This window comes from Carassius carassius, chromosome 3 (assembly GCF_963082965.1).
Source record: "Carassius carassius chromosome 3, fCarCar2.1, whole genome shotgun sequence".
Lineage (NCBI taxonomy): Eukaryota > Metazoa > Chordata > Actinopteri > Cypriniformes > Cyprinidae > Carassius > Carassius carassius.
This window is the reverse complement of record NC_081757.1, coordinates 13,397,486-13,504,817: the sequence shown is the minus strand read 5'-3', so window position 1 is coordinate 13,504,817 and position 107,332 is coordinate 13,397,486. Positions and strand designations below refer to the sequence as shown.

Below are 107,332 nucleotides of genomic sequence, written 5' to 3'. Positions count from 1 at the left end.
TCTCTTCTCCGTGAAAGGATTTTCCTGTGTGAAGCTCTTGAAATTGTGATTTAAAAAGTGTTTTGCAGTGTTATAATTCTAATTTAGCCCACTGTTGTCAGCTTGGGTGATTGAGAGGCTCTAACCTATTATACGTGGGCAGCAGTTCACCGTGTTGGCGCCAAAGCTCTATAAACACTCAACACGTGCACATATACACACACACAGATGCTATCTGCTCCCCCATCACTGTGACAGTGTGAGAAATGCTGATATGTGAGTGAGACTAGAGGAAGCCCAGCTGTTTGGCACTGTGTGCACTGCTGTGTATAGGCGTTTCTGTGTGTGTGTGTGTGTGTGTGTGTGTGTGTGTGTGTGTGTGTGTGTGTGTGTGTGTGTGTGTGTGTGTGTGTGTGTAGTTGAACTGTTTGGGAGTATCACGGTGTGTTTTCTCTGATGTATATGTTTTTGTTTGATTCCACTAGACTTGCACGTCTGTTTGGATTAGACCTATTCCCTTCCTGTCTCACTTTCTTTGGCTTTCCCTTCCTTTTTCCTTTTTTCCAAAATATATAAAACAAAACAGTAGTATATATGTATGTATGTATAGATAGATAGATAGATCCAAATATTATACAAATAAAACAGCAGTTTTTAGTTCTAGTAAATTCTAGTAAGTATGTGATCTCTGTAGGTAAAGAGGAAAGCTGATTTAAACAGATAGCTTCTCTGTTATTATGATCTCCATTGTGCTGAATCCAGATAGATCAGTCTTTAAGTGATGTGTCTGTGGTGTTTTTGGCAGATACATCAAAGGCAGTTTCCAGGTTGTTTAGAGGACAGATGTGAATGGGCTGAATCCTGAGCAGGCAGGAAATCAGAGACAGGGTAAAATAAACAGACCAACACAGCTTGACCTTTCCTATAACCCACCTGACCTCTCCTGACCCTTCCTCCTCTCTTATCTCTTATCTCCCCCTATTCTGAGACTGAGGGTGGAAGACAAGTCGTCTATCTCCTTTCTTTTCTCTCTGTCCTTCTTTCTCACACACACAGGCAGACACATAGATCAATCACTGCTCTGGCTCTGGCTGATGCAGTTGGTGAGAAGGCTGGAGTCTCGCTATCAGACAGCAAGGAGCATGTTAGTGTGCAGTAATAAGAGGTAAAAGAGAGCAGAAACTTCCTATTGATCAGATCGGATGTGATAAACAGACAGCAATCATCAGATTAATCACAGAAGAAGTGAGAGAAAACGTTTGTAGTGTGTTGATAGATTTGTACAGATGCAGCACAGAAAAAAATGTAAGATGAGAGAGTCTGGAAAAGGAGGAAGGAGAACAAGGGATAAAGGCCAGAGCGTATGGGGTAAGAATGATGGAGATAACAAAAGTGATTTAGGAACATAGAAATTAAATAAAAAGGGGGAGTAGGAGGAATGATTGGAGAGAATGCAACAGAAGGACGTGTATGTAATTGGAGAAGAGAAAAGGGGGATATTGAGGCAGTGCAAGCTGTTATCCAGTTGGAGAGGGTCAAAGGTGAAGAGTATCATATAGGACACATGCATACACACATATATTACCATTCAAAACTTGGGGTTATTTTTTTTTATGTACTTTAAAAAAAAAAGTTTTTTAAAGAAGTCTTTTGTTCATGAAGGCTGCATTTCTTTTTAGCTAAATACAAATACATTACAATTTAAAATAACTTTTTTAATTATTTTAAAATATTTTAAAATGTAATTTATGTATGATGGCAAATCTGAATATTCAGTCATTATTAAGTCTTCAGTGTCACATGATTCTTCATAAACCATTCAAATATACCGATTTGTTTTAAGAAACATTATCAGTGCTTTATATTTCTGTGGAAACATTCTGTATGTGTTTTTCCTGATTCTTTGATGAATAAAAAGTCGAAACATTTATTTGAAATCAAACTGTTTTTGTAACATTATGACTTTACTGTCTCTTTTAATCAATTTACTGCATCCTTGCTGAATAAAATTATTACTTTACTCTTGAACTGTAGGAGTTTTTATTATTTATTATTATTTATTTATCCTAAAAAAAACTCAGTTAATCATTACAGAACTGTTTAAATATAATCATACACTTTTGTATGCATTATTTATCATAACACAAACTTTTGCCTCACAATTTTAAAAACCAAACTATTCTTTATCCATTTTAGGATACTGTTTAAACTATTGTTTATTCATCCCACACGCACTCAAGTTAAAATCTTGCCCACATATGTAACAGTATCTTGTTATTAGTTGAGTAACTTCTGTGCTGTTACAGGATGTGTTTGGGAACTGCAGTCAAAGAGAGTCTTGCCAAGAAGTGACGTAAAGCTGGAATCCACTAGGTGGCAGCGGCTCTGTGAGTCTTGTGTTTATTCTCTCAAGTGGCTGAAGACACTCTGTTTCACAAGTTCAGAGAGTGTTTTTGTAGTGTTTGTTACAGGAATTTGCTTTCACAGAATCAACATTGCACTAAAGTAAGCTGCCAGAACAGCCTGGAGAAAATTCAGTTAAGAAATTTAAGTAAATATTTACAGCCAATCACCGTAAAGGTTCACTCAGTCATTTTTTCCTCATCAAAAAGTTTCATACATAAAGAAATGAATAGTGCTTTTGAAAATGTTTATATTCATGTTCAGTCACATAAGATGAAGACTGCAGACATATCAGTAGCCTAATAAGAGCCATTTTATTAAATTACATTAAATGAGTCAACATGTTGAAATCACACAAACAGTCCAACACTCAGTTTATCTTCATAAGTTTCTTGTGATTGTAACAATTATCTCTCTTATTCCATAAACCAAAAGCCATTTGATTTTTATTGTAGTACACTGTGGTATGTTATTGATTAGTTGTCTGCAATATGATGTCCATTTTTCCTTTCTGCTTTGTGTCAGATTACAGTAAGAGAAGGAGAGAAGGGTGCACACACACACACACACACACACTCCATCATAACTCATTCATGCAGCTATAACTCTGTGGTCTCAGTCTAAAACAATATGTTCAATCCCTAAGACGTCTTGGCAGATACACACACAGACAGACAGACACACAGACAGGGAGTCCTTCACCAAACAAAAGGCATATTTGAGATGTGAGCATCTCCCTATTGACTCAATCGCTTCTAATATTTCGGCACCACCATTCATCTCCTCATGTATCAGTGCTGCTACATGCTTCTTTTGTGCTTCGTAGTTGGACCATCAGGGATCTAGCATGAAATATTTTTCTTAACTGGCCCATAACCAGAGTGTGTTAAACCTCCATCAGACTGCCTGTCAACAAGCATTTCTTTCTTTCTTTCTTTATTTATTTATTTATTTATTTATTTCTATCTTTGCACAATCTTGATTGGTCTTTAAACACTCTTGGGGACACTTTCCAGGATTATTATAAATAACTTCAAAAAGGTTGTAAAGACATTAACTGAACTGAAATGGATTTTAAATGAATTATACAAAATATACTTAATAACCTACACTGTAAAGAAAATGAGCATTACTGTAATTTATCATTAATGATATAATCCGTAAATTAACAGTCAATTAATTAATTTAGAGATATTGTTTGTCAATTTACAAAGTTTTGAATATAATATAAAATAACAAAAAAATAAAATAATAATTAAAAGCTATGATAGTATCTCTATTATGACAGTATCTCTAAAATAACACTGACTCTTCCTTGTAAAGATTGGTTTAACCTTTTATGATGAATGTTGTGTTGCTATTTTTAATGTATATTTCAGACTGTATTGTTCACTGAAATATTGATTGTAGTCTAATGCTCAATGTGTGACTACTCTCATATATTTACTGACGCTGTTTTTATTTTTGTATTTTTTTAAACTGAAAATAGGAAATAGCAAAAACTTGGAAAAGAAGAAATGAGAGGAGAGATGGTAAGAGGGAGACCAAAAAAGTCAGTGATGGAGTGAAAGAGAGATGCCAGGAGTAAATCTCTTCTCTCTGTTGAGGCAATGTGATCCCCTTCTCCGCTTGGCTGCTTCTGACTGGAACTCCTGTTCTTCCCTCCCAGAACAATGCAGGTCAGCTTAACTTTCAGTCGAGGGGGGCACACCGTCTACAGGTAACCCCTTATCCATGCATACACACACAGACACACACACACACACACACACACACACACACACACACACACACTGTGAAATTCTATATCTACTCTAGACTGGACAGTTTAATGAATACACTCACTTTGGTCATCTTCGCATAAAAATACACACTAAAAAATATACATAAAGATACACACTTTCAAAATTATTGTAATGTTTGAGCTCAGCTGACATCACCAATGCATTTTAGATGCATAATCATTGACAACCATTGTGTCACATTAGAAGAAAGAGATTTTTGTCCATCTGTACATTTGTGTGTGTGTGTGTGTGTGTGCTCTTGTTTTGGTATGACACAGGTATTACAAGGAGAGGGTGACTTATGAGGACATAACCCATGTCCCCATTTTTCAAAACACTTATAAATCATACAGAATGAGTTTTTTTTTTTTTTTTAGAAAGTAAAAATGCACAAAGTTTCCTGTGAGGGGTAGGGTTGGTGAAGGGCGATAGAATATACAGTTTGTACAGTATAAAAACCATTACGTCTATGGGATGTCCCCACTTTTCACATAAACAAACATGTGTGTGTGTGTGTGTGTGTGTGTGTGTGTGTGTGTGTGTGTGTGTGTGTGTGTGTGTGTGTGTGTGTGTGTGTGAAATATTTGTAAAAACTCCACAAACTTTTTACCAGCATACTCATGTATTTTTGTGTACACACCAGCTGGAAGCAGCACTGAGCAAGAAAGATCTGCAGACAGGAAGCAGAGTGTTTACTCAACACATTTTGAACAAACACAAATACACTTTTCTGAAGTGACAGGCACAGATAAGAGCCTTCTCAATCCACATTATACAGAAATCACATAAACTCTCAAAGAGATGCAAACTAAATATAAAGAATTTACCTGATGAATTGGAAAACAACATATTGGAGAGTCTAGTACAGCAGCTGGTGGTTTACGTAAAAGTCCTTAAGGGTGTTGATAGTTTGACTTTGGGCCTATTTGTTCTTTGGTTTAATGACATAAAGTTTTTTTTTTAACTAATAAAAAGCAAACTATAAGTTTTACACTTCACAGTAATGAAATTTCATTAGAAAAAAATCTGTGAAGCAGTTTTACAAATATTATACATGTTTAGAAAAACATTTGTCTGCCAAATTAATATATGTATTATTTAATAGAGTTCAGGTTATAAAATGCAATGATATTTGTGAGTTACTAGTTCATGAAATTTGTAAAATACATTTTTTTACTTTAAAAATATATTTCAAGCTTATATATATATGTGTGTGTATAGTAATGAAGATTAAAGTTGTGATGAACAGAATCTATTTTAGATCTTTGATTCTCTATTGTGACGCAATTGAATGTAAAGAATTTGATTGGATTTTGAAATGTAGGTACTTCACTCAAAAACTGAGGCAGATGAATGTGGTTAAGTGGGCTAAATGATTGCAGAAGTTACGAGATTTTATGAGATTTCTTATAATTGTTGTGTTATTATTTATATGGCTGAAATTTGGTAAGGCAGACTTCATTTTGTGTGAAAGGCAAAGCTTCTTTGTATGTGTGCATGAGTAAAGAGGCTTTATTTCCTCATTAGCTGCTGTTGAACCTTGTTTGCTGATGGCTTCCAATCAGCGCTCCACTTTTCACACTTATTAAGCTCATCCATTATCATGTACATATGTACACTGGCTTCCTCTCCGTCTCTCTACCTCTCTTTTTCACACACACACAAGTCCAGCCTCTCAGTGAGAAGCCACTGTGAAACTGAATCCCGCCACTACAAGATAAGGCAGAATTACTGGAAGATGAACAATATGGCCATTGTTAAGTGGCTGCCAGCCATCAGAACTACACCCACTGCGGAGAGAGTCCAAGGTAGAGTCCGCTTGACTGAGCCTAACACTATCGGATGTGAACTCTGACAGCAAGCCTGAAGGAATGCAGCAGTGTGTGTGTTTTTGTGCCTATATATATATGTGTGTGTGTGTGTGTGTGTGTACATGTGTCTTGGAGCTGCACTAAGTCAACTGCACATAGTTGGCCTGTAACTGGAGAAGCAGAAGCCTGTCACTTTCCCAAATTGCTACTCAAAAGCTCTGACATTTCAGGTCAGAAACGGTGTTGAGGTACAGGCTGTGGTTTGATGGGTTTGGCCACGTTACAATCATCAGGCTGTGTTGCCATTCTGCTGCTCAGAACTTGTCTACACTATAGTCATGTTGTCAGAATCTGTACCCTCAGATAACAAGGTAGTGCCCAAAGTTATTTTTAAAGCTGTTTTGTGCCAACATGTAGCTAGAGCTTTGTTGTTAATGATGGAAAAAAAATCTGGATTTAAAAGTAAAATAATGGTAACCACGTAACTAGAACCTCTGAATTAGCTTAACGGATACCAAATAAATAGTTCTGTTTTGGGGGTGTAAATGTTTGTATTTAAAATATGCCTTTTACTGTACATTGTGGTTTATGGTATTAGCCACTGTAGGTGAATAAGTGCAGTCAACTCTGCAAAACTTTTTGCACTACAAACCAGTGCTTTTCAGTTCATTGCATTGTCTGGGCCTAGAAGACACTTAATATTTATCAATATCATCAGTTTGACTGCACTTACACTAATAAATGATTTGAAATTTTTAAGATAATTTGAAAATTGAGCTAAATGTTGATACTGTTGTCCTTATAGCTGAATCAAATTTGTTCTTAACTGAATGGAATCAAGAGTGAACTGACGTGAGCTGAAAAACAACATCACTGTTTTCAGGACTGCTACTTATAGCTTGAATTGAACTTGTTCTATGATGAATAAACGTTAAAGTTATTAAACTGAGATTAACAAACACTGAACTGACTGGAGCTGAATAATGACACTTTTGTCTTTCTACTGCTGCTTTAAAGCAGAATTTGGATTTGCCTCATTTTTAAAGTTTGCATCTTTTGTATCATTGATTCTGTCAATTTCCTAGTTAATACTGTGAAGCTGTTTTGAAACAATCTAGTAAATTAAAATATGACTACAAATACCAGTCTGCAACGTCAAGCAACATTATGGAGTATTTTGTACAGCCACACTCTTAAAAATAAAGGTTCCAAAAGGGGGTTTTCACAGCGATGCCATAGAAGAAGCATGCAGTTTTGGTTCCCCAAAGAATATTTTAGTAAACAGTTCTTAAAAGAACAATTTTTTCTTAGTGTGAAGAACATTTTCTTATACATTTTCTTTTAATAATCTAAAGAACCTTTTTCCACTGTAAAGAACCTTTTGTGAAATGAAAATGTATCATGGATGGTAAAGATACTTTGTGGAACCACTGATGCCAATAAAGAACCTTTATTTTTAAGAGTGTACAATAATTGGAAATCCAGCTAAAACCAAAAGCAAGTTAAAATGTCTGTTCTTACTCTTGTGAATCGTGAAAGTGATTAGTATAGCAAAACATTCATGTGAATTAGCTATGGCATGAGCCTCTTGCGTTTTCTCTTTATACTTTCTTTTGTATTCTGTCTTTTTTCAGTTGGAGTGAATGAACATTCTGATATGTAAAGCAGCACTTCCATCCAGTTGTTGTAGGACCCTGGGAGAGTCCAAGACTTACTAATAACCCAATTAGCTGTGATTTGTCACGACGTGGGTGGAGAGTGAATGAGCTCTCTTGACCTGTCATTCAAAGACAAATTAACCGTTGCTCCCATGATGCACTAGTGCAGTTGGCTTATGCTGAAAAGGAAGCTATCAAATGTCGACTCCTCTATTGTGGCGACAATTCCCATGGATTCCTCTGTAAAGGTTTCGGAGGTCACCTCTTGCCCTGAGAATCTAAACTTTCAAATGTAGTGTAAATTTATAGAGTGACAATGATGGGAAGGAATTTAAACTGTCTCATTGTACACAAGTTGCCTTCTCTGTAATGAAAAGTGTGTGAACACTTCAAATAATGCTTTTATGTAAATGATTTCCCTCATCCAAGTTTGTGATGTGCTGTACAAGTGTGCTGAGTGCTTTCTGAGTATATTGACTACAGCTGGTGTATGTTGTAGTGGTGATGTCATGTAGTCCAGCTGCATCTCATTGGCTGCCCATCCTCCATCAGTGACAAATAAACTGAACTTGTTGTTGACACTTTTATTTGCTTAATCTCTTTTCAAATGTTTTCAACTGCCCTGATAAAAGTAACATGATTTCACCCTACTAATAACTTTTATATTATTTGTCTATACATATAGTTTGTATTGATGTAAGTAGTAAAAGTCTCACAGTCTTTCAACTCAAAAACATATAAAAACATTTAGAAATACAGCCTTTACTTATCTTACATTTTCTTATGCTCAACACACACTACTGTTCAAAACTTTGGGGTCAGTTTTTCAAAAGTCTCTTTTGCTCACCAAAACTGCATTAAATTGATGCAGTAATAAACAGTAATATTTTGAAATATTGTTAAAATTTTGTACAATTTAGCAGCCATACTTCATATGTCTTCAGTCACATGATCAGAAATCATTTTAAAATGCTAATTTGGTACTCAAGTAATATTTCTTCATATCAATGTTGAAAATAATGCTTTAATAAATAGAAGTTCAAAAGAAAAGCCTTTATTTAAAATATAAATCTTTTGTATCATAAATGCCTTGTCGTTTATGAACGTTTTAATACATCCTTGCTGAATAAAAGTATAAATTTCAAAAATACTCACTGACCCTGAACATTTGAACAACAGTGTACCGATTCATTTTATAAAGCTGAGGTTCTTGCTAAAAGTAAAATCTTTATGTTTCTGTTGCAGGAGGCAAGAACTGATGTTCTTAATCTTTGCATAAAGAGCACTCTGTTCGCCGTTAGCCATGCAGTACCGACAGGTACTTGGCAGTGACACGTTATCTAATACCAGTCTCAGTGAGTCCAGCAAAGCGTGAAGTGTGACCAGCAAGCTCTCCCAGCATCCCGTTCGCTCACAGTATCAACACTTAGGTCTTTTCCTCAGGGCACTGCACTCGGCTAGGTAACACATACCTATGGCATTTAGAAGAGGAAGTGGGTATTAGAGGTGGAAGCTTGCTCAACTGAAATCAAAGGTTTTTATAAAATCCATGCATATTGGCCACGATCTTGACTGGCTCCTCTAAACATTGAATAAACACATCTGTGTTTATGTATGCTGAGTGTCTGACTCAAACTCCATTGGCAGTTTTAGGGATTTAATGGTGGAGACTAATTACTTAATGAGTTTATTAGAGCTAATTTGCTGTGCTCTGGGAAGTGAGTTTAGCTTTCATCTGAGAACAAGAAGTGCTCTTATCTAATAGACTTCCACAGTCTGCAGCAAAGAGACGGTCTGTTAAAAAAAAAAAAAAAAAATCCCTCCATGGTTTAGGTCCTGATTAAGATTATGACAGTTTCTACTCAGGATGTAAAGAGCCAATCTTCACAGAATTTCTTATGGCATTCAAGCTCTTTCCTAAACATTTAATAGTATATATAATATTAGTGATTCGGGCTGATTTTCATATTTAATACAAATAGGGAAATTAAATAATCGGGAATTGTACAATGTAAAAAATTATTTTTCAAAGTTGTAAATAAAGATTATTGGAGTATGATGCACACATTTTTTTCAGATTCTTTATTTTAAAATGTAATGTTGCATGTCATGTGTTACTTGCTGTTTGTTTGTAATTGTGAAATTTACTAGTGATTTCTGAGAATACTTTTCACTGTAAATTTTAATACAAATTTAATAAACAATATTTAATTGTTCTTTTAAAACATATTCCGATAATCTTTAATTTATTTACCCTACTACCCTGAAAAACTAAATTTGAGATAAATTATTATGTTCAAATGATATTATTATAAACAGAAGGCAACCTGAATCATTTAAAGGTTTAGAATAATTTAACTAATAAAAAATATTGTTTATATATTATATCTTTAAAACACTTCAGACTGTGTTCATTAAGAAATATCTATAACCTGAGCACCTAAAACACGTTCATCATGTTGGCCACATTGAAATCTTACCTGACGGCAACTGCAGAAGACAGTGTGCTTTTAACAAATGACTCTTTAACAAGGATTCAGATTATTGTGCCATTTTCATTTCAGAGCATTGACTTACTGCTATTCTGTTTTCTTTTATTCAGGCTTTTACGAGTGAGTGCCCATCGCTGGTGTTTGATGTTAAGGGCAGCTTCGGTCGATGTAGGCTCCTGGTATGTGTTGGGTGCAGGCTTGAGACAGGATAAATGTCTGGCAGGGAACATGTTCGGCCTCTTTCTTCCCCTCCAGGATAACATAAACAGTTTTGGCACAAGAAAGCAACAGTGACCCCAAGGCCAGCCTCTGACACAACCCATTCATTCACTGCCTACCCCTTTCTCTTTGTGTGTTGTGTGTAGTATAATGTTAGGACCATGGGACAAAGATGATAGACCATGTGATCTGTAGAAAGGGACATCTTGTACCCTGATAATCCTGTATTAATTGGCTCATCCTCATGTAAAAATGACTTATTTTTTTCTTTTGAACACACACACACACACACACACACACGTTTGTTTTTGTGAAAAGTGGGGACATCCCATAGGCGTAATGGTTTTTATCCTGTACAAACTGTATATTCTATGGCCCTACACAACCATACACCTAACCCTAACCCTCACAGGAAACTTTGTGCATTTTTACTTTCCCAAAAAAACTTATTCTGTATGATTTATAAGTGTTTTGAAAAATGGGGAAATGGGTTATGTCCTCATAAGTCACCCTTTCCTTGTAATACCTTTGTCATACCGATGTCATTACACAGAGTTGTGTCCTGATATGTCACAAAAACAAGAGCATACACCCAAAACCATACAAATGGAAGTCAGCAAGGTCCAGTGTTGTATTCAACCCCACTGATTTTCATTGTATCTACAAGCTTTTGAAACATTCTTCAGAATCTCGTCTTTCGTGTTTCACAGAAGAAATTTGAGCCCTTCTATGATGAACCATTAATCTAACATATTCTATCCCTATAATTATAATGTCCTCAAAATACCCTAGGAAGAATCATTACCTTGTACATCATCAATGTTAGTTTTTAATATTCTGAAAAGACATTAATTTCCTGATGTCCTGATGTACATTTCCTGATCTACAGTATTTATGATTTATTCCACCTCACACTATATACTTTGAGAGCACTTTGGCACAGAACAGAACCCTTGATTCATTCCCAAAACAAATATGTGAACTAAACACAGCCAGAAACGTCATCAGATTCAGATGATTCAACGATGGAGGCTATTCTTTTAACACTCACATGAAATGCTCAGTCACTCAGGCTACACCCAGTGACAACTGTACAATAATGGATTGCTGTTCATTATTACGCTCTTTAAAAAAAACGGATGTGTTGTGTTTGATAAACTACATCTCTATAGGAGTAATTACTCAAGAGAAATTACATATTTAATTTCCTTTCAAGTTTAGATTTTGGATTTCAGGTAAAATCTTTGGCAGAAGACTTCACTGTTATATCCTATATTCAATATCCTCAGACTGTTATAATGTGATATGACTCCACAAAGTGAATATCTATTACAAACATTTACATAAAATTATTAATAATTGGAAGGAGGGGCAGGGGCGCTCCAGTTTGAAGATGGCTTGTTTGCTGTGATGGTAGCCATTAATTTGAAAGCAATATTGTGGTGAACCTTTGAACGCTGCTGTAGGACACATTCTGTGTTCTCCCCATGCTGGAATGATAAAAACAAGAGTTATAGGTCTGTTTATCCCGCTCTTAAAGCCCTGAGTGCATTATCAAACATAGAATGCATTAGGGTCGGTATTGTTAAAAGTGTTTTTAAGATCTAATAAATCCTGGTTATTTATGGAGCCGTGGTCACAGGGCTTCAACCCCACCATCTACTTTAATTTAGCCTGAGATCTGTACCCGTACCTGTGTGTGACCAAAATCCCAGCACTGTCTGATCTGATCCAGCCCACATATGAAGGAAGCTTCCAAACCTTTGGTGACTGTGCAGCTATTTCTGTATCTTGGATTATGCTGAGGCATCCGTTTCCCCCAAATGCCAGATGCATGTATTTCCTTAAGACTGAGTGACAGAGTCTTCTTGCAGAGTGAATGCTGAAGCCATCGTGAACTCTGTTTTATGGTCTTTTATTGTAGAGTGGGTGGCTTTGACCTCCCTCCACGCCTTTAATGTGTGTGTGTGTGTGTGTGTGTGTGTGTGTGTGTGTGTGTGTGTGTGTGTGTGTGTGTGTGTGTGTGTGTGTGTGTGTGTGAATACATGTCCATATTGGCCTGCTAGCAGTGTCCTTGTGTGTGTTTATTCTCCTAATGGGAATTTGTGATTTTTAGCATGTCTCAGATGGGAGGGGTTGCTTGATTTATTGTTCTGTTGCAAGAAATAGGTTAATTTTTTGCTGTAAAGTGTGTGTGTGAACATTAACACACACACTTACTGAAGAAAATAAAATCTGTTGTTAAAAAAATTGATAATATTCAATCAATAAAATTGGCTATACAGCTAAAATCCATTTACAGCTGCTTATTTCTGGTTCGGATGACCTGATGATTAGTGATCAAAGCTAAATGTAAGTGGATATGTATTGCAAAGAGATCAGAGTACCACATTGAGGTTATCTTAAAATCCTACAGGTTCATCCTTGAATGTCTTCCTACCATTGCTTTACTTCCAATCTGTCTCTAAATTATTGATTATCGCTAACTAGATCAAGCAAAAAGTGATATTTTAAATATTTTTTCTCTTTGGATCTGTATCAACAATACCTGAAGATTACTAGGCCTATATAAAAATTGATGTTCTTTAGCAGCATATTTAGTTTAGCCTTCTTTTGTGTCGTGTGCATCCTTTCCTAAGTAAGAAAGGTTTGGACTGTATAGAAGCAAAAACAGAACCATAACTGTTCGAGTCCGTGTTCTTACAGAAAATCTGATTGAGGAATAAGTCTCGCTGACCTTGAAATTTGCAGTATTTTGAAAATGGTAAGCGCTCACATACGCCTACGAAATGAAAAAAGCTAACAGCGTTTTCACGTAAATTTAACTCGTGAATATGTTTTAAGATATCGACTTGTTAACGAATAATGATAGCCTATTTTTATAGCAATTTAATAAGCAGTATAATTCAGCTGAATGTCCTGTGCATTATTTGTGCTTGAGCTTTTTCTTTGTGCCTTGGTGAATCTGCTATAGACCTATCTTCAAATCACACTCCGTTTCTGTTGAATGTATTGTTTGTTGGTGTAATGGCACAAGTAAATAAAAGCTCAAGCGATCCTGAAACATTTGCTTTGACACGTAACTTTGACAAGGAAAAGCGAACTAATCATTTTAAAGATCTAATCTGACAACGAAAAAACTACATAATTTAGTCTATTAATTTTTACAAATAATGATTTACGTTTTAGCCTAATAGTTTGGCATCATTTTGATAAACAAATCAATGTGTAGCCATTTATGTAGACTATATTTTTCCGCTGAATGAAATGGCGTTAGCCTATTAATGTAGCCTAAGAAATGTTTTCTCCGACTTATTATTATTATTTACACACATACACACACACACACACACACACACACACACACACACACACACACACACACACACACACACATATATATATATATATATATATATATATATATATATATATATATATATATATATATATATATATATATATATATATATATATATATATATATATATATATATGATATAGGCTATTATAATGAGTTGGCCTACTAGCCGAGGCCTACTAATAATATTTAATTAGATAAACTACACCTCTTTTCAGTAAAAAAATTTCTGTACAAATTAAACAATTTCATAGCCTATTCACGCATATTACATTCACAAATATAATTAAACATTTTCTGTGCCGATTTATTTTTTGCGAATTGATGTGACAATAAATAACAATAACTTAATTTTGTTCAGAGACAGAAATGGTCCGGCAATAAATTTCACAACGAAAAAAATCCCATCTTCTGAAATCGAGTCTTTTGAAAGAAAAAATTCAAAATATGTCCAAAAACCACAGATACAACAGCCATCATAATGAACAACGAATATCCATTTTGAGTGAACATGGTCCCTCGTCTAGGTCTACTATGTAGAGTTTCACTTTCATCATTTCACTGGATCCCAGTGTCACCACCGACTTGTTCACCGATTTTAGGAAAAACGGTTCCTCTGTTCCCAGTGCAGGTTTTTGCTACACGTCTGATGGCGCTGTCCGGTGATGTAAGGGAATTTCCCGCGTCCGTGATACGACATGTTCTCATGATTTCCCGGGGAACAGAAGAGCAGTCGCTCTCACGTCTCCACCGGGCTCGGTACCATGCTGTTCGGTGTGTCCGGTAACTGTGAAGAAAGAGAGGTCACGTCGCTGCCAGATGAGTTTCCTAAAGAACCGGATTCCGAGAAAGAGACCTAAAAGTGAAAGGCAAAAATAATTATATATAATATATATATATATATATATATATATATATATATATATATATATATATATATATATATATATATATATATATATATATATATATATATATATATATATATATATATATATATATAGGCATAATATCAGTAATAACAACAACAACAATAATCGCCTAATAATAGGCAGATCTTATTCTGACAACGGTAGGCCTACAGTAGCCTAAAGTAGCCTATAAAAATGTCAAAAGCAACTTTATTATTATTATTATTATTATTTTATTTTTATTTTTGTTACACTCACCAACTGTTGAAAGGCAGGTTGTTCTAAGTCACTCTGAAGTGCAAATTCGCTGAGAGCTTTCCAGGGTGGCTGGTAGGTCTGCACTTCCACCGGGTGTCCTGGCACTGAGGGGTTGTGTCGAACTGGGCTGCCTGCAACCAGCGCAGTGCCCGTCATGCCCTGCAGATTCTGGACCAAAAAGTCCAGAGCGTTTCATATCGGCATTTTAATAAGGGACAATGCATCATAAAAAAGAGTTAAATCGTTTTATTCATTTTTTTATAAATAAAGGAAAACTAAAATATATAAGGGCAGTTCTAGATGAAACAGAGTTTAAAACATTCCCCAAACCACCCACAGTAGGTGGAGTCTGTAGCAAAGTTGCTTCAAGCCCAAACTGCAGTCGAATTACAGACCCAATTAAAATCATCTCGGCTCATATCAAGTGTCAGGCATCACTCAGAGCCTTACTAGTTAAAGTCTGTATTTTTTCCCTCCACATGGTAAGCTAAATTTCTCACACTGAAAGTGCATTGGCAAGACACTTACCGTCTTATCGCCGTGTTGCTGTTGTAACTGTTTCATGAGGATAGATCTCTTCTTGTCCTTGCAGCGCTTGTTTTGGAACCAGACTCGAATGACCCGCGGGCTCAGGCCTGTCATCTCCACCAGCTGCTCCTTCATGAGCGCATCTGGTCTCGGGTTTGCGTTGTAGCACGTCCGTAAAGTGTGTAGCTGCTTTTCGTTTAACACCGTCCTCACCCGAGTGGTCTTCTCCGATTGCTTGTGCGTGTGGTTCCGATGAGGAGTTTGCCGGACCGACACAGGATCAGCTGAACAAAAATGTAAAAAAAGAAAAATAATAATAATGATTTAAAATAATAATTAAAATAATGCGTTTGAAAAGAACATAAAATATAATAATGCCGTTGAAAATAATTAACTGCATTTCGAATAAGAATATAAACTGGTATAATAAATGTGGAAATGTAACTGGATAGACAGATAGACAGACAGATAGATAGATAGATAGATAGATAGATAGATAGATAGATAGATAGATAGATAGATAGATAGATAGATAGATAGATAGATAGATAGATAGATAGATAGATAGATAGATAGATAGATAGTTTTATGATGATTTAATAGCCTATAGCCTATAGGCTATGTAATTTAATATCAATATTAGGCTATGTTGATCAATAATATACCTATTGCATTATAGATAATTTATTTAGCAAATATGCACTTGTAACTTCGGAAATTAAAGAGCATGTTGAGTCTTGTAGCTCTCGGTGTTTAAGGCCCTGCCGCTCAGGCTTATCAGTGGTTGACTAAACAAAGTTATCAAGCGGATCAGCCTGTAATTAGCTATTATGTAACAACATTACACGATTCCTCCCACAGTGGCCTATATAATTAGGCATACCTTTCATTTTAGCCCATGCAGTTCCAAAACTGACCTTAGGCTAAATAAGTCCTAGTCGTTCCGAATAAATAGCGCTAACCGTTCCAAATAATTTATTTTTGTTTTCTACTAGGCCTTCTATAATTTCTATATGTCCGTGTCCGATACGACTGTTATAATAGGCCTATGTGACCACAAAACCAGTCATAAAGTTTATTTTAATTTTAAATCTGACAGCTGAATAAATAAGCGGTGCATATAGGACACTATTTGGGATGCAACTATTTAAATATCTGGAATCTGAGGGTGCAAAAAATCAAAACATTGAGAAACTCACCTGTCTAAATTCAGTCTTTAGCAATGCCTATTAGCCTACTCATCAAAAATTAAGTTTTGATATATTTGTGGTAGAAAATTTACAAATCTTCATGGAACATGATTAATATCCAAATGCGTTTTGCCATAATTTTTTCTTTTTTAAAAACTATCATTTTGCCCCATGCATTGTATTGTTGGCTATTGCTAAAGAATACAGGCCTACCCGTGCTACTTAAGACTGGTTTTGTGGTCCAGTGTCACACATAGGCGTAAGTCAGTTGGTTGTTATGTGCTATAGCTACTGACCTGCCATATGCAGTCCTCTGCTGTGGATGTGTCCCGGACTGAGAGGGCTGCTGCCTGGTCCGCGCTCCAGGGCCAGGCCATGATCTGCTCGACACAGCAGTTCCTCGTCCCGGACGGAGAACTCGTCCCCGGGCAAAAGCTGCCGGCTACACACCGAGCAACGGAAACACTCGATGTGATACACACTGTCCCGAGCTCTCATGACCAAATCACTGCTGCTGAAGCCCAAAGTGCATTTTGCGCATTTTATACCAAACAATCTGTTGGATGTAGAATGTATTATTGTAGTTGTATGTATTTATTTATTATTATTTGTGCAGTGACAAAACCAAGCAAGTTCAAGCATGCCTTTTAATTCCACTTTAATTAGTAAATTTTACTGTCTGTTGTCAGATATTTTGATCATTATAAATAGCCTATGAAATACATATGTGACCAGATTTATTAAATAATTCACACTTTTCCCGAAAGAACCCCCCCCCCACTCCAAAAAAAAAAAAAAAGAAAAGAAAAAAAAGAACCTACCTTACATAATCTCTCTTGCAGTATGTTTTCCCGTCCCGTACGAAGCAAGTGCACGTCTCGTCCAGGTATTGGTTGCACTCCACGCATTTCAAACAGGATGCATGCCACTCCAGGTCAGGGGAGACCCGCAGAATATACTGGTCATGGATCTGACTGCCGCAGCCTACACACATCGCAAGTCCGGACTTCTCTGAGCATGAAAAAACATTGTTTGAGCTCTCATACAGGAGTTTGAGAGTCGAGAATTTAGCCTAGGCTATAAGTATTTAATAAAAATCGCAATCATCGAGGTTTGTAGGCTAACTAACACTGAGCTAGTGAAAAAACAGTTTAATGCAGAAGCAGTAGTCCAGAAAAAAACCCCGGCCTAATCAGTAACATAATCTTTTTTTTTTTTCAAATGCAACAACATTGAATCAAATTTTAACCGTTAATTTGAAACTTAAAGTTACTTTTAGTAGGGCCTATAGATTTTATCACAGAAATACATACTTTTGGAATGATCCCCCATATCATCCAAAAAACAAGAGCTGAATATTATATCCACCATACAAGTTGCCTGAAGAGAAGATTGCTTGTAGAAACAGGAGGAGAGAAAGGGTAGTGTCCGCTCCCGGCTGCCCCGCAAACTCAGTCCAGAGTGAGGAGAGATGGAGAGGTGGGTAAACAGGAACAGGGGCTGTGAGAGAGAGAGAGAGAGAGAGAGAGAGAGAGATTGCTGTCTGCCGCACGAGACGTGACATCAGGCGCAAATCCGAACTAAGACGCGTCAGTAGGGGGCAACAAGTCACAGTGCACCCAATATTGACTCGTTTCACTCCCTAGAAATTATCAGGTAACTTTTCTTGTTGCTTCAGAAAAAAAATAAATGAATACAAAATCTTTATTTGATGCAGGAGATTAGTATACGTGAAAAAATATTTTTTTTTTTATTCAGGGTGTTTCGGTGTAGCCTATGGTTCTTGTATTCACACCTTTAGGAAATATGAGATTTGTCTTGTCATCAAAGTATCGAAGTATAGTCTACTTTCAGGGTGACACATTGGTTAAAAAGCTAAACCCACAACCCCAACAAAATCTTATAGGCTATTCATTTAAGAGTAAAAATCTGAAAACAAGACTGTATATGCCTATTTCTAAACAGATATAAGTAGCCTATAATGAATGACAATGATATTTTAATGTCTAAATAGGCTATATAAATCGTGTTCAGCAAACTGGACTGTGCCTATATTCTGGAAGGCTTACTCTTGACGAAATTATGCCTACTGAATTCTGAAATCCAATATCCCAGAGGCCTATTTATTTATTTATTAATATTATTTGTTGTTGTTTTGAATTAAAAATGTTCATTTAACCATTAATAATTTAGACTAAATTCTTAAAATGAGATGGACTTACAGGCTATCTTATTACTCATTTCATTTGCCACAGTAGCCTAAATGAAAAATGTTTAATTTAAGAAATATTTATATGCTTAAATGTGGGAAAATGAATCTCTCAGCCATACTTTGATTAGACACCGAGTTCAGTCACTAGCACAGTGATAAAAGAGTTCATATTATGGCCAATTGGATTTGATTGGAGTACATAGGCATCAGCAGCCTATAGGCTAGAGCTAACTGGAGGAAGAAATAAAACACTTTAGAACATTTTAATATTTTAAAATTATTGTAACCTTAAGCAGTGTTGACATTTCAAACTGTGTCATTCAAAACTATTTTAGTTTTTCAGACTTTAAAAGGAGAAAATGAGAAAAGGACATATTACAACGACGTGATAATTCAGTTCAGTCACATAAGGGATGAACCACATAATTGTTTTGTTATTCATACGAATTAAAAATTGTAATAGGCCTATACTTTAACATATCTGCTTAGTAATGAACCCTGACTCCCATCTATCACAAAAAAATTCGTCACTGCTATATACTTCCATATATGGCTGTATGAAACTGTTTAAAATGTATCGGTCGAATGCGCTTTGAATTCTGATATAAGGGAGATAAATATAAGGGAGAAAGGGGCTATTTCTGCCCTGCATTAAAAACGGGCTACTACTGCACATGCCTTAGCTCATCAAGACAAACTGTCGTGCCATCTTCCTCCATTTGTACAACAACTTCAATCTCTAAAACCCAAGGGAATAGCCGCGGATGTAGCCTACAGTAGCAGCTCTACTGACTCCCAGCGCTCGATCTGAAGGGTGAATTGGTGCTCTACAGAGACCAAGCATGTTCCGTCGTTTTAAAACGACCAGAAAAGAACTGTATTTTGCAATGTGACATTGCTATCACTATAAACACATTAAAGCATTGATGAAAACAGTAAGGGTTTGCGGCAGTTTTAAGTGATCGAGACCTCTCATTGAAAATGAATTGTGCCCTGTGCCACAGGTAACTGTAACTTTCTGACTTACACGAGACAGTCTTCACACTTGCCAGCTGTGATGCTTCCATTAATTTGGGAGCTTAATATAGGCCTATGCGGAAAAAAAAAGAAACATAGCAAAACTATTATAGCTTTTTAATCAGTGCTTGAAGTGCACGGGCCGGTATGCACTTCTATATTTTAGTCTTATATCTTACTGGCACTTTTTCGTTCGTACCGGCACTTATGTTATGCTGCCGGTGTTCTGACGATAGGTAGGCACAAATCGAAAAAAAAAAAAAATGCTACCCATCAGATTGTGCTACCATCATTTTACTCATGTACAGGTGCATCTAAAAAAATTAGAGTATCATGGAAAAGGTCTTTATTTTTTGTAATTTAATAAAAAAATTAAACTTTCTTATATTCTAGATTCATTGCACACAAACTGAAATATTTCAGCAGTTTTTGTTTTAATTCTGATGGTAATGACTTACAGCTTAGGAAAATAAAAAAATCTGTATGTAGAAAAATTTGAATATTTACTCAAAGATCAATTAAAAAAAGATTTACAAAACAGAAATGTTCAAGATCTCCAAAGCAGGTTTAATTATGCACTCAATACTTGGTTGGGGCTCCTTTTGCACAAATGACTGCTTCAATGCTGCATAGCATGAAGGCGATCAGCCTGTGGCACTGCTGAAGCGTTATTGAAGCCCAGGTTGCGGCCTTCATCTCCTCTGTATTGTTTGTAAGATGTTACTTATCTTCATCTTCACAGTGCCCCATAAATTCTATTTGAGGTTCAGGTCAGTTGAGTTGGCTGGTCAATCAAGCACAGTAATATCATGGTCATCAAACCACTTAAATATATGATGAAATGGTTTTGTGCACTGTTGGCAGGTGCTAAAGTCCTGCTGGAAAATGAAATCAGCATCTCCATAAAGCTTGTCAGCAGATGGAAGCATAAAGTTCTCCAAAATCTCCTGGTAGATGGCTGCATTGACTTTGGACTTGATAAAACACAATAGTGCAACACCAGCAGACGTCACGGCACCTAAATCATCTCTGACTTCAGAAACCTCAGACTGGACATCATGCTGTTTGGATTCTGTGGCTCTCCATTCTTCCTCCAGACCTTGATTTCCAAATGAAATGCTAAATTTCATCTGGAAAGAGGACTGTGGGCCACTGAGCAACAGTCCAGTTCTTTTTCTCCTTACCCCAGATGAAATGCTCCTGACATTTTTCTAGGAATGTGACAGCTGTAGCCTTTTTCCTGAAGACGTCTGAGTGACTCTTGATGTGCTGACTCCGGCTTCAGTCCACTCCTTGTGAAGCTCTCCCAAGTTCTTGAATTGGCTTTACCTGACAATCTTCCAAAGGCTGTGGTCATCCCTGTTGCTTGTGCGTCTTTTCCTACCACACTTTATCCTTCCAGTCAACTTTCTATGAATATATTTTGATACAGCAATCTGTGAAGAACCATTCCTTTCAGCAATGACCTTCTATGTCTTTTGTGGAGGATGTTGATGATTGTCTTCTGGACAACTGTCAAGTCAGTAGTCTTTCCCATGATTGTGGTTGCATGTTCTAAACTAACCCAAGTGGAACCCAGTATTTATACTCAAAATTAATCAAACTAATCAAGCTCAAAATGGGATATTCTAATTTTGTTGAGATACTGATTTTTTAATTTTCCAAAGCTGTAAGTCGTAACCATCAGAATAAAAAAAAAAATATTTCAATTGAAATATTTCATTTTGTGTGCAGTGAATCTAGAATATAAGAAACTTAGCTTTTTTATTAAATTACAAATAATAAAGACCTTTTCCATTAAATTAATTTTTTTAGATGCACCTTTAGTTTGAGGCTTTTTTTATGTCCATACCCATACCTACCCTTACCCTAAACTTACCCTTAAAACAATGCAAATATATTTTTGGTAGCACAATCTGATAGAGCTTGTTTCGTCAGTACACCTGTTCTGAGTCAAAGTGTCAGTGTCTGGGTGATTAGAAATACTATAAAGTACACTACGCAGGAGGTAATTTGAAACATGTAAACTTCTGGAAAGTTCAGTGATCCAGTAAGGGAATGCATTAGTAATAAGTTCAAAACAGCACAAATGCAGAGAAAACATGGACAATTTCATCAGAGATGGCGGAGGGAATAGTGACTCGCGTCCAGATGGCAGTAAATTATGATTTCAGTGCACAACTGTTTTATAATGAATGCTGGCTGAAGGTGTTTTAGATTATGCTGGTCAGTGGTTTAGTGATTCTGAATGGATCCAGTAGCATGTACAGTCAGGTTAAGGCAGCAAGTTTAGTGGTCTTTTGGCGTCTCCCTGTGGTCCTGTTTGGTATGCTTATTAATATTAAAAATGCTCTAAACCTCTCTTTCTTTTTCTCTTTCTTTCTTTCTTTCTTTCTTTCTTTCTTTCTTTCTTTCATTCTTTTTTTTCTTTTGGCATTATACATTGGGAATTAATTACTTTGTTTATTTGTGGGTGGGGGGGGGGGGCACTGCTTTTAATCCATAGATTTCTATGTTTCTATCTCATATTTTGAAGAGAACAACAACAACTAAAAATTACTTCAGGGCAAAGTGGCACAAACAACCAGGCTGTGTTCAGCCCCGACAAAATGGTGCAAAATGTATTTCAAACGGAAATGGTGGCACATTGAACACCTTGCACGATGACACAAGAGTTGCAACTATGGAGGCTGAGAAGGCCATTCTATGTGTTCTTTACTTTGCAAAGCTTGATGAAATCAGTATAAATATGTGTTTAATATAAATAAACTTCCCTTGCCGTCCAGAATAAAAGAGAACATCCCAATCAAGTAAAGGGAACTGTGGAAACTGTGGTTCCTAATTATTGTGATCCAACATTTGCCTTGCATTTCAGGATGAAAAGACGATCACTTCAGGTAAAGAATAACCCACTTCTTATCGCTGAGACTGTGTTATGATCTCTATGACCTTATTACTTTTACTGTGAGTATTAGGCTTATCATATTGCTGATCGCTGTTGTTGCGCTATGTTATTGTAATACAAGTGCATCTCACTAAATTAGAATGTCGTGGAAAAGTTCATTTATTTCAGTAATTCAACTCATATTGTGAAACTCGTGCATTAAATAAATTCAGTGCACAAACTTGTGTATTTATTTAATACATAAGTTTCACATTTTGAGTTGAATTACTGAAACTTTTACATGACATTCTAATTTATTGAGATGCACCTGTATTTACCATTATATAACCAGAGGAGTATAGAAAGGTTTGTGAAACAATCACTCCACAATACATACAATAGCAAAATATATAAATATTTATAGCATTTTTATGTTACATTAATCGGTGTCTAGCACACCTTAAGGAAAGAATATGGACCAGAAGACAAGACATTGCAATTGGGCTACTATATGATATTTAGACAGACTTAAAAAAGTTCTCTTATTATTTCAGTTAATTTGCCCTTAATGTAAATAAATGTGTGCAAACAATATAGCTACTTGCTCTTGTGAATTTATTTTGATGTTAATTACATTGTGCTAGCTGTCTCTTTAATAACGCTTGGTTTAAATATTTGTTGCTGCTGATTAGGCTGACATTTTGATTGGGCTGATTGGGCTGACATTTAACACACCCACCAAACAAGAGAAAACTATCTCAAACCCTGCTCAAATCCTGTTTCCAGGAAGCATGTTGATTAAACCGGAAACTGTAGCAAAACGTTGCGTTTGAGCTTGAACTTTCCCCTGGACATAAACCACTGAGCCATGGTGACTCTTGTTAAGTGTAAAATATTATTCAGTCACATGACAAAGTCATACTTTGATGCACGTCTATAATTGTATTCCGTCAGCCTATGTTTCTGTCGTTTTTGACGGAAAAAAAATTGTAGCTAGTTAGATCAAGCGATTTTTTTCCTGTGAAAAAGGTTGTTTTTTTTATATATCCTAAATGTCCCAAAATTCTCATAAAAACATACATAAAACCCGTGCAGTGCAGCGATGTTAATGGTAATAGCTATCATTATATAGCAAGTGAAATGTCCTTGTTCACCTCAACACAGCTCAGTAGCCTATATTTTTTGTGGCTCCTAATTGTCACAGTAAGGATTGAAAATAAACATTCAGAATCATTAGATTTATCACTTATAACTGAAACACTATGGTCAAGAAATAATGTAATATTATCTAAGGCTGCCACAGGGTCACTGTTTCTCATTGTAATATCCTGTAGCTACCTCTACTCAATTCTTAATGTGCAGTGAACATGCATGTAAACATTAAATGGATTTAAAGTCATAAGCCATGTAATCTTCTGTGTAATGGGAATACCACAGTGTAACCAACAAACATGCAGAAGCAAAAACAGCACATGCCTATTGACAGATTTTTTTGTGCTTCAATGTGGCCCATTATTTCGTTCAGAACTGTTTGATCCATGGTCCCATCCAATGGGGATAGGCCAGCTGTCAGGGGTTTGCATTAGCAGAGTTTAAGTGTGGCTAATGGCAACTTTAAGCCCTAAATTATTTACTGTTCTCATCAGAAATGAGACTTAAAGTGCTGTGTGTCCAGCCAGCCCCAAAACCGCTATATGTGCCAAAACCACAGTCAGAATTCAATGTCCACAATTTCAAATGCCAATAAATAAATCATGCCATAACCATAAACAGCAGTGATTATTATTAACGGTCATTCCTGTTCATTTTTTTATTTTAATGTGCATAGAGTTTATCCTGATTTTCTATGATAAGACTCATATAAATGGTTATGGACAAATTTTGCACCAGCTCAGAATAACAGTGGTGAAAAAAAATCAAGTCCTCATGCATGTGCCTCTGAAAGTAGAACCATGTTGCTTATATATAATTCAACATACGTCTGATTTAATGCAGCATTCACATAATAATTAGTATTAATTTTTGATTGCTGCCTTAGGGCATTTCTGCATAGTTGGGAGAGGAAGCAGTCCCATTATTATCATAACAGTGTTCCTGTCAGCCTGGCCTTTTTATTTTACAAATTTTGAGCTTGTTTCTCTGCCTCTGCCAACACAGAACAGCTCTTGAATATTCATTAAGAGTCATTACCAATATGTGTCATTATATATGTGTCAGCTCCTCCGTAGAGCAACACGAGAAACTGCATTCACTCCTTCATAGTTCATTATTTAGTTGTCCACTTGTTTTTTTAAGTACTTTATTTCCCAATGATTTTTAACCAAACTCCTTTTAGATATAGTTGCAGGAATATATTTCTGAACCATTTGGATTTGTCTGCATTTCTGCATAAATTGGTCATGATTTTGGTCATGGTCTTATCTGTCTTCAGTAGAAAAATACACACAAACAATTCTATGGAACACAATGTGAACATTCACAATGCAGGACAGGGAAAGTATGTAAAACCATAGACCTAATGACTGTTTAACCCTCTTTTGGCAGAAAACCTGCAATGCAGATCAGACCTGCACAACTTTCAGTAAAAATTTTGCACCATTTATAGCTATTGTCAGTTCAGCTGTGTAATACAATATAATATATATATATCATTTTTTATTATTATTATTTTGTGTGTGTGTGTGTGTGTATATATATATATATATATATACACACAAACACACACACTCACCGGCCACTTTATTAGGTACTTCTGTTCAATTGCTTGGTAACACAAATTGCTAATCAGCTTATCACATGGAAGCAACTGGATGTGGTGAAGACAACTTGCAGAAGTTCAAACCGAGAATCAGAATGGGGAAGAAAGGGGATTTAAGGATTTAAAAACTGCTGATCTACTGGGATTTACACATACAACCATCTCTAGGGTTTACAGAGAATGGTCAGAAAAAGATAAAATATCCAGTGAGCAGCAGTTGTGTGGACGAATATGCCTTGTTGATGTCATAGGAGAATGGGCGGACTAGTTAGAGATGATAGAAAGGCAACAGTAACTCAAATAACCACTCATTACAACCAAAGTATGCAAAATACAATCTCTGAACACACAACACGTCGAACCCTGAAGCAGATGGGCTACAGCAGCAGACCACACTGGGTGCCGCTCCTGTCAAGAACAGGAAACGGAGGCTACAGTTCGCACAGCCTCACCAAAACTGGACAATAGAAGATTGGAAAAACCTTTTCTGGTCTGATTAGTCTTGATTTCTGCTGCGACACTCAGATGGTGGGGTCAGAATTTGGTGTAAAGAACATGAAAGCATGGATCCATCCTGTCTTGTCTCAATGGTTCAGGCTGCTGGTGGTGGAGTAATGGTGTGGGGGATATTTTCTTGGCACACTTTGAGCCCCTTAGTACCAACTGAGCATTATTTAAACGCCACAGCCTACCTGAGTATTGTTGCTGACCATGTCCATCCCTTTATGACTACAGTGTACCCATCTTCTGATTGCTACTTCCAGCAGGATAATGCACCATGTCACAAAGCTCAAATCATCTCAGACTGGTTTCTTGAACATGACAATGAGTTCACTTTACTCAAGCGGCCTCCACAGTCACCAAAATCTCCATCCAACTGCGTGATGCTATCATGTCAATATGGACCAAAAAAAAAATTTATATATATATATATTTGATTGTTTGTGTGTGTGTGTGTGTGTGTGTGTGTATACACTACCAGTTAAAGGTTTTTGAACAGTAAGATTTTTAATGTTTTTTAAAGAAGTCTCTTCTGCTCACCAAGCCTACATTTATTTGATCCAAACTACAACTAAAACAGTAAAATTTTGAAATATTTTTACTATTTAAAATGTTATTTATTTCAAAGCTGAAGTTTTAACATCATAACTCCAGTCACATCCTTCAGAAATCATTGTAATATTCCGATTTGCTGCTCAAAAACATTTGTTATGATTACTATTATGTTGAAAACCGCTTTCATGTTGTTGACTAGATTTTTTTCAGGTTACTTTGATGAAGTTCAGAAGAACAGTATTTATCTGAAATCTGATATATATATATATATAGGTAGTATATATTTCATGTTTTCACACCTGATGAGCGAACAATGGCATGTATATACAGTAGCTAAATATGGTGATTTCTGCTTCAGGTGCCCATGGGACTGTAGTGGGCAGGCAGGCAGGCGTTGTGACCATGGCTATTTTATCCCTGGTGTCCTTCTCCATGTGAGCATTTTAGCAGGACCATGGGGCCAGAAGATGAACAGACTATCACTGCTCTCTCCACGGCCTAACAGCCAGCAGACTGCACAGCAACAAGCGCCCTGAGAACACTGACCAACCGGGGGCAAACGACCAGACCATCTGTCTGCTGCTTCACTCAGATATACTTATATTTTATGAGCTAACTGAGGTGGGGGAAGTCAGCAGAGTTTGGCAGGGGAAAGTTTCCAAAGCTGTAGCTGGGGACTTAAGGCCTGGTGGGGCGGAGAGCAGCTCTCACTCTGGATTATATGTCCTGGCTTTTAACGGCATGTTCACAAATTGATGCCGGGCTCCTCAGGGGCTGCAGCAGGAGCATTAAATGGCACTGAAATATTCATATGTGAGTGCATTTAGCTGAGCGCAACTGATGGGCAGCTCCCAAGAGGGGCTACAGGGAAGTGCTGCTGGGCTCCGATCCCTTACCCCCACCCACCCGTAGACCCTCATGCCCTGTTTTGTCAGAGCCCTCTAAGAAAGCATCCAGCATGATTGGTGAAGTTCAACTCTTTTAAAGTGTGTCTAGTTGTGAGACCCTTCATTTGCATGTATTTCCAGATGGTTTTTTGTTTGGCCACACAATGATCACAGGGTTAATATAACGAATAAAATCTTTATTTGATAACATTTAGCGGCATAAAATAATTATTCTTGAAAACAACAGGTTATTAAACTAAAGAAGTTTAGTAGAGAGCTTTATATATTTGTTTTATAGTTTTATACTTTGTCTGCAGGCTCATTTGTCCTTTTCTGTTTGACAAATGTAAACAAAATAAAAATGTGGTTTTGAAAACCCCCCAAATAAATGTATTTTATACATTTAATTTATTTATTTTTATTCTATCTATTAATATATCTATATATCTGTCTGTCTGTCTGCCTTATCTATAATAAATATAGATAAAATATACAAATATACAATAAAATATACATTTCATGTAATTTTTAGATCATGGGTATTCAATTTGTTAAATTTAATAAATTAATCATTAAAATAATGCCAATCAAAAACATGTTCATATACAATTTTTACAAATGTAATTTTTTTTTAACTGTCGTTTTGTCAATCACATAGAAAAATAAATGTGCAAAAATTTCACTTTTAGGGATACAACAGCTTGTCATTGGGGAAGTACACTCAAAGAGACATCTACTTCAATGTTAAAAGGTTCATATAGTACATTAAGAGTATATATATTACAAAAATAAATTACTAAATTTTTTGGGTTGTTGTACCCCTAAAAGGTACAGTTTTTGTATTTTTTTCCCCCAGACTTCTCCCATCCCTCTGACCAAATCCAGCTTTCCTAGTCTCCCAGCTTTGCTCTGTGTGTCTGACCCAGTTATTCTACAGAAAGTAGAGGCTAAAATCCATTCAGCTGAAAACTTTTATGTAAATGTGAAGTGTAGAAAACTCTGTAGCCATGGTTACAGTCTCTGGAGTAGATGTCTTCAGCCGAGCAAGTTCACTTCACTGGGGTGCCATGCACTTAAGAAGAATGTTTTCAAAAAGAAACCTGAGAAGCTTTTTAAAATATGATGTATAATTTATTTGCATTTTTTTCGCCTGGCTCATATCTCTTTGAAAGAGGGTTTAGGATTGGATGTAGTGGCTATTTGACTACTGTGTGCAATACTAACATCCAGCAATATTCTTGTTTGGGTTACTTGTGTACTGATTTTTGCTATGAATCCAGACATTCAGTAATATAAAGAATTCAGAAATTCATTGACTACAAAGGAATAAATGTTATCAGCATTTTTAATTACAGTATTTGTTCTCAAAAGGAGCTTTTCAGATGCCAAAAATGCTCCTTTTGGCACTGATTTAAAGCCAGAAACTGTTTAGAGATACGGAAATCTAAAGGAACACACGTCAAACTATTTGATCATGACTGGCTTTATGAACTGTTGTTTTCTGCTCATCTCTAATTATTATCTGAAAACATACTACATTTCTGTAGATAATAACAGATAATAAAGATCCAGAGTGATTTTCTTAGACTATAGCCTACCACGTTCAATGCACAAAAAGGTAGTGAGGACATTGTTAAATATAGTCCATGTGACATCAGTGGTTCAACCATAATTTAAGGATGCTATGAGAATACTTTTTGTGAACGATTTATTCAACAATTCTTCTCTTCCCTGTCTCCCACCACTGATGTCACATGGACTATTATAATGATGTCCTTACTACCTTTCTGGGCCTTTAACATGTCAGGTGTGATGCAGTCTATGCAGGGATTTCGGATTTCTTCAAAAATATCTTAATTAGTGTTCCTAAGATGAACAAAGATTTTACGGGTTTGGAATGACATGAGGGAGAGTAATTAATCACAGAAATGTTTTTTATTTATTTATTTACTGGGTGAACTATCCCATTAAGGGAATTATATTTCAAATTAATGATGCCTAATCCCTCTATTATAAATGATAAATTGTTAGGAATATCTAAGTGTCTGTGCAAAATAAGTTAAAGAAAGTGAAATAATTGATATTTACTATAAAAAAATAAAAATAAAAAAAATTGGGGGGATTGTGGTCATGCAGTTTTAATGGGATTAAAGTCACAGTTCAAGTACATGGGTTATGAAAGATCTGAAAAATAGAGTTCTGTGTCTGATGGTCAGAGCAGGAACTGCTTGTCACATATCTGCATTCAACCCTTTCATTGTTACCCCAACTTACTGTCTCCCTCCATCAGTGTCAAAAGTATCTCAGAGATAGTTTCAGGTCTGGTTTTCTTCACTTAACTACATTCCATCAAACGCAAATGAGAGCTGATATGATATGAGGATTTATAATACCATACCTACTGAGTACTACAAATTTCCTGTGTGCTATAAAGGGCATTTGTAAGGACAGATGAAATTTGTGTTTATAGTTGCAGACAGAGGAGCCTTGGCTACTATTTTTGAGACAAACATGAAAATGAAGTTGAGACAATAACTGCCTGTGGCAGTATGAATAGTGATGTGGTTTTAGGCAGAAGTGGTTAAGCTGCACTTTGTTGAGGAGACTACAAAAGCACGAGGCCACCTAAAGACAAGTTTGGTCAGAAACCACAAACACATGAATGACCCAGAGACAGAGGTAGTCAGACGAAACATGTAGATTGTCTCCCCTGTGAATTCTCAACTGTCCATTATTCCACCCAATGGTAATAGAGCGCTGCTGAATTATTAAGGCTTTGCTTTTATTTGAGAGCCGAATTCAGGATGTAAGCGTGTGTCCATATATGTGGGTTTGATGATTCTTTTTAAACTCTTAACTCTTTTAAAAGGCTATTTAAGGGGACTGACCACCCAACATTGCGCTTAAAATTGCTTCCCTGACTAATTTTTAACGCTATATATATAGAGAGAGAGAGTAGTAATGATATTTAATTATACAAATGTAAATATTACAATTATTTAAAATTGTAATTGTTTCTTTTTAGTCTTGTTTTTAATAAGAACCAAGTAACAGTTTATTGCAATTATATTATTATGTTGATAGTATGTAGAATGAATATGTATGACTGACTTTTCAGTTGTAAATATATGGTTTGGCTAGGGAACAAAATAGCATCAGTTCTCATTTACCGGCTCTGCACAATTAGCAACAGTCTGTCACATTAGCATGGCATGCTTTTAGCTTGTCGTTGTACGTCTGACTTGCATTCAATTAACAACCTTGTGTAAATATTTGAGTACATTTAATTCCCAACAAAATTGTGTTGAATTAATTATAGCTAATTAGCGTGATGCTCATTAAAGAAAATCCAGACTAAGTGGGGTGTCATGCTTATGTTGTGACAGTTCCTTGAATGCTAATGGAACTGAGCTTTTTAAAAATCAGTGAGGTGGATTTGATACTACAGAACAAACACATCATTAACATTACGATTTCCTTTAGAAATATTAAGAAATTAAAGTTATTACACTGTAGAGGTTTTATTATTTATACATGTCATTATTCTTTCATGTTTTTGATACATTGGCTGGTGTGTGACAGACACTACACCATGCAACAGCAACATCAGCATCAACAAGCTGAACACTTGCATTAGACAGTTATAAACATGTGCACTTTTAAAATCTCAAATCTCTGTGAATATTTGTACCAACATAAAAACGTTTCCCCATTCTATTGCATTAATACTGTTTTTATCAGTGTCTCACTACAAAAATCACTTTAAGCTAACCTCCATACTGATAACATAATGAGATTTCATCTCAATATTTGTCATATTTATCCATACAGAAAATTACACACTGTAAAAAATCTTTTGTTGTTGTTTTTGTAAATAAAGATCAGTGGAGTACATTTGACAAGAAAATACAATTTGCGTTTTTCCACTCCAGAATATCACTCTAATTCAGTGTGCTACTTTCTGTTTCTTTGCGTTTGTAAAATACTAGCGATTTCTGAGTGAAATTGTTTCTCCGTTTTTTTTTCTGAGCAGATATTAGATTAATATTATATTGCAGGTGTCTGCTTCATAGTCTGTGACAATCTACCCTAATTTTTTGTTTTTCCTCTGTAAATGCCGACTAAATTTTGCACACTTGGGATGTCTAGCTCTGAGCAAAGTGGCCCACCCCCAGTGTGTGACCTACAAAACATTGCTTTTTATGACAATGATCCCAAAGCTCAGGTCTGTCTGTCTTGTTTCAGAGTCTGCTCTCAACAGGGAAAGAGTCTTGCAGCTAAATGTCTTTACTCCAAGAGCCCTGAGGCGACAATGTACAGGTTTAAAAACACCTGCCTCCCAACAGATCCACACTTTTAGTGCAAGTTGTGATGCCATGCTTCTCCAAAACCTTGTGTTTGTTCCTGAAAGCCAGATTTACCACAATTCCACCGGGGCCTTTTTGAGTGGCAGTGTGTATGGAATGTGACCAAAGAGATTGTGAGGAAGTAAACAGATGTTTTCACTCTTTTTGTGGTGAAGGGAGTTTAAAATAACCCACTCTTCACCTGAAAGAGGTTTTTACCTGCTGTGCCATGGGAATTGATGTGGGACCGAGGGATTTGTCCTGCAACCCTAAATGGCTTCAGTTGCTTTAGTCCTGAGGCTGTTCGCTATCTGACCACTGCCCCAAGCTACCTAACCGCAGTAACAGGAAACAGCCCGTCTCGGCATTGACATCTAATTCACACACAACAAAGAAAACTGGAGCTCATCACCATGTGACTAGTATCAAATATCATATTCATCACTAATTTCAATGTAAATAATCGATTTATTTGGGGTTTATAATTTTAAGATTTAAGTAAATTATTAATTTAATTGGCATTTAGATATTGTTTATGTACCATTTTGACTGGAATTACTAAATAAATCCACTGGTCGATTTAATGAAACACTGCTGTTGCACGAGAGCGCCATCTACTGAAGAAATAAGTCTGAACGCATCTATGAATTCTTAGATCCTTTTCACAGACTGTAATAATTAATACCGTCAATCTAATGAATTGTAACACTATACTGGGAGTTTTATTGTCCTGGCAGTACAATATTTTGTAAACACTATAGAGATGGGGTGACCAAGTTTGACATCTTTCTCTCTTCCATCTGCCGTAATTCATTTCTCAGTATTTGTTTCCTCTTTTAGAAAGTTATAGAAAGGCAATAGGCCTAGGTGATTTTTTATTTTGCTGTTGGAATAAATAGGAACAATACTGTCCATGTCTACTTAGTTTACTTCTGTGCATGTACACTTAGAAATGTAAAAAAAAAAAAAGGGTATGGACTGCATCACACTACCAACAGTTAGTGACATCACTGATTTTATTATATACATAATTATATACATACAGACATAATGGGCCAATAACTGCACGACCCAGCAGCAGGTGCATATGAAGAAAAAGACAAAAAAAAAACAATACACCATCATAAAAAACATGACAGTAGTAAAACTTACTTTCCTTAATGCAAAGCCAAGTATTATCTATATGATCTTAATAAAGTTGGGAAAAAAAAGATTTGGCAACAACAGTTTAAAACAACCTTCTAAATACTGCAGCAAATATACTGTATATCTCCACAACAGATAGCCCTTTGAGACTTCACTTATCTGTTGACAACAAACTGTTTTATTAGCTAGTGCACAGAATAAATTATTAACCTTTAAGAACTCAACTGAACTGATAGCACAGAAATGAAGGATTACCCTGTTGGAATGAAACTGGATTTTTACAGGATTTTGATTGGGACAGGCAGTGTAAATTCACTGAAATATTACAAAGAAATCCTACTTTTTCCACTTCCGTCCTTTATTATTCCAATACAGGCACTAAGAACTGCTAGCAAGTTGATTGTTGTGCTAAATAGCTAACTGCTTTTCTTTCTTTCTTTCATTGTGAATACTCTTCCTGCAGTTTTGTAGCACCTGCTACTGGACATGACAATTTGGACAGTCAATCTAGGTCCGCAATCAATCTGGAGCACATATCTGTGTGTATAATCAGAAGTGAAGATAGTGGAATTCCTACCAGAGGCCCAGAAGCCGTACCAAGATTGATGAACAGCTACATCATTAGCCTTTCCATCACAATTAGCTAAAAAGTGCCTGAATTTTCCAAACCATTTGTATATAAGGCCAGATCGGTTGACAGATTTCAGTTCTGCTTTACACATAAAAAAAGTTTTACATTTAAAACAGAAGTCAAACGTCAAGGTTTAGCATCATGCCATTCAAACTCAATCCTAATCGTTCTTCAGAACCATTCAAATGAATAATGACTGTTCCAAACAAGGTGTAAGAGGACACCTCAGCGTTTTCAGACATCAGAATTAGCTTGCTCTCAAAATTGTACCTGCAGGCAGAGTTCAAGTCCCTAACTGCTTTATGTCAAATGTCCTCTTGACATCCTGTTTTAAGGAAAAAAGTCGAAAGGAAAGAAGCCAGGAGAATTATACCTGATCACCATCAGACCTGCTCTGTTAACTTAAGCAGCTGCTGTCTGTCTTCAAAGATCAAGTTAATAAGAGGGATTCCTAAACATTTGCAGTCTCGGTTTGGAGTTTGTGTTAACCAAAATGCACCAGACTCATGACTGTGGTAAAAGAGTGCTGTAGTCCATCAGCATCTGTCTCGCTCAATGTGTAGTTCTCTTTGACAATACGGTCACAGCCGATCTCCCCGTTACCAAAGAATCCCAAGAGAGGAATGTTGGAGAAGATCTTGCGGAAAGCAGTGGCCTCCACGTTGTGCTGGTTATTGTAGCTGTTGTGGCCACGGCCCACACAGGCAAACATGAAGCCCATGGTGTTTCTCTCTGGGATATTAGCAGCCTTCAGCCGCTGGATAGTGGCCTCTGCTGCTTTTGGGCTGCTTACATCCTGGTCCACCAGCACTGAGGCACCCTGGATCTTGGGGCCACTGAAGGTCAGTCCTACCGCACCATAAGAGCCTGGAGAACAGCTGCAAACAGACAAAACACATACGAACCTCACTAATGAAGATTCGATTTGTAATAATGTCTGAGACAATAGAGGAAACAAAGTAAGAAAGATAGCTTCCTGGATGTGACACTGAGAAAATGTTACATTACAAATGATCATGATGTAGAAAGGCACAGTGTGAAATCATGCTGAGTGTGTGAACATGCTTGTTCACATAGTGGGAAGATGAGGGGAAAACTGGATAAAAATAGAGACAAGAGGACGTATAAAGTCTTGACCATAAAAACATAACATGAAAAAAGAAAACAGGAACTAACTTGACTCATCTAAAATCAAGAACTTTCTTTACTTACCAGGTTGTGTTATTGGAAAAGGCCCTCTCAACTTGTCCTCCAATAATAAGCACATTATTTTGAGTAAGAGGTTCCAGCAGCTTGTTAAGAAAGCGCCCCCCTCCAGCTTTCCAGGTCTCATAGTCAAACATCAGCACCACCTTTAGATCAGGGTTATTAATCAACCCTGAAAATCACATACAGAGTATTCTGACATGAACTACCATTCAAAAGTTTGGGGTTAGTAAGATGGAATGGCATGAGGTTGAGTAAATGACAGAATTTTTCATTTTTGGATAAACTGTCTCTTTAAATTGATCAAAGACGTTTTTAATATTACAAAGGATTCCATTTTAAATTCTTTATTTCATAATCAAAATGTGCATTTGAACTTTTTAATTTAAGAATCCTGAAACAAAAGTCTCACATTTTTCACAAAAATTAACACACGTTTAATGAGGACAAAATTTCTGAAGGATCATGTGACACTGGCGTCTGGAGTAATAGCTGCAGAAAATACAGCTTTGCCATAACAGGAATAAAACAACAAAAACAAAAAATCTTTTGACTGAAAATCTTTCCTCGCCCAAACCCTATTCCACAGCCATACCTGTCACACACCCAGTTTAAGAGCAGTTTTTTTTCTTCTTGTACTTGTAAATAATTAGGAGCGCTTGTCCAGCTAATTTAAGCCCCTTCTGATCAATAATTTAAAAAATTCGGATGAAAAATTAGCCTCCTTAAAGTGATTTACAGGGGCTTTTACTTTTTACCTTTGTAATGACATTTTTCAAATTTTATCATTTTGTCAAATTTAAATAAAATGTTTATAAGCTTTCTAGAAATTAAAAAAATATATAAAATAATAATAATAATAATAATAATAGTAGTAGTAAAAGTAGAATAAGACAAATAAGTTACCAATCATATGAAACTAGTATTAATTTATTTGTACAACACAGAAGAACACAAAAGTGGCTTGTAGGTACATTTTCAGACGTTTAATGAGGCTCAGAGGTGGCATGAGTGCAATTAAATTAATATAGTCATTTTGAGATTCGTTTGAAAGGCTGATTCATTCAGTCTATATGAATGGCTAAGGGAATCATTTGATTCATGAATGAAACACCGCTGTGTTTGCTTGGAAATGCACTATTTTCCTTGATGAAATGAAGAGTAAAATCAGGCAGTAGTGTTTTAGTTAGACAACGTAAGTCACTTAATATTAATTTCATGTTTATTGAACTGTTGTTTTAAATCAATATCACATTTGCAAACTATGTGAAAGCGAAACTTTGTTTGATACTTTGTTTGGCCTTCCAAAAGAGGACACAACTAGAAATCAGTGGTTAAGTTGTATTTACAACACTGTTCCGGAACAGTTCAAACCAAATATTCAGATGTGTGCAGCACATTTAGCAGAGGACAAGGACTGTTTCCTGTTAGAGCAGCCTACAAGCCGGTGTCTGTTTCTAAAAAGTGGGGCAATTCCAATTTTGCAGGGACAGTCTGGCGCTTCTGACTCACAGTCTGTAAGTACGTTTTCATATGTAAAGGATTTGCCACTGATGATTCAAACGTGAGTTTTGAGCAGTGTAGAGTAGGGGTGGGCGATACCTTTCTATATTTTTTAAACACGATATGGATTTTGACATATCGTATATAATCGATATATTGTTTATATTTAATTCTGATTCTGCCACTTTGCTTTGTTTGCCTTCTCTGTGCTGTGCTCGCCCCCGCTCGCTCACCCCCCGCCTCCTTGTTTTTGTCACCCCTCCCCTCGCGTGTATAGAACTAGTCTAAAAAAAAAAAAAAAAAAAAAAGACGTGAACATGAGGAACATCTCCAGAACTGCACTGAGAGTCACTTCATGAGCATCTGACCGTTAGATTTGAGTAAAACTAGCTCATATCACATCATAGACTGTAGTATCACATACACAGAACTGTAAAGGTAAACCCGTCAAAATAAAAGTATTTGCCAGAAATCTATTACTATTGTTCAGCGGAATGTACATACTACTACCACTACTACTACTAAAATGAAACGAACATAATTTAAGGAATAATCACACAACATTTCTTCCATATTTTATTTTTAATAGTAAATCCCATTTGTTTATCAAAAAATAAAGTTTGCTTAATTTTAAATAATTAAAAGATAAATTAAATGAATGTTTTATGCTTTCATTTGATAACCAGAAAAATGTAAATACACAGAATTTCTGAAGGGACAAAAACATTTCACATAAGGCTATTTTGAGAATTGTTTTTAAACTAATAAAGTTGTTTTTATGCATTTAAATAATTACACATGCTAAAACACAGAATTAGGTAACAATAAAACATATGGTGAAGAAAAAAATAAAACGTTTCATAGGGCCCTAAACATGTAATATTTGGCATATTTGTTTTTGCAGTAGTTTTTGGGGGGTAATTTTTCCTGTAAAGATATCGAGATATATATCGTATATCGAGATATAGCAAAATATATCGAGATATATTTTTTGCTCCATATCGCCCAGCCCTAGTGTAGAGTAACTGTTAGAGCTTGTAGTTTGTCATTTCTCTGATCACAAATTCAGACATGGTTTTGTTTATGCAGCGCGATAAGCAACACAACACGTCAAAACACAGTATAAGTCATTATAATCAGTAATTATGTCCTCACTGGATGCAACAAATGCTCATTTGTAATGGGTTTAATTGGTTTTGTCTCATCGCGCTGGTGTCATTTTATCCTACCCGTCAGGCACTAGGCATCACAGTGTTAAGTGCCATAACATTTGTCACACACTTGAGGCATTCGCCCAATAACAACGCACTGGATAGCTGGCCAATCAGAGCACACCTCAGTTTTCAGAACGATGAGCTTTGTAAAAATCGAGTGTTTCAGAAAGGCAGGGAATAGAGGAGAAAAAATAATGTAGGAAATAATGTGTGTTTTTTTTTTTTTTACCTTAAACCACACATTGCATTACACCAAATACACAAAATAGTGTTCTTTTTAGCAACATCATATGACCCCCTTAAATAAGCAAGACTCAAAAGCACGTGCAAATTATACACTCCGTCATCTGTCATCGCGTTATAAGCGTGGAACATGCAGGAATGAGTTGAATTATTATAGACGCAATCACATGAATGATGCGAGCGGCATCATTACATTGTCACTGAGAAGAACTCACCTGCTTCCTCCATTGCCGATTCACTGAGGCTCATTTTGCAGAAATGAAAAGGCCGAATGGTGACCCCATCCATGGCAGGGAAAAGCAGACTGAAGCCAGCTTCACCCACTTCATGCTCTTCTGGGGGGCTGCTGGGTGAACCACTGGTGGTCACTATAGCACAAAGCATAAGAAATTACAGTTACACTGCTGCACTGACCTTACCATCAAACACAGCAATGGCAAAATGCAGGGAAAGAGGGACAGTTAGTCTTACCAACAATTCCTGATGCAACAATTCCTACTAGATCACAAGTTCTAGGCAGTAAGTGTCTCAGCTTCTCGACAGGATCAGACGCCACTTCATTCTCACACTTCCTGGCTGTAACAAGGAAGGATGGAAGTGAACAGATGAATCTCCTCATGACTAACAGATTTTTAATACAAATAGTCACGTAATTTACCCTTTTTCTGTCTGTAACTAAAAGGCCAATTGAAGTTTTCTCCATCCACCATTAGGAGAGCTGTCTGGGGCAGCAGATAGACCTTCTGCAGGGAGTCAGGGGAAAGAAAACATTTTAAAAATCTGTCAAAAAAAAACAAAAACAAAAAAACAAAAAAAAACATGCTTGTCATTTCTAGAGTTTATAACAACTTTAACTTTGCCTTTGTTACAAAAAAAAAAAGAAAAAGAAAAAGAAAAAGAAAAAAAAATCATCCCATCAGACCTCCAAGTCTTCTGCCATAGTTCTGAGCAAAACATGCTCCTCGTATATGGATGAGCCAGAGGCAGAGAGCCAGGTCAGTCTCTGCTGTGTCTTCAAGACTCTGCGTGCACAATTCATCCATAGCCTACACACACTACAGAAGAAGAAACACCAAAATCAACATACAAACAGTCACTGCTATAAATATATATATTTTTGTCTGCAACTGTTGGAAGTGCGTAAATGAAGAATATAAGGGCTTGGGTGCCGCGTTGCATTCTGGGACGTGGCGGCCATGTTGATTGCCTCGCGAATGTAAACATACAGCAAGTTGAACGAGAAGAAGCAGAGTTGGGAGGAAAAAAAAGATGTTTAAATCGCAGAAAGGTTGTGGGATTTATAAGGATACGCTAAATAGGGATGCCAGAGACCGGTATGTGGACAAAATCGGCACTATTAATGGTTTGGATCCATATGAAATTCCCAACAAAGAGAGGAGTACCAACGACGACTTGCTGCCGCACTATTGCATTACAGATATCCTCGGCTTTTGTTAGCGCCTATACTTCAGAATAGTTCCGAAGCTACAAGTCATTGGAGTCTCATGTGCAGTTCACAAAATGGATGGGTTCAGGAGCTGCAGATCATAGAACCGTCAAACAGTATATAGTAATACAGTAATCTGGACAAAGGTAAGCTGCGCTCTACCTAACTGCTGGTTTAGTAACTGTTAGTGCTAACAGCCATTCACACATGTACTTTTAACTATGTGTTTCAAAAGTGTAGTTAGTAGCCGTCAACCCTCCCGTTTTTTTTCCGGGGTTCTCACGTATTTGAGCTCTTTTCCCGCGGTCTTCCCGTTTTAGTATTTTCCTGTAAAATATCCCGTTAGCCCCTCCATCGGACCTGTCAAGTCTCTGTGCTGTTGTCCTGCTACTACTCCTTGCCCTTCCAGCGAACAGATGTGTTCATAGCATCGTTTTGCTTACTTGAAAGCAACCCGTGAAGTTGGGCTTTTTAAGAGAGCGTGGTTGTTGTGAGAGCACGATTTCATAGTCATGTCAGACCTAGCTTCACAAATCGCTTAACGTTAGTTAATGCAGCCGTTTTGTAGTACGGGTTTCTGCTGTCAGCAGAGGGATAGCAACAGAAAGATTAATGTTGAAATTTCCCGTATTTTGGATGAGTAACCCGGGAAATTCCCTTATTTTCAATGTTCAATGTTGATTTAAGCTATATAAATGAATATTTATATGTTATGGTCTCCGTGGTCGCGCCTCCAAGCAGGAAAGCGGTGGAAAGTTAATCCATTCTCATTTTATTTTCCCCATGGCGATTATATGTTGCGCTATTGCACCCCACAATAGAGCAACGGTTTACCATGGTTGAAATAGATTTTTAATTAATCAAATTAAGACACACGGATGAGAGGGAATATGTCTAAACACTGCGCAGTAGTCCGAGTAGCAGTAAAGGAGGCCATCAACACGGCGGCCACGCCAAGTAATGACGTCACGACGCCCAAGCCCTATTCATATCCATAAAATGAAGTGGTCAGGCTCCAAACCAAACTTTTCTCGTTTTCTAAATGATTTCAAGCTGTATTGTAAGATTCTATGTAATTGTACAAGTAAAAAAGCTATTCGAACTTCTAATATTGTAAACAGGTATGCTATTGTATAAAGTGACACCCCCCAAAATATTGATTTATTTATTAAAAAAAAAAAAAAAAAAAAAAAAAATTTATGGTTGTTATTGTCCTCTGGCATGGTTTTCATATTGTTGTTCATCTTTTTTCCTTCTCATTTTAATGTTTCTCCTTGTATTGTTTTGATGTATGGCATAATAAAAAATAAAAAAAGTTGTTGTATACCGTGGATACCGTTATATACTAATGAATTAAAATGTTGCATTTATATAGTTTTGTTCAATTTGGTACGCTTTGAAATTTTAAATCAAATGAGATAGAGTCGATGCTGAACGTTTTTTTCCTCTGTATGCAACGCTTTACTGCTCACAGGCATTAGTAATCAAACAACAAAACGTTAGAGAGCAGCGTTACAGACCAAGGTAATAGAGCGCGGCAAGGCTGAGGGATAGTTTACAGATTATTTTGCAAAAGAAAACTTTTTAGGTTGATAAAGACTACGCTGCATAACTATGGAATGCCAAAGCTGACAATTTTAAAAATAAATAAATACATAAATAAATATAAAAATAAATGAAAGAATAAATAAATACATAAATATATAAATAAATATACATAGAAAAGCAAAAAAACGAAAATCAATAATTATTTATACATTTATTTCCATATTTATGTATATATTTATTTTTTTCCATATTTATTTATTCTTTTATTTATTTATTCTTTTATTTATTTATACATTTATTTATTTATTCATTTATTTCTTCCTACATTTCTTCCTGTGTAGGGTAATGAGGAGGGAGTGGTTTACCTCAGACATAGCAATCGAGCTCAGAGTAAGCGAAGGCGAAGGGTTGAGGCCACAGTGACGCCTATTGTGTGGCATACAATTAGTATAGCTCACTGACGTTGATACGGTCTGTGACTGCGAGGTATATGGTCAAAATCCTAAATCTTACTGTGTGACATGGATAGGCTACTCTTTATTCCGGACATGGCCGTAGAACATCGTTTGGTCTGGATTTGTAAAATGTAAAGAGTTGATGAAAGCGTATAATGCGATGCACTTGCCTCCGATGCGCGCGTTCTGTTGACAGACACAGAGCTCCTCATTCGCCAGCAAAAACCTGTTTACTCCATTTGAGCTTGTTTTTCATATAGCCTCATAGTGTTGTCACGGTACCAAAATTTCAGTATTCGGTACCGATACCAGTGAAAATCCACGGTTCTCGGTACCAATTTCGGTACCAAAGCAAAACATAAAAAAAATAACTTTTTATCACAAAAAATAAAACCAATGCCATTCTTTATACTTATTTACAATTGTGTTTAAAGTTCTTCTACAAGTAATATAATTATGAAAAACAATAAACAAGTTTCACCCAAATTTAATTTGTCTTTTAATTTATGAAATTTAAACACATTTTTTTTTTGTTAAATAAAGGGGATTTGCTATTAAAATTAAAACATGGAAGAAATATTGTGTGATTAATTTTTAATTAACAGTAGTAGCAGTATCACATACATTTTACAAAATAATAGTAATATTTCTAGCACAATGCCTTTATCTAAAAATGAATTTGTAATGAATGCATATTTGTCATTTATCTGAACTTAAGACTGGTGGTGATGCTTAAGATATTTTTGTTCATTGAGTGTTTCTGTAAAAAAAAAAAAAAAAAAAAGTAATAGATCATAATAATTATTATTAAAAGATAATAATACTACTAATTCTACCATACTGACAATATACAATGCACTATGAATTGATGAGCTGCTGGGTTCATGAATATTAATCACGTTGTCTGCGTTCGGTCGAACTGATTTGCTGAAATCAAAACAGGGACGGTAAAAGATGAGTGCCAGCCAATGAAATTGACATTTGCGCATTAGCTCCGCCCACTACTGGAGAAACCGGCATATCTTCTGCTTGTTCGAAAATATGAATAATTCTAAATGAACTCCATTATTTTGACAGGAGAAGACAACAAAGAATATAGTTTACATGTAGCATGTCGATTCAGCGTGGTAAGACTCTCGCTCTCTCTCTTTGCATGTGTGAGAAACAGAGCTATCAGTAAAGTGACGGCGAGTCGTGCTCCTTCACACAGAGTTTACAGTTCGGCAAATACCAAAGACAGTAAAAGAGGCAAATACAGGCGTACTGTGCGTCCATTGAGATGAATTGAAAAGTACAGATCGCTTGATGGAGAGAGAACTCTGAAGCACTCAGTCAGTGTTCAGCGAGTGAAAATATATCTGCTCCAATCTTATAATAGCCTCGAACACACACACACACTGGCGAGTAAAATCTAAGAACTTATTAGCCAATGGCTAAAAATAGACATAATTTACTCGCCCTGAGTAAAATTTATTCACATATGCGAGTGATTTACTTGCAATGTTGAGGCTGTTTTGACGGTTTTCCGTGAATACCTTTAAATTGACACTGGTTTTACTCAAATGAAACGGTAAAATGCTTGTGAAGTGACTCAGAACAGTTCTGGTGATGTTGTATGTCCTCATTATTGCAAGCGTCATGCGCTTCAGTCTATGTACTAAACAAACCATTCATTCATTCACAGACATGCATGCAGAACATGCAGGATGCAGATTTCCACCAACTTTTGCGGCTTAACATTTACAGATACTGGTCCATATGGAGATTTGATTTGATTAATTTATGCTAACTTTGACAAATTCCGTGACTGTCCATATTAAAATGTAAGTTTCATTTTCATGACTGGATTTTGAGATTCCGTCCGCGTTTTCTGCTTCGCGGAAATCATAGCACTGTATGCATCCAGAACCGGGTTTGAACGGGACCTCGGTACTACCGGTACTTACAGAAACCTGGTACCGTGACATTTTCATTTTTTTAGTACCGACTTGGTACCGAAGTACCGGGTCTTTTGACAACACTATAGCCTCATGTTAAGTGCAAGTGTCCGATACAATACCAACACTGACGACACAGTGTTGTTTAATTATTGATTTTTCCCCTTTTCTTTATTTTTTTCCCCATGTGTTTAAGTAGAGTGTGCCATGAAATTGTTTTATTTGTCAACACCCACAACAGACATCATATTGTGTGTATTTGATGGCTTAAGCTCAACAAACTACGAAAAATAACTCGTATAATAGGCTACTCGCGAGGCGGCTTTATACGCGTGAACTTTGGATGTGACTGTGAGGGCACATAATACAGCCTTCAGAGCGCTCGAGTACCATATGGCTTAAAATACTGAAAAATGTGTGCAAATTATACATTTTTGTGACAATGCAACAATGACCCGATTAGTCAAGTGACTGTTCTGTCAGCTGTCCCGAGATGCGAGTGAAGTCTTGTGTCGGCGCATCCTGCAGGTCACTGCGCGCGAGAGAGTTCATGGATTCGAAGACTGGTTTCGAATGAATTATTTAATCTTAAATTTTGCGTGGATTAATTTTATTATTCAAACCTACAAGCTATGTTGAATAAATGCAGGAATTTTCCTCATTATAAACTTGAAAGCTGCAAGAATTATTAAAACCATGCGACATAGCTACACAGTCCCCCACTGAAATTTAGGACTCTATTATACAGAGATTTCTAAAATAAAATTCCACAACTTTTTCAAAACGTTTTTAGGCCTGGAAATTTTTGTTTTAAAATTGCATGGCATTTCCATGTTATTCATGAACATACAGACCCTAAAAGCAACTGATGCATGCAGTCAATCACTTAAACTGCTGACCAATGTGATTGCGCGAGTGCTCCATCACCTCTCCCTCCTGTAATCACATGCATCCGGCATCCGTTAACCCCGCTTTGTTCCGGGACCTCGCAATTTACAAATTAAGCACTGCAGAGTCCCTGTTTCATGTTTGTTAGCCCAGGACATTTTACAAATCCAGACCAAACGATGTTCTACGGCCATGTCTGGAATAAAGAGTAGCCTATCCATGTCACACAGTAAGATTTAGGATTTTGACCATATACCTCGCAGTCACATACCGTATCAACGTCAGTGAGCTATACTAATTGTATTTCTGTATACTAATATGTATGACACTGTGGCCTCAACCCTTCGCCTTCGCTTACTCTGAGCTCGATTGCCATGTCTGAGGTAAACCACGCCCTCCTCATTACCCTACGCAGGAAGAAATGTAGGAAGAAATAAATAAATAAATAAATAAATGTATAAATAAATAAATGTAAAAATAAATAAATGTAGAAATGAATAAATGTATAAATAAATAAAAGAATAAATAAATAAATAAATATGGAAAAAAATAAATATATACATAAATATGGAAATAAATGTATAAATTATTTATTTTCGTTTTTTTGCTTTTCTATGTATATTTATTTATATATTTATGTATTTATTTATTCTTATTTACATTTATTTGTATATTTATTTCTGTATTTATTTATTTTTAAAATTGGCAGCTTTGGCATTCCATACTAACTGTCCCGTCTATCATGCGGCCACTTGCCTGATAAGTAAATAATTGAACGCAAAATATTATTTTGACATTTTAATTACCTCAACATGACTCGCAGTACCCGCTTGAGGGCTCCGTTATCAGTTGTAGAAGTTGTGGTTGTATCAATAAAAAAACACTAGATAGCGCGATTGAGGAATCAGAGTTATATTGTGTTAAATCAGTGGTTCTCAACCACAATCCTGGAGGGGACCCATCACTGCACATTTTGCATGTTTCCTTTGTCTGACACCTCCGTTTAAAGTACGTGAGTCTCTACTGATGAGCAGGTGACCTGAATCAGGTGTTTGATTAAGAGGACACGCAAAATGTGCAGTGATGGGGGTCCTCCAGGAATGTGATTGGGAGCCACTGGGTTAAATAATTCTGACACAGAGGACCGTTTCAAATATTCATAAAATAATCGTGAAAAAATAGTTTGCTCCAAAAATATCAGCAGCACAATTGTTTACAACATTGATTATAATCAGAAATGGTTACTGAGCAGCAAATCAGCATATTAGAAAGATTTCTGAAGGATTCAGCTTTAATCACAGGAATACAGTAGCCGGTGTTAAAACATTCAAATAGGTCATTTAAATTGACAATATTTCACAACATTGCAGTGTTACTTCACAATATTGTACTGTTTAATAAATAAATAAATGTTGAAAATATTTTTCCCTACAAAAGGGGGGACCGGAAGAAAAAGTTTGGTAACCACTGGCTTCTCAAACACTCAATATTTAATTTAATTCACACAGGCCTACCTGTACATTTACATTTGCACGTAAAAAAAAAGTGCCACAATTAAAAGATATCGCTTGGATGGTGTAAAATATCATGATCTGAATTTGAGCTCATATCGCCGACCCCTAGTTGCAATGTATATGCACATGTATTTTTATGGCTATTGTTCAAAATAATCTGCCAATTTCTAGATTACCAAAACAGGCATAAATATAAAAAATACTAAATAGAAACTCTAAGACACACTGTGGTTTGTATAACGTCAATCGTCATAGTTTACTGTATATAAAGAATAGCTTCATAATGACAGAAATTATTGCTTAAAGGTACAATAATACGCACTTGATGAATTGAAGCGCCGATCGAATCTAAAATGTAACAAGTAAAAATATAATTTAAGTTTTTCAAAGTAAAAAAAAAAAAAAGTTTTTCAACTGCAGTTTTGCTCTGGAGCCCCTGGTGTTTGCATTTTAAGCTTTTAAGATAAACAGATCAGCTGACAGAGCTGTTAAGAGAAAGCCAAAATAAGTCAACACCTCTAAGTTAAACCATCCAGACTAATTTATCTGCATTCTGTTTTGACATCCAGATGATTAGCTCAAAGCTAACAAGCTAAAACATCAACACTCAGCTAGAATCATTACCTTGCTATCCGGAGGAGATTTTTAGTCGGCACAAATGTCAAAATCTTCTCCACGACCTCGGCAACATTACTCAGGATATATCCAGCTTTACTTTCCCTCAAGATGTTTGGAGAAGCTGCACCCCCTTCCATTTTCACACGGATTCTCTTCTCACTTTTGACCCTCCACACGGAGGCGGAACCGGAAGTTCTTTAAAAGTCTCAAAACGAGCACTTGTACAGACCCCTGACTACAACATGTTAACTGCGATTGTATTAAGAGCTAAAAGAAAAGTTTATATGTCAGTGTCAAACAAATAAATAAATAAAGACGCAACAAGTATGTTCATGCAAGTGAATTTTTTTTTGCACTGCATTTGGCACTTTAAAATTAAATAATATAGAATAATTTAGCAAGTTGCAAAAAAAGTAAACATTTATATTTGTGTACCTGAAGGTTGTACATTGCATTTTGATTAGAAATGGCACATTTTTAAATGTGATAAACATGGACTGATAGTTTTATAACTGTATAATTCAGATAATTAATCTAGAAATATTTTTCTGATTTTAGAAGAACTACTTACACTAATAAATACAGTCTACTCCTACAACACAACTCACCTTTGGTAATGATCAAAGGTGTGTTATATAATGCAGAAGGCACTTTCCTCTCTCTATGTAAACTTTTCCCTTTACGTAAAATACATAGAAAAGGTTGAGGCTGTTCACCATTTAAAGGAAACAGGTTGCCATGTTTTTTCACATTTAAAATTTAAGCTTTAGCTTTTGTCACTCTTCCAGATGCAACCCATACACCGTAAATCCTCACATTTTACAATATATATTTAACCTTGACATAAAAAAAGTTTAAGACCCACAGTACTAACAATAATAGAATAATGAAATTATGGATTATCTGTCATCACAGATTATTGGTTACTCTGTGTGCAACACAAACAATACACTGTTCATATTCATATTCAGTGTATGCCCTGGTGTTCTCTCATTCTGTTGTGAAGTTAGAATTCACTGAGTGCTAAACTGAGCTCATGTGAAAGGACACGGTTTTTCCGGAGCTGTTGATAAAGGGAGTCTGGTGAGAAGAGAAGAGAAGAGAAGAGAAGAGAAGAGAAGAGAAGAGAAGAGAAGAGAAGAGAAGAGAAGAGAAGAGAAGAGAAGAGAAGAGAAGAGAAGAGAAGAGAAGAGAAGAGAAGAGAAGAGAAGAGAAGAGAAGAGAAGAGAAGAGAAGAGAAGAGAAGAGAAGAGAAGAGATTAAAGGAGAGATGTTAGTTCCAAAAGCATTTACCCAGAATGGTTTGTTAAAGTTAATGCTAAGATCTTTCTTTTAATCCAGTATTTACAATGGCACAGAAACAGTGCTGTCAAAGAGAGAAGCAACATAAGGTGATGAGAAGGAGCTTTTTTTGGATTTTATTCAAGCTTCCTGACAATAAATTAAAGACATATGAAATCAAAAGAGTTAAGACATACTTAAGAGAGAAACGAGTGGGGAGCTTACAGAGATGGGAGGAACTTTTATTTTACAGAAAGCTAAACATTTCTGTACAAGTGATGGGACTATAGAACTGAGAGCTCCATCCCCACTGAGAATAGTGCGATGGAGAAAAGCGACAACAGAGAAACACAGAGGAAGTGAAAGACCTGCCGCTCAGACGGTGCCCGGAGCCAGAGATGAGATGTAAAAAATTTAACTGTGCAGGGGGAGAAAAAAAACGAGTTGAAACAAATGAAAGATGGTGAAGTGATGACAATAAAGGACATGCCAGAAATATAAAAAGACTGTCAGTGTCACATAAATATACATATATTTGGTCAATCACACAACAAGTATGTCCATGCATGTGAGAAAAAGATTACATCAGGCATTCTGAGAATATTTTTTTTATTCTCATAAAAATCATTTAGCAAGTTGTTTCAAATGTAAACAATGTTTACATTTAAAAATTAGTTGAAATAAATGAGAATAGAAAGAAAGAAAGAAAGAAAACCAGTTGAAACAAATGAGAGATGGTGATCTCAAACAACAAAGGGCATGCCAGAGATAAAAAAAGAGAGTCATCATGCATTCCAGATGAAACATTGTGTAATTTCATTTCATCTTTATACCAAGTAAATCAATAGAAAGGTTTGTCAAGCAGGCTTTAAACTTAATACTTGGGTTCAGTCTAAAATCTGTCATCAAATCTGAAAATTTGATTATACTAGCAGACAGAGAAACTGCAAATGCTATTAAACCAAACACGTGTGCACACTCTCATACATGAACACGAGTAACATGTGGTGATAGTTACATGGAGGTCATGTCGTTGAGAGCGTGGTCCAGCTCCTCGCTGATGGCTTTGTACTTGAGTTTCTGAGCATACAATTCATCTAAAGTAGCCAATTAAAGGCCAGAATGGTCAAGGGGTGTTGAGTGGGGAGGAATGGAAAAGAATGGAAAAACAAGAAAATAAGGGAAAGGAAGCAGTGCCAATGCAGATCGAACAATGACAAATGGCCAGAGAGAGACAGATAAAAGAAAAGACTAGGAAAACAGTAATTCAACAGAAATGAAATGAAGTGAAATGACCTTCCTTTATCATAAGAAAAAATAAAATCTCTCAAATACCTACATTCTAGTACTTTCTAGCAGTGGTGATATGTACCGCTGCTAATTTAAAGGCATATCCTTTTAAATCACTTTGTGAACTGTTAATTGTAACAGAAAAATTCAAAACAAACCTAAACCTTATATTCAAAGGATGTTATTATGTAACTAAGGATTTAACCCTTGTCTAATAGCAACAGTGAGGTACAAGTTGACATACCCTCCAGATCATCAATGGTCTTCTCAAGCTTGGCGACTGATCTCTCAGCGAACTCAGCACGAGTCTCAGCCTGGAACACAGAGAGATGTCAGGCCCTCTTATATGATAGCGCACACACACACATAAGATGGTGGCTAAATGAACTCACCTCCTTCAGCTTGTCAGTCAAGACCTTGATCTCCTCCTCATATTTGTCCTCTTTAGAGGAGTACTGTAGACAGGGAAGAGAGAGGAAAAGATGCAAACATGCAAAACAAATATGCACAGATGATCATTAACTAATTCACACGTACACATAACATTTACATGCTTACCTTCTCAGCCTGGGCTTCCAGAGACTTCATGGTGTTGGTCACAGTTTTCAACTCCTCCTCCAGCTCAGAGCACTTGCTATAGGTGGGAGTGTCAGAAAAGTTGAGACAAAAAATGACACACAGAATATGTTTTTAAAAAGTGTTACATTTGTTTGTTTTTACCTCTCATTGAGCTCAGCACGCTCCTCAGTACGCTCCAGCTCACCCTCAACAATCACCAGCTTACGGGCCACCTGTGTAGCATCACAAAGAAGTGGACATGTGTTACATTGCCCAAGATTAAGAGATTGTTTATTGCATTTCTGGAGCATTTATTTATAATATATGATAAGAGTAAGAAAGAGAGAAAACACTGACCTCCTCATATTTGCGGTCGGCCTCCTCAGCAATGTGCTTGGCCTCCTTCAACTGGATCTCCTGCAGCTCCATCTTCTCCTCATCCTTCAGGGCCCTGTTCTCAATGACCTTCATGCCTCTGAGAGAGACAGGGTTTGGGTGTTATTATAATCATGAGACCTATTGCATATGTTTAAAATAAACTATCAATTTGAATTAGACTAAGCGTCAAAGTAATAGAGTATATATCCTCCCTTTAAAATGTAATTTTGGTTTATCCTACGTCAGAGGTCTTGGCCCATATCTAATTACATTCATACATTGCCATTTGACTTTTCTGACAAAATTGAATAGATTGATATTCAATTCACTGCAATAAAAACTATAATATTAAAAAAAAAACAAAAAACATTTTTTTAAATGTAATTCCAAAAATGTATATAATGCAAAAAATTCCATATCGTGGTTTTACATTTTATTTAAAAATGGAAAATAAAATTGGGAAAATAAAAACATATTTGTGACCCTGGACCACAAAACCAGTCATAAGTAGCATGGGTCATATTTGTAGCAATAGCCAACAATATGTATGGGTCAAAATGGTCGATTTTTCTTTTATGCCAAAAATCATTAGGATACAAGGTAAAGATCATGTTCCATGAAGATATTTTTTAAATTTTCTACCTTAAATATATAAAAACTTAATTTTTGATTAGTAATATGCATGGCTAAGGACTTAATTTGGACAACTTTAAAGACAGTTTTCTCAATATTTTGATTTCTTGCAACCTCAGATTTCAGATTTTCAGCAAAATATTGTCCTATCCTAACAAACCATACACCAATGGAAACCTTATTTATTTTGAAATCTCAATTAAAAAATAACCTTATGACCTCTTGCCATTTTTTTGCAAAAGAAAGTTATTTCTAAGAATCCCAAAGCTTGTTTTGTGCCCTAGTCATAATAAGTGGCCAATGAGTTTTCCTACACACCTCTCACTCTCATCAGCAGCCTTCTCAGCCTCCTCCAGCTTCTGCAGAGCAGTGGCCAGACGCTCCTGGGCGCGATCCAACTCCTCCTCAACAAGCTGGATGCGTCTGTTCAGGGAAGCGACGTCGGCCTCAGCCTGCGCACACACAACGAGTAATGAGCCAACAGTGCACTAATCTAGTCTACATTAATAACAGGTTTAAACAGCGCCTTCGTGAGAAAAAAGTCTAGAACTTATAACACTGTCGTTTTACGTACTATGGTTTTAAATGTGCTATACGATATCTTGACAAATACCCGAGAACATTCAAATGTTAGCGTCTACTAATTTTCCGGGAAACATTAAAACATTGTTTAAAGATGGGAGGACGTCACCTGTCAAAAAAGCAGCACCGCCCTCTCCATCCATTAAGCGCCAGTGCGCAATCAATTATTTAGAACTTTCTAACGACAAAAACGTTGTTTAAACATAATTTTAGAATGACTGTCTTGTCTTTTTCCGCCTTTTGATGTAATCTTATGTGAAACAGCGCTGCAGTTGGCCTGCTAATGCACTTAAATCATTATGGTAAGCTCACAGACTGCCTGGCAGCGCGCTCGGTCTCGAGCTCCTCTTGTAGTCTCTGTGTTCGGCTCTCAGCATCGTCTGCTTGCTCTTGCAGTGACCTGATTTTCTTTTTCACAGCGTCGAGATACGCCGTACCAGCAGCCATCACGAAGCCTGCGGTTTGTTTGGACGGGGTATCACGGGGTGTTCACGGCGCTCCAGTAACGCAAATAGCCCACCCTGATTCCCAGCCAGCGACTGGTAACGCTTTACCAAACACCGGAAGTCAGTGGATCTAGGCTGTATTATCGTTTGTAACCACATGACCTGCTTATTGCCTAAATTAAATTAGAAATGTCAAACATGTCAATTGTTTCCTGTGTTATCACTAAGATGGATACTGCCATAAATATTGTTCTAAGATGGATACTGCCATAAATATTGTGCAGTATAAAAAAAAATCAATGTAACAAATTAGATGATCAAAACTGCATTGTTGTTAAATGCATTTTTATCTCTCCGCCTATTTTGTTTGTTGTACTTTGTTGCTTTTACAGATTTTGCACTCACATGTTAACTGTGCGGCGTACAGCGCCATCTTGTGAAATGTTACTGCAATACAGGTCGACCAAAATCCACTGGAAATCCATTGAGGTGAATCATTGTTTCAGGGTGAACCGGGTATTTTGGGGTTTATTTTGAATGACACCATCTGACGAGAAGCTTGAATTTCCAAGAAACTGCAAAAAGTATTTGAACATAGCTAAAAGCTTGCAGCTTCTAATGCGTTTTAAAATATTATAAAGTTGGTTACAAAGGTGCGCTAAATAAATGTTTATTCAGTAAAATCTTCACTTATATATGTTTTATCAGATAATATAATTATATGTATCGTTTATCAAACTAGCTTTATGGGTAATCGCTGATCTTAGGTATCCAGTAAGGGTGAGGTGAAATTCTACACGGACCCCTGAGACGCTTGTAGGTGTGCAAACGAACCCCCAGATGCTTTCCTTATAAAGCGCTCTACTAAATTTAACCCGCCGTTTGCATACACTCTCCTGCAACTGTACATATGGCAGACTGCTTTACCATCTGGGTCTTGGTATGCTATTCGTTTACCAGGTGGTGCAAATAGGCTACATTTAAGAATGGCCGGCGTCATTTTTAAATACTTTTTTTTCTTTCGTTCTTTTTTTTTAAGTTCCCGATGATAAATTAAATTAAATAAATAAATGTATGCATTTAGCAGAAGCTTTTATCCAAAGCGACTTACAGTGCATTAAGGCTATCAATTTTTACCTATCATCTTTTTACTATCGATAAAGTTTAGTCGGTAAAAACAATGTCCGACGTACTAGGCTACATGATGGTAAAAATGAAATCGGGTGTTGCTGTATAGTAAGTTGAAGACTGTCTGTCTAGCAGGGATAGCCTAGGTGCAGGTTACGTGACCTCAGACGGGAAACCCTAAGTTTCCCTGAATGCTTACATCGGTAGCTTTCTTCTCAGCCAGCTCCAGTTTCTCCTGAGCATCCTTCAGGGCTTCAGAGTATTTGTCCAACTCATCCTCAGTTCCCTTTAGCTTCTTCTGCAGGGCGACCAGGTCATCCTCGAGCTACAGGAGAAACACGTGTGTCAATATACAAGAGACAAGAACGGCTGGCAGCTGCGTTTATGCATTATATGTGCAATTGACATTAGTTAACAATGCAGGCCTATAAAACAGGTAGGCCTATAGTCTACTGTAGCAGTGAGACATCTGACATGAAAAAAGTTAAAGTAGAATTAAAAATAAAATACAAGATAGGATAGAAACCGAAAAGCTTATTAAATATGTAATCATGCCATATTATGCCGTATTAGCTGTAAAAACAAAATGTAAAGTCTGTTTCATAAAGGTGCAAAAGAGCCACCCAAATGCACGAGCGCCCGATTCATGTCCAACCTGCTTGCTTCTGTCCTCTGCTCCCTTCTTGTCGCCCTCAGCCTGCTCTGCTCTGTCCAAGGCATTCTCCTTGTCGAGCTTGAGCATCTGCATCTTCTTCTTAATGGCATCCATGGCTGCGTTTGTGTATGGGTGGTCGCACCAAACACTGGACTGAGAGAGGCGATGAGCGTCTGTGCTGAACTGAAGGCTGAGCTGGAGTGCGAGCTGGTCTCGCTGTAGCCTGTCAAATATGTGCCTTCACAGAAGCCTGAGAAGTTCCGCTAGACACCCAATACTTTTTTGGGAACGGCCCTCAGCGGTTCCTCCTGCGTCGCGTCTTTTTTTAAGGTTCTGGACGGCGATTCGCTGCCCTCAGACATTTGACCATTGAAATGCCTATATATGGGATCTCAGGGCCAAGACGTCTTACAGGGGGGCCGTGTTCCTATTTCTAACACCCTGAACCTGGAGAGAAACTGGGGGAAGAGGAACAAAACTGTCCGGGAAGCAATTTAAGCTACACGTTATCCAATTAATGCAAAACGCTGATTATGCGAACCCCAAAATATATATATTTTTGGGGCTGGCTAAATAAAAAGATTTTTTCCCCCATCCATAAACTTTTTACAATGAAAACTAAAAGTCGTTACGGAGAGAGAAAAAAATCGATTGATTTTATACAGCACACGACACGAGGGGCTCATGAAAGTGATTATCTTAAGGGAAGGCATTACTATCTCTGGGTCAGAGAGACATGTCAACGAGTCCCTCAGGCATTGTTCATAATCTGAAGAGCTTTAGATACGGTGGCTGTAGAACAGCAATCTTTCAGCACGCTTGCATTCATTGCCAAGCACCGTGCTGGTTTAAACTGGCCACGGTAAAACCCCCCCAAATCTCTTGGAATCACAACGACGTGTCGTGTGGCACAGCTACAGCTGCCAGCCATGCCGCGAGGATACAAGCCACATGTAACGCCTCTATTTGAGCTTTGATACATCATTTAATACATTTTCACCTAGCAGTGAGGTTACTTCGTTTCCGATTTCTTATTCTTGCAAGTTAGAGATAATGGTTTGCTTTTGTTTGCTATTTGTTCCACAGTTTATAACGGGGTTTTGGATAAGATCATCACCAGACACAGTCTTTTTCAAAGCTGAGGTGTTTGCCCTCAATATTAATTTCTTATACTCTCACATTCCCACACCATGAACTCAACTCCAGGTTATTTTTACCCTTCCCCTCCTGAAGGAAGCACCTGCTACAGTCTCTTCTTAGCCGTTTAAGACCAGCTTTTCTACACACACAGCTACCCTTAATCTTGAGTCACACAACTGTGTTTTTATCATTGTCTATTAAAAATGTAATGTAGGTGCATTTTTACTATAGTAATTCATTATAGTATGCATGGAATATATGTGACTTTTTTCTGCTATTGTGATCTAACATTAAGCGTTAGGGAAAAAATATATGCACATTGAATTGTTTCTCTATAACTAATTATTTATTATGCTTACTTTCTTGAGATTATGATCACCTATAGTTTTTTAATAAAAAATAAATAAATTCCAAAGGGGGTTTTGCAGCAACACTAAAGAACCATTTTTCTGTGAACAGTTCTTAAAAGAACAATTTTCTTATTGTGTAGAACATTTTATTAATATCAAGAAACTTTTCCCATGAGAACCTAGTTTTCATCAATGTTAGAGGTTCTTGGAACCATATACCAATAAATTACATTGATTTCTAAAAGTGTATTCTAGTTTCATTCTTTTCCTCACTGCTTTCTGCAGTTAGCCTTTAAGAATGATCAGATTAGCATGTTATATCCAGAGACATTCAAACAGACGTGCAAAGCTTCCTCTAGGCGAAAACCTTTCAACAACGCACTTACGCCTGGCACCTCAACCTGTTAAATGCCTTTGATTCAACTTCAAGATTTTCTGAATGCTGCTGAATAAGCTATAGCTTTGATTGGACTATTCTGTATCATTTGAATACAGCAAGTTTACAGAAAGCTGCAAAATGAAAATGTAGTTATAATGGAAACTGGTAAAATTGATAGGCAGAGTTATATTCTGTTTACTGAGATCCAAGATAAAAGTATGTGTGCTGGAGAGAGCAGAGCGCCGTTATGCTGTAAGGGTATTAAACAGCCATAAACTCCATTATGTTGGCAAAGTATTACACATATAACATAAAACCATACACAATGTGTGTACTTCTCACCATCCTCTCCTCTCCCAAAGAAGTTATACAGACTAATACGTGAAACTTATGTTTGAAAACATCTACCGTTTGAGGAAATTTGACAGTTTTACTTGCCAATCCAATTGCAACTCTAATTGTACCAACTGTAAATCTTTAAACATGCATATCTGCTATGACCATCTCCCCACAGGGGACTAAAATTAGCACCTTCTCGAGTTTGTGATCCCACCCAATATAGCCCCATACCCTCATGCTGACTAAGACATACCAGCTCTGCCCTACCCCCATGCCAGTGTCTTAAAGGAGCAGTCAGCCCAAACTTAATGCAGTACTGTCATAGGAGTTGATCTGTAGTGGCAGATTACTCATCTCAGTTCACCACCATAAAGAATAGCTCAGAATAACTGCAAAACTGCAGACAGAAACAGAAGACTGAGTACATGCTCTAAATGAGAGAGACAATGTTTGTGTCAGTCACTTTAACAAATCACTGAGATGTACTTCTTTTAGATGTATGTACATATCACAAAGCATATGTGGAAGAAGGGGAGATCGTACATAAAAGGCAACGTTGATTCTATTTGGCATCATAGAGATCTATAACCTTCTAAACGGAGACTGCATAAACTTACAGATGACGACGTAGAACATTATTCCAAAACTCAAGCTTGCAAGCTTATTACTACTTGCCTCAGAACTAATACCGAACATGCATATTTTATATTTTATTTTAATTATACTACACTTTCCAGTATGCTTCCCTATATCTATTTACATGCTGAAATGGGTTTATAAAATTTAACTGTATGAATTAAAAAAGTATCAACACAAATAATAACGCAATTAACACAGTATTAATCGATTATTATTATTGTACACATTAACCACACATTCAAAATGATTAAAGAGGATAAAAAAAGTGACAGGTACCTGAGGCCCAATTGTTTTTTGTAATATATAACTTTGATTAATGAAGGATTAAAATGTTTTTGTGAGAGTTCATTCTCTAACATACCACATACGGGGAAACATTAAAAATAAGAATTAAAAACTGTTCAGTGCATGAGCAGCATTATACCATTCAGTTTCATTGTCAATTTCACTTTCGGGTCAAAAGTGCAAAAAAAATAAAATAAAACATTCCATACGAACATCACGTGAAGAGAACTAAATTGAAACCCTTTATTTTCAGTTAAAATGTTTTTCCATATATGCAGAAGCTTTACATGTATAACTTGATTTACTGCAGTGCTCTTACAGGCAGTCGTTCAAAGACACCCACAAATAAAACAAAATCAATTGGTTTTCTCTAAATGTGGAGTCACATTCAGGACTTTCTCAATATTTTAGTTGTCTACACAATGCATGAGCTGGCAACATTTAGACCATTCTCCAACTCTGCCATTAAATGTAATGGAGCATGCACAAGAAATGCAGTAGAAAGTGTGCTGTCTTAACATACAGTCATACATTTGTATGTAAGCCATACACAATTACAGCAACATAAAGTAGACAGACACTTTCTAGGCAGATCTAAAGGGGGAACTGCTTAAAGTGAGTTTCACAGGCCACTTTATGACAATTACTTGCTGTAGTAATTACCAACTCGAACCATTCCAACTCTGAACATCCGGGCACAAAAGTAGTAACAGATTAGCAGCAACTCAGCTTCGAGACACACACACACACACACACACACACACACACACACTATGGTGAATGCAAGCCAGAATACTGTATAAACACCTGATCTTGTCTCCTACAGTCAGAGAACTGATACGTTCATTTGACAGTGATAAACTAAGGCACTGAAACTAAATGTACATAAAGCCAGAGACTGAAGAGTTGCTGTGGCAAAGCAATAAAGCACTGAGAACAGATTTCCAGGGTTGCATATGACCAAAATACAACAATGAAAGAGACACATAGAGCATAAGGTCAAAAATCAGAAAGATAGTTAGATAAAGAAGACATAATGAAGAGAAAATAAAAGCAGCAACAAACAGCACTGTGAAATACTGCAGTGGCCAGTCATTTCAGCATAAGAAGAAAAGTCACTCAAAGTATGTCTGGCTCTACATAAAGTGAAGTACAACATGTTCTTTTGAACGTACATCCTTGTGCCCAAAACAACAGTAGGAGCGATACAATTCCATTATAATTGAATATACATTCAGTATTTGGATTTCATCCTTGTAAGAAATATTTTGCTGTGGTAAAACATCAGTTCTATGGGGTTAGAGATGGAATTTCCACAGATCTTCTGAGGTTAGTATGGCTTTCTGATTCTCCCGATTTAATCCACCAATCACTAGATCCGCTCATTACATTCTCAAAACGTATGGGCAGCAAGAAGAATTCATTGGAGATGATGCATTTAGACTATTATTCTGAGTGGTTTTGTTTTACATTGCACATTTTCGCACATTTGTTTGTCTACATAAATATCTTTATTTGTATACTTAATGAAGCAATGAAAGTGAAGCATAAAAATGTATCTCACCGTTACAAAATGTACAAATGTTAAACATTCAGTTGGAGTCTCTAACAGTCAGGTTTCTTTTCTTCTTGACTTTAAGTGACGTAAGCATTAAAGTCTCCACCTTGTTTGAAACCCAATAAATGCTTTATTTTAAATGACTGAAATCGAACAGAGTTCATTTATTTCTTCCTCAACACTCCAATCCCAAAAGTGTAAACCTGGCTGTTCTGAGCACATGGTAATGTGCTTCCAAAATCTTCATGCACACATTCACAAATTCAGATTCATGCCAGAAATTTGAAGCTTCTTCATGAGGGTGATGAACACATTTACGGTTAAAGAGACGAGACGGTTTGAAATGTTCAAGAGTTTAAATATTTAAAAATTCACAATCCAGTCAACTGAATCAATAACCCTTCATCAGTTCAGTATTTGTCGTATGGACTGCACTATTGAAATTCATGTGTCCTGACAGCAAAAATCAAATGGTGGATAATTTGATCAAAGGGAAGCCATTATTTCTGTTTAGTCCTCATCCTCTCGGAGTTCACTTGGCAGGAACTTGTACTGCTGTTGTCTGATCTGCGCTAGCTTCTTACGGGCCTCTTCCAGCTCCCTCTCCTTCCTCAACATCTCCTCCTGAGCAGCAATAATCTGGGCCAAACAGACAAAGCACAACACATATTAAATATGAACTGAACAAAGCAAATATGGGAGAGTATAACCTTAAAATACTAAATGATATTATAATTATTAGTCCCAGTTAAAACAGTAGTAATTAATAAATTAAAAAAATGTATGGGCAGTCAGAAAGATCAAATTATGAATACGCATTCAAAATACAGTATTATTATTTGTTAATTATTTGTATTATATAGCAAACATTTCGTTGTCTACATATATTAAATTACATTTATTTATTTATTTATTATCCATCTATCTATTGATCTGCTGATACCGTAAATATATTAAATACCGTAAATATATTAAAACTACATTTTAGATTAGTAATATGCATTGCTAAGAACTTCATTTGGACAGCTTTAAAAGACAATTTTTTCAATATTTACATTTTTTTGCACCCTCAGATTTTAGATTTTCAAATAATTGTATCTCGGCCAAATATTGTCCTAACAATCCTAACACACCATACACCAATGGAAAGTTTATTTATTCAGCTTTCAGATGATATATAAATTTCAATTTCGAAAAATGTACACTTAAGACTAAAGGTTTTGTGGTCCAGGGTCACAAATATATTTATTACTATTATTAACAACAACCACAACAAACAAAAATATAAAATTATTATTTAAATAATAATATTATTTTTATAAGCAATAGAATTATGTATTTATTATTAACTAATTATTATTGAATCAACCATAGACCGAATTCAGCCTAAAATCTTACCTGAGCAATTCCTCCTACAAACCTGGTCTTGACCACCACATTATCATCATCTGCCTTGTTGAAAGCAGCTTTCTGGGCCGCTCGAACCAGACAGTCAGAGGCCCGTTTCACAGCATTGCCTGCAGCCTGCAGATAACGCATAAGAAGTTCATGAAATGTGCCTATGAAATTCATGTTCAATGAAGGCAGTAATGTAAGCCTAGGTTTATATGTGAACATGTACAGTGCAGTTACCATTTAAAATATCAGAATGAATTTAGTATTTTTCTTTAATTAACCATATATACCTGTAGCCTCCTCATAGCCTCTGAATCCTGCTCAGCTTTAACCTTGCACGCCACCAGCAGCTGTGCAGTGGAAGCAGCCACTTGTTTGGCAGAAGAGATGAGCTTTTCTTCACTGGCATGACCTTGGACCGATGCATTCGCTGCCTCACAGAGGCTACTGGTGGCTGCGGCAACCATGCGTGCCTGGAACAGTGAGCAAACAGAGAAGTTATACAGGAACATAACATGACGACATTTTATTGGCACTTTTGAATCCTTAAGGACTTACAGCAGATATTAGCCCTTGAGACCATTGTCCATCATCCACAGCATTAGCAGGGATGGCTCCCACCTTCAGAAAGGGAAAAACAAAAAGTCTGTTATTATTCTATAAAAACTGAGTAAATGGAAAAACTCAAAAACGGTTGCTATAAATAATCATTTTATGGACTGATTAATAAACATGCCATATCTTCTTACCTTGCCCTGGGCTACGAGTTCTCGCTGAGCAGCTGAAGCTGATTTTACAAGAGCGCTGGTGGCTGCGGCGATAGATTTGGCTGCCTCAAGAATCTGCTCTTCAAAGTCTAAATTCTCATTAGCTTGCTGCAAAAAATATATAAATATCATGGAAAACGCAGTTGTAACATCTTGAGGAGGTTATAAGAAATTAATGGCTCACTGTGTTAGACTGTATATAGCTGTGGTTAAAAAAGGGCAAAATACAAAAAATAATTTTTTTTTTATCAAGAACTGATGGCAGCAATTTTGTAGTCATTAAATGTGTTACTATTGTATTGTCACTTTATGTGTTTGTCTAACACAGCAAAAATAATAAGTTCAGTGCATGTGTCTCAGTTTTACAGTTCTTTTTGAGTTGCTTTGTGCAGTCTTTGGGCCTCTACTACACACTACATCTAATCACAGCTGTGTTTAATTAGAATGTTTTATTGGCCAATATGCATACACACAATGAATTTATTGTGGCATTTGGAATTCCTTGATACTATAAACACATGCAAACATATAAACGTTTTATATTTATTATAAATTACAAATGCACATTATAAATATCATATATATAATATTAATAAACATTAATACACTACTGGTAACAATGTATACTTTTTATGTTTTTGAAAGTGTCTTATGCTTACTAGGGCTGATAAGACAAAAAAAAACAGACATAAAATAAAAACAGACTTAAAATCTAAATAAATTCTTAATCAATTCTGAAGCTCCAAGTGACACTGAAGACTGAAGTAATGGCTGCTGAAAATTCAGCTTCTCCAACACAGGAATAAATTGTACGTATTAGAATGCATCTTTGGTGAGCATAAGAGACTTTTTTTTCAAAATCATTGGAAAAATCTGAATTATTCTAAACCTTTTACCACTAGCGCATATATACACATAATTTCAAATATTACAGAGCACTGCAATCCCTTACAATCCATTAATTTAGCGTAGTCTTTAAAGTGTGTATTAATCATGTACACTACCTTTGGTTTGGCTCTTGGTTTGAGCTGCTCAAGTTTCTTGGCTGCTGCTTCGATTGAGGCCGCAGCTCCCAATAACTCTGTTTCGGCGATCACCGTAGGATCCTCAGGGTCGACCCACTCAGTGCCTAAATACACAATACACACATTTAACTAATGTTTGGCAAGGCCTGGAATCAATTCAGTGCAGCATGCTGCAATAACTGAATGGGTGTCAGCAGGTGAATGAAAAATGAATGGTGTTTTTAAAACAAAGCAAGCCAGAGAGCAATTAATTTAGTCACAGTGCTGGACACAAATGAAATCCCACAAAACAAATAAACAAGACACAAATATGGTTAAATAAGAAAATGTTCAAAATGAAGGCCGGAAAGATGGAATAATTTCGTACTGGCATCTTACGGTACCAAAGACTATAGAATTCCCAAGACGTGTCACTCGTATAGTTTTAAAGGGGGAAAATGCAACACTCAGTTTGGCCGTGCTATCGACTGAAGCCCCGCCTTCTCAGCAAAAGAGCCAATCGCTAATCGGTTAAGTCAGAGCCCGGTTTCTATAGAAACAGTCAGGGCTCTGAGACTGCGCATGCACACTGGCTGACCTAGTCTGAAAAATAAGCTTTCTATAACGCTATTTGAGCAAAATAAACAACTTTTATGATACAGTTGTTGTCAGATTTCATTGTTGATTTCAAATATGAAATTTAATCGTAAGCTTGGCGAACAGTTTTGGAGAATCAGTTTTTTCCCCATTCAAAGAGATAGGAGCTGCATTTGCATGCCCGAGAGGCATTTCAAAGATAGCCGCCGAGTGACATGACTTGCCTTAAAGGGACTTTTACGGTACTCACCCTCATCTTAAGCGATACACAGGAAAAAATAGGAAACTTTACTCAGCACAGTAAGTCCAAAGTATCCCCAAAGTACACTGAGTGAACATGTTTGTGTCTTAATGAAAGTGTGTGTTACACTATATCTCTTACCTTTCATTGCCTCCGCTGTTTGAATCAGTTCAGTGACGGCTGCAGCAACCTTTTTAGAGAACGTCGCCAATTTCGGTTTCTGGTCACCTGTTGGCTTCTGTAAGACCTGAAATAAACAGAAGCCATAAACAGTTCTGGTTAAGACCAATCCTGAGCGAAAGCAACATGCAGATTTATTGTGTGTGTAAATGACTGTGTTTGTACCTGTAGGACATGTTCTAGGAGCTCTATATATCCATTGGTACATTCAGTGCCATATAACAGAGCTCTGCTCCTGACCTCTTCACTCACTTCCTCATGATATGCCGCTTGCTGAGGGGCAGATATTAGAGTCTGTTATTTGCACCAAAAACACATTTGATAATCCAGCGATGATGAAGCATAGAGGGACATGGGCAGAAAACAAGTATATGCACACACCTTGCATGTGGTCAGCATATCGGCTATGACCTTGCGGCTGAGGTTTGCTGTGGAGATGACATCTTCCTGTCTGGCAGAATTTCCTGCTGCAACTGCTTTGGCGGTGGCTGTGGTGATGCCCTTCGTCATGCGAATGAACTCTTCTGGAGTGGTTGATTTCTCAGGGGCTTCTTTAGACTGAAACACCTGATTACGACACAATCGTTCATTTAAATGATCAAATTAAGGTCAGTTTAAATAATTGATGACTAACACGATAAAAAAATTATGCGCTTACATTCTTTTCTTGTGTTTTCAACTTACTGTGAGTTCCTGTTTGATGCACTCGATAGTGGCTTCCAGAGCTCTGGTTCCTCTTGAAGCCTCATCCTCCACTGCCTTCACCGTTTTCAGTAAGGATGTTACATTAGTTACCATAACCTGAACACACAGACATAAAGAATACATTTTCATTTCACATCTGAGAATACCACTGCCACGCCATCATTAGTTGAACTTTTACAGAAGAACATTTGATGGCGACGTTCACTACTGCAAAGATGTCTCCCTTCAGAAACCAGCAATTTATAGACAACAACTTGTTTTCTCCTATCTTCTCAATTTATAAAGACATATGTTATTTTCACTGACTGAAATAAACTGAAATAAACCTGAATTAAATCATTCATATATTAAATGAAGAGAAATGTTAGAAATGTTTTATTGGCAACTTAATTATTAAAACTACAAAATTGTATATATGCACCAGTAACCTCTCTCTCTCTCTCTATCTAGATATCTATATAAACAAAATGACTACAACTTAAACTAAAATAAAAATGAAAACTGCAAATGTAAAAATAAAAGCCAAAATATTAATAAATATTTAACACGGCACATAAACAATACTAAAATAACACTGATCTAAGGTCAAACTGGTAATACCACCTTTTTTTGAATACTAAAAATGAGTGAATGCAAACTCATGCAGAACTATACCATTAATAGAGCATGTAGTTCATTTTATCGCACAATATTTGGGACTGAGTGTGCAATGGGAATCAAAGTAGGTGATGGAGAAGAAAACATTCATTTTCTTATTAATAATTAATCTGATTAATGGCACACACTGGAATGAGCTTCTCACCAGAACACTTTTACTCATATCTGAGTTAGGAGACATTTCCATCCGTGCAGCCAGATTTCTGAAGGACAACTGGGAGATTACAGTTTCAGAGACATTTATAACAGCTAATTGTCTAGATGGAGTGTTTCTTACCAAGTTCTGTGCTCTTGAGGTATGACAGAAAATGTGGAAAAGGGAGAATAATATTTATGTTATGCAGAAGTGTTTTTGACAGTCGTACCTTGGCCGCACTCTTGAGCTGGAACATGGAGGGGTCATCTGCTGCTTTTCCTGCTGCACACTTGGTGGCACTAATGAGCTCAGCTAAAGCTTTAGCAACATCCTTCACTGCGTTGATCAGCACCACCTACGAGGAGATGAATGACAATAACACATGTGCATTCCAGAGAGATGACTTCCATGTGGCTGCTGGTAAATCGCTGTGTTTGACTTCTCATCTGTCCTCATCACTTTCTCCACGGCTCTCACCTGTGTTTCTGGGTCATCCGGGCCTATGCTGGCTGCTCCCAATTTCACCACATCTGTAAGCTGTGTGATGGTCTTGGCAGAAGACTGGGCGGCTTGGGCCAGCTTCTCTTGACTTGATGCTGCACCTGAAACAAGGTTCTTAGTGTCCTCCACCAGTGCTTTGGCTGTCTTCAGAATATTCTCCCTAAAAACAATTAAAAGTCAATTGTAGCATTCTGGGGATATATCTATTTTTTTCTTTTACTGTTAAATTCTATATTTGACAGCTTTCTTTGGTAACCAATCTCCTGTGCTGTTCTATGTTTCTTGTATCACCAAGCTCAAATTTCATTGGACAATGTAAAGTGGGACAGTATTTTCCACTTGTGTTATTTTATTTATAAATCAGTTGAAAACTATGTAGCATGTATGTAACGGTTTTGTTTTTTTTAACAAACCTGAAATTGCTAAAGTAGAAGTGGTCTCATAAATTGGAAGTAGTGTTAAATTTACTCCTATTTACATACTGTCATGGTACACACACGAGGATAACCGAAACTGAGGAACGAGGAATATACAAACAGTATTTAATTCACGTATCACAGAGAACATTAACACTGGAAACAGCAGGGACCACATCAACGTAACGACAAGTAGATCTGACAGAGACAGAACGCAAAAGCACAGACTTGTATACTAGGGATAATTAATAAACACAGGTGAAAGTAATCATAATCAAACTAAACGAGAACATGAAGGAACATGACCAAATAAGGAAACACTGGAAGGCACACGAAACAAAACGCACACAAAACACAAACCAGTGTCTGACACATAACTGCATATTGATATATTGTTAACCATTTGATTAAACTATCATTGTTGATTAAATGAAGCTCAAGTGCCACCATCAGGCCTATTGTGTGAAGTGTAAGCAGTTCAAGTTAAGTACATGTAAAGGGTTTTATTTTTATAATTATGCATACACAATTTTGCTAACAATTATTTATAGGGACCAATTCTCACTATTAACTTAGTTAGCATGCCTATTATTAATATATTGGCTTATTAGTAGTTATAAAGCACATATTCTGCATGACCTTATTCTTTGTACATCCCTAATCCTATCCTATACATAAACATATTAACTAACTTAGTAACTATTAATATGCAGCAAATTAGGAGTTTGAGGCAAAAGTCATAGTTAATGGAAGAATAGAGAGAATTGGGTCTTAAAATAAAGTGTGACCATAATTTTACAACGGTAATTTTTTTAATTTGAATGACTCCTTATAAGTTCCCCTTTTTTACATTTAAGCCCCTGTCCCCGAGGAACTATCGGGACATCCCTGTTAGACACCTTCAGAACCTTAATTTTGCAATGACTGATAAAGATGCACCGAAATTTCAGCCATCTAAAAATTTTAGTTAAAAACTAAGGAAATTCTGAAATGGAAAAAAACTAAAAACATTTTTTTTAGATATAAAAAATTTTTTTTTTGACCCAATGTACCCCAAATATTTGATTTTTGCCAAACATTTTTATTTCAGGTCTTCACCATTAACTGCAAACTACAAATTAACCCCATTGCACTAGATATGTACTGAACCCCACTGTACCTGTGATCAGCGAAGGAGTCTGAATCGTTCTCAGCATTGAGTGTGCCAGCAGAAGCAAACATGATGGTGGTGTCCAGGTCAGCGATGATGCCTGATACAGCACTGGCAGCAGTGATACAGGCTTGAGTGCCCTTATTACCAGCTTGCAATGCCGAAAGCACCATAGACACCTACAGAAAACAAACTTGCATTAAAAAAAACAAAAATCGCTGCTACTATATGCAGATATCAACAGTTCAACAGAAAACTCAATGAACTCTTAGACAGGAAGCTGTGCGAAAAGCATATGATTTGGTTTTGTGTTCTGCATTTTAATACCTTCTCTGTGACAGCACGTGCGCACTCAATAAGTTCTCTCTTTGTGAACGAGTCAGATGGACTGATCTGCAGCGCTCCAGCCTTCTGAACAAGCACAATACAGCCGTGCCCCAGTTCCTGCACTCGTGTCTTTATCTGGAAACTGATCTAGAATCACCAACAAACACAAGGGTCAGCATGCATGTGTGTGAGAGAAATACAGAAAGTATGACTATGCATGTGTACGTCGGTCACCTCCTCTGGTTCAGCAGTAGCAGCAGCCAGACGTCCCTGAACTGCAAGCTGACTGTAGTCTGCAGTGACCTGAGAGGCCAAACTGCCCAGATCCTCTGGAGCACTCACTGATTTAGTGATCTGAAGGTGAGAATGAAGGCATACGGTGATATTAGACACCAAAGTCCATGTATAAATCTTTATGATGTAAAGAAACATATTAAGTGTAGAAGATTATGATTGCTTACCATCTCCTGTGCACTGACAGCAATAGCTTTTGAGTATCTAACCATGGTGGTCTGATATTCTACAAATGAACCTTCTGGTTCTGGTGGGGTACCTTCACCTAACTACAGAATGACAAGACCGTTAAAATGTGTTACATGGCTGTTTATCATTTAAAACGTCAATTATTTTCAACTGAATGTAATCACAATGCGTATTAAGCCAGTTTTAATGCTAAAGTTTGCGAGTTTTTACCTTGCCCATGGCATCAGCAATCACATCCACCATGCCACTGACCATGCCAACCTCACTAGCAGCTTCATTCAGGGTCAGCAAGAGGTCATCGACAGCTTCCCTCATCAACTGTGCAGCTTCTGCTATGGCATCATGGGTATGAGCCGCCTGAAGACGAATGAGATAATGAATTTGCTAAAAGACTGACATTTTCTATGAAGAAAAACTATTTGAAAGAATGAATGAATGAATGAAAAGTACCTTTGGGTTTCCACCACCTTCTTTGGCAGCGTACAGCATTTGTAGAGCAGACTCAGCAAGAGTCTTGGTCTGATCCAGAAGGTTCATCTGCTGCTGATGATCCAAGATTTTGGAAGCCATGCCCATAGAAGCGGAAACCAGAGGAGTGAAGTAACTGACCAACTGAGAGACCTGAGGGACAGACATAGGCATGCATTAGGGTTGAAAAATATATGACAATTAATTTTAGTCTGTAAAGGCAATTTTAGTCACCTTATGACCCAGCTGGGCTGCTTCTCCTTTTGCTGCTGTGGAAATCGGCTCAATCAGGTGACCCACCTCCTGAACAGATGATGTTAACTGCTCCTGCAAAGCCTGAAATGTACAATAATGGTTAAGGACTCCTGGTTAGAAAACCCACTGTAATTTTTCTGATCCTCACATAAAAATATTGTTACAGATGATTTAACTTGCAATTTTCTTATTTGTTGTGAAAACAAATGCAGAACCGTTTTTTCAAACAGAGAGAGCTGACACTGACGGAGACAGAAATAGCACTATATTACTATAGAATTACTAAATACACACCATATTAAATTCACAGATAAATGTGACATTTATTATAATGGACATATATAGAGATCAATTAACAACACTTAAAATTAAAAGTGTTTTTATGTTATGACAACTAAGTGTTAAAATGTTACTGTAAATGTTATGGCTATAAATACTCATTTTATTATCAGAAATAGGTAAATATCCATGCAATAGAGGAATCAGTATCAGCAATACTTGACTTCATCCAAAATACTTAGTAAAAAGATGCCACTAAAAGAAACAAATAATTTTAAAATGTACCATTTTTATGTTGTTTCTACATTAAAGGTGCTGTATGTAAGATTTTGACTCTACTAGGGGGAAGTCGTGGCCTGGTGGTTAGAGAATCGGACTCCCAATCGAAGGGTTGTGGGTTCGAGTCTCGGGCCGGCAGGAATTGTAGGTGGGGGGAGTGCATGTACAGTTCTCTCTCCACCTTCAATACCACGACTTAGGTGCCCTTGAGCAAGGCACCGAACCCCCAACTGCTCCCCGGGCGCCGCAGCATAAATGGCTGCCCACTGCTCCGGGTGTGTGTTCACAGTGTGTGTGTGTGTTCACTGCTCTGTGTGTGTGCACTTCGGATGGGTTAAATGCAGAGCACAAATTCTGAGTATGGGTCACCATACTTGGCCGAATGTCACTTCACTTCACTATCACTAAGCATAAAACTGCCATAACATGTTTGCAGATATTTAAGAAACATGCTAAGTTAACATAATTGTTAATCAGAAAAACAATGCTACAGTTAGTTATTCCCTTTTGAAAATGTGCGTTCCGGGCCGGAATGTCGGTCTCGGTTTTGGTTTGGGAAACCTGCCCACCGCCAGTTTACCCAATTGTATTTCGGCACCCCGGGTTGCCAGTTGGTAGAACACAAAGTGTATTTCATTGCATTCATCGTCAAGTGCGATCGTTCCCGTTTGTGTCATCAATCTGGCAACCTACACATGCATCAAGTCTGAGGAGTAGGGGTCATGTTAAAAAAACCCTCTCCAATATTTTGAATTTGGACTGCAATATCTAGTTCAACCTCTCAGTGTCAATTCTACATACAGCACCTTTAATTTGTCGATTTTCCAGAAAAAACATTAACAAAAATATGTAGCTGCAGTATAAACAAACATTTACCTCAGATGAAACTTCGTCTCTACGAGAAAGATTTTGGCTGACAGCTGCAAGAGAGGCCTGCTCAATATCTCGAATGAATTTATTGATATTATCAATGGCCGAGTCACATTCCTTCTGGCCAGGGGCTTTATCCCTGTAATATCAACCATATGAACTTAAGTTATTGAGAAAAAAAACTCCACACATTTATAGTAGCTAATTTCTATTCTGCGGGTCTCATACAAACTGTGAGTATATGTGTTACCTGATGGCAGTAATGAGGCTCTTGATGGAGTCTGATACGGTGCGTGAATGGCTCGCTAGTAATGACCATGTGGGTGGATCTTTAGGGTTCATAACCAATGACCTAGCTATCTTCAAAAGGTGGGTGGAGCTATCAAGCATGGCGCGTGCCGACTGGATGATTGGCTCCTGTGCAGCAGAACCCTAAATTGTGAGTAGAAAAACATAAATATGAACAACAAGGAGGATATAATCATGAACAACAATCCAAAGAAGAAGAACCTCACACCTCTCTACTTATCTGTGCAGGAACACTAGCAAACTCTGGATTGGAAGCAAACGTGGTCAGATTGTCAACAGCTTCGATGAGCGGCGCTGTGGAAACACGACATTTCCCACGGTTTTCCTCAGAGAAATCTCCATCCAAAGCCTATGGTGGGAGAGAAGAATGAAATGCTAGAATATGATGCAAGAGAACAATCATTTGATGTCAATGGAGTGGATAAAAGTTGGATTCATTTATAAAGACGAGTGGTTTAACCTTGATTGTTTTGACCAGGTTGGCTGTGCTGTTGGCCACTTCTTTGGCTGACTGCACGAAGTGTCTTTTAGCCACAGGGTTTGCAGTCTTAGACGAGGCCAATCGGCAAGCATTACACAGCGCTGAGGTGTGCTTAGCAACAATGGTGGCAGCTGAGAGCACCTGCAATATGCATATATTAATATTTTGGCCTTAAAAGTGCAGATCAAGATGTTGTAGAAGACAAGTTTTGGGCTTACGTCCAAACCCTACATGCCTAAAGACTGACCGTTACCTGGGAAGGACTACTGTCTGGGTCAACAAGATTTTGGCAAGCCATCTGGATTGCCTGATTAGCACGAGCGAACTGGATAGGATCCACTAAGCCTGGATGTCCAGCTTGGCTGCTGGGGTCAGACACACCCACTAGGTAAGCAGCCTAGAGACACATAAAAAAACAATTATGATTGATACATTCATAAAGATAAAGTGTCCAGAGGTAAAAAAAAATGTATACTTGTTATGAACAAATTATGATATTAAAGGGCAGAGTGGCTAGCGTCTTACCTGTCCAGCTGCTTCGGTCAGACCACACAGAGCTTTAGAGGCTCCACCCACACAGTCTCCAAATGCTGGAACATCTCCTGTCTTGCAGTTATGAGAGATCCCGGCCATAGACTCACCGAGAATCTATTTATCAGAAAGAGGTGGATAACAGATTGGTTATCACCTAATGATATGCATCAACATTTAACTGTATCAAAAGGCTAAATGAATACTGCAGTTCAACATCATAACAGCAGTTTTGCCCAGTTAGTATGTGAGATACATACTTGAAATGCTTATGCTCACCAAAGCTGCATTTATTTGATCATAAATAATATAAAACAGTAATATTGAGAAACATTTTTGCAATTTAAAACAACCATTTTTTATTTTATTATAGTCTGAAATGTAATTTATTCCTGTGGGCTGACTTGTGCTCAGATAACATGCAAAATGTTTCTATGCTTGTAACAATACTGAATAAACGTTTGCAATAAAAATCCTGATAGTATTCCATGTAAAACCTCCAATAATAGTTTCTGTTACCTTAGAGTTCTCCATGACACTTTCAATGCATTCAAAGTAGGAGAGATCATTGACTGGCTCATTTGGGTTATCTAGAAGTCCCCTAACGGCCTGTAACCCACAAAAAAGAGACAATATACCATTTTTGTTTTCAAATATAAAACAAATTACTTAATAGTGTGCAGTATATGCATTGTTTGTATATAATACCTCAAGCTCTCTTAGAGCATTGTCACATTCCCTCTGTCCTGGGGCATTCTGGGTACACAGTGTAATCAGCTGATTGATGCTGTCAGTCACCATTCTGAATAAACACGCAGGAGAGAGAAGGTAAAAATACAGAAACAGCAGCATATATAAAACATGCATAAATAAACATGGCGTGAAGTACCTGGCGGCAGCAGCGAGAAGGTTCTTTGCATTGCCTGCTGCAGGGTCCACAGATAAAGACTTGGCAGCCAACAGCAGCTTACTGGAGGCCATTGAGATGTTCTTCAAATTCCCAACCACTTGCATTTGATCATCCTTACTCTAAAACAACCAAATTGACTTATTTCAGGAAAAGGAAGACTTATCCACATTCTCATGTTCATGCTCCACATATCATACCTGGGTGTGGCCTGCCATCTCAATGCCAGCATCCAGAAACTCATCGAAGTCCTCACTGAACTTTCCAGAAGCATCTGCAAGCTGGCTAGTGGTTCCTCTAGAGGCATGGACCACATCCCCTGCAGACTGGTTCAGATCGGCTGCAGTCTGGTTCAGGTCACTCTGAGCATCCTGGAAGGACTTACTGCAGGGAGGGAGCTGCCAAACAAACAAACAAACAAAACATTCAGCTACCAAACACACATTAGAACATATAATAATGGCATGCACTATACTGGGGACAGTGAAAGTACATTAAGGGATAGAACAAATTTTCAAGTTATAATATTTGTGAAGCATTTTCATTAATTAGCATTAGCATCAAGCACATTGGGTGATGACAAAAAAAAAAAAAAAAATTATGTCATTGTTTGTAGCTCACCGTCTCTACAAGCAGTTTTTTGCTGGCTTCTCCGATGCTTTTCAGAGCCATATCAACATCCTTTTGTCCAGGTAGACAGTTCACACATGCATTCAGTGAGTGGGACACAGCCTTTGCGACCTAACACACAAAACAGAGACACACACACATATATAAATAGATTTAGAAATATATGTATATATGTATGTTTTTTTTTAAGAAAATGAATACTTCAGTAATTGATCAAACATAGTTTATTTTTTTTAATTCACTGCTAATATTGCTGGCTCGTCAATGACTAATTGTATGTGGACTTCCTCATTTCTAAGTTAATGTTGTGAATAATAAAATCTATTTAAAAAAAAAAAAAAAAAGGACAAATAAGACATCTTCTCTTCCCCCCTCACCTGAGCTAGCCTCTTTTGTATCTCTGCGTCACCAGGAGCAACCAGCGCCTCCTTGGCTTCAGAAATTAATTTAGCTGATCCTTCCATAACCTCGCGAGCAGAATCCAACATGGCTGCAGCTCCAGCAGGGTCTGATGAGGTGGCAGCAACACCCCTCGCAGCCTGTGCTAATGTCTTAAGAGCCTGGGCAGTTTCACTGGCAGCTACACCTGCAAACACATACAATTCACGGGAGTGTGTGTGAACCATGTACGTTTGTTTATTTTGCTATATATAATCTAGGTAACTAAATAGTCTCTGGAGGTTAACTTAATTTGACAAAACCTCTAGAAACATCCTCAAATATAAATATAATGAATAATTTTAGTTATTTTATTATTCCAAAAATGTTAACATTTAGAGCTAGGGTTATTAATTATAATTAGCTTTACATTAAAGAACAGAGCTTCAAGATATGCTCCAATTTAGCCAAATAAACATTTTGCATATAAGAGTGGGTGTATTACCTGTGTAATGCTCATTTCCCTGTGCTGCACAGGTAAGTAGTTGGGCCATTGAGGAACCAACAGCCTTAGATGTGCCACCCAGATCCTGAGTGCATTTTTCCAACTGAACCACAAAAATTAAACCACATCAAATGAATGCATAATTCACAATATCAGTATGTCTATGTTGAAAATATATATATTTTTTCAATTATAAAATAATAATAGTACCAATGATATTAAATGGGTCTAAACTCACTGATTCCCCAGGTAAAGGTTTCAGCTGTCCCTCGGAAGCTGACATTTTTGCATCGTGGAGTTCATTCTTAAGCGTCTGCACAGCAATAAGGGCAGAGTCGATCTCCATGGGGCCGCACGCCTCATGAGCCTAGATATCACATGACAGGATTTGATAAAGGGATAGTCCAGCCAAAAATGAACATTTTGTCATTTACTCACCCTCATGTCAATCCAAATCCTGCATTACTTTTTTTCTGCGGAGTAAGAATGTTGTTTTAGCAATGTTGGTAACCAAATAGTTTCGGTTCATATTGACTTCAATTGTACTTTTCAAGGAGAACTAAAAATGCTTGTTTACCAACATTCCTCAAAATATCTTCTTTTTGTTCCACAAAAGAAAGGCATCATGGTTTGGAATGCCACTAGGGTGAGTAAATGACAATCTTCAAATTTGGATCTTCTACTCATTAAATACATGTGTGGAGAAGACAGATTCAGTACCGTCTGTGCAGCAGTGCGGAGTTCAGCCAGGCAGGTGGCCAGGTTCTTTGCACACTGCCCAAGCTGCATGGCTGCCGCCTGATCCGTCACAGTCGGCACAGACGACTTCGCTGAAGACACCATTTTACTTCCAGGCTGGAACATGGAATTAGACATTTTAGCCATCAAGGAGCACTTTCAAAGAAGAGTGATGTTATCAGATGAGTGACAGGTGATTAGCATCAGTGAAAGGACTGTTGGTTACCTGAAGGAAGTTCTGACTGGCAATGATGAGGGCAAGTTGGGCACTACCCTCCTCTGGCTGACCCTGACTGCCCCTCACTCCCTGCACCAGCTGAGGAATATGGTCAGCTACAGCCTAACACACATTTACATTTATTCATTTAGCAGACGCTTTTATCCAAAGCGACTTACAAATGAGGACAGTGGAAGCAATAAAAACAACAAAAAGAGCAATGAACGCACATGAACCGAGAATATAAACACACATTTATCAACACAACAGGAGGACTATCATTACCACCACTTGTTTGGATATAAAAAAAAAAATATCTTATGCAAACCCTGCAGCTTTGAACAAGTTGTTGGTGGGCAGCAGTGTTCTTGTTAGAGGCTGCTGCGTTCTGGGATGCCGCAATGGTTTGAGTTGCAGCGGCCGCAGCTTGTTTAGCAGCATTCTGGAACAACAAAGCAGACACTCAATGTAGCGTATTCCTTGCATAGATTACACACAGTCCTGCCTAAATTCTATTATTTGTCCCCTAATCAAAATCATAAGCATTTCACTGACCTCCAGTCTTGTTATGAGTTTCTTCTTAATGGCGTTTTGTGCGGCTGCATTTGTGGCCACACGCAGCCCCTCCGCAGCCTCCCGGAGTTTGTGCTGCTGGTCTTCATTTTCAGGATATGCAGCAGCTCCCTAAACACACACACACACACACACACACAAACACAGACACAGACATGTAACAAGTCTACTGCTCGTCTATTAGATCCCAGATTATTAAACAGAGAGATCCTCAAAATAACTTCCTAGTGGTTTTTGAAACAACAGCAAGTATAAGAATCTTTTGATTAAAAGAACAGCATTTATTTGAACTAAGTTTTTACACTTTAGATTAGGGAATAATATTCACTATAAACTAGTTGCTTGTTAGCATGCATATTACTAGCATGCTGGCTGTTTATTAGTACTTAACTGTACTTTAACAGTTTTTGCTAATCAAAAATTTTTTGAAAGCAAGCATAATTAAATTTTTATATCATAATTTTTCATAATTACAGCAGAATTGCAGTTTTTTTTTATATCTGCTGGTAGAGAACATTCGATATTTAACAAATAGGTTTGTTAACCCACCTTTGCAGCCTCGACCATTCGAGCAGTGGCATCTGCAAGCAGTTTAGCAGCTGCAAGAAGCTTCTTAGAGTTGTTCACATCCACCTCCACCTCAGCATCTGATCTCATGGCATTCACCAGGTCAGAGGTTGCCTGGGCAAGAACCCGTGCCTGCCGTACCATCTCACCTATGGAGAAAAATAGTAAATCTCTACTATTACACAGCATAAAGGAGCCAAGCTAATAAAATACGTTTGTACTGACAATGGAGTCAGTAGGTTTTTTTTTTTTTCTCCGCAAGGACGCATTACACCTTTTGAAAGTGAAAGTAAAGACATTTATAATGATACAAAAGACGCATTTCAAAAAATATCACAGTTTCAATTTAACATTTACAGTAAGAAATGTTTCCTGAACACCGGATCAGCATATTTAAATAATTTCTGAAGGATCATAATGACATCGAAGACTGGAGTAACGGCTGCTGAATATTCAGCTTTTCCATCACATGAATTAATTACATTTTAAAATAAATCATTAAAAAAAACCTTATCAACTCCTAACTTTTGAATGGTAGTATATATGATGCACTCATCTTACCAGCATCGCCCATGCTGCTGAAAATACTCTCTGTGACTGTCATGATGGTGTCCGTGGCCTGGTCGTAGCGTCCAATGGGTTCCCCGCGTGTGGCGTAGTTCCTTACGTGTGTGAGTAGGTCACTTAGAGCCTGTGTGACGATACCAGCTGCTGCGCTGACAGCCTTGAGAAGCTCTCCATCACTGGTAGCTGACAGACAGGCCTTCACACAACCTTCCACTGAACGGTCCACCAGCTTCCCTGCTTCAATCAGCTGCTCTTGACACACAGGAGAGCTGATCGTGGGGCTCACAACCTGACACACACAACACACACAAAAAAAGGTTATCCACAGTTTTTTTAAACAATCTTTGAATCAATCTGGAATAGAAACATGAGCATGTGAACTCCACCTTGGCACAGGCCACTAGTTGGGAAGTGGAGAGGGCGCACTGGGTCGCAGCTGCAATAACCCTGTTCTGCAAAACACTGTCTTCAGAAACCTGTGCCACGTTCTTGGCCTTCAGAACCATCATGGCTGCTGCATTAGCTACAGCTTTAGCTAGGTTCATTAGCACATCCTGAAACACACGAACACATACACTCAGGGCGATAAAAACACAAATGTACATTGTGTTCCTTAAAAGACACCCGTGTACCTGGAAGCGCTCGTCCGTTTCATTCTCTCCAATCTGTTTAAGCAAATCTCCACTGGCTTGACCAATGCTGCCGGCTGCGGTCAGAACCGTCTGTCGTGGCTGCATGAGGAAACACAACCACAATCTCTGATTGTTATCTTACTGTGAAGCTGCTTTGAAAAAATTTGTAATGTATAAAGTGCTATATAAATAAAGATGAGTTGTATATCATTTGGGAAAATGAAAAGAATTATAGAAAATGTTCAACACAGTCCATCAAAGTGACAGATAATGATTAATCGTAGCACATTCTTTGCTCGCACCTCTCCTGATTCAGGCTCCACAGCTTTAAGCAGGTCAGATACAGCTCCGGTGAGGGTCCTGGCAGCCCTCATGAGGTCCTGTCCACTGCCCACCTCATCTTCCATCAGAGCCGCCAGCAGCTTCACACCTTTTGACATCTCCGTCAGATTAGAAGAGATGGTGGTGATTGCACAGCCTACTGCTGTATAATCCGTGTCTGTCGGGTCCCCTGGAAGACAGAATAGCAAAACTCAGTCAAATCACTATATCGCAGTTGAAGCTTAAAGCTCTTAATTTTAAAAGTCTAGTCAAGGTTTTCTCTTGTATAAACAGTAAAAAATGTACAGTAAGTGTTGTGAAATAGCTTATTAATTTAATACACTTTAATAGAGTCAAGAGTTTACCAGTGGTAAGATTAACCACAGAGGCAGTTCCAGCAGTTATAGCGTCCACCTGAGAGTGAATATCATGCTTGGACTCATCCATTTTGTTCTGAATCCACATTTTAGAAGCCTGAAAAAAAAAATTAATACACATAAAAGGCAATAAAAATAAAAAGGTAAAAGTAAAAATAAAATAGTAATGGATACATGAGAGTCAAAAAATTGTGTGCAAGATGTATGCACTTCCTTACTATATCCTCAGAAAAATTCACTTTAAAATTCAAAATAAAATTAAATATTGGTAATGGATACAGGAAAGCAAATGTGAAGTTGCCTGTATGCATTTTCTCACCATATCATCACAAATAAAACTAAACAAAACATGGGTGATAGGTACAAGTGAGTTTCAAAATGTCATGTGGGCTTTTTCTCACCATATCATCTCCAAGTGGAGGCAGCTCTTCCACCTCCTGTAGGTCTGTGTGTGCCTGCTGCACTGCTTGCATACTGGTGTTAATGGTTCCCACGAGAGCCTGCTGGGCTGCACTCTGATCAATTGGGGCACAAATGACACATTAATCCACCAAGAGATCTAAACTGTGACAGCTGTAAACCACTGATCAACCTCTATATGTTATCTATTGGCTAATGCTGATATGCTGCAAAACAGCAAGGTGGCCAGTGGCCAATATGAGGTCAAATACTTGACAAACAATGAACTGCTGTTTAAGTGGTCCATGAACATGAGCATTTGTATATGTAGACTCACCAGTGGTGGCATATGTCCAAGATGCATCTGTCCAGTGGTGATCTGTTGTTGTGGAGAGGGCACGGTGCCCATGTTCAGCGTTTCTGGGCCGACAGACCCTGACCTCAAGATCCCAGGCAGTGCCACAGAGCCATGCTCTGCCTGTCCGACACGGTTAAACTGCTGCTGCAATATAGTAGATCTGAGAGGAAACAACAAATAAAGACGGAGGGAATGACACAGAAAGGCTCAAGTAAAGAGGTTTTTATGTTCGTACTACAACATTCAGGGATTATTCAAGAAGAGAAGACGCCTGTATTTATTAAAACAGGCTGAGTACTAAAACAGTGTGTGGAACAGGTAACCTCAGCTCAATCTAGATAAATCTAGAGTCTGAGATAAGGTTGCTTTTCCAGCACAATTTTCCTGTAATGCTGTGCTGCTCTGATTGCAGAAGTATTTCCAAAGATAACTTGCAAGAAATGACAAAACCTTGAAAGGAAATATGGTTCTTATCACTGCAGACACAAAATTTCTTCAAGTCTTACTTTTTCGGAGAAACTGATTCCTCTAACATTGTGGCTTCCTCATCTCCCTCTAAACCAAAGCGGTCTTTGCTTTGTTTCTGTAGGGCCAAACAGAAGTGAATAAACTCTTTATACAAACTTCCACATAACGTTTAATGTGGTTACACTGTGCATACTGTTATCTGAACACGTTTAATATGATAATCATTCATAAGCCAGGAGGATCTCATTAAGGAAAGAACATGAAACAACAAAATGTTTAATAATTCATGAGGGAAAAACAATTAAAGGAGTTAATACTGGCCTTCTTGAGAATTATATCAATGTAACCAGCTATAAGCTGAGATATCTGCTCCCCCTCGGTGGTCTGAACTGAGTAGTAGCTCTCTTGATACTCCCCAAAATCCTGTATATGGGCACAGAGTTTACATGTATGTATTTACAAACATACATACACAGCTGGTGTACCTGAGCTATTTGAACCATCTGAAAATCAAATGCAAGTCTGTAAGAATGTGTGTGTTATGCAAGTACCAGTGTAAAGCTCTTAGGTGAGGCAGCCCATCTTTTCACTGTAGTCAGTGGCCACTCCTGAACCACATCTTTGGTTTTCTCATCCACTCTCATCACTGATTCTTTGGTAATACCCAGCAGCCTCGGGACCAGTTTATTTTTACTTTTCATTTTTTCCTGAAACAAAATCAGTAACACTTAAATCTCTTATATATAAAAACGTATAAATGTAGTTTTAATGCATTGATTATGACTTGTAATGCATATAATGTAATGTATTTTATTATAATACTTACCCATTAATTGTTACAGTTTTAGTAAGTATAAATGAATTAAAAATAAACCTTCACACATTATAATGTAGGGCTGACCTCTACTAAGGATTTTTGTGGTCGATTACTAGTCGTTAATTTTAAGCATTATTTGACTGATCACATGATTATTCATAAACCATTTAAATTACTATAATGGATCTTTAATTGCCTACACAGCCTAATAGGCACTCAAGCACAAACTAAAAATTTCCATAGCATCCCAGTAAAGGGGTAGGGGTAAGGGGAAGGGCCAGATAGCCCTTCAAACAAAGATTTTTCGGGACCACACTTCAAACGAAGGGGTATGAATTATCTCGGCAACATGGCTGCCTGAGTGAACAAAAAGACACATAAATGTAAGCATTTTGGGTGTAAATAAAGATTTTAACGAAAAGTAATCATTTGTTTTATGTTACCTTCAATTGTGAGTTCATATTAATGGTCATGTTACTCAAAGAAATGTTTGTAAAAAAAATCGCTAATATTTGCTAACATCATATCATTATAGACTGCAGATAGTAGGCTATCACAACATATTTTCATGACTGATCAGGGTGATAACCACTGTAGACATTGAGGAGGGCTAGTCCCCCCAATAATTAGAAATCACTAAACCCTTTTCTCAAACATTGTGAGACAGAGAGAGAGAGAGAGAGAGAGAGAGAGAGAGAGAGAGATGGAAGTTGCGTATATGGGCATCTGTGCCTTTCTCTTTTTAGAGTGAGTTTACTTAAAAACAGTGATTTTATCCTCTCGCTGCTGGAAAATATAATGAAGCGATTCAGTATTTAAACTGATTTGATCAAAGTCGTGGGGCAGCATTGACTAGTTTTTCTCCTGAATGTGTGAGCTGCCCGATTTCCGTATGTATGCAGCGCGTTAATACAGAACGATAATTAAAGACTCTAATGCACACCAGCATATGTGTGTATTGTAGGAGCTAGACGACGAATGATGATGTGTGATGGCATAGTAGTGGTGGCCCAATTCTTAGGGGAATATCTCCACCCCTACCCCTTGACAATCTGTTTCAAGGGACAAGGGGAAGGGGTAGGCGGAGAGGTAGGGGAAGGGGTATAAAATATAATAGGGATTGGGCCTTAAAGTCCTGTCTGATGTAGTGCATTACTACATAGACTAGCCGTTAATGATCTGTTAGTCCCGGACTGCGTGACTTCGTCTGTGGATTTATTTTTTCTGTGACTAAGCGACTATTAAAAGTTTGGTCGAACTCTTCTGGTCGAATAATGATTAGTTGAGTATTTAGGGCAGCCCTATTATAATGCATTTTAACTTACAATTATTTATGGAAAGATAAATTCATTTTAACTTACAATTATTTATGGAAAGATAAATTAATTACAATATACATTATGAATACCTTTATAATGTATTATACATAAAGGCTTTAAGTAGTTTTACCACAAAAACAAGCACAGCATCTATTCATCTATTGAATAGATGCTTTTACATCTATTCCACATAACATTCTTCCTGTATCCTCTCAGATTCTATTAAGCTTTTCACCCCTTCTTCTATTTCCACATTTTTCTCTCAGAGCTGTCAGCAGATGGATAAAATGAGCTTTGCTGTCCTGTCTGAGTTTAGAGTTGTACAGTCAATCTTTGCCAATCTCTGCCAATTTTTCTCATATTAGCTTTTTAAACAAATGTATTTACCATTTATTTCCAGAAAAAAAAACAACAACCTGGAAATAGTTTGAGTTGATCAATACAGAGAATAATTATATTGGTTATATGAGATTAATAAAAGCCAGAACAAAACTAAAATCAGTAACTTATGATCTTTATTTTAGGCAAAAGCACATCTGCTCTACCTTAACTTTACAACTCATGCAGAGCTGAACTGTAATCAGTCCATGAGTCATGCAGACCAACACCGGCCAGGAACAGGGGGGGGGGGGGTGGGGGGTGGGGGGGGGTTTGCATTGAATAGATGGAATAATTCTGGAGGTGGAATTCCTCTCGGATGATGAAAGCTCTCATGAGAACATTGATTGGCAACATGTACACCGAAGAAGATTTCTGGACTTGGGTAAGAAAGAAAACTGTCTGTGACCTTGTGACTCAGGACTGCTAACCTCAAAAACACCTTTACAATACATAGGCTAATTTAGAAATATGACTTTAAACACATAAAAATAAAAAATGGGTATCCCTACTAAAGAAATCTGAATGACCACCTCTGTTTTTTTTTATTGTAATTAAATAGAACAAAACAATACAAAAAAAACAAAATACAACATAACCAAAACAAAACACAAAAACAAAAATAAAACACCACAACATAACCTAAACAAAACAAAACAAACCAAAACCCAATTTAACCAAAACAAAACACAATATAACCAAAACAAAACACAACTCAACACAAGATATCCAAAACAAAAACAAGTGAAAAGATTGCACAGACGTAGCAAGTTTAGGCTAATATTTTTATTTAACCTATTCTAGTAAGTATGGAATCTCCACTGTAAATAACAGATTATATATCCAAATAAAACACACACAAACACACATATGGTTTACCTTCACCAAGAAGAAAGACACTCCATAGGTTCTGAGGGATCTTGCAAGCTTCACATACTTCACTTTGGCTTCAATCTCAGTCATTTCACCACAAGCCTTATGTTCCTGTAAAATTCATAAAGCGTTTACTCATCCAACCAATTAATTTATCTCATACATCTTTGCTTACAAATAGATAAGTTTAAGTAACAGACACCGTGTATAAAATGATATCCATTTATAAACCAAGTGCAGGATAAACTGACACCCACCTGAAAAATCTTCTTCTCTGCTCCTCTCTGTTTTATGTATTCCTTAGGCAGAAATTCCTTCAAGCTGAACAAAATTAAATGGACAAAGTGTGCAAATTAGCTACACTGAAATGCAAACAGGCATTACAGTTATATGATACACATAAAATATTTAAATGCATCTAAGCTCTTTTCATTTGAGTAAATTAAGCTCATTAACTAAATGGAGCATATGGTCATTACAACATCAAGATTTTACACATCATTTCTCATCGATATGAAGCAGAGGGGCTGTAAACAGTGTACTATAACTGAAGGTATTAGGACGTGGTCTTACTCCAGAAATCCAGATTTGTGTTTATGTTCTATATGAGGCCCAAACTGGATCTGTGCTTGAATTCCAGCAAATTCACAAGCCTTGTCAAATGACACAGGATGAGAACCATTCAGAATGTCATCACGTGCCTGAAGAAACACACGCAGGTAGACACATTTGTTATCAAATCCTTTGGAAATCACACAACAGAAATGATCCAGATCAGCAAACAAGCCCCTGACAGGAGAACAACTTAAAAAAAGGTAACAGGGACTACACTACTTTGTGGATCAATACGATGTGTGTAACAGCATGCAGTGCACCACTCAAAGAGGCCTTTAGGGCCATATGTCAATAAGAGATTTAGAGCATTTTAATTTATATACATTATATTAAACCTGCAAGTAAAGAACCATGGAAACACATTATTTAGGGCAACATCACTGCATGAGGGATGTGAAGCCAAACCGAGGTGTTGGGTGCTCATCACGGCTTTCACGTCACATCATTGTAAACTATAATAAGTGACAAGAGGTGAGCCAAACCTGTACGTAGAGCAGATTGAGCTGAACAGGATCTCGTGAGTCCACATTCTGATCAGAGTAGAAAAACTTTCGTCTCAACAGTAGAGTTTCGCTCTCCTCGACTCCCTGTTCTCTGAATGTACGTCCATGATCCAACCAATTTACTGTGAGAAAAACAGAAACTATTTATGTAGTAAAACAGTTTACAAACTTCTGTACTAAAGATATCCAACCCTTGAAATGTCTGGGGTCAGTCAGAGGGTTTCAGTGATTTTGAAAGACGACTTCCACTCACCAAGGCTGCATTTATTTGATCAAACATGCAGCAAAACAACTGAAGTTTAAATGTAAATGTGTATTTTAAAATGTGATTTATTCCTGTTATGGGAAAGCTTCAGCCGTTACTCGTCATCAGTGTCACATGGTACTTCAGAAATCATTCTTATGCTGACTTAGTGCTCAAGTAACATTTATTATTATTATTGTTTTGTTGAAACCAGGATACCTTTTTTTTCTGAATTCTCAAGAATAGAAAGTACGAAAGATTGCATTTATTTGAAATAGAAATCTTTTTTAAACATTATAAATGTCTTTACCGTGACTCTTTTCTGAATAAAAGTTCATTTTGATCCCCCCAAAAAAAACAAATTTTGCTGACACCAAACATTCATGCACATGCATACAGAAAGAGATATAACAAGACAAACCTACACAAAACAATCAAATACAAAAGTACTTAGACACAAAAATAATATGAAAATAAAATATAATACAATAAGAGGGAAAGGTAGCAAAGGTAAACCCTGAAACAATTATAAACCTGAACTTTATTTGACTTATTGTGGCCCATTTAGCAGTTGTACAGTCAAATAATAATTTAGCAGATCTATCTGGACGGGATGGCTGAGGTGTTACCTACAGTCATCATCTGTGTGCAGTTTAGCTTTGAGCTTCTCCATCTTCCTCTCCTCCCTCAGTAGAGTTCTGTCTTTCTTCAGTGTGCCCGTCCCTTCATCTTTCTTCTCCTCCACCACCTCCTGAATGAGAGAGTACTCTTCATAGTTTGTGATTCCTGGAAAGAGAAGCAATGAGACATAGTTACAGACTTGGCCTGTGTGGTCAGTAAGATATTTTTTGTGTGTTTTTTGAAAGAAAACTCTCATGCTATCTGACCAACCATTACTCCAGTCTTCAGTGTCACATGATCATTCAGAAATCAATTTAATATGCTGATTTTGTGCTTTTGGAAGTTCAAAAGAACAGCATTTGTTTGAAAAACAAATATTTTTTTATATCATTATAAATGTCTTTACAGATCAGTTTGATTCATCCTTGCGGAGTTAAAATAAATTATTATTTCTTTCTTTTAAAGAAAGGCACTCAAACATTTGAACAGTAGGGTATGTGGGAAAAATTTATTTAAAGCTATGGAAGAAACATTGTCTATATTTGGTCAGTCTAATGAAACTACAATCTAGAGGTATGCACAAACCATTGGGATTTGAATTCAGGTCACCTTGCACTTTAAATAAAAACTATACCACAAGACTAACAGTTTACAGTTTTTTTTCTCCTATGATCATGTCTATGGCAACCAAGAGAGTCAGGACTGCCACAGATGCCCTCTCAAAAGAATCGGAGTAAGTAACTGTACATGATATAGTTCTATCAGATAGTATAAGAACATCACTGACCTATTCTACTGCAGATGATGACCAGCAGCTCTCCCACAGTTTTGGAATCATCCACCATGATGGTCTTCACTGCTCCATCCAGCATTTTTACCTTCTGAGGTCTCTGTTTTTTCTTATACTCCAGAATGTCCTAAGAGACAGAGACAGAGAGGAATTGGATTTGATTAGATTTGCATTTCCTGACCACAGCAAATGAATAGTGTTAAAGTTTAAGAGAAATGTTAGGCTTTATGCTATAGTTCTGAATGAAATTCTGCATTATAGCCATTTTGCTGTCCAGCACGTCTTGTTTTCTGCCAGCTGTCAAAAAATAGAATCTGTGCAAAGGCAAAAATGATTCTAAATGGTTGAGGAAGACAATAAAAATTAGTATGCAAATTAGTTGAGAAACAAGACCAATAGCAAATCAGTTTTTAAAGCACAAAGCTTACAGAAATAGATACAGACCATAAACCTAAAGCTGAAATTATCTACGAAACAAAGTTCAAATGGAATCTGTATGTGAAGCAGTTTGTGTGGAATTATTTGCAAGATTGAAAAATAACAAACCCTAATCATAATAAGTGAAGAATATAAATTGGGTGCTGCCTTGCAAACACTATAATAAATGTAAATATGTTTGAGACAGAAACAAGAGAAAATGATATATGAAGTGTTCTTTGCATACAAAATACAACAAATTAGACAAGCAAGACATGTGGTTATGAGAGCTGTACATCTGTGTGCATGTATAAGGAAGACGAAGAGGTCTTTTGATCCAAAAAAGATGAAACACTACTGATGAAATCTTCATTTAACATCCTAATATACACTGCACACACACATCTTTATTTCTTCCTGGGAACAAGCATCCGGCTTTGTCTTTATATACAACACTCCTTTACACAAGCACAGAGACTCACAAGCATAAACAAACATAAACAAAAACCACATGCTGCAGTGACAAATCTCTTTAATCACATTGCTGTAGCTTGTCTTAGTAAGCGTAGACGCTAAGGGGAGCCTTTCCCCTCGCTCACACATACTCAGAGACTATAAAAATAACCAAGAGCAGAGTTAAGGCCTCTTCTCATCTTTCAGCACAAATAAATGTGCAAAGACCCATCACAAAAACAAGACAAGAGTGCCAAGACATGTCACAGAACATTTGACAGGAGCTTGTAAAATAGAGAGACAGAAGATCAAAGGCCTAACCCCATTTCTCAGCATGTAATAGTCCAGCGTCCGGCCTCCTTCCAGCCAGATGCCTTTCCTGGGGTCTTCATCTGACAGAAACAGCCCATATTCTGAAGCTGAGAAACAACAGACACTGTTTAAGAACTTGCACTTGGCAAAATGATATAATTTCAGCAACTAGATTTGCAATCACTGTAAACACTGATATATACAGGGCTCTAGGATCATTCTTCCCACTGGTCACTCTTTTGTGACTAACTTTCTTAGTTGGTCGCATGAGCACATAATTAGGTACAATTATTTTTTGCTACAACATGGGATTAATCAATGGATGCTGACAAACTTTTATCATAGTTCATAGTTATATGGTAACCAAAGTGTTCAACTTTCAACTCGTTCTTTTTCATCATCATTGTTTGTTATTCAAATTTTGTGAACAGGAATTTCTCTTGTGCTGTGTTATAACGATATAGTGCGCTTTCACTTTCAAATTTGCGAACTTGGTGTCACCTTTGAGAAGAAAAGATAATTGTTAAAAAGCACAACAACAATAAAACAATAGGCCACAGCTTACATAATGTTTATTGACAAAAATTAATAATAAGATGAGGCATGGCATAAATGCACCACATGCTGTATTATATACAGACTAATAAATTACAGAATGTTTAGCAAACAGTAAGGAATCAAATTATAAAGAAAAAATTATAATAATAAAGAAATCCTCCATAGCATGACATGAGGTAAACAGCAACAATAACAAGCTTTTCAAAACAAAACAAATATATATATATATATATAGGACTTCCATACTTCCATAGATATACTACAAAGAACATAGAAAGAAAGGTATCCCACCTTGTCCTGTCTGGGCTTCTGGAACCCTCTCTCTGATGACCCGACATGCATCGTACACAGCCGTTGATGGCTCAAACTGCATCGTCTTCACCACATTACACTGTCTCACACAGATCTTCAGAGACAGCGCCACCATCCTGTCAGCTTATGGATTACAGATTCTGCACCTGTGGAGAGAAAGAGGGAAATGAGGAAGATGGAGAACTGAAGACAGCAAACAGGAGAACGTGTGCGCGTTTAGATGATGCTGATTTTAGGAACTAATCAACAGTTTCAGAAAAGATGTAAACACAAATACTGTCAAACATTTTCAGTGTTACTAAATCATTAAGATACTGCAGATACGGATTGTCAACAAAGTGTTACTTCACTAAATAATACAAAAATAGTTTGGGGTCAGTAAGGTTTTACTGTTTTACTGTGAATATTTGAAATTTGTACCACAAATATTTTCTGCAACAATGTAAAATTTGAATTTAATGCATCTTTGCTAAATAAGTAGTAAATTCTTAAAAAATAAAATAAAATAAAATAACACTGGTATAGGTACCAATTCACTATTTACTTAGCAGTTTATTGCAATTAGCAGTTTATTGAGGCAAAAGTCATAGTTAAAGGTTTGTTAATAGTGATAACTCGACCTCAAAATAAAGTGTAACCAAAAAAACAAATCTATAAATATTTTATTTTTTAAATCTTTTACTTAATAATGTTTTACGTAGAGAGCAAAATTACTGTCTGGGTCCATACAGTTTATTATACACCCAATACTAATACTCATGAGTGAAATTACTTATTAAATCAGGACAAACTCAATCACAGAGATTTGACCTCTAATACACATACATTCAAATCTGTCCCTTTCTTTCTCTCTCTCTCTCTCTCTCTCTCTCTCTCTCTCTCTCTCTCTCACTCGCTCTCTCTCTCTCACACACACACACACACACAAATTTCACTGTTAACACCTGAACTCCCAGTCAGCTGTCTTTACTCTTTCAGCACCATCCAAACTGCACATTAATGAAACACGGACTAGTTTTATTCATGTTTTTCACACAGAAAAGACACAACATAATATGAGACAGAGGATAGACTTCATGGTTCAAATAGCCCTTGCTGGAACAGAAAGATAATTACAATTAATAAAGAGCCAGAATCATTACCTTAAAGTCCGAGTTTCTCTCAGCATCTAATCTTTAGTCTGTGTGTGTCTGTGGGGACTGAGGATGCCCTTGTGCACAGTTGGCACACTGAACACTGGCAGTGTGATCTGACCCAGTATGTCAGGGACGAGCTGTAGAGCTCCGAGCCATCAAAGACAAACATACATAGTTCGGGAAATGTATTGTTGGAAATGCAATAGTCATAACACAATGTCTGATATGCATATTAATTATAAGACAGACATCACTGAAGTAATAACTTGGGAGTTCATTGAATCAAAGAATCATAAAATAAATTTCACTATGGTCATTTTTCATATGAATCAGACTACTTTGGTCACACTGTTTACATTTTTGTGTGCAGCCCTAGGAGACAATAAAATAGAAAGCTTTTTTTCAGATCAGTTTCAAATGGAAATCCTTTTCAGTAAGCAACCTTTTGGTCAAACCACATTCAATTTAGATTTCCACCTCATATTCAAAACTATGCTTTCCACTATGCTGGAGATTCATTCAGCAGAGAAGCACTGAAGAAAACACTGACATATGCATTACAGAAATGATTCTTAGAACTTTATACTAAAACACCATTTATTTGGTGTGTTACCCACCAGTTTGGGACAGACTATATGTCCAAAATACAGAAGATAGGGTGTTTATGTGGAGGCGCAATTCTAAGAAAAGAAGTTTGGAAACATTGCCGCAATTCCTTCTGGTGCCGCAGAAATGACACACTTTACCTTTAAATACAACACCTCAATTCAGTAACACCCAACATATATCAGCCCTTGATGCTGAGTGCCACTGGAACAACACAAAATTCCTAAAGTTCCTGATCAGCTGTAACTTCTCCTGTATATTATCACAATCACACTATATGCACAGCACAGACTTCTGGATTCAATGTGTCCAAGTATATAGGTCCACAAGCACTAACTCGACCAGCCCACCGGTGTCTCTAGCGAGCCTGAAAATCATAACACTCCAGAGAATGTCCTTCCATTTATAGACCTTCAACAGGATCTCATACTGCATTCAAGTTAGCAGTCTGACTAAAGTCTGATTATTCACTCAAGGTCTTACAGTAATGAAAGGCACACATGCAGCCAGTAATGCAATTAACACAACCTTTTATTTCCACTGCCTCATATCAGTGAGACTATATTCAGTCATACACTCATGTAGACGTGACTCATGTCTGTCACCGGTGTTACTATAGTAACTGTGGGCTACTGAAATATGATTACACCGCTAAACTCCACCCTCCACAAAGTTTCAAGTTAACCTGAACTCCTCAAATAGCCCAATCCATATTTATAAAACTTAAAATATTTAATTTAGCTTAGTTGAACCTGTAAAACAGAAATTATTAATACTCTTTATATACCTCTTCACAATAGTGTTATTTTAGTATTATTCATATACTATTTTAGAGTTTATTATTATTTAATATATTGTTATCAGTTTATTTCTACATCATTAATTAATGTTTATTTTAGTTTTAGTCATTTCATCACTTCAGCTTTAATTTATTTCATTATTTTTTATGATACTAGTAATTAGAGTTTCTCAAGTTTTAGTAAGCAATAAAAACACTGCTTCACAACAATACACGCTTTCTTATTTTCTTAGCAAGAAATGTTTTGGCCAATCAAACCTGCATTTAATTACATTAAATTATAAAATGACAGAAAGTGCTTCAGTTTAAAAAAAGAAGAAGAAAAAAACAGTTAAGTCATACAGTATTGATTGTTTTTAGTTTAAATGATTGACTTATTGATTGACAAATTATTTGCTGTATGTTAAAATACATGTCTTATTTTATTTATTTATTACAGATACACCTAAGAACAACACAACTGTATGTAGCTCAGGGAAAAATCATTTGAAAGAGGTACAGAAGGCTTGGCTTACCGTAAATGAGATGTATGCAACTCTGAATCACTGCAGATCTTCACAGCTGTGGAGACAGTGAAAAGAGCAATGATCAGACAAGCAAATAGAAAGCAAAACCTTTACAAATGCTATTAAAAAGACAATTCAAATGGAACCACAGTAATGGATATTGAATTGGGCCTGACAAGGTTTATCCACATGATAGCTTTAAAAGTTCTTCCTCCATCACAACTGCCAAAGGAAAAGTCTACATTATCAATATAGAAATGAATTATTATTAATCCTAAATTTTATCCCCATTAACCATGTTAGGTGGAAGATATAACAGATGGGCAAGTAAAAAAAAAAGAAAACCAGCTAATTTAAAATGGTAATCCTACCAGTGATGTGTGTGTGTGTGCGCGCATGCGTTTGAGCCTCATGAGGAATGAGTTAAAGCCGCAGTAATTAACCCAGGTCTATCTGCTAATGATCTCTCGATTGCAGAGCTGACTCAAAGCCAGAGGCCTCTAAACACTCTAAAAAGTCAAGAGCTTACACTAAATCTCCTAAATTACCAAATGCGCTTATTAAATAAAAGGTGAAATTAAAGATGAAAGTAAATCAAGTTGGAGCTTAAGACAGCGTTTTAACACATATGCAGCATCTTAAAAAAATAGCAGCTTGAGGGATGAAATATCAAGAATCAGAAGAGATGAACCAAGCTATTTTGTAAATCTGAAAAAAACAAAAGAATGTCATGACTTTTTCCTGAACACTGTCTAGTTAACCACTACACACACACTTCACACTATGAGGCCTAAAAAAAAAAAAGTTTGGTTCCGGTTGGTTGTCAGTTGAGGTCATTGGTCGGTAGGGATTTATTATTTTTTTTATTTATTTATTTTTTTCTCCAGTGGCAGTTTTACACACACACACACACACACACACGCGCGCTGATTTTAAATGTGTGTACCGGTACTTTTACGACAGTGATTCTGTATTCCCGTTTAAAGTCTGTTGTTGCCATAGACACGCAAAACGCACACACACACACAAAAAGCCTTCGCGGGAGTTTGACAGGCGATCTCATAGTAGATTAACATGGAGGATTTGAACTTGAAAAACGGAGTGTACAGACATCTTTTTGTAGTCAAACAACATTCTTTGTTATGTTCATTTATGTGGTTTATTTGATTTTGATGCTATAAATTAACTAGAAGCAAGAGACGATCAGTTAGTTTTTAACTGATGATCTAACTTACAGCGATCTGTTCGACACATTCAAGAGCCACAAAACGGTATTTATTGTTTACATTTCTTTAAAAAATGACCACATTTGAAAGGTGAAATAACCAAATGAGACTTTGTTTCATATTAAAAGTAAGCTGGTAATGTTAATGTCCTGTCTGTCAGCATGTTGTCAGTGCCCTCTCTGTTCCGCGATATATTGTTTACTCCCCCCCTCCCCCCGTGTTTCTCTTAATGCTACGATTTCCAAACCTTAAGTTATAGCTCACTTTAGGAATTGACAGTTAAAGGGTTTTGATGCAATACTTAATGGTTTTTAACGGATTACTTAAGTGTAAAACAGCATTTAAAGGAAACTGTAATTTAATTAACGATGTGTGAAAGACCGTTCTTCCCCAGTCTCATAAAATAAATTTGGGTCGCACATAAATTGACAGGGTCGGTCGGAAACCGGAACCAAACAAATTTTTTTTTAGGCCTGAGACTATCCCAGATAGCGGGTGGGTGGGGGGTTATATAGCTGCGTTGTGTGTGTGGTAAATGACCTCAGTGAGTGGTAGGAACATCTGTGCAGCAGCTGCTGCCATTCAACCACTACAGAGGTCAACAGGAGTCCAGTACAGACCATTTACTCCACACTGATTAATCACGTCAACCTCACACTCACAAATGTTATGCAAACAACAACAGCGTTACATTTTCACCATGTCCAAATATGCCTACTGTACTTCCCTACTATATAGTAAGCAAAAAAAAAAAAACACACACCAGAGGAGTCGTATGTCAGAATGCACAGCATTCAAAAATCAGCAGATGAAAAGTACCCGGGTGGCCTACTACTTCCACCGAGATTCTGAAATGGACATCTGACGGGCACATTAATATCCCATTAAGTCACAAGAGCAGAGTCATGAAACATGTCAATGCACTTAAGATTGCATTCATTCAACATGCAATTCAAAACATAATGTTTAAAGAGATAGTTCGCCCCCAAAAAAGAAAATCCTGTCATTAATCAATCACCCTCACGTCGTTTCAAACCCATAAGACTTTTAGTTTATCTTCGTAACGCCAATAAAGATATTTTTGATGAAATCTGAGAACTTACTGATCCTGTATAGACAGTAGGGCTGCACGATTATGACAAAAATCATAATTGTCGATTATTCCATTGAAACTGTAATTGCAATTATTAATTACAATTATCACAATTTACACTGAACGATGTTTATACCATTTTTTAATGCAACTGCATGCAGTATTTTATATATAAGTATTATATATAAGCTGAAAACACTCCAACTGAAAAACCTTTAGTGCTTTTCTATAGTATTAAGCCTCAAATGTCAACTAAACATCGAACTGGTTTCTTCTTTAAATTATATTCTTAAAAAAAAAAGCAAAAAATATGAATGGTATTATAAAGTTATACCAAAACTAAAACCAAAACAATGGTAAAACCCCTTAAGATAACATGCAGAAAGAAAAAAAAAAACATATCTTAAGCGTACAGAATAACAAGTGGACTTTGAACGATTAATTTGCCGCTTTGAATGATATTATGTAATTGTGGCATCAATAATTGTAATCCCGATTAGAAATTTGATTAATTGTGCAGCCCTAATAGACAGCAATGCATCTTCTAAGTTCAAGGCCCAGAAATGTAGTAAGGACCTCTGTAAAATAGTCCATGTGACATCAGTGGTTCAAATGTAATTTTATTAGGCTACGAGAATACTTTTTGTGCACAAAGAAAAAACAAAAACAATGAATTGGTTAAACAATTCTTCTATGTCGTGTTAGTCTCCGCCGGGCATTCACAAAAATACCACGATGCATAAGTGTGTTACCACTGATGCAGGAGGCGGCGTTATGACGTAGAACCTAGATGCGCTGCACCAAACACATGTGTTGTGGTACTGTTGTGGACGTGTGTCGAAGTTGACACAAAAGAGAAAAAAAAATGTTGAATAAAGTTATTTTTGTTTTCTTTGTGCACAAAAAGTATCATAAAATTAAGATTGAACCACTGATGTCACATGGACTATTTTAATGATGACCTTACTATATTTCTGGACTTTGAACAGGTCAGTTGCATTGCTATCTATGCAGGATCAGAGAGCTCTTGGATTTCATCAAAAATATCTTAATTTGTGTTTCAAAGATGGACAAAGGTCTTACGGGTTTTGAATGACATGTGGGTGAGTAATTAATGACAGACATTATCCCTTTAAGCTCTCGCAAAGTAAGGCCCAATCCCAATTCTATCCCTTAGCCCTTCACCTTCCCCCTACCCCTCCGTTTCACGCATTCACGTGAAGGGGTAGGGGTGTCTCAATTCTCTTTTGGTTGGAGGGGTAGGGGTAAGGGGAAGGACCAGACAGCCCTTCAAACGAAGATTTTTCGGGACCACACTTCAAACGAAGGGGTATGAATTATCTCGGCAACATGGCTGCTACAGCGAACAAAAAGACACATAAATGTAAGCTTTTTTGGCATAAATAAAGATTTTAACGAAAAGTTATCATTTGTTTTATGTTACATTCAATTGTGAGTTCATATTAATTAGGGATGGGACGGTATGAAAATTTAATATCATGATTATAGTGACTAAAATTATCACGATTATCAATATTATCACGGTTTTGTTGAAACGAGATGAAAGTGTTCAAAAATAGTTGATGCTCACACTGAAAACATTTCAGCAAGTTTTATATTTAATAATCAACAAACAACTAATAAAACAAGCAACTCTATGCACTTAATTTAAAGAAAGATTAAATTCTGTGGCATTTCCTTCCTTACAATGAAAAGTGTAGAAGCATAGAAAAGCATAGAAAAGCATAGAAAAGTCACTGACTTTCGCCATTCCTTCTCGAAAAAAACCCAAAAAAAACATTGTGCGCTGCGCTTGCGTCAGACTGTTGCTGGCTGGACATGATTTAATAGTGAGTTATTAAAACCGCGATAATCAAACACGGTTTTAATGATAATTCATTTTTAAACGATATTACTAACCTTCAGCACATTTTATCACGGTTATCAATAAAACCGGTTATCGTCCCATCCCAAATATTAATGGTCATGTTACTCAAAGAAATGTTTGCAAAAAATCGCTGTTTGCTAACGTCATATCATTACAGACGGCATGATAGTGCCACAGCATATGTCTGATCAGGGCGATAACTGCCATAGACATTGATGGGGGCTAATCCCCCCAATATTTAGAAATCGCTAAACCATTTTCTCAAATATTGCCTATTCAAGAGAGAGAGAGAGAGAGAGAGGGAGAGAGAAAGAAATGAGAGTTACATGTATTCGCCTCTGTGCGTTTCTCTTTTTAGAGTGAGTTTACTTAAAAACAGCAATTGTATCCTCTCGTCGCTGGAAAATATAATGTAGTGATTCAGTATTTAAACTGTATTTAATAAAAGTCATGGGGCAGCGTTGACAAGTTTATTTTCTCCTGGATGTGTGAGCTGCGCGATTTCCGATATGTGTGTGTGTGTGTCAGTATGCAGCGCGTTAATACAGAACGATAATTAAAGACTCTAATGCACACCAGCACACCAGTATATGTGTGTATTGTAAGAGCTAGACGACGAATGATGGCGTGTGACGTCATGGTAGTGGTGTCCCAATTCTTAGGGGAATATTTTCTCCCCTACCACTTGACGATCTGTTTCAAGGGACAAGGGGAAGGGGTAGGCGAAGGGGGATTGGGCCTAAGTTCTTCATCAAATGTAGCATCTTCTCTGCCAGTATGTGACTTCAGATGCAGCATTTGAAATGGAATATTGTAAGTTAAATTATGTGTTTTTCATATGGCAAAGACTGCCAAAACATTCTCCCTTTGTGTTTCATGGAAGAAACTTACAGAAGATTAAATCGAGGGTGAGTGACCCCACTGAAATTTTTTGGCGTACTATTCCTTTAAATCGATACAGAAAATTAGCCCTTCATCATCTATCCCAAGATGGAAATCTAAAAGCTTTCAAACTAAACCTTTAATCACAAAAGGAAGATCACAAATCACCATAATACTCAAAGCATGGTTATAAATAATGAAAAGTAGCAGAACAACCATTTTAACTAAATCACAATTACAAATATTCAGACACCCTTTTTATGCCAAGAGCACTATGGAAAGTAATGAACAAGTTGGAGGAGAGATGGACAGAGGGAAAAAAATGAGCGACTGTTAAAGCGTGATGCTCGGAAAGGCCTGTGATGAACAGCAGACATGGCCATCACTGGCCTGACTTGCATGTGTAGGCGGTGTAAGTTCACATGACCGTGCTGGCAACACATCAGTGCGTCAGACAGCTTTACAATGACTCACCAACACTGAAAGACAAAATGAACCACCTCCTGTACATGCAGCATGTTCAAGCAGGATGACGTTAACTCAGAGCAACATTCAGTCCATATTCAACCTACTTACAGTATATAATGTATTCAACAATACAGCAATCGCTCATTGATTTTTTGGGATAAGACTCAAAACATACTGTAACTTTCAGAAATACAAACTTCTATATGTCCAAGAACAAACCTCATTGGTTCTCCTATGAGCTTCTGTTAAGCATTTTAATGTGCTCTAGGTATGCGAGTAAAATCTTAAATCTGTGCATCATACTGTCTCTCTTCAGAAGACTTGAATTAAACGGCTTGATTGATATGGATTACATTTACAGTGTCTTTATGTATGTTTTCAAGCATCAAAGTTTTGGTATAATTGACTTTCAATAAAGGGACAGAAATAAGTTACTTTAAAAATATATTTGTGTTTTGATGCATTAAGTCTGTATGAAATGACATGAGGGTGACTAAATGATGAAGCAATTTTCATTTGCAGCTGAGCTAACACTTAGTCCAAAAAATAATTCAAGGTAACGGAGCCGCAAAATTAGCTCATTCTGAGATTCTTGGGTTTCAGAAAAAATCAAATCTGTTTTGTTACCAGTAACATTCCTGCTGGATCAGCAAAACTCAATAAGCTTCCAGGCTAGATCAACTCGCAGCATGAATACAGAGTCTAGACAAAGGGGTGTATGAATGGTTTCAAAAGGAGGAGGGCACATTAAACCATCATTCTCAAATAATAATCCTTCCAAGAAATGGGCAGACAAATGGAGAAATTTCTATTTTACAGCCAGTTCCGCTAACATTGTGGATGATGGGGACTGGCATGGTTATACACAGCTACATGGTGTGACATCTATTTCACATGGGTAAATGGATTTGATTGAAAAAACCTGCACAGGCACACACACACTCACTTTACTTCCTGAGCACTTTCCAGGTCTTCCATCATTCAGCCTGGGGACAGGATGCTCAAACAGAGCAAATTTGTCACTCTGTACAGCAACTAAAATATACACGTTGAGGAAATCAACCTATAGTGCACTTATAGTCTGCAACTTGCAGAGTCTGTGTTCTTGGTTCAAAGCCATTTCAATGCACATAAAACCCTAGTAGAGACTAGCACAGCATTCACAGACTGAATTATACCCCAATCCTTTACATTTGATTCAATTTCAGAGACAAAGATTAAGACCTACGTATAGTAGATCAGGACCCTACATAAAATACATATTATATGACAAAGCATGTTACATTTATAAGTACGGAAATCCTAAAAACATTTCTATAGCATCTGAAATATCTTCTTCATACATTACAGTTCAAAAGTTACAGGTCTCTATGTTTTTTTTAGGTTTTGAGTCTCTTATGCTCAGCAAGGCTTCATTTATTTGATCAAAAAGAGTAATATTGTGAAATCGTTTTCTATAATATATTTTAACTAGAAATGTGTTTATGTGATGACAAAGCTGAATCCTCAGTATCACATGATCATTCAGAATTCATACTTTATGCTGATTTGGTGATCAGTAATTATTTATTCTCATTAACAATGTTCAAAGCAGTTGTGCATAATATTTTGGTGAAAGGTTCTCTGAATAAATAGCAAAATAATTTATTTACATTTACATTTATTCATTTACCAGACGCTTTTATCCAAAGCAACTTACAAATGAGGACAATGGAAGCAATCAAAATCAACCAAAGAGCAATGATATACAAGTGCTACAACAAGTCTCAATTAGCTTAAACGCAGTACACGTAGCAAGTGTTTTTAAATAATATAATAAATAAAAAGATAACATAAAATAGAAAAAGAATATAGCAAGCTAATGTTAGAGGTCTTTTTTGTTGTTGCTTTCGTTAATTGTATAATAAATGAAAAGAAAACGGATAGAACACAAAAAGATTAGAAAGCTAGTTGGATTTCTTTTTTTAAGAATAGAATTAGAATAGTGAGTGCTAAAGTTAGAGGGTCAAATAAAGATGGAAGAGATGTGTTTTTAGCCGATTCTTGATGATGGCTAAGGACTCAGCTGCTGGGATTGAGTTCGGGAGGAGGGAAATTCCACCAGGAGGGAAAATTTAATTTAAAAGTCTGTGAAAGTGATTTAGTGCTTTTTTGGGATGGCAAAACAACTCTCTACGGACACCTTGTCAATTGAATTGACTAATAATTTGTTTTGTTTACTCGCCAGACTGAGATATATATATATATATATAAAATGTATAAATGTATAATACTATATATGTTTGTAAAATGGCACAGCTTTTTAAATACTCGAAAGTACACTCTTAACATCAGTCAAACATTATAATATGATATTAGGATAATCAAGTATTATTTAATGATAGAACTTTAGCAATTAGAATTAAAACTTGGTAACCATGTTTGAATCTGTAGACATTTTAACTGAATTTAGGACTGGTGGTGGTGCTTTTTCGGTCATCATTGTCTCTGTAAAAAAAAAAAAGGGGGGGGGGGGGACTAAAAATAATATTGATAAGATAACAACAATTATAATAATAATACGAATTCTGCTAATGAGAACAGTATAGCTCGTAGGATAACCAAGCTGCTGAATTCATGAATATTATTCAGGTTGTGTGCGTTCGCTCAGAACTGATTCGCTGAAATCAAAACAGGAACAATAATAGATGAGCACCAGCCAATGAATATGCCGTTTGCGCATTAGTTTTGCCGACTACTGGAAAACCCGGCAGTTCTTAAAAACTTTAAAAAATTTGGAAAATACAACAAAGAATATCGTTTACATGTAGCACGATAATTCTGCATGCACGTAAGACTCTCTCGCTCTCTCCTCACACCAAAACGATGGTGAGTCGTGCACCGATGCATTAGAGTACATTAAATGCAGGTATGCTGCGCATCCATTGAGATGAACTGAAAAATAGCACACAGACCGCTTGACGGAGAGAGAAACTATGAAGCACTCAATCAGAGTGACCGGCGAGTGAAACTATATGTACTAAACTTATACTTAGTCTCCAACTCACACACTGGCGAGTAAAATCTGAGAATTTATTAGCCATTGGCTAGTATTTAGACATCATTTAGTCGCCCAGAGTGAAGATTTAGTCGCATATGCGAGTGATTTACTCGCAATGTAACGTTAGAGGGTTGCACAATCAAGTGACGTTCACTTGCAGAACGCAAGCTTCTAGAGGGCACATAAGTCTGAAGTAATGAATTTAGATAAAGGGGTGCAGAGCCAGTGGTGTTTTTTTTTTTTTTTTTTTTTTTTAAATGCAGTTCCTTTGCAACAATATAAAAATATTTACTATCACTTACAGGGGTCATGAACTGCCTTGTTTTATTATTTTGTACTGTTCTCTGAGGTCCCCTTTCGTACTGAGGTCCCCTTATAATGTTATCAAGACTTACTTACATCAAAAAAACTATTCAGAAGTAATAGGCTACTTTCTGTCCTTGTTTAAACCCCCCTCATCAGATTGCTGGGTTTGAATAGGCTTGGCAGATTGTAGACTCGGAAGTAAATGCCCACAACTATAATTGCCAATAGTTGTGTATGTTTGACATCCTACACCTTCACAGATGAATGCTGCTATGATTTAGGTAAAAAAAAAACACATAAATACACAGTATATATGAAACGATCTGTAATAACAGACAAAGTAATAGTGACCACATATTGAAAACAGTTACTCACTTGTTTGGTGCTTAATAAAAGTACATCAATTCATCAAAAAAGTAGCAAAAAATTTGTACTGATCCTCGAACACTTGTGTAAGTCTATATAAAAATCTTATAATAACCATGTCAATATTAGTTGTTAGTTCCAAAGCAAGTCAGATCAGTTATGGCACAAAAGTAATGCCTCTTAAACATATTATGCAAACAGTGAAGAGTTAGCAAACGGAAATAGACTTCAGTCAACAGCAATAACATCTGCAAAAGCATCTCCTGCTGCAGCCAAGCAGCCAATCAGCAGCCTCCTGCTAGTCATTAGCTGGTTTAATGACTGTATTTTCACTGACAATCCAGGCCGTTTAACAAGACTGGGGCAACACTTAACATGCTGTACACTTTCATAAAGCAGCTATCCCAAAGAAAAATGAGCACCGCTAGACAGCTTAATCTGAACTGTGACTGAAATGGTGGGGATTAGCAACTAAAATCACTGCCAGCTAATGAGGCTATTACTCATAAAGTATGTATAGCAGACCCAGCAGTGCTCCATTCTAAAACAGGGTACAAGTACTAGAGCAGCATCTGCAAACTTTAACAAATGACTTATGCACTGCCAGGAAGAAACACAGTCATAATGTCTCCCACATCTAAGGTATAGATCATATGATTTCCTGAGCCACAATTATGACCTCAGAGCGCACAGCTGTAACAGATCACATAGCTCTGGTTATGGACGTTATGTCCCGTACTACGATATGCACCTCAGAGGATTACACCACATAGCCTTCCAGTAAACATGCCAGTCAGGAGTTACATGCCTGGATAATCTGCTCTAGTCTGTTGTATCCAGTTAGTTCAGCATTAGAGAACTCCAAGAAAATGCCACGCAAATAAAAGGCTATTTCCAATCATTTCATTAATGCAGAGCTGTCCACAAGTAATCGAATCCAGCTGGAGCTATCAAGACACTTTTTAAAAAAATGCTTCACATTGAGAGCGGGAGAACGTTTGTGGGGGAGTAACACTCATGGAGCAGGACACCCAGGTCTGCTTCTCCATTTCCATGTGGCTACAGAACACTAGATCTCAGCTGGAATCCCACTGGTGTTGCCCTCACCAATAAACACACAACAAATCACCTTATATAGAGCTACGGGACATGTAGGAGGTCAAATCTGGCTCCAAACTCCTCATAGTCTTCAACATGATCTTGTCCTAATGGGCAGTGGGGATTTGTGTAAACAAAGTCTATTTTAGGATCGCGAGTTTAAGAACAGCAGACGTGTCACATCCTCCACTTCTTTTTATTGATGACATTCCATTTGGCCTTGTATTAACACAAAGAGTTTATCTGTCATCAAGTGTGTTTATCAAGTGTGTTAAAGCACCATTCGCTCATTTATCACGGAGGACAAAAGTAAAAGGAATATTTAAAATAATAACTCTTCTTTTATGATTTACCAATCCTTGACCTTTGATAAAAGAATACATTCATACATACTCTATAACTCAGATGTCCTGTCAACACCGAGCTCTGTGAAGGCTAAACGGATGGTCGACAAATATTAGCATCTCTACGTCAAGGCAAATTCCAACTTTAGAAGGACAGAGGGGGGCCAAGAAGGTAGTAAACTGAGAGTGAGAGACAGACAGAGAGACAGATAAAATTGGACACATGCTAAACCCCCGCCCCTACTCATCTTCATGCAGCAAAACACTACCAACATTTATTATAAGTGCTTCAAAAGCCTGAAACTTCAATGCTTTTTAAGGCAAATAATGTTGAAACCTGACAAATGTTTATGGACAAATAGATGTCAAACAGATTACATGCTTTCCCAAAAACACATTGTGGGCAAAATCACATACGTGGTAAATATGATTTAAAAAAAGCATTTTTAAAAAATAATAACACTAACACATGTGAAGCAAATGGTCTTGAGATGAAGCACTATCCATGCTATGTTTACTCTATAGATCCATCTGTCATTAAGGACTAGTGAGGTCCATTTAAAGAACTGTTGCCAAGCTATATATACACACATTTACAGATATATAAATGTAACGTAACTTGCATGTTTATAATACTTAAGATGAGTTGATAGTGTACCAAAATAATCTAGAGTTCTATCTCTTGATTCTTTACAACTTCTCTAAAGTCTGTGCATATTACATGTACATTATATGGACAAAGGTATTGGGAAACATCTCAATCATTGCATTCAGTTATTTCAATCAGACCCATTAACACAAGTGTATAAAATCAACTACACAGCCATGGTGTTAGAATTTACAAACATTTGTGAGAAGAAATGGCTCATCCTTGTTAGATATTCCAAGCCACAATCAACTGTAAGTGGCTTTATTGGAAGGTGGAAGCAACTTAGCTACATAAGACCATGTAAAGTGCTGAAGCGCATGAGTTGCCAACACTCTGCTGATTCCATACCTGAAGAATGCCTATCTTTCACCAGCATATCAGCACAAAAACTGTGTGGCTAGAGCTTCATGGAATGGGTTTCCATGACCGAGCAGCTGCATACAAGCCTCTCATCACCAAGTACAATGCCAAGCGTCATATAGCACAAAGCCACTGGACTCTGGAGAAGTGGAAATGTGTTCTGTTGAGTTACGAATCATCCTTCTCTGTTTGACTGACGGGTGAGTATAGGTTTGGTGGATACCAGGAGAATATTACCTGCTTGACAGCATTGCACCAACTGTAAAGTTTGGTGGTGAAGACATTACGGAATGGGACTGTTTTACAGGAGTTGTTCTAGACCCCTTACTTCCAGTAAAGTCAAATCTTAATGCTTCAGCATACATTTTGGACAATGCAATGTTTTCAACTTTTTGGGAATAGTTTGGGGAAGGTCCAGCATGACTGTACCCCAGCGCACAAAGCAAGTGAGTTAGGTATGGAAGAATTTGATCGGCCTAGACAGAGCCCTCACCTCCGCTCAATCGAACACCTTTGGAGTGAACTGGAACAGAGATTTCGAGCCAGGCCTTCTCAGCCAGCACAAGTGCCTGACCTCACAAATGCTCTACTAGATACTAGATTTGTGGGCAAAGATTCCCACACAAATACTCCTAAAATTTGTGAAAACCTTCCGAGGAGAGTTGAAGCTGTTATAATTGCAAAGGGTGAGGGTAACTACATATCTAAATACATATGTTTATGTATTTAGAATGCAATTTCATTAAAGTCCTGGCTAGTGTAACAGTCAGATGCCCCAATACATTTGTCCATATAGTATATGTTTTAGATCCCATAAACTCTTTAGTAAATATAAGGATGCAGCCCTTCCTCCACATTAGATTTTTTAACCGTTTAAAAGTTCAGTTCCAGCTAGGGATGCATTGACATTTAAACTCTGTTGATATGAGAAGTCGATAATTATTACATCTGTTGTGTCTGTGGAATACAAAACAAGATACTTTGAAAGTTAATGAGGTCCAAACAATATTGGACCCCTTTGACTTTCATTGCAATGTTTTTTTTTTTTTTTTTTTTTTAAGTCATGCAGGTTGTACATTTTTTTCAGTGAACTTTCCCTATAAACTGTAGTATTTATGACAAAAGCATAATACAAATCATACAACAAACAATTATTTAAAAAAAATCTCAATTTCAAATCTACTGACTTATAAAATAGCCGTGTACAGACACTACAACTGTTTGAGCAGCTTTTAATCTAACCCATTTACATTGTAAAGGTGGAGAAATGGCAGTACCACAGTCAAGTCTGTTCCAGTTACAATACAGGGAATCTGGGAATGTCAGATCTATGCAGCATACGCCACCCAGCCAGCTGCAGACTGGCTCAGAAAAGCCCCTCTCCACTCTCTGATTTCATGTAACCATATTGAGCCTCATGTCAGAGGGCAAAAAATATTCTGTATTCCCAAAAATACCCTGACAGAGAAAGCACTCTATTCAAAGTGACAGGACACATAGAAGGTTTTATCTTCAGAACTATTTGTTCAGATGAGCACCTGATACTCATTCTCTACCTAAAACCTTGCCCAACAATCCATCAGACCACTGTATTTCTCTTTCAGCACCTTTCTTTGATCACTCATCTACGGCTCCAGTGGAATGTGCTCATGTGAAAGAAGCCTGCATGAACCCTCATAGCAGTTTGGATAGGATTTGTACCTGCCCTTTCTGGCAACTGACTCACAGTGAGCACAAGAGATCACAACGAGCCTGATAGCCATTCTGCCGAAGGGGAGGCAGCAATAGCAGAAGCTCCCGATATAACAGACTGACCTGGATCCTTTTTCAGCACAGAGAATGTGGGGGTAGAAACAGCCTCAGGCCTCCAGAGTCAAACTCAAACTGCATGGCTCCAATAGGTGTTCTGTGTTTGACAGTATATGGAGCCAAACGCCCTGCTTCACCACTTCACAGATAAACATTTTTTATCGAGGGGTCATTTTGAGGAATAAACACATTTGAATGTAACTGAAAGATGGCTGTGATTTACCAGCTACAGTACTGTTTAAAAGTTTGGCATCTAAGATTCTTTTAATATCTATACAATAGAAGAAATTGGGCTCCAAAGTTGTATTTTACACAATATCTTGTTTCATGCTTCACAGAGCAAACAAAGTTATAAAGTTATAAACGACAGAAATTTCATTTTTGGGTGAATTACTGCCGATACAGACACAAATTTGAGTTACAGGCAAAAATGTCAATTGTAATAATTGGTTCTTATCAAGTTATCACAGAGGTAACCAAGGTTCTAAATGTAGAGGGTTTTAGTGAGGTCACAGCTCAACCAAACCTACAGCTTTACTGAAACTTATGAAGCCAAATTAAACAATTAGGCATTTTCTCTCAAGATGAAGGTGCAGATGGGAGTGAGTGGCAAAACAAGGAAAGTTCAAAAAGAGAGGATGATGGCAGGTGTAGTGTTTTATCAGTTGCTGTTGGCAGTCGTGCTCAGAACTCACTGGAGCTAAAGGATGTGACACCCGCATACCCAACGACACCCCTGCTAATTATAACCACCACCACATTTGAAGAGGAGTTGCAGTCAAACTTCCACCTCAACAATATGTGAAAATTAAGTTTTCAAGTAATATTTCACTCAAAATTAAAAATCTGTCATCAGTTACTCACTGTCATGTTGTTCCGATCCAGGATGACTTTATTGCTTCCATGCAACACTGAGTTTAGCAGAAAGTTCAAATTTTATCAGAACTTTCAGTAGATTACGGCACTCTGGCACTCTGTTCAGAGCACTTGTCATATAGACAAATAAATACTAAAGGTTTTGTGTGTGTGTGTGTGTGTGTGTGTGTGTGTGTGTGTGTGTGTGTGTGTCTACAGTGTAAGACAGAAAACCAAACAGGTTTGATATGACATTTGATATGAGGGTTTGTAAAAGTGCAAAGTTGTACATTTGTGTAACAATGTGGCACACAATATGCTAAGCATTTCAAATCTTTACATGGACTCTTTACATAGTAATTCTCTGAAATGTAGAATGGAAACTTCTGCACGAACATGCACGAGTGCTAAGATTTATTTGAATGCACAAGTATGCACTCACATACATCTGTAAACTTACTATCATTCATGTTCAGCAATAAAGAAACAAACAAAAAAGCCCTTCAAAATACTAACCCTGCTGGTGGTCTAAATTTACTAAGGCATACAGTATATGCACTTGAAACATGCCTAATACATACACCACAGTTCAAAAGTTTAGGGTCAGTAAGATTTTTTTAAATACTATTATTCAAAATGGATGCATTACTATGATCAAATGTGACCGTAAAGACATTTATAATGTTACAGAAGATTTTTTTTTTCAAGTAAGTTCTATTCTTTTGAACTATTCACCAAAGAATCAAAAAAAAAAAAATGTATAGTGAGAATCCTAAAAAAACAGTTCCCACAAAAATTAAGCATCACAAAACTGGTTTCAACATTTGTAATAACAAGAAATGTTTCTTGAGCATCATGTTAATGGTTTCTAAACGATTGTGACACTGAAGACTGGAGTAATGGCTGCTGAAAATTCATCTTTGTTGTCACAGGAAAATTTTGAACAGTATAGGTTTTATTAGTGGCAATTATCCATGAAAAACATTCTTCTCAAATCAAAGCAAACATGCACATTCATAAGCTTTGTTGGCTGACATATTGCTCGGTCAACATCAATATATATAATGAAGTGTCCGATTAGCAGACAGACCTCATTTCTCATGCAATATTGTTCAAAGGGCAGCAGGCTTATCTGAATCCCAAGTGCCTGGCAAAATAAACAAAAAGGACTTTTGATGATAAGGGACCATTCATAATTTAAAGAAAAGAGAACGAATAAATAGACTGTTTGAGGTTCCATTATAAAAGAGCACGCTTTACTCACTGGTCTCATATGACATATGTCTAATTCTGCCTATAGAAACCAACTGATCCATAGCATTAAGGGAACCCATTTCTTTATTTACAGTCACGTTTGGTGTGGAGAACATTTACAGTTCACATTTACACTCACCTGGTTCTGGCCTTGCAAAATTAAATGGTATTTTAATAAAGAATAAGTGGAACATTGTTGGAGTGAAGACAGCGCCAAGTGATGAGTTGCTAGAAGCAAGTCAATGAGCTTGTTCACCTTTACAGTGTAAACATGCTGAGAATAAGGAACCTTGCCAATAAAGTATGACCCATGGGCAAGCTACCAATAAAAGTGACAGCTGTGAATAAAAAAAAGCAGCTGCAGTTTGTCAAAAGGACAGCAGAATTTACTCTACTTGATGCCTTTTCTTAAGCTACTGGATTCATCCGCATCAGCAGTCCATCAGCCCATAAAACAGTAAGCAGACCTGTCTGTCTCCTTCAGGTCACTGAATGCTGTGAGACGAACTTAAGACTTTAAAAGCAAAGTAGGTCTACACTGCTAATAAAAGGTAAAAAGTACAAAAATAAAATGCACAGTCCATTTTCAATGAGAGATTACAAGCACTTAGCAACAAGGATGAGTTATACAGACTCATAAAAGTGCTTAAAAACCTTAAGAATGTGCTGCATACATGAGCGTTAAAGTAAGAGAACACTTCTTTACCTGAATCTCACTAAAACAAATAAAAAAGCATTTCAATAAAAAAGATGAAGCTGATAAATGCAAATGCATTTCAATGAACAGTAGCCTATTTTAAGAAAAAGTTACAAAACAGATGATTAATCTACACAAAGAAGCTCTCAGAAAAATGAACAGTTTTATCTACTGTTAATGGAAACTAATGAAAGCTCCTTGTCATAGGTTTTTAAATCGGCAAAAGAATAACAAAGCATAAAAAACAACGGTAGCATAATGTTGAGACATGTGGTAACATTATATGGGGTAAGCCTTCACAATAGAAATCATCAAAAAAAAAAAACAACCCTAAATAATAATAATATGATTTTCAGCTAATTTTAAGCAGTAAAACGCATGTCATGAAATAAGTAATACACAACCTAATTGTCATTATAAAATATAGATGTTTTGTTCAGTATGAAACTGTAGTCACTACATGGTAAGAAATTACTGCGTTGAACAAGTATTGTTTATAGCCAACATACAAAACGAATGCATTTGAGTAATCAAAACCTTTACTTCAAACCTAAGGTAACTCCCCTACTGCTTGACTTTGTTTTCAAAATCAGCAAACACAGACTTATGTTTGAGCAACTTGAAATAGGCTATATACAATTTAGCAAATGAATGAAAAGCAAGTAAATTAAGTAAAAGGGCGAGTAATGTGATCAAAGACAAACAAAACATCCAAAGAACAATGAAGAATCCACAAGTATAAATTTCCAAAGCTCTGAGGGGATGTTTAAATGTGATGACACAGAGGGGTGTGGCGTCAGCCTGGGCTCCATGTGTCTGGACCATCACAAAAGCATTTTACCCCACTGTTGCAGATGAATGTGGGTAGTTTAAACAATGTCAGAGTATGGACTGTGCAAGAATGGAAAGGTTGTGGTAATACGGATTGAGAGAGAAATGCCTGGAAATGATACGTTAAGATTCAGTCCTCTAGCCTATGATTATTGTTGCGAATTAAAAACACTGCAAATGAATTCTTATAAAGATCACTTCTGCTATATAAAAAAACATGTTTGTAAAATATGAAATACAGTACTGTTTACAGTGTCCTCTATTTTTCATTTTGAAATTAATTGATTAATGGCAACGTTTTATCAAACACAGAATGCGATGAATATAGCGGTTTCTAGTTGCAATCCACAAAAGTTAAGCATTGCATATTCAGATAAACAATGCAAGCCTGGCCAAGTTTGAAATCTCAAAAAAAAAATTATATAGGCGCATATATATATATATATATATATATATATATATATATATATATATATATATATATATATATATATATATATATATATATATATTATTGTTTTTTAAGTAACCATTTTTATTTCATCCATAGCCCCTGTGTCTCGAGAAAAACGAGCGCGAACACAAACCAAACACGAACATTTGCCTTAATGCAAATATCCTCATCCGTCTTTCTGCATTTCAGAGACAAACGTTTAAGTAGTTAAACTTAGCAATTACAAAACAGAAACCCGCAGTGTTCCCATCGATTAACTGTGCGCTTGAATTAATTCTCCTGCAACTGGTGAAGCATGTGTATCATGTCAAATGCGACATAAGGACTCTATGCACGTCTCTGTCCAGCACACACTGCTTATTTCCACGCACCTCTAAATCCCAATCCATTCAAACACTGCATGCAAGATCGGTTTTGCCCTATTAATTCATAACACATTAAAACACCCAGCGATCGCGGATATTTCTGTGCACAATTCGCCGAACAAGGAAATCAGAGCACAATAGTTCTTACCGGTGAGTTTGTTTACCGCAGTTTCATTGCGAGCTCGCAGCCGCTCGATGCACAGTAAACTACGATCTTGTCCTGCCTCTTTGGAGTAAATCCCTTCTCGATTTACGGAATTTACCGAGCCCGGCCGATCACTAAAGGTGGGACTAGAGGAAATGCGTCATGCATACAGGAATCCTGGGGAATGTAGTCCTGGTGAGTAGTAGGCATCTGCTTTGTATTAGTCAATTTTTTAAATGGTAAATTTGTAGTACAGTAGTATATTTGACTATATAATACAATATTTATTCGCATAATTTACCAATGATTTATAAAATGTTTCTAAAAAGGTTTTCTTACTATCATTATGTTATTTACCCTTAAAATATGCATACAAATACATTAAAGGTATATACAGTACCTAAAGAGTACAGTAGCTACATTTTCCAAAGGACACCGTCCCAGTGACAGATTCGGTAGCTTACTTTTTTTCTGAGAGTGTAAGGAATAGGCTGCCTGCACCACAAACACAACACCTGAACACACAACTT

General features: G+C 36.9%; 4 protein-coding genes across 8 annotated transcripts; all 4 read right to left on the bottom strand.

Annotated features, from left to right (window-relative positions):
• Nucleotides 1-13,884: 13,884 nt before the first annotated feature.
• On the bottom strand, nucleotides 13,885-18,083 carry isl2b (ISL LIM homeobox 2b). Of its 3 annotated transcripts, none has more exons than XM_059522451.1 (6): nucleotides 17,968-18,083; nucleotides 17,416-17,605; nucleotides 16,891-17,150; nucleotides 15,405-15,688; nucleotides 14,877-15,044; nucleotides 13,885-14,563 (listed from the first exon to the last, which is right to left on the bottom strand). In XM_059522451.1, exons 2-6 carry the CDS (start codon nucleotides 17,586-17,588, stop codon nucleotides 14,447-14,449), a joined length of 1,002 nt encoding a protein of 333 aa, XP_059378434.1. In that variant the 5' UTR covers nucleotides 17,589-17,605; nucleotides 17,968-18,083; the 3' UTR covers nucleotides 13,885-14,446. The 3 variants fall into 3 exon arrangements, with proteins under 3 accessions (XP_059378434.1, XP_059378423.1, XP_059378430.1); XM_059522440.1 differs by having other exon boundaries at nucleotides 17,908-18,073; XM_059522447.1 differs by having other exon boundaries at nucleotides 17,416-17,600; nucleotides 17,908-18,061.
• Nucleotides 18,084-32,752: 14,669 nt separating this feature from the next.
• On the bottom strand, nucleotides 32,753-47,355 carry LOC132120058 (F-box only protein 22-like). The gene is made up of 7 exons (XM_059530031.1): nucleotides 46,111-47,355; nucleotides 38,620-38,752; nucleotides 38,356-38,440; nucleotides 38,169-38,273; nucleotides 37,913-38,065; nucleotides 34,744-34,909; nucleotides 32,753-34,409 (listed from the first exon to the last, which is right to left on the bottom strand). Exons 1-7 carry the CDS (start codon nucleotides 46,239-46,241, stop codon nucleotides 34,016-34,018), a joined length of 1,167 nt encoding a protein of 388 aa, XP_059386014.1. The 5' UTR covers nucleotides 46,242-47,355; the 3' UTR covers nucleotides 32,753-34,015.
• A 141-nt stretch (nucleotides 47,356-47,496) lies between these two features.
• On the bottom strand, nucleotides 47,497-53,305 carry LOC132120075 (tropomyosin alpha-1 chain-like). The gene is made up of 10 exons (XM_059530032.1): nucleotides 53,056-53,305; nucleotides 52,600-52,725; nucleotides 50,563-50,696; nucleotides 49,591-49,708; nucleotides 49,396-49,466; nucleotides 49,234-49,309; nucleotides 49,068-49,130; nucleotides 48,920-48,989; nucleotides 48,404-48,482; nucleotides 47,497-47,803 (listed from the first exon to the last, which is right to left on the bottom strand). Exons 1-10 carry the CDS (start codon nucleotides 53,167-53,169, stop codon nucleotides 47,800-47,802), a joined length of 855 nt encoding a protein of 284 aa, XP_059386015.1. The 5' UTR covers nucleotides 53,170-53,305; the 3' UTR covers nucleotides 47,497-47,799.
• A 3,101-nt stretch (nucleotides 53,306-56,406) lies between these two features.
• Nucleotides 56,407-106,920, bottom strand: tln2a (talin 2a). 3 transcript variants are annotated; one of them, XM_059530029.1, is made up of 58 exons: nucleotides 106,806-106,920; nucleotides 88,682-88,727; nucleotides 85,605-85,771; nucleotides 84,765-84,862; nucleotides 83,571-83,700; nucleotides 82,796-82,948; nucleotides 81,898-82,040; nucleotides 81,374-81,501; nucleotides 81,058-81,121; nucleotides 80,807-80,911; nucleotides 77,965-78,120; nucleotides 77,735-77,836; nucleotides 77,452-77,528; nucleotides 76,925-77,105; nucleotides 76,590-76,703; nucleotides 76,177-76,285; nucleotides 75,793-76,001; nucleotides 75,491-75,589; nucleotides 75,245-75,412; nucleotides 74,853-75,147; nucleotides 74,274-74,440; nucleotides 73,707-73,835; nucleotides 73,480-73,593; nucleotides 73,161-73,274; nucleotides 72,917-73,051; nucleotides 72,435-72,563; nucleotides 72,197-72,299; nucleotides 71,691-71,899; nucleotides 71,305-71,424; nucleotides 70,884-71,081; nucleotides 70,666-70,805; nucleotides 70,485-70,578; nucleotides 70,296-70,385; nucleotides 69,771-69,893; nucleotides 69,499-69,642; nucleotides 69,225-69,386; nucleotides 68,973-69,113; nucleotides 68,706-68,887; nucleotides 68,462-68,594; nucleotides 67,007-67,108; nucleotides 66,755-66,925; nucleotides 66,515-66,661; nucleotides 66,283-66,384; nucleotides 66,056-66,175; nucleotides 65,822-65,968; nucleotides 65,504-65,673; nucleotides 63,905-64,088; nucleotides 63,657-63,782; nucleotides 62,614-62,730; nucleotides 62,311-62,496; nucleotides 62,095-62,202; nucleotides 61,877-61,996; nucleotides 60,912-61,028; nucleotides 59,890-60,015; nucleotides 59,699-59,761; nucleotides 59,431-59,613; nucleotides 59,144-59,269; nucleotides 56,407-58,384 (listed from the first exon to the last, which is right to left on the bottom strand). In XM_059530029.1, exons 3-58 carry the CDS (start codon nucleotides 85,738-85,740, stop codon nucleotides 58,256-58,258), a joined length of 7,638 nt encoding a protein of 2,545 aa, XP_059386012.1. In that variant the 5' UTR covers nucleotides 85,741-85,771; nucleotides 88,682-88,727; nucleotides 106,806-106,920; the 3' UTR covers nucleotides 56,407-58,255. The 3 variants fall into 3 exon arrangements, with proteins under 3 accessions (XP_059386012.1, XP_059386013.1, XP_059386011.1); XM_059530030.1 differs by having other exon boundaries at nucleotides 60,912-61,036; nucleotides 61,891-61,996; nucleotides 106,806-106,919; XM_059530028.1 differs by having other exon boundaries at nucleotides 60,912-61,036; nucleotides 61,891-61,996; nucleotides 75,245-75,589.
• Nucleotides 106,921-107,332: the final 412 nt, after the last annotated feature.

Bases quoted from the DNA above. Each gene is read 5' to 3' on its own strand.
- isl2b (XM_059522440.1), bottom strand. From the start codon at position 17,965: ATGGTGGATATAATATTCAGCTCTTGTTTTTTGGATGATATGGGGGAT. The intron at 17,151-17,415 runs GTAGGTTCTTTT...TACATCCAACAG, and splicing joins TGCAAGAGAGATTATGTAAG to ATTGTTTGGTATAAAATGCG. The intron at 14,564-14,876 runs GTGAGTGTAACA...TTTCACTTTTAG, and splicing joins AACCTGCCTTTCAACAGTTG to GTCTCTTTCTCGGAATCCGG.
- LOC132120058 (XM_059530031.1), bottom strand. From the start codon at position 46,241: ATGGAAGGGGGTGCAGCTTCTCCAAACATCTTGAGGGAAAGTAAAGCT. The intron at 38,274-38,355 runs GTAAATTACGTG...TCCTTGTTACAG, and splicing joins TAGTTACAGACAGAAAAAGG to CCAGGAAGTGTGAGAATGAA. The intron at 34,410-34,743 runs GTAAGTAAAGAA...GTCTGTTTGCAG, and splicing joins TTTTCCAATAACACAACCTG to CTGTTCTCCAGGCTCTTATG.
- LOC132120075 (XM_059530032.1), bottom strand. From the start codon at position 53,169: ATGGATGCCATTAAGAAGAAGATGCAGATGCTCAAGCTCGACAAGGAG. The intron at 52,726-53,055 runs GTTGGACATGAA...TTTCTCCTGTAG, and splicing joins CAGAGGACAGAAGCAAGCAG to CTCGAGGATGACCTGGTCGC. The intron at 50,697-52,599 runs GTAAGCATTCAG...GTGTGTGCGCAG, and splicing joins CTGAGAAGAAAGCTACCGAT to GCTGAGGCCGACGTCGCTTC.
- tln2a (XM_059530028.1), bottom strand. From the start codon at position 85,740: ATGGTGGCGCTGTCTCTGAAGATCTGTGTGAGACAGTGTAATGTGGTG. The intron at 84,863-85,604 runs GTGGGATACCTT...GTTGTTTCTCAG, and splicing joins AGAAGCCCAGACAGGACAAG to CTTCAGAATATGGGCTGTTT. The intron at 59,762-59,889 runs GTAAGAAGATAT...CCCTTTCTGAAG, and splicing joins AACTCGTAGCCCAGGGCAAG to GTGGGAGCCATCCCTGCTAA.